The sequence below is a fragment of the Ovis canadensis genome, chromosome 4, assembly GCF_042477335.2.
Source record: "Ovis canadensis isolate MfBH-ARS-UI-01 breed Bighorn chromosome 4, ARS-UI_OviCan_v2, whole genome shotgun sequence".
Lineage (NCBI taxonomy): Eukaryota > Metazoa > Chordata > Mammalia > Artiodactyla > Bovidae > Ovis > Ovis canadensis.
In genome coordinates this window covers 130,114,612-130,258,790 of record NC_091248.1, presented here as the reverse complement: position 1 = coordinate 130,258,790, position 144,179 = coordinate 130,114,612, and the positions used below count along the sequence as shown (strand labels likewise).

The following is a 144,179-nucleotide window of genomic DNA, read 5'->3' as shown; positions in this document are numbered from 1 at the left end:
AACCATCAGGGACTCCTGCTTCTCCCCTGTCGCCTCGTTTCATAACACTTTACAGCCTTTTTCTGTGGAGGCTTGAAAGCAGTGAAATTATTCAGGCAAACGGGAAGTATTCATGAGGCATCGCTTCGTGTGTGCAGAGGCGTGAGGGGCCCGCCCAGATCCAGGACCACCTTCCCCCCCCCCCCGTGTCTGCAGCCCCTGGTGTTGCTGTCTCTTCCTCTGCCGGGTCCCGCCCCTCCCCAAGCTCCCTGTCTTCATCATCTCAGGCTGCAACGATGACAGAATTCCAGACTGGATGGTTAGAAACAACAGAAATGGGCTCCTCATAGTCTGGAGGCTGGAAGTCCAAGATCAAGGCCCCAGCAGACGTGGTTTCTGGTGAGAACCTGGATCGTGGTTCATAGACGGATATCTCCTCCCTGTCTTCATGGGTAGGAGAGAGTTCGTAGGATGTCTTTTATTAGGGCATGAATCCCACTAGCGGGGGCACCACCATCAGGACCTCCAAAGGCCCCCCTCCAAATACCATCACTCTGGGGGTTAGGTGTCAACATGAGTTTGGGTGGGCATGTCATTCAGTCCACAGCACCCACATCATCCTTGACCGCCTGGAGTCCAGTGGTCTGCCTCTGCCCACCTTCCTCCAGTAGAACCTGCTCTCGGGCAAACGCTGAATTCCATCCTTTTCTCCTCTCCCCGGGAACCCACAGTGGCTCCTCCCTTCTCGCTGTGTGGGGGGGCCAGGCGCCTGGACAGGGCAAGGACAGCTGGCCCAGCCTCTCGCACGGCCTGTCCTCACGCCCTGCTGTCAGGAGGGTACCCGCACAGAGACGTGGACGGCGACAAAGTGAGCCGTCTTTAGCCAGAAGTGTGTGCATACCAGACTCAGGTGGGAGTGTACTGGACTTGAATAACAAAAAGGACAGCAGAGTTGGCTTCTAAAATGAGCACAGTTCAGTTAAGTCCCCTACATATGAACCTTCAAGTCGCAAACTTTCAAAGACGCGAGAGTACGTTCGCAGGTCCAACCACGTAAGTTACTCGAATGTCTGGCATAATCGTCACCTGCGTGCACCCTTCCTAAGCAGCTGTGCTTCTGGGTACTTTACTATGTAGTACTGTATAGAGCACAGTAGGCCAGTATCTTTGCTTCAAGCCCAGGATGTCTGGGGGCTAGTGTTTAAGTAGTAGTGAAGTAGCTGGTATGTGCGCGTGCTCAGTCGCTCAGTCGTGTCTGACTTTGTGCAACACTGTGGACTGTAGCCCGCCAGGCCCCTCTGTCCATGGGATTTTCCAGCCAAGAATACTGGAGTGGGTTGCCAGGCCCTCCTCCAGGGGATCTTCCCTACCCAGGGATCGAACCAGCATCTCCTATGTTTCCTGCATTGCAGGCAGATTCTTTACTGCTGAGCCACCAGGGAGGCAGTGTAGCTGGTACTACTGTGCCTTTCAAGATACTGTACTGTACGATTGACAATGTCTTCTTTTGTGTTTCTTATGTGTTATTTACATGAAATGGATTATAAACCTATTACGGTACAATACTATATAGCTGATTCTGTTAGTTGGGTACCTAAGCTAACTTTGTTGGACTTATGAACAAATTGAACTTATGGACGCTCTCTTGTATGTAGGGGACTTACTGTACCTAAAAACCACCAATTTCCAAATGGCCCCCTAAAACCCCTTAAAGCAGCACCGTAATCAACATCAATGTGTCGGCTCCCAGAAAATACAGCACAGCCCTGCACCCACCTTGGAAGAGACCACATGGGAGTATTTGTTTAGGGATTTGCTTGGCAGCTGCTGCAACATTTATCTCACTGTTGTTGGTCTTCAAAACCTTTGTAGGTCACTTATCAATCAAATACATTTGCCTATGAGACTGGTGTCACATGTCAGAGTAGAGAGCGTTCAAGTTTCTGAGATTTCTCCCACTTACGTATTTACAATTCAGTAATTCTGGTCCTGGGTGTGGGTTTTCCCCCAGGTGCCTCTGAATCTACACACACACACACACACACACACACACACACACACACGCACAGGCTTAACCAAACACCGTGCAGCTCCTGGCACTGCCAACACCTCCTGAGGCCAGGCACCAACACATCATTCTGGGTGCCATGCTGGTGATGGGTCACTGTGATCCATGGCTGACTCATGCGGCTCCTGTTAGGGGCCCTCAGCCGTTGATCAAAGGCAGCTGGCCAGACAGCAAAAGGATGCAATTGATCATCACACAGAATGCCTGAGACAGAATAGACAGGGCACAAAGATGGCAACCGTCAAGATCAAACACTGTACATGGGAGGCCTGAGACAGCCCCTCACTTCCTGCCAGCGATCCCAGCAAAGCGGAAGAGCCAGCTGCCAGGTTTGTTTCCCAGGAGACTCTGTGGGACCCCAGTTGTCAACATCTGTGAGCGAGAATGGCGTGGGCAGTAAGCACCAAGAACTGACTGTGGAGACCCCAAAGGCCTCCATGGAGGATCCCCCGAACCACAGGGCCAAAGAGGACCCTCCAGCAAACCTTAAATGCCCTCTGTCTCAATCTGTGTCAGAAACCACAGTCTCCCTCCGTTCTCAGTCCACTGATTGAAACACTAACCTCTTCCAGAAGCACCCTCCCAGACTCACCCAGGAAAAGCATTTTGCCAGCTGTGTGGGAAACCCTTAGCTGGAAAGGAGCAACACTGTGTGTAACCAAGGCGTAAGACAAAAGGGGACAGTGGGGCCTGGGGTGCCATGGAGACCCTACCTGAGCAACCAAAAGTATTCCAAAAAACTGCACACGCAGTCCACAAGAAACACTCCTGGGATTTCCCCAGTGTTGCAGTGGAGGGAATACAGCTTCGATCCCTGGTCTGGGAAGGTCCCACACATCAAGGAGCAACTAAGCCTGTGCTCTAGGACCCATGAGCCACAACTACTGAGCCTGAGTGCCCAGACCCTGTGCTCCACAACTGAGAAGCCACCACAATAAGAAGCCCACGCACCGCAACAAAGAGCCGCCCCTGCTGACCGCAACTGGAGAAAGCCCATGGGTGGCAACGATGGCCCGGTGCAGCCAAAAATGAACAAACGCTCCTGCAGGTCAGCAAGTCCGGGGCTGCATGACCTCTGGAGCCCACTTTACACAACATTTCTCAGTTCTAAGGTCAATATGAGGTAAGGTCGACCATCTCCCAAGGAAACCTGTTTTAATCGGAATATATTTGGTTGTCTGGAATGTAAATCCAAGAAGGCTCGCTCCAGAAAAGAGGATTTATTGTAGGTTGTGGGTTTCAGGGATCCCAAGAATAGCTGAAGAAATGGAGTAGGGGCATCTCCAGAGACCTCAACGCAGAGCCATGCTCTCGCCAGACGGGCAACACGGCAGATGCTGCTTCTTCCCCAGCCCTCTACCCTTAGCTCCATCTCCACGTGCCTGCTTTCAGATTCCAGAGGGAAGGTACCCAGGCCTGTCTTAGACTCCGTGTCCATCCTTGACCAAGCAGCCATGACCTGGTAGGGCCGGGTTTCATGGTCCAATCACAGTCGTACAGGCTTATCTCTTCACCAGACAATGGATGAGGATTCGCAACAGAACTTCCCCCCAAATGGAAAATACCGATGTTCCCAATGATGCTTTTCCTGGCCAGCGGCATTTCCGATCCTTCCTTTCCAGGGGCACCCTCTGGCTAGTTTCTGTCTTCTTCATTCTGCAAGTTCATAGATAGAACTTCTGTCCCTCTGTCCTTTCTCTAGCTTTGGTTCCTCCCCACCCACTGAGGACATGCCCGCCCTCGGTCTCCTCCCTGCTAGGTGAGAAGGGAGCATAAGAAGGTGGGTCCGAGCATAAGCTGTCCTCCCATGACCAGGAGGGCGGTGGGATCCCGCGCTGTGTAGGGACACAGAGGAGCTTTGCCTCCTTGTCATTCATTCTCGGCACATATGAGATGTTGTGGGACTTTATGAGTGCTAAATCAGTTTTATCGCCTGTATGATTTGATTGATCTTGTTAGACCTGACAAGAAATCAATTGGAAAAAAATATATGTACCTTCCCGGAATGGGCTCTCCATCTTAAGGTAAAAAGAGCAATCTAACAATCACAGAGGAAGATCCAAGAAAAAATACCCAGCCCATGGCCCAGGGAGGAGCCCACTTTCTGACCTCCAGAGACCAGAAGGAAGTGAAGAGGGAGACGGATGGAAGGGATCCGGTAAGTTCAAGGATATCAGCACCAAACAGACCTCAGAGCCTCAGAAAAGGTGAACTGTGTGCCCAGGGCATCCACGAGCCTCTGACTGCAAACACTCATGAGAGTGTGTGCGCTAAGTCGCTTCAGTCGTGTCCGACTATGTGCAACCCTATAGACTGCAGCCCGCCAGGCTCCTCTGTGCAGGGAATTCTCCAGGCAAGAATACTGGAGTGGATTGCCATGCCCTCCTCCAGGGCATCTGTGAGGCTGATCCCACAGAGCACCCCACACAGCCCCAGGGAATTGCGGGTGCAGCGCAGCCTCCTCACCTCCTCCCATCACCAGTGGGAAGGGCAAGCCTGGTGCTGGCTCAACACAAAGGCAGAGTGGCTCAGTGAAAGAACCTGGGCTACGGACCAAGGTTCACCCATGGGTTCTGACCACCTAACTAGCCGTGACATCCTTGATTCTTTGCCCATAAAACTTTGTGCAGAATCACTTGTGCTGTACCAGTCAGCTCTGGCTGTTGTAAAAGAATGCCCTCAACAGGTGGCTTAAACAGAGAACTGTATTTTCTCAGCACTCTGGAGATTGGAAGTCCAAGATCAAGGTGCTGGACAGTTTGGATTCCAGAGAGATTCTCCTCCTGGTTTGCACACAGCAGCCTTCTGCGTCCTCACATGGTGGAGAGAAAGCAAACCCTCTCCTGTCTCTGCTTAAAAGTTACTAATACCATCTGATCAGGGCCCCACCCTTCTGAAGCATTTATCCCTACTTACTTCCATAAAGGTCCTGTCTCCAAAAACAGTGGGTGACGGGGGCTTCAACATATGAGTTATGGGCGGAACCCGATTCAGTCCAAGGCAAGTGCTTAATGAAAATACAGATTCCTCTAAAAAAAAATGATGTAAATGAACTTGTCTACAAAATAGAAACGAGCTCACAGACTTTGAGAAGAAGCTTGTGGTTGCTGGTAGGGGGCAGTGGAGGGATGGAGGAAGGGATGGTTAAGGAGTTCGAGATGGACAGGAACACACTGCTCTATTTAAAATGGATAACCAGCAAGGACCCACTTGTAGCACAGGGAACTCTGCTCAATGTTACGTGGCAGCCTGGATGGGAGGGGAGTTTGGGGGAGAATGGATACATGTGTAGGTATAGCTGAGTTCCGTGGCTGTTTACCTGAAACAATCACAACATTGTTAATCAGCTGTGCGTGTGTGCATGCTTAGTCGCTTCAGTCGTGTCCGACTCTCTGCAACCCTATGGACCATGGCCTGCCAGGCTCCTCTGTTCGTGGGATTCTCCGGGCAAGAATACTGGAGTGGGTTGCCATTTCCTCCTCCAGTTAATCAGCTATACTCTAATAGCCGACTCTAAGATAGAAAGTTTAAAATTTGAAAAATAAAATGGATGACCAATAAGGACCTACTTGTAGCACAGGGGACTCTGCTCAATGTTACGTGGCAGCCTGCATGGGAGGGGAGTTTGGGGGAGAATGGATACATGTGTAGGTATAGCTGAGTTCCGTGGCTTTTACCTGAAACTGTCACAGCATTGTTAATCAGTGTGTGTGCGTGCTTAGTCGCTGATTCTCTGCAACCCTATGGACCATGGCCTGCCAGGCTCCTCTGTCCGTGGGATTCTCCCACTGGAGGGGGTTGCCATTTCCTTCTCCAGTTAACTGGCTATACTCTAATGCAAAATAGAAAGTTTAGAGTTTGAAAAATAAAATAAAATAGATAACTAACAAAGACCTACTTATAGCACAGGGATTGCCCTGAAAGTTACGTGGCAGCCTGGATGGGAGGGAAGTCCGGGGGAGAATGGATACATGCACAGGTATGGCTGGGTCCCTTGTTTGTTTGCTAAAACTATCACAGCATTGTTAATTGCTTATACTCCAATACAAAGTAAAAAGTTTTTTAAAATGTTACATGGCCAAAAAACCAAGGCATACAGATTCCTAGGCCCCCTTGAGGCCCATAGAATCAGAGCCCACGAGGGTGAGGCCCAGGAAGCTGAATGATGAGCGAGCCTCTCTTTCCCACTTCAGGTGCCGCCCTGCACAGTTTGAGAACTGCTGAGTGTGTCAGAGGCAGGCTGGGGCCACCCCGTCACTTGCTCACAAAGCAGAGGAGCCCTTTACAAGATGGACGGAACTACCCAAGAGTCCCCTGTCAGCCCCCCATTTGCCAGCAGCCATATTTTAAAAAATGGAAACTGTGACAGTTTGAGCCCATATTTTCTTGGGCTCCAAAATCAGCGTAGACAGAGACTGAGACCATACAATTAAAAGATGCTTGCTCCTTGGAAGAAAAGCTATGACAAACCTGTGCTTAGTCACTCCGTCCTGTCCGACCCTTTGCAACCTCAGGGACTGTATCCCACCAAGCACCTCTGTCCACGGAGATTCTTTAGGAAAGAATATGACAAACCTAGACATCATACTAAAAAGCAGAGCTATCACTTTGCCAACAAAGGTTCGTATAGTCAACGCTGTGGTTTTTCCAGCAGTCGTGTACGGATGTGAGAGTGGGACCATGAAGAAGGCCGAGCGCCGAAGAATTGAGGCTTTGGAACTGGAGTAGTGCTGGAGAAGACTCTTTTTTTTTTTTTTTTTAGTTTTTTATTTTTTAAATTTTAAAATCTTTAATTCTTACATGCGTTCCCAAACATGAACCCACCTCCCTCCCCATAACATCTCACTGGGTCATCCCCCTGCACCAGCCCCAAGCATGCTGCATCCTGCGTCAGACATAGACTGGCGATTCAATTCTTACATGATAGTATACATGTTAGAATGTCATTCTCCCAAATCATCCCACCCTCTCCCTCTCCCTCTGAGTCCAAAAGTCCGTTATACACATCTGTGTTTCTTTCCCTGTCTTGCATACAGGGTCGTCATTGCCATCTTCCTAAATTCCATATATATGTGTTAGTATACTGTATTGGTGTTTTTCTTTCTGGCTTACTTCACTCTGTATAATCGGCTCCAGTTTCATCCATCTCATCAGAACTGATTCAAATGAATTATTTTTAACAGCTGAGTAATACTCCATTGTGTATATGTACCACAGCTTTCTTATCCATTCATCTGCTGATGGACATCTAGGTTGTTTCCATGTCCTGGCTATTATAAACAGTGCTGCGATGAACATTGGGGTACATGTGTCTCTTTCAATTCTGGTTTCCTCGGTGTGTATGCCCAGCAGTGGGATTGCTGGGTCATAAGGTAGTTCTATTTGCAATTTTTTAAGGAATCTCCACACTGTTCTCCATAGTGGCTGTACTAGTTTGCATTCCCACCAACAGTGTAGGAGGGTTCCCTTTTCTCCACACCCTCTCCAGCATTTATTGCTTGCAGATTTTTGGATCGCAGCCATTGTGACTGGTGTGAAGTGGTACCTCATTGTGGTTTTGATTTGCATTTCTCTAATAATGAGTGATGTTGAGCATCTTTTCATGTGTTTGTTAGCCATCCGTACGTCTTCGTTGGAGAAATGTCTATTTAGTTCTTTGGCCCATTTTCTGATTGGGTCGTTTATTTTTCTGGAATTGAGCTGCATAATGTTGCTTGTATATTTTTGAGATTAGTTGTTTGTCAGTTGCTTCATTTGCTATTATTTTCTCCCATTCAGAAGGCTGTCTTTTCACCTTGCTTATATTTTCCTTTGTTGTGCAGAAGCTTTTAATTTTAATTAGATCCCATTTGTTTATTTTTGCTTTTATTTCCAGAATTCTGGGAGGTGGATCATAGAGGATACTGCTGTGATTTATGTCTGAGAGTGTTTTGCCTATGTTCTCCTCTAGGAGTTTTATAGTTTCTGATCTTACATTTAGATCTTTAATCCATTTTGAGTTTATTTTTGTGTGAGGTGTTAGGAAGTGATCTAGTTTCATTCTTAAAAATATGGAACGCTTCACGAATTTGCGTGTCATCCTTGCGCAGGGGCCATGCTAATCTACTCTGTATCGTTCCAATTTTAGTATATGTGCTGCCGAAGCGAGCACTGGAGAAGACTCTTGAGAGTCCCTTGGACTGCAAGGAGATCCAACCCATCAATCCTAGACGAAATCAGTCCTGAATATTCATTGGAAGGACTGATGCTGAAGCTGAAGCTCTAATACTGTGGCCACCTGATGCGAAGAGTCAACTCATTGGAAAAGACCCTGATGCTGGGAAAGATTGAAGGCAGGAGGAGAAGGGGACAGCAGAGGATGAGATGACTGGCTAACATCACTGACTCAATGAACATGAGTTTGAGCCAGCGCTGGAAGACAGTGAAGGACGGGGAAGTCTGGCATGCTGCAGTCCATGGGGTTGCAAAGAGTCGGACACGACAGCAACTGAACAACAAGAGAGCAACTTATATGAAAGAGCGCCTTATGCTGCCACTGGGGAGCCTCTGTGTGTTTGAGAATAAAAGTCAAAGGGAGCTTTTAGAGACCTCATCATTTCAGAGGAGAAAGGTGGGAAGAAATTAAAAGCAAGCAGGGTTCAGAGGCCAAGCCCAGGACAGCTAAACGCATCGCCAGCCTGCTCTGTGGCAGACACCCATCACCCCACCCACCCATCTGCCAAAACTCTGCCAGGTTTATTCAGCGTTTTTTCACCTTTAATCACTTTGGTCAGATAAGACTTTAGAAATTCATCCTTAGAGTTCAACAGGAACATTTTATGGGGGAGGAAGCAGAGAACTAAGAGATCTAGGAATTCTGATTTTAAATTCATTAGGGTCTTTAGCAGCAGTATTCACACTGAACAAATGAGAGACCAAGAATGGGAATATCTAGAGAATTCGGGGGTTATCCATCCATAAACATTCCTGTGAAATGAGCACACAGAATCCTTTCGATTCTAACAACCCCCAAAACAGCCGTGTGGATGGAGGGAGTTTAGGCAGGGGAGCAGCTCCCTGGAGGACACCTCTCAGGACCACCAGCCTGGGCGGAGTCACCCAGGGGTCAGCAGACCCCTAAGCTGTCCCAAGGGTCCCTGGATCGGGGGGGAAATAGGCTGGGAGGTGGGAAGAGGTGCAAGGAGAGAGGGGACAGATTAGAGAGAGAAACTCACTGAGATCCCTTTAAAACCGCCTCCAATGACAATGATATGTCAGGACACACGGGATGCCAGTGGGAAGGCAGAGCGGCAGCAACTGGCATCATTGCTGGTGGGAAGGCAGCCTGGGCAGCCACCTGGGAAGGTGATACGCGAGGTCTCAGAGAGCTCAGCACTCTCAACCTGCAACCACACCTGCCCCGCGCCCCACGGGTGCCCGGCTGCTGCCTGGGGAGCCGCCCCACCACCTGCACCCCGGGGCTGTCCCCGCGCTGAGCAGACACGGCCCGGCCCGAGAGGGGCCTGAGAGTCAGCAGCAAAGGCTCCTCCACAGACCGACGCCCGGCGGCCAAGTCAGGGCCCCCTGACGGCAGCAGCCCTCCTGAGAACGATGACGGCCGGGCCCTCTGCGTTCCTGCCCCGCACTCCCCAGCCCCTAATCAGCACCAGCAGCGACCCGAACCCACTGCCTGAAGCAAGTCACACACACGCACGCAACACCATCATGCAGACCAGTGCACACACCACTACACACACCAACTCACAGCCCACCTGCGCACACACACCACCTACACTCACACCCCACCTACACTCACACCCCACCTACACATACACCCCAACTCACACACCACCTACACACACCCCAACTCACACCCCACCTGCACACACACTAACTCACACACCACCTACACTCACACCCCACCTATACTCACACCCCACCTGCACACACACCCCAACTCTCACACCACCTGCATACACGCTAACTCACACACCACCTACACTCACACCCCAACTCACACACTACCTACACACACACACCAACTCACACACCAACACACCACCTACACACACAGTTCATAGACCATCTATACACACACACACCAACTCACATACCAGCACATCACATACATACACACCAACTCACACACCACCTGCACACACACTAACTCACACACCACCTACACTCACACACCACCTGCACACACCCCAACTCACACACACATCCCAACTCACACACCACCTACACACACGATTCATAGACCATCTATACACACACACACCAACTCACACACCAACACACCACCTACACACACAATTCACACATGACCTATACACACACACATCAATTCACACACCACCTGCACACACACTAACTCACACACCACCTACACTCACACACCATCTACACATACACCCCAACTCACACACCACCTACACACACACCCCAACTCACACACCACCTACACACACATATACCAACTCACACACCACCTACACACACACACCAACTCACACCCCACCTGCACACACGCTAACTCACACATCACCTACACTTACACACCACCTACACACACACACCACCTATATACACACCCCAACTCACATACCACCTACACACACACCAACTCACACCCTACCTACACACACACTAACTCACACACCACCTACACTCACACACCATCTACACACACACCCCAACTCACACACTACCTACACACACACCCCAACTCACACACCACCTACACACACACGCCAACTCACACACCACCTACACACACAGATACCAACTCACACACTACCTACACACACACAATAACTCACACATCACCTATACTCACACACCACCTACACATATACCCCAACTCACACACCACCTACACACACATATACCAACTCACACACTACCTACACACACACACACCAACTCACACCCCACCTGCACACATGCTAACTCACACACCACCTACACTCACACACCACCTACACATATACCCCAACTCACACACCACCTACACACACATATACCAACTCACACACTACCTACACACACACACCAACTCACACCCCACCTGCACACATGCTAACTCACACACCACCTACACTCACACACCACCTACACATATACCCCAACTCACACACCACCTACACACACATATACTAACTGACACACTACCTACACACACACAATAACTCACACATCACCTACACTCACACACCACCTACACACACACCCCAACTCACACACCACCTACACACACACTAACTCACACATCACCTACACTCACACACCACCTACACTCACACACCACCTACACATACACTCCAACTCACACACCACCTACACACACACCCCAACTCACATACCACCTATACACACACCCCAGCTCACAAACCACCTACACACACCCCAACTCACACCCCACCTGCACACACACTAAGTCACACACCACCTACACTCACACACCACCTACACTCACACACCACCTACACGTACACCCCAACTCACACACCACCTACAGTCACACCCCAACTCACACACCACCTACACACACACCCAAACTCACACACCACCTACAGTCACACCCCAACTCACACACCACCTACACACACACCCAAACTCACACACCACCTACACACACACCAACTCACACCCTACCTACACACACACTAACTCACACACCACCTACACTCACACACCACCTATACTCACACACCACCTACACACACACCCTAACTCACACACCACCTACACACACACCCTAACTCACACACCACCTACACACACACCCAAACTCACACACCACCTACACACACACATACAACTCACACACTACCTACACACACAATTCATAGACCATCTATACACACACACACCAGCTCACATACCAGCACATCACATACATACACACCAACTCACATACCACCTACACACACAATTCACACATGATCTATACACACACACATCAATTCACACACCACCTACACATACACATACATACACACCAACACACACCAATACACATTACCTACACACACACATATACCAACTCACATATACACATGAACTCACACCACCTACACACACACATACACACACCAACTCATACACAGCAACTGACACACACCATCTACACACACATACCATAACACCCACGCATGCATACATGCACACACCAACTCATACACTCACACACCACCTGCACACACACATACACACATACCAACTCAAACATACACACCAACGCACACACTGCCTACACACAAAACATCACACACACACACCAATTTACATGCCACCTGCACACCCATACACACACCAACTCACACAGCCACACACCCCCGACATACATACCAATTCACACACAACCTACACACACACACACACAGGTGCCTGTGGGAGTTAAACTCGGTAAAATTGGACATCATGAGTGGTCTTGGGGAAGATGGACTTCTAAAAGGCACCTTGGGGAAGCACATGGAAAGGGTTTTCCACCCCACACACAAGATGGCATTTGCAGGTTAGAGAAGGGGGGCAACATTGTTTTTTTGGAGCATACACACAGACACAGCGAGGCTCATCCCTCTCTATGACCAGCCTCCTACCCCCGGGCCCTGCGGCCAGCTGGGGAGCCAGCCTCGGCCCTCAGAGAGGAGACCGCTCCGGGGCCGCCTCCTCCGTGTCCTTGGATGGGAGCTGGCCGGGCTGGCGCTGGCCCATCGCCGAGCGACTCACCAACCAGTGCTGCTTCCTGCGGGACCAGCCTCCGTGGGGGCCCCGGGAGCCAGGCCCGCCCCCCAGCACAGCCCACCTGCTCGGGGCGGCCCTGCTGGCGTGGATTTCATTTTCAGTCAATCGGCTCCATCACAGAGATCTTTTTCACCAGGCGACGATATATTTCAGGCCAGGGGTGGTCACCCATTTAGTATACTAGTGCTTTGGGTCTAAACCAGTGGCCGTGGCCTGGGCTCGGTGTGTGTTCGCTCTGCTTCAGCGGGTGATGTATTTGCGTCAGGCTGATGAATCTGGTTTAGGAGGTGATCTATTCCCATTTCCAGCCAGTAATTATGTCTTAATGTGTGATATATCCCTTTCTGGATGAGGTATATTAAACCCCTGGTGACTGTAGTATTTATTTCAGCGTGTTATGTATGCACACAGCCATTCATACACATTTCCACGCGCTCTGCCATGCCATATATATTCCTGACTCCTTCTGAAGTTTTGGACTGAATGGCACCTCATAAAAATGCCACTTCATTAAGAATCAACAGGAATAAGCCAACCAGAAAAAAAAATTTTTTTTATTGATGAAGGTTGAACAGAGAAATATCAAGTTCAATTCTCACTTCCCACAGGGGAACCAGACAATGAAATCTTTATTGGGAGATTCTGGATGTCAAGAATGCACTTCATCTTGTCAGGGGTTGTACAGCCAGGGAAAATAGATCGCCTGAGGTGAACTGTGGCCAAAGAGGCCTTCTCAGCTCAGCGGCTGGGGTGCCTTTGTGTCAAATGGCCCCGATGTTTCCGTTCCTGAGTGGCCTCTTTTTGTCAGTGGGCCCTGCATTCCAGTCCCTCCCGAAGCCCTTGAACACTGAGGGTTGAGCCTTCAGAATCCTCTCCTCCCCATCGCCGCCAGCTTTCCCAGAGTGGATGCTGTGATGGGGTCCGAGTGGGGGAACTTGGTGGGCATGAGCACATGTGGAGGGTGGATGCTGCAGTTGCCCCACGGGACCCACTGGCAGTGCCTGTACCCCCATCGCTCCTGGAGGTAGGAGGTGGTGCTCAGGATGGCAGCTGAGGCAGCTCTGCAGCCAAGACAGGACCTGAAGGCCTCCTAGTATCCGGGGCTGCAGGACACCCCACACCTCGGGGAGCCGGGCAGCCACCTCCCCAACCCCCCAAACACACAAAATATACACCAGCCCCCCTCCCTCTTCCCTGGTGGCTCAGCAGTAAAGAATCTGCCTGCAATGCAGGAGACCCTGGGTTGGGAAGATCCCCTGGAGAAGGAAATGGCTACCCGCTCCAGTACTCTTGCCTGGAGAATCCCATGGACCAAGGAGCCTGGCAGGCTACAGCCCATGGGCTTTCAAAAGACCTGGACACGACTTTAATGAAGACTAAACCACCACTCCCTCTAACAAGGCTCTCCCCAGGAAGTTCTCCAGCAATCCCCACCCTGTTGGCCTTTTAACCGACAAGGAGAATGCTGCAAACACTCTCCTGGTGGGTGGGATTTTGGTCAAGGTCAGGCTGATCTTTCTCAACAAATACCATGTAATATCACTTACATGTGAAACCACAAATAAGACACAAATGGACAGATCTGTGGAGCAGAAACAGACTCACAGACATAGAGAACAGACTTGTAGTTGCCAAGGGGGTGAGGGGGTCGGGGAGGGATGGATTGGGCGTTTGGGATCAGCAGATGCTAACTTTTGTATATAGGATGGATAAACCACAAGGTCCGACTGTAGGGCACAATATCCTGTGATAAACCATCATGGAAGAGGAGATGAAAAAGAACATATATGCAGGTATAAGAGTAATTTTGCTGTACAGCAAATTGTTAATATTTAATATGTTGAAATTAACATAGCATTGTAAATCAACTTTACTTCAATAAAACTTTTTCAAAATTAATCTTTTTATTCATAAAGTCCATTCTAGATTTTTTGAGAAGTAAACGAGCACTCCTGCCTCTTCCCTGGGGGACTCACCATTCCCAGATACCCTGGTGCTGCCTGTCACCAAAGAAAGATGCTACCGTCAGCATCTCCAGAGGAATGAGGAAGGAGCTCCCGTGAAGGCCAGGGCAACACGAGGCAGCAGAGAGGGGCTCCCGGGGGGTGGGGAGCTGGCTGCACCCACGGGGGCCACCCCAGCCTTCATCTTTCCTTGAAGGTCTCGAGTTTTAACTTCCTGAGGTCTTGGACTCCCTGAGCCGTGAGAAGGGATAGAAACCCCTCCTCCTTTACCCTCGGGCCCATGAGCCCAACAGCTCTTGGTGGTGGGGTTGCTTGTACATTTTAGAGTGTGGGCACCTGCCTAGCTTTTACCCACTAGATACCACCTCTGACCCAGTCACGACAACCAAAAACGTGGTGGCCAGGTGTCCCCAGAGGCAAGACTGTCCCCTGGATGAGACTTACAGCTTTAGGCTTATTGTTATCAAATGGAATATAACAAAAAACTGACTTAAAAAAATAAACATAGTATATAGTGAAATAAGTCATAAAGAGATATGGAATCTAGGAAGATGGTCCTGATGGACCTATCTACAGGGCAGCAGTGGTAATGCAGACAGAGAGCAGACACGTGGACCCAGCTGGGGAAGGAGAGGGCGGGGCGAATGGGGAGAGGAGCGTGGAAACACATACACGACCATACGTGAAACAGACGGCTGGCGGGAATTTACTGCGTGAGGCAGGGAGCTCAAACCCGGGGCTCTGTGACAACCGACCGGTGGGATGGGGTGGGAGGGGGCAGGGAGGTTCAAGAGGGAGGGGTCGTCCGTATACCTGTGGCTGATTCTTATGGATGTGTGGCAGAGACCAACACAATATTACAAAGCAATTATTCTCCAATTAAAACTAATTTTAAAAAAATTTTTAAGGAGGAAAACACAGTAAGTACAGAAAATATGAACAGCATGAAAAAAAACAATCTAAAACTCCGGGTTTACATTCTAAGAACCTCATTCAAAACCTCCAAGGACTACAGGCCACCCAAACAGCCTCCTTCCGGGACAGCTGCCTCCAGCTGCATCCACACAGCCTCAGGGTCCCCGCCCCCAGCTGTGTCTTCTCACAGAGGGCCAGCAGGTCCCACATTCCTCTTGCTTTTACCATAAAGAAATGCCCACTTCCCAGTTCCTTCAAAAGCACACTAAGGAGGAGGAAGAGGTGAGGCGAGAGGAAAAAGGAAGAAAAACTACTAGAATCATTTCAAAGATTTTAAAGACATTTCAAGGATAATTTTTCTCATTTCAGTGACTCATCTCCCACCCCATCAGTTCAGTTCATTTCAGTCGCTCAGTCGTGTCTGACTCTTTGCAACCCCATGGACTGCAGCACGCCGGGCCTCCTTGTCCATCACCAACTCCCGGAGCTTGCTCAGACTCATGAGCATCAAGTCAGTGATGCCATCCAACCATCTCATCCTCTGTCATTTCCTTTGCCTCCTGCCTTTAATTTTTCCCAGCATCGGGGTCTTTTCCAATGAGTCAGTTTTTCACAGTTCTTTCACAGGTGGCCAAAGTATTGGAGTTTCAGCCTCAGCATCAGTCCCTCCAATGAATATTCAGGACTGATTTCCTTTAGGAGGGACTGGTTGGATCTCCTTGCTGTCCAAGGGACTCTCAAGAGTCTTCTCCAACACACAGTTCAAAAGCATCAATTCTTCGGCGCTCAGCCTTCTTCACAGTCCAACTCTCACATCCATACATGACCACTGGAAAAACCATAGCCTTGACTAGATGGACCTTTGTCGGCAACGTAATGTCTCTGCTTTTTAATATTCTGCCTAGGTTGCTCAGAACTTTTCTTCCAAGGAGCAAGATCTGCAGTGATTTTGGAGCCAAGAAAATAAAGTCTGTCACTGTTTCCACTGTTTCCCCATCTATTTGCCATGAAGTGATGGGACCAGATGCCATGATCTTAGTTTTTGAATGCTGAGTTTTAAACCAACTTTTTCACTCTCCTCTTTCACTTTTATCAAGAGGCTCTTTAGTTCTTCTTCACTTTCTGCCATAAGGGTGGTGTCATCTGCATATCTGAGGTGATTGATATTTCTCCCGGCAATCTTGATTCCAGCTTGTGCTTCTTCCAGTCTAGCGTTTCTCATGATGTACTCTGCATATAAGTTAAATAAGCAGGATGACAATATACAGCCTTGACGTACTCCTTTTGCTGATTTGGAACCAGTCTGTTGTTCCATGTCCAGTTCTAACTGTTGCTTCTTGACCTGTATACCGATTTCTCAGGAGCAGGTCAGGTGGTCTGGTATTCCCATCTTTTTAAGTATGCTCCACAGTTTGTTGTGATCCATGCAGTCAAAGCCTTTGGTGTAGTTAATAAAGCAATTGGCATAAGCATTTGGCATAGTCAATAAAGCAGAAGTAGATGTTTTTCTGGAACTCTCTTGCTTTTTCTATGCTCCAACTGGAGAAGGGAATGGCAAACCATTTCAGTATCACCCCCATCACCTTCACACAAATAGTTTAACTTTTGCGCATTCGGTGTGGACCACATGTATATTCTTCAGTGACTATATATCAACTACATGCAAATTTGTAGTCCAATTACTTTACTTCACCTTGTATTGTAAGGCTATGTTAACCGCTTCAGTGGAGTGGTATCTGACTCTTTTGCGATCCCATGGACTGTACCCCACCAGGCTCCTCTGTCCATGGGCTTCTCCAGGCAAGAACACAGGAGCAGATTTCCATTCCCTTCTCCCCAAGATGCTTTATAGGTTTAGGATTATAAGCTGTTCATAGTTGAGCCATATCTCAATGGTGGTAAAAACAGGTAGGATAGGCTCAGTTTTGCTGTGATTAGGATCAATTCCAAACCATCCCAATGAGGTCTATTCTGTGCTCACTCCAAGTCCATGAGGGTCCTGAGGGTCTGAGGACTGTGCAGCAGCTGTCCCTGTGGATGGCCTGAACATTGTGACCTCCCATGATGACAACACCGGGGGAAGAGGCCACGAAGAAGCCCCAGCAGCTTTACCTGCTGCCCCAAGTGGCCGGGATCAGTTCCTGCCATGGGGGTGGGAAACACTTCCCAGGAGGGAAGGAGGGGCTGGAAATTCTGTGCACCCGACGTACATAAGGCTCCGTAGGTGAACTGTTCACCCCCATCAGTTCAGTTCAGTTCAGTCGCTCAGTCGTGTCCGACTCTTTGCAACCCCATGAATCGCAGCACCCCAGGCCTCCCTGCCCATCATCAACTCCCGGACTTCACTCAGACTCACGTCCATCGAGTCAGTGATGCCATCCAGCCATCTAATCCTCTGTCGTCCCCTTCTCCTCCTGCCCCTAATCCCTCCCAGCATCAGAGTATTTTCCAATGAGTCAACTCTTCGCATGAGATGGCCAAAGTACTGGAGTTTCAGCTTTAGCATCATTCCTTCCAAAGAAATCCCAGGGCTGATCTCCTTCAGAATGGACTGGTTGGATCTCCTTGCAGTCCAAGGGACTCTCAGAGTCTTCTCCAACACCACACTTCAAAAACATCAATCTTCAGCGCTCAGCCTTCTTCACAGTCCAACTCTCACATCCATACATGACCACAGGAAAAAATGCTCACCCCCATCGCTGACCTTTATTTTCAAAATGGAAAGTCACTCAGTCGTGTCCGACTCTTTGTGACCCCAGGGACTGTAGCCCACCAGGCTTCTCTGTCCATGGAATTCTCCAAGCAAGAATGCTGGAGTGGGTTGCCATTCCCTTTTCCAGAGAATCTTCCCAACCCAGGGTTTGAACCCGGGTCTCCTGTATTACAGGCAGATTCTTTACCATTTGATCCACCAGGAAAGCCCCCTTATTTCCAAAAGCAATGTTTTATGACTCAAACTGCCTAGTCTCCATAAGGAACTCTCAGTTACTTAAATCCTTGATCTTAGATTCCACTGATCATCAGAGGTACCTGGGGTGCGATTCAGAAGGTATGGAGTGGGAGCCTAAGAGTCAGCATTCTGAAAGTGGTTCCCTGACAGCCAGCTTGGGGACCACAGCAGTCACAGGTAATTTTCAAGGCAGTGGTGACCAAGGCCTCAATTTCCAGTGATCTATGACAAGGCTTCCCAAGCCCAGAGCTCTGGGTCCTTGCTGGGAGCCTGGGAATTAATTACAAGAGGTCTACAAATCTGTGCTCAAACCAAGCTCTGACTGAATACTGAGTAAATAGTATTGATTGTGCATACTATTTGGGGAATGGGTGTGACGCTATTGTGATTAATAAAATACAGATGCATTAAACACACTCCTGCAGATAGAGTATATTTCTGACTTTATGAGTTGACTGAAGATCGACCGTATCAGTCAGAAGGGTCCCAAAAGGAACGGACACGCAAAGCTGGTGACTGAGGAGTTTAACAAGAGGAATATTAATCCAGGGAAATCCAAGAAAAGATGGGGATGGTCCCCAGAGCTAAGATTGGTGGAGAATGAGGGGACAGGGGAGGGGCTGTCACCAGAACCCGAGGGGGAGGCCCGGGGGCAGCAGAGGGGTAGCCAGCCAGCAGCTCCACAGCAGACGGAGCAGGAGAAACCAGCACAGTGACTGTACCTCCCTCCAGGCTCCCCCGAGCCTCATGGGGAGCTAGAGAGCCGAGTGGCCTCTAGCTCTGTCTGTACTGACCTGGTGAGTCAGTACAGGGCAACCTCCCAGGGCTCAGAGCAGACGCTGAAGGGCAGGGAGTGCATCTGAGAGGCAAAGAAGGCCTTTGGCACCAATACTAAACGTACCACTGTTATTATGTGGGCACCTTTGGCTTCCCGGGTGGCGCTAGTGGAAAGAACCCACCTGCCAAAGCAGGAGACTTAAGAGACACAGGTTCAATCCCTGAGTTTGGAAGATCGCCTGGAGGAGGGCATGGTAACCCACCCCAGTGTTCTTGCCTGGAGAATCCCATGGACAGAGGAGCCTGGCGGGCTACAGTCCATGGGGTCACAGAGAGTCAGATTCCACTTAGTGACTGAGCAGCCCAAGCAAAGACTCCGGTGGCTCATCATTGCCTAGAGAGCTCCATTTCCAGCCGAGATATGGGCGGGGGGGAGGAGGGGGGTCTGTGTGATACAACTGTGCCAGAGGGTCCCAAAGGCTGTTTTCAAACTTGATGATTCACTCAAAGTCCCCACAAAACTCAGGAAAAGCTGTCATTCTTACGGTTATGGTTTATGACAAAGAAAAGGTACAGATTAAAACCAGCAATGAGAAAAGGTCGTGGGTGGAGGAACCAGCCACGTGTGTCTCCCAGAGCAGTTACAAGTGAAAGTCACTCAGTTGTGTCCCACTCTTTGCGACCTCATGGACTATACAGTCCATGGAGTTCTCCAGGCCAGAATACTGGAGTGGGTACCTTTCCAAGGAGATCTTCCCAACCCAGGGATGGAACCCAGGTCTCCCACATTGCAGGCAGATTCTTTACCAGCTGAGCCACCAGGGAAGCCCAAGAATACTGGAGTGGGTAGCCTATCCCTTCTCCAGGGGATCTCCCCAACCCAGGGTCTCTTGCCTTGCAGGCGGATTCTTTACCAGCTGCAAGACACACAACTCCCAGCAACAGCGTGTGACAACTCAACACGCGGGAAGTGTTGCCACCCAGGGAAGCTCGTCTGTGCTGTGGTGTCCAGAGATTTACCAGGGTCTGCCATGGAGTCCAGGCAGCACGTCCACAGGCAAGAGACAGCTAAGGTTGCCAGGAGCCACCTCCAGCCAGGAGAGAGGCCTGGGATGGGTGACTCCTCCCAGTCGTCACATCGTCTTCTGCAGCCTGGTGATCTCCCTCTGACCCCTTCTTACAAGGGCGTTTATGATTCACCCAGGGTCCGCCTAGATTATCCCGGGCTTCCCCAGTGCCTCAGATGGTAAAGAATCCGCCTGCAATGCAGGAGACTTGGGTTCAATCCCTGGGTCAGGAAGATCCCCTGGAGAAGGAAATGGCAACCCACTCCAGTATTCTTTTCCTGGAGAATCCCACGGACGGGGAGCCTGGCCAGCTACAGTCTGTGGGGTTGCAAAGAGTCAAACACGACTGAGTGACTAACACACTCACACACTAAATTATCCATGATAATCGCCCCATTTTAAGGTATCGATTTAACCATATCTGTAACGTCCCTTTTGCCATATAAGGCTAACATTCACAGGTTCCAGGGATGAGGGTCTGAAGATCTCTGGGGGTCATTTTTCACCTTCCTTACTTCTCTCCTGGGTCTGCAAAGAGATTTTATTATGGATTAAACACCTAAATGTAAGACCTGAACCATAAAACTTCTAGAAGAGAGCGTGGGCAGAACACTCTGACATAAATCATAGCAATATTTTATTGGATCTGTCTCCTACGGCAAATGAAATAAGAGCAAAAATAAGCAAATGGGATTACACTGATTCTTAAACGTCAGCCTCACAGTCCTGGGATAAATCCCTCTCGGCCATGATGTGCTACATATTTTTCTTTTTTTTTTTAGATTCAGATTGCTATGTTGTGCTAAGAACATCTGCATTCACGATGGCTATTAGTTGGTGGCTTTGTATTTTCTTGAACTGTCTTTTTCTGGTTTGGGTATCAACAGGATGCTGGGTTCAGAGAATGAATTGGAAAGTATCCTCCTCTTCAGTTTTCTGAAGGTCTGTGTGGAATTGATATTATGTCTTCCTTAAATATGCTGGAGTGGGTAGCCATTCCCTTCTCCAGGAGTCTTCCCAACCCCAGGATCAAATCTGGGTCTCCTGCATTGCCGACAGATTCTTTCCCGTCTGAGGCAGTAGGGAAGCCCCCCAATTTTAATAAACTTCACCAATACGTCTACAGCTCTCTTTATGTGAAGGTTTTTAACTATAAATTCAATTTTTAACAGATGCGGGGCCATTCTGTATATCTACTCCTTCTTGGGTGAGTTTTGATAGTTCGTGTTTCAAGAAATTTATCCATTTTATTCCTAAGTTGTAGAACTTTGGGGCACCATCAGTTCATAATATTCTCTCATCGTTATCAGGTAGAATACTTCCCTCTCATTCCTGACAACGGTCATTTGGGCCTTATCTCTTTATTTCCCCATCAGTCTTTGAAGACATTTATCAATTTGGTTGATCTTCTCCAACCACCAACTTTCAGTGTCACTGATTTTTCTCTATTATTTATCTGCCATCTAGTTCATTGATTTCTGTTCTTATCTTTCTTGTTCCCTTAATTCTGCTTAATTTGAGTTTCCTTTGCTCTTCCTTTACTAGTTTGCATGCTAGGAAAAATTACTGATAAAAATGCGACTTCTGTATCCTGTGGAAACCAGTCTCCAGGCTACCGCTTAGCCCTGGCTCTTTCGTGTTACATACCCACATCCTTTGCAGCAGAACAAAACATATCCCTGGCCAAGGAAGACGAAATTTGCTTTAAGGTCAAATGGAACACGCTCTGTGTCTGATCATTATCAGTCTCCATCTTCAGAGAATTTGTCCTCATTCCTTACCTATAACCTCAAGTTTAGATTAACTTGAGATTCCCTTAAATGCTTGTTAGAGGAAACTGTATGTGTTGGAGTATGTTTTTGCAGAAAATCATGCCTGTCCTCTAACAGTCAGGAACAATGTTTGCCACAGAACATTAAATTTACTTACCAACTTGCTATACTTAACCCAGTCATTTTGACCTAACCAGTCTCTTCTGAGTAAAATTGCCTCCATATGAACTGAATCGATTCTCTTGCTAGTTTACAAAATATCTCAGATTATGGGTCCAGATCTTTCTTGTGAGCTATTCAAGTAAAATTAAAATGGAAGTGTGAGCATTCATTTCAGAAAGCTACGGGACATATATTTTCACCGCATGCAGCTCGCCAATGGTCCCCCAGGAGCGGGGTCTGGGGACTGTCTGGTAAACAGTCCTCCACCCGCAGGGCAGTTTTCTTTCAAGTTTGAACTCCCCTGAAGCCCGTGGCAGGGGCCTGGTGCGGGCCCACAGGAGCAGGGAGCTTCAGGGGCTGCAGCCTTGAAGTGAAGCAAAGTGAAAGCTGCTCTGTCGTGCCTGACTCTTTGCAACCCCATGGACTGTAGTCCATGGAATTCTCCAGGCCAGAACACCGGAGTGGGTAGCCTATCCCTTCTCCAGTGGGATCTTTCCGACCCAGGAATCAAAGCGGGGTCTCCTGCATTGCAGGCGGATTCTTTACCAGCTGAGCTATCAAGGAAGCTCGCTGCAGGCTTGAGGGCTGACAGTCCTCCTTGCGTGCCCTTTGCCCCTGCGGGGCCCTCCTGCTACTGTGCCCGCCCCCAACCCCAGCTCCATGGGCTCTCATGTGAGATCGGCTTCTCTCCTATTGTGCTGCCTGCCTGCCAGGATGTCAGGAAACCTGTAAAGACCTCTGGTGCCAAGAGACTACACAGGTGTCTCTGCCAGTAAATTTGGTGTGACAAAGAGATACGAGGGAGGAGGAAATCAGGTCGCTTCTGCCAGCCTGAAGGGGGGGTCGGGGGTCGCGTGAGGAGAAGACTGGCCTCACCTCTGCTCCGTGGGTGTGTTGGAGCTGCAGGAAGTCGTGGCACCGCCTCCTTCCATGGCACCATGTATTTAAGAATAGTGGATTTATCCTGGCCTGTTAATTTCTAGTATATAGCAGAGTGGTTCTGTTACACATATATATATACACACATTTTTTTCAGATTCCTTTCTGTTACGGTTTATCGCAGGGTATTGAATAGAGCTCCCTGTGTTATACAGTCAGCCAGTCAGTTCAGTCGCTCAGTCGTCTCCAGCTCTTTACAACCCCATGGACTGCAGCACACCACGCCTCCCTGTCCATCACCAAGTCTACAGTAGCACAACCTTATGATATAGCAACTATTACTACCTCCATCTGACAAGTTAGAAATATGAGGCACAGAGGTGAACTAAGCTGCTAAAGATCTTTGGACTAGAAAGAAAGAGCCAGTCTATGGCCATGCCATCCTGAACACACCTGGTGGCGTCTGACCTCTGAAGGTAAGCAGGGTCGGGCCTGGTTAGTACTTGGATGGGAAAGGGAAAACGCCGGACTTTGGCCCCATCCCCACTCCAGATCCCTACCTCTTGGGGCCCAACTATGTGCTCTGCATCTTAACTGTCACTTAATACATGTTACTGTCACATACAAGAGTGGGAAACGTTATACTGATGTCTAGGAGAAAAACACAGATGGCCACCGCTCGGTGCCACCTCGCCAGCCGTTCCTTTCTGCAGGAAACTCTGTTGCAGGAGGTGGTTTTCCAGGAACACACCTGTCGCATAAAGCAAGGCCTGGCTGTGCTGGAGTTTCAGGCCCACAGCCGCCCTATGGGTCAGGGCCAGCCAGGGCTCTGTGACAGCGACAGGCCCAGAAACACAGGACGCTCGGAACAGCCATGGGTCAGCGGACCCAGCACACGACGATGCAAATAAAGGGAAACCAAGCCCATTCACGGTCAGGCTGGTTTACGAAGGTCACCCTTCCTGTTTGTCATAATCCCAACCTCAGAAGGTCAGCGCTTCCGGAGTCTGTCAGATGGCTAACTACCTCCTGGGGCCCTTGGGGGACAGGGGATGGTAAGGTTTGGAAGAAAAGGCAATGGGGAGGGCCTGGAGCTGGTGAGCCCCCCATGGTGTCTGAGGTGGGGATGTCGAGGCACAGGGTCCTGCTTGGCAAGCCTTCAGCTCTCCTGGCGTCATCAGCTCAGTCCAGCCGCTCAGGCATGTCCGCCTCTTTGGGACCCCGTGGACTGCAGCACGCCAGGCCTCCCTGTCCTTCACCAGCTCCCAGAGCCCACTCAAACTCAAGTCCATTAAGTGGGTGATGCCATCCAACCATCTCATCCTCTGTCGTCCCCTTCTCCTCCTGCCCCCAATCCCTCCCAGCATCAGGGTCTTTTCCAAGGAGTCAGCTCTTCGCATGAGGTGGCCAAAGTATTGGAGTTTCAGCTTCAGCATCAGTCCTTCCAATGAACACCCAGGACTGATCTCCTTTAGGAGGGACTGGTTGGATCTCCTTGCTGAACAAAGGACTCTCATTGTCATCTCTTGATTAACTCTCTTGCCATCATAACAGGCCACAAACTCACGACGCAGATGTGATTGCGCCCGGAAAGTGTGGGGAGTCACGGACTACGTTTTCAGAACGGAGGTCCGTGCCTGGTTGGAACACCTGCTGGAATACAGGAGCACGTGAAGGCAGGCCGCACAGATGGGAGACACGTGGACCAGCCTGGAGCCTGGTGCCTGCTCACCAGGGCAGGTCCAGGAGTCAGGAAGGGCCTCAAGCCCCCAGCCCCGCCCTTCTATCCCCTGCCCCACACCTGCCCACAAAGCCCCGGGGCCCATGTCACCCCCACAGGGTGGCAGGGCTCCCCCAGTCTGCCCAGCCCCCACCACCCCCCCAGGGCTCCACTCCCACCTCCCCTAGGCACCTGCACTCCCCACAACCCCACCCCATCTTCATCTGCCCCTTCCCCCCTCACCTTCACCCCCACCATCTTCATCCCCCTCCCTCCCACTTTCACCCCCTCCCCCATCACCTTCACCCCCTCCCCCCCACTTTCACCCTCCTCCCCTCCCCCACCCTTACTCCCCCCACCCATCCACTCACCCCTCCAGTTTTGTTCCACCCACCTCTTGCCTCTTGAGAGCATCACTGGCTCCCAGGACACCTCCCTGACCCACTGGGCTCCCCGAGGCTTCTCCACCCCACACCCCCACTTTCAGGTACACGTGACAGACGCTCCCTCCTTCCCGCTCCCCGCACCCACTCCGCTCCCCCCATCACACAGGCCCTCTCCCTCCCCAAAAGCAGAAGCCAATAGAGCAATGGAGACTCAGGGAACCTGGTGGGCATTTTCAGGGATGTAAATCAAGTAACTAACGCAGGAGAGGGGGCAGTGGCTTTGGGGGAGGGGTCTCTGCAGCCACCCTTTGAGCACCAACCCGGGGAGACCCCCACGATGACGGTGCAGTAAGCAGGTGACTTCAGCCAGACACAGGCTCAGCCCCAGATTTATTCCCAGCACACTTGCCAGGGAGAGAGGGGACATACAATCGAGAATCTTTGCACAAGGAAGCAGTGGGTTCTCAGAATCCCTTCAGAGGCTTCTGGTGGAAAATTCTAGAAGCATATAATTCTATGAGGGAACTGCACAGCTGTCTGAGAGCCGGTCAAGCAGCCTCCGGTCTCGCAGTCCCTGTGAGCTCCTCTGATGATGACGGGGGTCCCCCGGGGGCGATGGACGGGGCGGGGCCAGCACACCCAGCCCCGCCTCCCCGGGGCCCCTTGTGGCTTCTTACAGATCCAGTTCTGAGTATGTCGTCCTGAAATGCGGCCCGAAACCAACACACAGTGTGTGACTCAAAAACGGGAACGTTTGGACAGGATTTCATTTTTTAAACAGTTTAGCTTACGCTGGCAGAAGGTTTCCAACAAGAAAAGAGAAAATTTGCAAACGCATTCCTAAAGTCAGGCACTCCCCTTGCCTTTGGCAACAGCTGCACCTCTCGCCCACCCCTCTCAAGGAGGAAATTCCCCAGGAAGGTGCTTGCTCCTTGCTGGGTCTCCGCTAGGGAGCAGGTGGTCCGGCCCCCACCTCCTGGAGGAGTTGGGGAGGGGCTGCCCGTCACTCAGCACGTGTTCAGTCCAGTTCAGTCGCTCAGTCGAGTCTGACTGTGACCCCGTGGACTGCAGAAGCCAGGCTCCCCTGTCCACCACCAACTCCCGGAGTTCACCCAAACTCATGTCCATTGAGCCAGTGATGCCATCCGACCATCTCATCCCCTGTCGTCTGCTTCTCCGGCCTTCAATCTTTCCCGGCGTTAGGGTCTTTTCCAAGAACTCAGCTCTTCGCATCAGGTGGCCAAAGTCTTGGAGTTTTAGCTTCAGCATCAGTCCTTCCAATGAACATTCAGGACTGATCTCCTTTAGGATGGACTGGTTGGATCTCCTTGCATTCCAAGGAACTCTCAAGGGTCTTCTCCAACACCACTGTTCAAAAGCATCAATTCTTCAGCACTCAGCTTTCTTTATATTCCAACTCTCACATCCATAGGTGACTACTGGAAAAACCATAGCTTTGACTAGATGGACCTTTGTTGTTGGCAAAGTAATAGCTCTGCTTTTTAATATTCTGTCTAGGTTGGTCATAGCTTTCCTTCCAAGGAGTAAGTGTCTTTTAATTTCATGGCTGCAGTCACCATCTGCAGTGATTTTGTTAGAAGCACTGATACCAGAGAAGATGTCCTTGACTTCAGACTTGACAGAAAAGGTTCTTTTTATTATGGAAAGGACACACAAGAGTGATCTGAGCCGTGCTTAAGGGTTTGGAGTGGTGGGGCCCCCAGCTTGGGAGAGAAATTAAGGTCCAGGGGAGGGACATCCTTTACGGGGGGGGTGGAGGGGGGAACTCCAGACGTGTGTGATCTGTGGACAGAGGCCCAGCAGTGCCAGCCACCCTGCGTCTGCTTGGCTCTTCCCGGGCTTATGAGTCACGATGCTGACCTGTTATAGTAACGAATTTCCACAGGCCGCTTACATGGTCTTGGGAAGGGTGCGCCTGCTGTTGCAAATTTTATGGATTTAGGCGTAGATATAAACAGACCAGGGCTTTCCAGGTGGCACTAGTGGTAAAGAGTCCTCCTGCAATGCAGGAGACTCGGGCTCAATCCTGGGTTGGGAAGATCCCCTGGAGAAGGAAATGGCAACCCACCTCAGTATTCTTGCCTGGAGAATCCCATGGACGGAGGAGCCTGGCGGGCTATAGTTCACGGGGTTGCAAAGAGCAGGACTGACTCAAGAGACTTAGCACACGCGCATAAACACGCATAAATATAAATCAAGGGACTTCCCTGGTGTCCCAGTGGTTAACAATCCTCCTTCTGATGCAAGGGGTGTGAGTTCAATCCCTGGTCAGGGAACTAAGATCCCACATGGCCAAAAAACAAAAACAAAACAAAACAAAACATATATATATATATATATATATATATATATATATAGTAACAAATTCAATAAAAAGACTTTAAACATGGCTCACATCAAAAATTTTTTTAATTTTTTTAAATTATTTAATTTTTTAAAGTAAATGAATAAACATAGACCAACACCCTGAGATACACAGGGAAAAAAGGAGAAAGGGACCTCCTCCCCTCACCAGCTGCTGGGGATCAAACTGGGTCCTCCCCAAAATGGAGCCTGACCCCCAGGACCTCACCATGTGACCTTATCTGGAAATAGGTTCTTCAAAAATCAAGATAAAATGAGCTCAGCAGGGAGCCCTCCTCCGAGATGGCTGGCGTCCTTATCAAAGGGGGAAATTTGAACAGTCAGACATGCACACAAGACACGCAGACTCACATTTCCGGGAAGATGAAGACCCACGTCTGTGAGCCGAGGAGAGAGGCCTCAGGAGGAACCCACACACCTCCACCTTGATCTGGGACTTCCTGCCCCAGGACCTGGAGATAACTCATCCGGGTAGTCTGAGCCGCCCGGTCTGCACTGGTTTTTAATGAGGGGCCCAGGAGACTGATGCCTTGGAGGATAATAAGTTCTCAATAAAATCTGAAGATGAGATAGACCACATAGTGGTAGCAACTGGGAAAACCCCAACAGGGACGGACGACCGCAGCTGCTGTGCCACCCTTTCTCCTCCCTCCAGAGCCAGTGACACCAACAAGCTGGCAGCAAGGCCCACCAGGTGCCAGCCCTCGTCCAGGAGAGGAACGCCTGCTTATCTCCCAGTTCCCGGCCCCGAGGAAGGGGGCCCTGCCTGCGTGTTCTCTCTGATGCGTATAGACTGGAGAAAAGAAAGCGGTATCTGGATTTCTCCAACACTGACCATCTCTGCTCTGAGAAAAGTCACAGATTAGGGAGAAATGAACCCTTGTGTTCTGGATAAGACAGAGAGGTTGTCCTTGGTTTTCACGTCAAGTCTCCAGTTGCTGAAAACATGAGAGAAATGGAGAGACCACTCCCCCCCATGTGATGTGTTGACAAGGGGCCAGGCCTCTGTCTGAGGCCCTCTGCTGTTGTTCCGTGTGCACCCTGGGGACAGCACTGTTCAGACGACACTGGCTCCCCACCCTCTGGGTCCCCACCTGGAAGCAGGGCCAAGACTCAGAACAAGCTGGAGACTTTGAAGCTCTGCCCATGACAGAGCACAGAGGGCCCTCCGGACATATGAGCCAGCTCCAAGATACACACCTCGGTGTCTGAAAATTTCTCTCTCTTTTTTGTGATTAAAAGAAAGGGTATGATCTGCTTCAGAGAGCAGAGGCAGCTTCAGATATGGCTCACCCTATCACCACTGGAGATGGTGACTGCAGCTGTGAAATTAAAAGACGCTTGCTCCTTGGAAGAAAAGTTATGACCAACCGAGACAGCATATTAAAAAGCAGAGACATTACTTTGCCAACAAAGGTCCGTCTAGTCAAGTGAAGTGAAGTCGCTCAGTCGTGTCCGACTCTTTGTGACCCGTGGACTGTAGCCCACCAAGCTCCTTCGTCTGTGGGATTCTCCAGGCAAGAATACTGGAGTGGGTTGCCGTTTCCATCTAGTCAAGGCTATGGTTTTTCCAGCGGTCATGTATGGATGTTAGAGTTGGACTATAAAAAAAGCTGAGCACCGAAGAATTGATGCTTTTGAACTGTGGTGTTGAAGACTCTTGAGAGTCCCTTAGACAGCAAGCAGATCCAACCAGTCAATCCTAAAGGAAATCAGTCCTGAATAGTCATTGGAAGGACTGATGCTGCAGCTGAAGCTCCAATACTTTGGCCGCCTGATGCGAAGAACTGACTCCTTGGAAAAGACCCTCACTCTGGGAAAGACTGAAGGCAGGAGGAGAAGGGGATGACAGAAGATGACATGGTTGGATGGCATCACCGACTCGATGGACATGACTTTGAGCAAGCTCCAGGAGTTGGTGATGGACAGGGAGGCCTGGCATGCTGCAGTCCATGGGGTCGCAAAGAGTCAGACACGACTGAGCAGCTGAACTGAACTGAACTGAACTGCTCACTGCTGGCACACCCTCTAGCCAGCGGTGATGAAGAACTTTCAAATAGCTCTAGATTGCCAAGGACAAAACTGCACCCGCCAAAGGCGTAAATCAGGCAGAGCTGTGTGCACTTCAAAAGCTGCAGCTCTGTGCCTCAGATGTATGTGTGACACCTAAGTCTAAAGAACATGGCCCACTAAACTTTCTGGCTTTGGTATTTAAAACCTGGTGTTTAGATGGATTAGATGCTCTTTGGGAAGAACTCCGGTTAAAGCTGCTGGTCAGTCTGGGACTCCTGTGAAGATAAATGAAAAAGACAGGCGGGGTCACAGTCCTATACCTTGGTGCCCTGGGCTGTTCTCTAGAGGAAGGTGGAGCTTGTGTTCTCAGCTCTCCCTTCAGATGAGAAGTGCTTCTTGCGGCTTCCCTGGTGGCTCAGTGGTAAAGAATCTGCCCGTGAATGCAGGAGGCACGGGTTCGATCCCTGGTCCTGGAAGATCCCGCATGCTGCAGCAGCGAAGCCCAAGGGCCACCACTCCTGAGCCTGTGCTCTCGAGCCCGGGAACCACGACTGCTGAAGCCATCACCCCCTAGAGCCCGTGCTCAGCAGCAAGAGAAGGCACCGGGACGCGAAGCCCACCTGCCGCAGCTAGAGAGCAGGCCACATGGCCATGAAGACCCAGCACAGCCAAACGAATCAGAGCACCAGCCACGGGTATGAACCAGATTTAAAGAGTGCCTCGTGAAAAGGAAGTCTGTCTACATCATCCTGCCGGTGGGCTGGGCGCGTTGCCACTGGCCCTCAATCCCTCCAACCAAGAAGAACGCAAGCCCCAGCACCCCACCTGGGCACCCCTCCAAAATGTTCCACCTGACAGTGAGCGCCCAGCCAAATACCATCTTTCCACTCTCAGGTCTCATCTGAAATGCTGCAGCATTTGCAGATAGATCAGAGGCTCAGTCTTGGTTACATATTACATACACAGTTTGCAAAATCTCAAGGGTCGAGAAGGCACTGAACACTGCCTTCAGGGCACCTGTGTGTTCAAGGGAAGATGGGAAGGCAGCTGCAGCTGGTCAGGGCGGTGGTGGGCGCCCTGGGGTGTAACAAGGGAAGGACAGGCTTTCTGTGATCCGGGCTCACACACTGCAGTGCACAGCAGGTGTCAGAAACATGGTGAGGACACGGCGCTTTCCCTGCCAGGGCGTGGGCTCAGTCCCTGGTCAGAGAACGAAGACTCGGCAAGGTGGACAGCTCAGGAAAGACGGGAAGGAGGGAGGGAAGAGGGGAGAGGTGGAGAAGGGGGCGGACAAGGGGGCACTGCCGGCAGGCAGAGGGGACGGGCCCTCCTGCCCTCTCTGCATCCCCACCCACCACCTGTGCCCACCCCATGAGAACCGGGGGCACCCCAGCAAGGTACAGAGGACCCTCGCCTTTACAAATCAACACACACCTCCTCGGTGATGGGCCCGTACGTGAAAATTCCAGGTGACTCCATTAGTTTCCAGCTGGCGCTAGTGGTAAAGAAGCTGCCTGCCAATGCAGGGGACACAAAAGACGCAGGTTCGATCCCTGGGTCGGGAAGATCCCCTGGAGGAGGAATGGCAACCACTCCAGGATTCTTGCCTGGAGAATCCCATGGACAGAGGAGCCTGGCGGGCTGCAGTCCACGGGGTCACAAAGAGTCAGACGCAACTGAGTACCATCAGTTCCATTCATTCATTTACGAAACCTTCTTTTAACCGTTTTAAGCTAGAAACTTTCTTAAACTGCCGACACGCCTTTGAGTCTGCTTTGTGCGTATGGATCCTCTTTCGTCTTCCTGGCTCAGAATCGCCATCGTGTACACCAAGTCCCGTACTGAGCTGACCTCTTGCTCACCATTGGGGTCAGTCCTACCGTTGAGGGCAGCCCCTTCCCCTACTCTGATTTGTGGCTTCTGGTGGGCAAGATGCTTGGTAATGTGTGTGTGTGTGTGTTTATGTGAGAGAGAGAGAGAGAAAAATTGTAACTCTGAGAGAAGGAAGCCCCCAGACCCCCCAGCAGGAGGGTTTGGTGAGGTCACAGTTCTCCTGGGTTCAGGCACCTGGGCACCACGCCCCCAGGCAAATTCCGCACAGTGAGGCTGCTGGGTGTGCGGCCAGCAGGGAGACGGAGCGCCCTGGACCCAGGCTTTCCCTTGGCGCTGAGTTCTTGTTCCCAAAGAGCTGAAAGGATCATATGGGCACACTCTCTCTGTCTCCCAAAGCCCAGCTGATTCAGTACCACTCGTTGCGGTGATAAGTCCCTTGGACACCAGGAGGTCACAAGTCGATCCTAAAGGAAGTCAACCCTGAATATTCATTGGAAGGACTGATGCTGAAGCTGAAACTCCAATCCTTTGGCCACCTGATGGCAAGAGCCAACTCACTGGAAAAGACCCTGATGCTGGGAAAGATGGAGGGCAGGAGGAGAAGGGGGCAACGGAAGATGGGATGGTTAGATAGCATCACTGATTCAACGGACATGACTGTGAGCAAACTCCGGGAGATAATGGAGGACAGAGGAGCCTGGCGTGCAGTCCAGGGGGTCACAAAGGGTGGGGCACGACTGAGCCACTGAACAACTGTGATATGGTTTTTCAATAACCCGGAAGGGTTAATGCATGTAATTTGTCCTCTGCGCTCTTGGATTTCAGCTTGGAAGTGACCTCTGAGGATGGATAATGAGGTCAGCACTTTGCAGCCACATAGGGCCCACCCCCCAGCCCCACTCCCCCACCCCGCACTCTCCCAGGTCAGCCTGGAGCCAGAACCCGCCAGCCCGAGCAGGACCAGAGCGGTCAGTGGTGCTGGGGCGCCCTCTGGTGCCCACTTCTGGGACAGGCGCTGGAAACCTGCTTCCAAGGGTCAGAGGGCCCATGGCCACTGGCATAAAGTCACACATCTCTTACCATGACGACAGGTATCTCTTCCACTTGCCGACATCCATAAGGAGTGTCCCCTAGAGTCAGAAGAGCAGACAGGTGCCCCCTCTGGTGCCGACTGGGCACAATCAGCCCCTGCATCTTTGGGGTGATTTCTGAGGCCGAGTCCAGGTCAGGAGGAAAGATCCCGGCTGGCAATAGACAGAGACGACTGGAGGTCAGGTGTGGGTCAAGGCTCTGCAGAGAGGCAGGCCCAAGGGGAGGCGAGCGTGTGTATGTGGGCAGGGTTCCGCGGGGGATTTATTTTAAGGAATCCACCCACGTGATTGGAGGGGCTTGGCACATCTGAAACTCAGAGGGTTGGCTGACCATCTGTGAAGTCAGTAGCAGATGGTGTCACAGTCTCAACTCTGAAGCCTGCAGGGCAGCTTGGCCAGCTGGCCACTCGGGCGGGACGTCTGTGTTACAGTCTAGAGGCAGAATTCCTTCTTCCCCAGAAACCCTCACGTTTTGCTCTTGGAGCCCTCGACTGATGAGATGCGGCCCACCCACATTATGGAGGGCGATCTCCTTAATGTCAGTGCGCACAGATGTGACTCACATCCACGGCACACGTTCCTGGTAACGTCTAGACTAGTGTGCGGCCAGGCAGCCGGGCCCCAGAGCCCAGCCAAGAGGACCCATGAAATGTGCTGTCGCGGGTGCCCTGAATCTCCCTTCCCTGCTTAGAAAGGGCTGCTCATCTAACCTCTCACTGACTTCGTGTACCCTTAGAACAAGGCTGAGGCCGTTAGATTCTCAGTGGGGCCACTTCTGAGTCAGACCTCTTCATTGGTTTTCTTGTTTTTTTTTTTAATTGAAGTATAGTTGATTTAACTGCAAAATGATTCTGTTATAATCACATACACATTCTTTCTCATGTTCTTTTCCATTACGGTTTATCCCAGGAGACTGAACACAGCTCCTTGTGCTCTGCAGTAGGGTTGCTGTTTTTTTCCATATATAGTAGTCTGCATCTGATAATCCCAGACTTCCAGTCCCTCCTCCCCCCACCCCCCCATCACCTGGCCTTGGAAACCGCAAGTCTGCCTCGATGTCTCTGTGTCTGTTTCTGCCTCACGGATAGGCTCATGTGTGCCTTATTTCAGTTTCCATAATCATATCATATTTGTCTTTCTCTTTCTGACTTACTTTGCGGAGGTTTTGACAATCTCTAGGTCCATCCATGGAGCTACAAAGGCATTATTTCATTCTTTTATACAGCTGGGTAATATTCCTCATTGGGACCCCTTCTTAACAAACTATGGAGTTAATAAAGTCGATGCTTGATTGTAGAATTTAGAAGCCTTGAGGAATTTAATAACTCCATAAGAAAGTTCTTAGAGGGCCCAAGACACGTCTGGTGAGCATCTGGTTCATTCCCCTGAGCTTGGAAGTCTCATATTCACCATTTTTAAACCCAGAAGAGACTCCTCCCCGATGCCTGAGAAAGGAGAAGCAGAAAGAGGATTTACAGGAAAAATGGAAGGTAAAATCCAATATGCACTAATAGCTTAATAAGCTAGAATAAATTGATTTTTCCATTAGAAGCCAAAAGGCAACAAGCTAAATAGGCCTCTGCCTGCTTATGGCCTGTACACATGGTGATGTGTGGAGGCAATAAGGCTTAACTGGTATTGTTGAGATGGCAGAGAAGAAAAAAGTACAGACCCCAACCGCCAGCCCTGATTAGAATCTCAGAGAAACATGCCACCCGCTCCCGCCACCGCATTCTGATCTTCTTGGTCAAATCTGTGCACCCAGCCATCCCGGTGAGTCCTCCGACGGCCCTCCCACCAGCTCTGTACGGTTAGGCCCCCCTTGCACACGGCCACGGATGCCCAGTCTGGGCTGACGGGCGGTTGGGAGCCCGTTAAGGACACCTCTGTTCGCTTAGCTTTGTGTCTCCAACTCAGACTCTCACTTCCTCCCTGAAGGCTTCCCCAGTGACTCCTGGTGGTATAAGCGGTAAGTAAAGAACCTGCCTGCTGATGCTGGAGACCCGGGTTTGATTCCTGGGTGGGGAAGATCCCCTGGAGAAGGAAATGGCAACCTGCTCCAGCATTCGTGCCTGGAAAATCCCCGTGGACAGAGGAGCCTGGCGGGCCACAGTCCACAGGGTCGCAAAGAGTCAGACATGACTGAGCGACAGCACACAGCAACCACTGGTGCCCCCGTGATCTCTTGTCATGTTGACCCCAGAGCCCCGACCCATAGCCGCCTCCACTCACACATGACTTACGTTATTTAGGATGTCTTGTGGACATCTCATGTCTGCATCAGAATTACGAACGTTTAGAACAGCAGTCTATCTTACCACCCATTATTTTGGTCAGCAAATGTTCCGTGAATGATGCTTCTTATACAGACATCTGCCAAACTCTAGACACCAGCACAGCAGCAGCGAGTGAGCAGATGGCATGCCGGGCACTTCTACACATTACCTTATTTGATTCTCCCCAGATGATAGGTCCCTGTAACATATGCGGCTCGATTTCTCATGTCGTCAACGGGAAACTGAAGCTCGTGTCTTCAGCTGCGGATCGTGAAGGTCCGCACAGAGCTTGTCCATCAGCTCCAGCCTTCTGAATCTGAATTCTGCTCTTTCACACCACGCAGCAAGGACCTGATTTCCAGAGCTCTGGGCGGGTGGGGAGGGGTCAGCATGAACACGGTGGCAGCTTCCATTACATTTCGCAGATCTGGGAGAGACCAGATGTCAGCTAAGACGTGTCCCCCCCCCCCAAGTCTTCCCCCTCAGTCTTGCTTTCCTTATCCCTCAGGGGAGAGGACAATTGTCACTTCTGACTTCTGTCCACTATTCCAAGAATACTGGTGTAGGAAGCCTGTCCCTTCTCCAGCGGATCTTCCTGACCCAGCAATCTAACCGGGGTCTCCCGCATTACAGGAGGATATTTCACCAACTGAGCCATCAGGGAAGCCCTTTCAAGAAGCTGCTGCTGCTGCTAAATCACTTCAGTCGTGTCCGACTCTGTGCGACCCCATAGATGGCAGCCCACCAGGCTCCCTTGTCCCTGGGATTCTCCAGGCAAGAACACTGGAGTGGGTTGCCATTTCCTTCTCCAATGCATGAAAGTGAAAAGTGAAAGTGAAGTCACTCAGTCGTATCCGACTCTTCGTGACCCCATGGACTGCAGCCCACCAGGCTCCTCCATCCGTGGGATTTTCCAGGCAAGAGTACTGGAGTGGGGTGCCATTGCCTTCTCCGTTTCAAGAAGCTAACTGTCTCAATAAGAAATGGGGGGGGAGGGGTGTGTGGTGGTGACGATGTAATTTTATTTAATACTTTATTGATTACAGTTGAGTTACAATGTTGTGTTAGTTTCAGATGTGAGTCAGTTGTGCATATACATACTTCCATTCTTTCTCAGACTCTTTTCTCATACAGGTCATCAGAGATGCTGGGTAGAGTTCCCTGTGCCACCCAGTGGGTCCTTATTGGTTTTCTACTTTATGTACGGTAGCGTGTATATGTTGTGTTCATCCCAAACTCCTAATTTACCCCACCCCTTTCCACCACATTTCTGCTTTGGCAACCATAATTAAAACATTTGCCTTTCAAGTGAGTTTTTCTAGTTATAAAATGTAAAACTTGAATCTACCAAACTGTCATCCAAAAGTAGTGTAGACCTTAAGCTTACATACTGCTGCGTGTCATTGAAAGTGAAAGTCGCTCAGTCATGTCCAACTCTTTGTGACCCATGGGCTGTAGCCCACCAGGCTCCTCTGTCCATGGGATTCTCCAGGCAAGAATACTGGAGTGGGTTGCCACTTCCTTCTCCAGGGGATCTTCCTGACTCAGGGATCAAACCCGGGTCTCTCACATTGCAGGCAGACACTTTACCATCTGAGCCACCAGGGAAGTCCCATTGTGTGTCATTACATCTCAATAAAGCTGGGAAAAAAAAAAAAAAGCAGGTAGCAAATTGGTGGGGGGCGGTGTCAGCTGGGCGTTGTAGAGGAAGCCCTCCTGGGCTTCTCCTTGACTCGCTGGCCCCGGCCTGGGGCACCGCGCCTCGCACACCCCCGCCCACTGCCCGGCTAGACTGCAGGGTGCGACCCACAGCCACAACTGCTCTGCACCTCTTGTCGCGACCGCCCTGGTCAGGCCGATGGAGGCAAGTGCTCTGCCCCACACCCCTGCCGCAGTGAAGCCATCTTCCAGCTGGTTCTGGCTCAGTGGATAGAGAAGCTGCCTGTAGCGCAAGAGCCGCAGGAGACTCAGGTTCAATCCTTGGGTTGGGAAGATCCTCTGGAGGAGGAAATGGCAACCCACAGCAGGATTCTTGCCTGGAGAATCCCCATGGACAGAGGAGCCTGGCTGATGACTCGGGGTCTCAAAGAGTCGGACATGCCTGAACAACCAAGCACACATCTCGGAGAAGGGTGGGCCGTAGTCCCACATGGCAGCTGTCCTCATCAGAAGGGGAGAAGAGGGAATTCTCTCTCTGGCGGGCCAGTGCTTAGGACTTGGCACTTTCTCCACCCCAGGTTCAATCCCTGGTTGGGGAACTAAGATCCTGCAAGCCGTGTGACACAGCCAAGAGAAGAAGGGGAGAGACACGGGAGAAGGCCGTGGGAAGTCAGACCCCAGAGGGCAGGCGGCCACTCTGCCCTCCGTCACAGCAGAGTTTGGAGTGATGCCGCTGCAACCAAGGAGGGCGGAGGACCCGGGGCCGCCTCCAGGGTCCAGAAGGGGAGCCTGGCCCTGCCGGCGCCGTGACCTTGGGCTTGCGGCCTCCAGAACTGAGCAGCAGAGATGTCTGTGGTTTAAGCCGCCCGGGCTGTGATAGTCTGATGGCAGCAGGCCTAGAAGGCTCATCCAGGAGCCTTGTTTTCATTTGTTTTGTTTGCTTTAAACAGCAGGGAGAGGGCAGGGGGATAAGGAAGAGATCGATAGCCTAAGACTAAAATGAAGGGTCTTCTAGTAATTTCTATCACCTCATTCCTACTCTCAACGGTCCAAATAAGACAATGTTAGCTGTGTTGATGGAGAATTCAAGGCCAGCAAAGAGCATCCTCCAGAAAAGTGTCCTATTTCCTTAAGTTTAGATCAAAGAAAAGAAGCATAAAGACCCACTGGTGCGCTTTTAAGCCACGGGCCTGACTGTTGGGAAATAGAACTTGATATCAGCACATGTAGCATCACAGGGTGGAGGCAACTCTGAAATCAGACCAGGGCAGGAGGCCCTATTGTCCTTGATGTCATCGATCCTTCAACTCTGCTGTGGCAGAGACGGCTCATCACTGCCCAACGTCCACCCTCCTGCTTTTTAATCATGAAACACTGATTCTTAGCTAGGCCCACTGTCCCTCAGCCAAATGATTACATTTACCAGCATCCCTGGTAGCTGGCTGTCTGTCACCTTGTTCAAGCAAGCTCAAGAAAGTGTTGGGTGGTGCCTCTGTGTAGTACCCTGCAAAGGGGGCACTCCCTTTCTTGTCACTGTCTTCCTCCTGCTGACTGGAAAGGAGGTGTGTTAGCTGGAGCTCCAGCCACCACTTTGGGCTATGAGGCCCATGGCCACACACTAGGGACTGTAGGCCAGAACACTGGGAGGAGCACGTCCCAGGGGCACTCAGGTAAACTGCAATGCCAGCTATGGACAGCCCGCCTACAGGAAAAAATAAAACCTTATATATTGAAACTACTTTTGATACTTGTTTTTTGTCACAAGCAGTCAAACTAACTAGATCCTTTTACTTACAAATAAAAACTCTACTCTTTCACTAGACCAATAAATATATTGAGGGCAAAAAATAGGCTTCTACATGAAGTGTTTTAAACCAACCTCCTCTACTCCTGAAAAGCTTGTTTGTAGATAATTAGATTCATGAAATGGGAATATTTTCTTACTTGCCTGACAGGAATCATTACTCACCCTAAAGAAGGCATAGACCTGCTACCACGAGTGCAGTTTAAATTCTTTCTTTCTGTTTTTTTCACTGTTCTAACCCTTAGTACGTCTGATACGCCTGTCTAACAGTAAAATTGAGCCTCTGTCTTCAGATCACCCGGGCAGTTTCTGCTTATATCTCTTAGTCACTGGATAACATTTCTATTTCTAAAATGGCTAAAAGAATCTGATCCTATTAAAAATACAACTGAACCAAATTTGAAACTAGCATATCTGTCTCTTCTGACAAAGGGGACAGTGTGTGTGTTGGGGGGGTGGGGGGTGGCTTTCCAGCTTTTTCCTTCCCACATGATGGTGTCTCTGGTTCTTTCAGCTCTTTCCTTGTTCAGCCTCTTCCCACCTACTGCTTCCGGAGAGGAACTCAGTTTGCTTTTATTTTAACTGCCTCACAGCCAGAGTTCAGATGCAGAGACAAAGGGCGTAAGTCACCATGTTTAGGATCAGACTGGTGAGGAAGCCAGGCAGAAAAAGAGCTGGGGTCTGAGGAAGCCTGAAGTGAACCGCGCAATTCAGCTGCCTTCTCCAGCAGAGGGCAGCATGAGCCCCCTGCCCGGGAGGACACGTTTCCCACGTGGTCTCGCAGCCGGCGATCCCCGTGGGACCAGGTCTGCCCCGGCAGAAGTCAGCAGTGGGGAGGAGCAGCCCCACACCACGACGGCATCTTCGGCAGCACAGGCGTGCAGGCTTGTGTTTATTTTTCGGGCGGTAGCAGCAAGGATGCAGCTACGTGGTGCGGCAGGCCGGTGGTCGGCACTTCCGGTTGGCTTCCGGGCATTTCTCCTCGTGACTGTGCGCTGGTCCTCCTGGGTTTTCTGAAACCATCAGCCCTCTTGTTCTTGTAGAATCTAACTCAGTACAGTCATTATTTTATAATAATTTTAAGTGGAGTATGAAAGAGAGTAGTGAAAGTATTAGTCATGTCCGACTTTTAGCGACCCATGGACTGTATGTAGCCCACCAGGCCCCTCTGTCCATGAGATTCTCCAGGCCAGAATATTGGAGTGGGTTGCCATTCCCTTCTCCAGGGGATCTTCCCGACTCAGACACTGAACCTGGGTCTCCTGCATTTCAGGCGGATTCTGTACCATCTGAGCCACCAGGGAAGGCCCTATACTAAATTCTATACTAAACCTATATATTGGATTGGCCAAAACATTAGTTCCGGTTTTTCCAATAAGATCATAAGGAAAAACCCAAATGAACTTTTTGGCCAATCCAATATTATTCTTCAAGGTTTCTGCTGCTGAATATTATTTAAATTTGAAAGTCTCAAGAGCAGAAGCAAGTTTTGAAGCAAGTATTTCTTAAAATCCCCTCCCAACCTAATTCTGCTGAAATAACTTACTGTGTTTTCATTGTATCCTATCTGGAGATAAACCACATGCTTTGCAAACAAGAAATGAGAATAATCTGTTCTGAAGGCCAACCTCAATTTGGTAAAACTCATGGCTCAGAGGGTAAAGAGTCTGCCTGCAAGGCAGGAAACCCTGGAGATGCAGGATCAATCCCTGGGACAGGAAGATCCCCTGGAGGAGGAAATGGCAACCCACTCCAGTTTCTTGCCTGAAAAAATCCCATGGACAGAGGAGCCTGGCAGGCTACAGTCCAAAGGGTCACAAAAAGTCAGACACGACTGAGCGACTAAGTGCACACACACACACACACGCACACACATACTCATAACATTTATTAATAGAAGACTCTTTATGGGGGAGAAAAAGACAATCTTGTGGAAGTAAAAGGTAGATAGACATTGTTTGAATAGATCGACAGTTTACAGATGCTCTTGCCTGAAATCCATGGACACGGTGGCTCTTGCTGTCCTGAGCTTGCTTTAGTTCATGGACACTCTCCCTTCGGAAGTGTTCAGTTCAGTCACTCAGTCATGTCTGGATCTTTGCAACCCCGTGGACTGCAGCACGCCAGGCCTCCCTGTCCATCACCAACTCCCGGAGCTTACTCAAACTCATGTCCATCGAGTCGGCGATGCCATCCAGCCGCCTCATCCTCTGTCTACGTTCCCTGGGCCCCTGCCAAGTGTAGTGAGTGTGTGATAGTCATGATGCACCCTCGCAAATGCTTTAATTCTTCACTTGCTTTTGTCTGGCACAAACACAAGTTTAAGCGGATAATCATCTGTGCTTGACCAGGAGGACAAGATTTGGTAGAGAAGCGAACCGGGTCCATCAATAGGAGTGTCCCTGTCCCAGGGCTGAGCCACAAGCCACACGTCTGCCCCGCCCCGCACTCAAGTTCCCCCCTAAAGCCTGAACTTGGGGCCCCCCCAGCTACACCAGAGGGAAGAGCAGCGGGCCCTGCCAGGCCACTCTAGTTGACTATCCCAGTGTGAGGGTTTACCAGGTGCCCTCAAGAGCTCAGAATGTGTTTCCTGGCCACGGTTGTTCCTTCTGTCCTCGGCTTTACAGGAAAACTCAAGAATCAGTAAACAGCACAGGCAAGCCCTGTGGCAGACTCACCCCTGGGCGGTCTCGCCCCGTGCTCCCCGCGGAGGAACGCAGCCTGGTGGTAACGTGCATCCTTACCAAGGACTGGGATTCCTCCCAGGGGCCTGCGCTCTCCCCCCAGGAGGGGCTGCCCCTCCATCAGCCCCTGCAAGGTGGGCGGGCCACGCTGCGTCCAGCTGCATCTCCGCCCTCCTGCACACGGCTGCTTCCCCAGATGTCGGTGGTCCTTTGGGCCTCTTCCTGGGAAACTGGCAGCTGCTTGATCACAGGGACTCCGCGCTCAGCCTGAACAGCTTGCTCCTGCCATCTTGAATTCTGAATCATTTTCACACAGGGGTCCGCGTTCTGATTTCCCGCAGTGGTCCTGTGACCACTCAACGAGGGGCCTGGTGACAAGGCACAGTGTTCCGTGTGCAGAGAAGTTTCTTCTCGAGGCCCTGCCCTCAGGAACAGAGCCCCAGGGAGACGGCGAGGAGCAGCAACGTCCACGGCCCAAAACGAACTTGAGAACATTGATTGCCAACTGCTTCCGGGAGAAGCGAGGCCTGAGCTGGGCCATCCACGTCTGCAAGTGTCTGGGAACGCAGGCCGGGCTGTCAGAGGTAGAGGAAGCACTTCCTCCCCTGAGCCCAAACACCCCAGTCCCTTAGTGAGACATGCTGTTCCACTTTCCGCATGCTGATCTTTGCAGTCCTGCAGACCAAGGGCTTCTGGTCACATTTCTAACAGCTCTTCTATCCCAGAAACTGTGCTCAGCCCTTTCCTTTCCACCTATTCCCTCTTTTAATCCTAAAGCATATGAGGTCCGCTGCCGGGGTCCAGCCCCCGCAGGATCCAGGGGAACCCGAAGGAAAAACAACGTAGGCGGATGATTTAGAGAGAGATAAGGAAAGAACATTGTAGATAAGAAAATAGAGGAGAGAAAGAGGCTGATATTCCTTGGTTTACATAGAAAGCCAATAAAACTTCGAGACAAGAAGTTTGCCCTGTTCACGGAGACCACAGGTGCCTTCCCGGTCTCCCGAGGGAGTGAAGACACAGAGCGTCTTCCCATTCAGGTCTTAGAAACCCAGGCAGATAAGTGAACGCAGGGAGCCTCTATGCTCCAAGGGATCAGCCTGAAAAAAGAAAGTAAGAGAGAAAAAAAGAGAAAAAAAAAAACACGGGGTGACCAAGCTTCTTCAAGCGAGGCCCATTTTTTTTATTTTCAAAAGGGTCTTTTATACCTTTACTTGTACATAGAGGGAAATGAAAGATGCAAAGTCATACAGAGTCAGCCCAAACATTACATCTGTTTTGTCTTTATCGAAACCAGGATTTTTTTCTGCAAACCTTTCCCAAAAACAATATTGTGTACATTATCTTCTGGCCTTGGAGGCCTGTGAACATTTTATGACCCTCTTTTGATAAAGGCTTCTCAACCAGAAAACTTATTTTCCCTTGTAATGTTTTTCCTTATATTTCTAATCTATGTCAAAAAGTATTAAACAAATTACATTTCTCACACAGCAAAGGTGCAATAAGTTATAAGAAAGAAACAATTAGCTCAAAAGTCTGATGTGGTTAATTTCAAGGCTACACTTGTTTTTCTTACTTTCCAACTATGTTAACTAACGCACTCCCAGGTGCACGGTGGATAAGAGATATGGGAACTTAGCAACAAGCATTGGCCCAATAATGAAATCCTATGCCTAGCACTACTCTAATAACTTTTAACTCTTTAAAGGGCTCAATGTTTTAGGCTTTCCATGCCTCTCACAGTTGGGAGGATGTAAATAATCATATGTGTAGCTGCAAGAGTCTGGATATACCTGCCAAGCAAGCTATAATGCTAACAGAGAGGGTTTGATTGGAAATATTCCTCTCATGTCCAGGAGACTTATTAGCTATAGCCCTAAGTTAATTTTTTCCAGAGAAAGTTGGTCAGGAATAGCCCCCTGTTAATGTCAGAGGAATTGGTGAAAGTCATGAAATAGTAAAACAGACAGATCCTGGTTTTGGGGTAGATGCTCGAGAAAGCCTAGGGAGCCAGTTGAGTTCTGAAGCCTTGCTTAACAGTTCTCTTTCACATGACCTTGTCATGGGTGGGATCTCCCGTGGTGGCTCCCGGCAGTCTGCCTCACTACCCTCCTCTTACAAGTGGGGAGACTGCCTGGGTAACGTGGCAGAGTTGCCCGCGGAGACCCCAGGAGCATGGCAGACAGACACCCACCAGCCCCAAGGAACCCGAGGCTCATGTGTTCAGGGGTCTCATTATGCATTAAATGGCCTCCCCACAAACCCATATGTCATTGTCCTAACCTCCAGTACCTCAGACCATGGTCTTACTAGGAAATAAGCAGTTTTTTGTTTTTCTCTCTCTCTTTTTCTTTTCTTTTTTTTTTTTTTTTTTTTTGGCTCACCAGCATGCAGGATCTTAGTCCCCCAACCTGGGAGGGAACACACGCCCCCTGCAGTGAAAGCACAAAGTCCAAACCACTGGACCGCCTGGGAACCTCCAGGAGATAAGTAGCTCTGATGATGTAACTGTCATGTTGGAGCAGGGCGGGCCGTTCACCTGAGATGACTGGTACCCTTAGAGGAAAGGTGGGCCCCGCCAGGCCGGAGGGAGAAGGCCACGGAGACCAGGCGTCCTGCGGCTCCCAGCCCAGCCCTGCCAACACTGTGATCTTGGACCCTCGGCCTCCAGACGGTACGACAGCGCATTTCTGTGGCTTTCGGCGCCCCTGCGAACCCTTATCGCTCTTATTTTCAATCATACTCATAAAAGGAGTTTGTTTCCCCTAAAAACTGGAAACTGATGTCGCGGTGAGCACCACACTGTGAGCACCACACTGTCGGTCCCCAGCCAGTTAGCACGGCAGGAACCACTAACACCTCTAGGTCCTTTCCCTCCAGGAGTTTTGCTCATATTTTAAAGCAAATTCCAATAAATGGAAATCATGTCCTCACGGGAAAACTGCACAAACACAGCGTGGAGAGGGTAACACCCTCTTCAGAGAAGAGCGTGAGAAATGAAAACCCACAGGAAGGAATGCCAAACAGCCCATTCTGTGACTTAGAGTCTTTCTGCAAAATACCCTCCGTAACTTCCATTTTCCTTAAATATTTTTATCACCAGTGACCATCAGAATCACAATTTTCACTTCTCTTCAGTTCATAGTGAAAAAAACATGATTCCAAAGGTTAAAAAAAAAAAGAAATCCTTTTTCGAAACCTCAATTTCTCTCACCAGGTCTACCAAGAGCAAGATGAGAGACGGCCCTCCATGGACATCGCCCTCTGAACACAGCTCTCCTCGGGGGATCCCAGTAGGATGGGTTCCCCAGACTCTGTCCTCTGGACCAGTGGCGCTCAGAGGCGTTCCTATTTCAGGGATAGACACCTAACGGAACGCAGTAAACGGTATCCTGCTCAGGACACTACGCATCCCAGCATGTTAAATGCTCTCATCTCCTGGGTCGGGAAGACCCCTTGGAGAAGGGAACAGCTACCCACTCCAGTATTCTGGCCTGGAGAATCCCATGGACTGTATAGTCCATGGCGTCACAAAGAGTCGGACACGAATGAGCGACTTTCACACTCCCATCGAGTAAAGCAGCAGGCTTGGGTTTGGGGTTTGCTCTGTCTGCGCTGGGCCTTTGCTGCTGCACACACGGGCTTTCTCCAGTTGCCGTGAGCGGGCGCGACTCTCGTTGTGGCGCCTGGGCTTCTCACTGCAGAGGCTGCTCTTGCCGCGGAGCACAGCCTGGTGGTCGTGGTGCACTGGCTTAGCTTCCCCGCGGCATGTGGGATCTTCCCAGACCAGGGATCGAACCCGCGTCCCCTGCACTGGCCGGCATGTTCTTAACCACTAGACCGTGAGGGAAGTCCAAAATATGCTTTCTAGAAAGAAAGAGGGAAGGAAAGAAGAGAAAGAAACATGCCTCCTCTAACACAAGGCTTCCTAAACATACTTGAGATTGGAACTTGGTTTTCATTTCTCTGTTCTAACAAGCACCTTGGGAAGCCACAGGTCACTTATGAAAAGTCCTGAGTAGTTTCTGTTGGTCTCCACGGGGCCTCTGGTTCGAGTCCTGTGCAGTCCAGTAAGGCCGATGCTGTGCAGTGGACACAGGCTGGAATTTTGATCACATCTATCACTTCTCATCCTTGTTAACAAGAGGATCTGGCAGTGAGGAGGGTGGGGAGAGACGAGCTGGTTGGTCTAAAGGTCTGTCACTCTGTCATCCCCACAAACCCATCTCTGATGCTGAAGTCCACTGACCATTCTGTTCATGCTGGCAACAAGCCTTCCCCGGGTAAGGAACCGAATAGGTATAATTCCAGTATGTACAGCCCAAGGCTTCCTACAGCAATCCACTGGAATGGTAGAGTTTAAGATTTAAGAAAAAATACATATGCTCAAAAATGTACAACTCTCTGTGTGAGTATGTCAGTGATGTTTTCATTGGAGCATAATTGCTTTACAACGCTGTGTTCTTTTCTGCTATACAATGAAGCGAATCAGCCGTATGCATAGACATGTATTCCCTCCTTCTGGGACCTCCCTCCCACCCACCACCCATTCAGCACCTCAAGATCATCCCAGACCACCAAGCTGAGTTCCCTGTGCTAGGCAGCTTCCCACTTAGTTCAGTCACTCAGTCGTGTCCAACTCTTTGCCTCCCCACGGACTGCAGCACGCCAGGCTTCCCCGTCCATCACCAACTCCCAGAGCTTGCTCAAACTCATGTCTGTCGAGTCAGTGATGCCATCCAACCATCTCATCCTCTGTCGTCCCCTTCTCCCACCAGCTATCTATAAACAAAACTCTGAAAAACTATTCCAGGCTATGGTTATTAAGTCCTATGGACATCGTGATTCCATTTTCATGTAGCTAACTTCCTAACGTGACACTGTGAAACAGGGCACCTACTTTCCTGTGTCAGGAACGTAACAGCCTCTCAGGGCACTGACACAACTAACTATCAGAGGCTTAGGAATCACCACCCAGTCACGGAGGACGCTCCCTCTTGGAAAGATCACTACTCATAACAGCTCAGCACAAGGGCCGTCAGCTCTTTAAAAGTTACTCAACTGTAAATCAACCCAGATGTGAAGGGCAATATTACCGGAAAGTTCATAATACTATTCATCTTTGCAGCAGGCACATTTAAGTTACATATACTATTGTAATAGCATTCTTAAACTGTAATTCAGAGCTCTGTAATGATATCAGGCAATAATGTTCTGATTACCTATAAAGTTTAATTTATCATAGACATAATAGCTGATGGATGAATGTTAAAACATACTGATTCAGCTCGAGAAAATGATTGCACAATCAAAATGCAAGTTCAGTACACTATCCTTATTAAGAGGAGACATGTCAGTGGAAAACACCAGTCGTTTGTACCTTTATAGCTCACAAACTTATTTCTCTTGATAGTTTATGCTTAATGACTAGTTAGAGCACCTAACCTATACTGTGTTGTATCATAAATCCTTCTGTAAGAGCTCTCAAATGCTACCGATTGTGGACAAATCACAGAAGCTCTTTTTCTGCAAAAGAAAGCAAGCACAGCGCTAAGAGTGAAGAACGCCTGTTACTTTTTTTTCAATTGGAGGATAATTGCTCTACAATGTCGTGTTAGTTTCTGCTGTAGAACAACGTGAATCAGCTGAACTTGTACATATAGCCCCTCCCTCCTTGAGCCTCCTCTCACGCCCTCATCCCACCCCTGGAGGTCACCCCAGGGGCATGGAGCTGGCTGTGCTGGGCCGCAACTTCCCGCTTTTTTCCACATGGTAGTCTGTGTGTGTCAACGCTACTCTCTCAGTTTGCCCTCCTCTCCCCCCGGCGTCCACACATCCGTTCTCTACGTCTGTGTCTCTATCCATGCCTTGGAAATAGGTTCATCTGTACCATTTTCCTATTAATATAATAGAAAACACATCCCATATACGGGTGTTAATATACAATACTCGTGAAAAACATCTACCACTTTTTAATTCAGCAGGAGAACATTTTTAGTTTTAAACATTTTTCATTTTAAGTGTGAATTTTAAATTTTCTATTTTAAAACTGAAAACTGGGCTTCCCTGGTGGCTAAGCGGCAAGGAATCGGCCGGCCAATGCAGGAGATGCGGGTTCGATCCCTGATCCGGGAAGATCCCACATGCTGTGGAGCAACTAAGCCCGCATGCCACAACCACTGAGCCTGAGCTCTAGAGCCCAGGAGCTGCAACTGCTAAAGCCCGAGCACCCTAGAGGCCATGCTCTATGACGAGAGAAGCCACCGCAGTGAGAGGCCCCTGCACCTCAAGTAGAGAGTAGACCCTGCTCTCCACTAGAGAAAAGCCTGCAGAGCAATGAGGACCCAGCACAGCCAGAGTAAAGAAACAGATGAACATCTTTTAAAAGACCGAAAACTAACTGCATCCACACAGCCGTGCGGCCTACTTCCCTAGACCACCAAGAGCCCGCCCCCCACCGTCCTCTGACAGCTCTGATCCCCTCCGCCCGCTCGCTGGTCTGCAGGGCGAGGCGCGAACATCCTGCAGCTCTTAGCCGGCAGCCTCTGCCAGACTCTGGTCTCATGAGTCAGCTCTCCCAAGAGAAGACTCCTGAGCAGCCCTCACGTCCGGCCAACCCCCTCTTTTCTTCCTCCTCTGCTCAGTCTCCAGAGAAAAGCTACAGCCCTCGGCTGCAACTTCCAGGCACGCCTGCACCAATCTGATCACGGGGTCTTCTGTTTACAGTCTTGTGATGGATGTGTAAACAGAGGGCTCTGTTCTGAAGAGAAAGACCAAACTCCTGCACCCAGCCCCACCTTGAGGGCCGTTACTCCATCCACACCAGGTTTGTGTGTCTTGAAAGTGAAAACCGCTAGTCATGTCCAACTCTTTGTGATGCCATGGACTACACAGTCCATGGAGTTCTCCAGGCCACAGTACTGGAGTGGGTAGCCCTTCCCTTTAGCAGCTGCATCTCCTGGGCTCTAGAGCTCAGGCTCAGTGGTTGTGGCATTCGGGCTTAGTTGCTCCGCAGCATGTGGGATCTTCCTGGATCAGGGATTGAACCCAGGTCTCCCACATTCTTTACCAGCTGAGCCACCAGGGAACCCCAAGAATACTGGAGTGGGTAGCCTATCCCTTCTCCAGTGGATCTTCCTGACCCAGGAATCAAACCAGGGTCTCCTGCACTGCAGGCGGATCCTTTACCAACTGAGCTATCATGGAAGCCTGGCTCATGGGCACTTAGCAAACGTGTGATGACAGAATGAGGGCTTAGCACAGTACCCAGAGCCCAGCAAGCCGCAACAAACCATGGCTTTTCCTGGTTTAAAAAAACAAAAACCTGAGGCAACTGCACAATCTGAGAGGTGCACGGAGAGCTGGACCACAGCCTGCTGTTGTTTCCTTGACAACGTCCTCATCTCATTTTTTCAGAAACTCTCATCACTGGAGTCGTCCAGTGGGATCCTGTGGTCATTGACTCCTCTGGCCCACATCAGCACTTCTCAGAAGGTGAGGAGACAGAAATGAACAGATGTTAACAAGGACCAGCCGCAAGCCAACAGCGATGCCAGAGTCGAGAGTCAGGATTTCAGGCGGCCGGTTCTCTGCTCCGTCCCCACGTTCAGCCACACTGTTCTGAAAAGGAACACCAAGAGCCTTCCCTCAGATCCCCTTCTCATCTGATCACCATGGCCAGACAAGCTAGAAGCACGAAGAAAGACTACTCGAGGCCAAAGTGTGCCTGATGGGAAGTCATTAAAAATTTATCTGCAGTAAGTGCTAGTGTAGCCATGACTGAATTAAATGGAGATCTGATCAGTTACTGCAGCTGATCTGACCCCTTAATATTGAAAATATAACCAATGGTATATCATTTAAATTTTATTGGACACCATAAACTCTTGGGTTGGTGACTATTAATTTGTTAATAATTTATAACTGTATTTCCCTTTTATCAATTAAAAATTTTTGGAATTCTTTATGGCAAATACTATTCACACACACACACACACACACACACACACGTAAATGTTGTTGTTCAGTGGCCCAGTCGTGTCTGACTCTTCGTGACCCCATGGACTGCAGCACCCCAGGCCTCCCTATCCCTCACCAGGAGGAATATATACATATGATCCTCTGTGTGTGTGTGTGTGTGTGTGTGTGTGTGTGAATGCTCAGTTGTGTCTGACTCTTTGGGACCCCATGGACTACCAGGCTCCTCTGTCCACGGGATTTTCCAGGCAAGAATACTGGACTGGGCAGCCATTTCCTCCTCCAAAGGATCTTCCAGACGCAGGGCTGGAACCTGGGTCTCCTGTGTCTCCTGAGTTGGCAGGTGAATTCTTTACCACTAGTGCCACGTGCATACAGCCTCATAGGCAGAAATAATCTGCAGCATCCCAGGCTAAAAGCAGTGACTAGGCCTTCCCTGGTGGCTCAGTGGTAAAGAATGTATGGATGTGACAGCTGGAAGGCTGAGCACCAAAGAACTGATGCGTTTGATCTGTGGTGTTTGTGAAGACTCCTGAGAGACCCTTGGACTGCAAGGAGAGCCAACCAGTCCATCCTAAAGGAAATCAGTCCTGAATATTCATTGGAAGGACTGATGCTGAAGCTGAAGCTCCAATACTTTGGCCACCTGATACAAAGAACTGACTCATTGGAAAAGACCCTGATGCTGGGAAAGACTGAGGGCAAGAGGAGAAGGGGACGACAGAGGATGAGACAGTTGGATGGCATCACCAACTCAATGGACATGAGTTTGAGTAAACTCCGGGAGCTAGTGATGGACAGGGAGGCCTGACGTGCTGCAGTCCATGGGGTCCCAAAGAGTCGGACACAACTGAGCAACTGAACTGAACTGACTGAACTAAACAAATGCAGGAGACACAGGTTCGATCTCTGATCCGGGAAGATCCCACGTGCCTCGAAGCAACTAAACCTGTGAACCACAACCACTACATGTGCTCTGGAGGCCCGAAGCCACAACTACTGAAGCCCATGCACCCTGGAGCCCGTGCTCCACAACAAGAGAGGCCCACACTCTGCAACCAGAGAGTAGTCCCGCTCTCCACTAGAGAAAAGCCTCAGCGGCACAGCCAAAAATAATTTTTTTCAAATGGATAAAACCTGAGAAATCAATCTCCAAAGAATGAACAGCTGCTTACTTTTGAGACACAATACAGGGTAGAAGGAATTCATATTTTAACATTATAAAAATCCTTCCATGATACCAATATCAAACTACGGGACTTTTCCTCTTCTTAATTAACGAGATTTATTTCCCTCCAACTAAGTGAAATCGATGTAACTGCCAATCAGAACCCCACACAATTATTTTGCCATTTAAGAATCCTGACAGTTACTTTTAAAAGAAACACTATGAAATATATTTCAACTAAGTAAAGAATTATTTAACAGATAAATATTCTTAATGAGGCTCTCTTGTGGTTTTAAATAAGCGACACACTCAATTAACCTCACAAGCTTGTTTGGCACAATGGTGCTTTTTACAAATGAGATAAAATGGAGGGATCATAAACAATGAAATCACAAAACTCGGGGTGCATCCAATAGAGACGAGCTCATGATTCAGACTAGTTACCTTGGAGAATGAATTGGTTATCACTTCCATAAAATCTGCTTATGTTTTCAAGATTCCTGGGGGGTCATTTCTTCTGCTGGGCTCTCTCACTGACCACACTGCAGACAGTGACACGGTGGAAGGAGATCCACTCACACGCGTGTTCCACCGCATTGCACACCTGCCCCTCAGGTTTACAGCATATTTACTGGGGTTACACTTTAAGAGCTGGATTTTTTTTTCTGTTAAGTTTTTATCAGCTTTACTGAGATATAATCCGCATGCTACAGAATTCACCCACTGAACGCGTGTGTTAGTGATTCAGTGGCTTTAGTGTGCTCACAGCTGTGCCACCCTCACTTCAATCAAGCCTGGACACTGTGTGTGTGCGTTTAGTCGCTCAGTCATGGCCGACTCTTTGCAACCCCATGGACTGTACCCTGCCAGGCTCCTCCGTCCATGGGATTCTCCAGGCAAGAATAATGAAGTGGGTTGCCATCTCTAGAGAATCTTCTCAACCCAGGGATCGTACCTGAGTCTCTTGTGTCTCCTGCATTGGTGGGCAGATTCTTTACCACTGAGCCGCCTGGGAAGCTCCCTTGGAGGGTTTACTCATCCCAGAAAGAAACCCCGTTCCTACTGGTAGTTACATTTCCTCCCCACCTTCCCACAATCCTCTCCCAAGCAATCACTGATCTGTTTGATAGAAGAGCTAGACTGCGTGGATGCAGTTACTGTAGACAACCTTGTTTTCTCTTTAAAAAAAATGTATTGTAGTGGATTTATTCATACAACATTCAGTTAGTTTCAAGTATACAACTAAGTGAATCAGTTATACATATGTCCACTCTTTTTTAGATTCTTTTCTCGCATAGGTCATTGTGGACTTCCCTTGTGGCTCAGCTGGTAAAGAATCTGCCTGCAATGTGGGAGATCGGGGTTCGATGCCTAAGTTGGGAAGATCCCCTGGAGAAGGAAAAGGCTCCCCACTCCAGTATTCTGGCCTGGAGAATTCCATGGGCTGTATAGTCCATGGGGTCGCAGAGTCAGACACGACTGAGCAACTTTCACTTCACGCAGGTCATTGCAGAGCATCGCGTAGAGCTCCGTGCCACAGTCGGTCCTCCTAGTTACCTGTATTATGCACAGCAGCGTGCACATGCCAATCCCAACCTCCCAGTTTACACCCCTTACCCCCTGGGAACCAGAATTCTGCTTTCCACATCTGCCACTCTGTCTCTGTGTTGTCAATAGGTTCATTTGTAGTGCTGCTTTAGAGTCCACATGTAAAGGATATCACAGAGATGTGTCTCTGTTTTACTTCGCTGAGTACGACAATCTCTAGGTCCATTCATATGGCTGCAAACAGCAACACTTCCTTCTTTTTTATGGCTGAGTAATATTTCATTGTATATGTACCACATCTTTATCCACTCACAAGCTAAATTTTATATTGTGAAAAAATCTTAAAATAACAGTGTTAGCACCCCACACTTCCAAAACCCAGCTTTCATCTAAGATTACCCAAACACACAATGCTTCTCACATGCAGCCCAGAAAAAGGGATAGAGTCTTCACTTGAAAAGAAACGGCATTCAATATTTACTGGGTACCCACCATGTGCCAGGCATAGCGAGGGTCCTGGGGGCACAAACATCAGTCCCATTTTCAGGAACCTCAGTCCAGTGAGGGACAGTGGGCACAACTGGTGTCTGGGTAACTAGAGACTGACTTGGTGGGGAATGTCAGAGAAGGCTCCCCACACCGGTGATGCTGCAGCTGAGGGCAAGGGCACTCAGAAAGAAGCCCCTTCTGGGCGGATCCCTTCAGGATGCTGTGCACCAACCTGCTGCTGAAACAACGCCAAAGAGTAACTGTCAAATCCCAGTGTGTTCAACTGAAGCATGTCTATGGAACATGTACAACCAACACTGAGCATCCTCACGGTGTCAGAGAGAGACAGCTCCCAGAACCAGGGGAGGAGACAGCCGCTGTGAAGGAACAGCATAGCTTTATCACATGGGTGATGAAAATGATTCAGTTATATCAGCATCGTGATTAAAAGAAAGGGCCCAGCAGTGTTTAGATTCTACAACTATACACTAATACCTTTTTTAAAAGAAACGCCTTTTTAAAAAATACTCGGCTGTGTTGGATCTTAGCTGCTGCAGGCTGGCTTCCTTCTAGTTGTGGCACATGGCTCAGTAGTTGTGCCGAGCAGGCTTATTAGCTGGTCTGAGGCATGTGGGGTTTCAGTTCTCTGACCAGGGATTGAATCTGTGTTTCCTGTATTGCAAGCTGGATTCTTAACCACTGGACCACCAGGGAAGTCCTGTAATATCTTTTTAACAAGTACCTTCTTACTCAAAGTCCTAAAGGCCGTTTAGTTCATGATCCTAAAATTTTATTTTCCCCTACTCAAACAATTACAATTAAAAAAATTTTAATACAATTTTATTACAATTATGATGCAAAACGCAGAGACATCACTTTGCCCGCAAAGGTCCATATAGTCAAAGCTATGGTTTTTCCAGTAGTCATGTGTGGATGTGAGAGGTGGACCATAAAGAAGGTTTAGTGCCAAAGAACTGATGCTTTCAAATTGTGATGCTGGAGAAGACTCTTGAGAGTATCCTGGACAGCATGGAGATCAAATTAGTCAAACCTAAAGGAAATCAACTCTGAATATTGACTGGAAGGACTGAAGCTGAAGCTTCAATACTTTGGTCACCTGATGTGAAGAACTGACTCATTGGAAAAGACCCTGATGCTGGGAAAGGCTGAAACAAAAGGAGAAGGGGGCAGAGGATGGATGGCTAGATAGCATCACTGACTCAATGGACATGAATTTGAGCAAACCCCAGGAGACAGCGGAGGACAGAGGAGTCTGGTGTGCTGCAGTCCATGGGGTCGAAAACAGTCAGATACAACTCAGTGACTGAACAATAATATGACGTCTCCAGACACAATAATTGCTTTATAACAATAACAAAGGCTAAGATTTACTGAACACTTATCATGGTCCCATTGTTGCTCTCTTTTATCTTACTTGCCTTATACAGTCCAGTCAATGCACATGACAAACATACATTCACACAGCCTTACGAACGAAAATGAAAATAATTTAACATCTAAACATCCTGGATCAGCAACTCCCTAGCACACAGTACATACCAAGGGGTTTGGATTAGAGAGGGAAATGCTCACACATCGGTCACCAAATTTTAAGTAAAGCATCCCAATAATATGCTTATCATCATAAAGTTGAGATTATGTCTACATCTGTCAAATAGGGTAACATGATTTCTTATGCCATCTAAAAGCTTAATAGTTGTTAAAAAAAAAAACTATTGACATTTTAGAATATGTTCTGTGAAAGTGTGAATTCATTGAAATTTTTTTTGTAGAAAACTGTTCACTGAGAGCTACAAGGCATTTTCATCATAGAAGGCTGATTTTACCCATCAACCAGTAATCCCTAACTCAGGATATTATGATCTTGTACTAATTCAATCTGAAAAGGTACTTATAGACTCTCTTAAAATTACCACCATAACTCTAAGCATTTATCCTCCTTATAGAACGACCAATGCACATTGCAGGTGGCTCAGCTGGTAAAGAATCCGCCTGCAATGCAGGAGACCTGGGTGATCCCTGGGTTGGGAAGATCCCCTGGAGAAGGGAACGGCTACCTACTCCAGTATTCTGACCTGGAGAATCCCATGGACTGTATATAGTCCATGGGGTCACAAAGATTCGGACGCCACTGACTTTCACTTTGACATATGGCATCTGGCAGGTTGACTGAAGAAACAAAAAATGGTAACTCCAATCTACTTGGCGCCTGGCCAAATCAAGGCAAGGTGAGAATGGAAGGAGGGAGGAGACATGGCGTGTTCACAGTGAGACGCGCAGAGACCGGGAGGCTGGGGAGGCAAAGGGCCCACATGTGAAGACACCAACATGGGACAGGGGAGGGGCTCCCCGGGTCCCGTGGTTTCTGAGCAGAAGCAGAAGTGGTGTCGGGGGAGGTGATCCTGCCAGTACGCTGTTTGGTACACGGCGGGGGCACTGCTGAAGGAGACACACCCACCTGGGCTTGTGACAAAGTGGTGGCTGGAAGATTCAAACAGCAGCCCTGGGACCCTGAGCAGAGCAAACCCCAGAGGGAAAGTGGAGAAACTGTCTGGACAAAGGAAGAACCGAGTGGCCTGAGACCCTCCCCTGAAGGGCCTGGGTCACTGACCATCCGGAACAAGTGGCAGGGACCGCCTACAGCCCAGGAAACCCAGATTTTACCATACTGAGCACAAAGATTCCTTTATTATCCCCAACGTCATCTTAACCTTAAACAATAAAACCAAATGTTTCCTTACAGATTCTGATCTTTAGAGAAAAAAAAAAAAAAAGACTTCATGACCTAGAAGAAATGCCATAAAATAACAGCTTAAACAGGAACATAAGTATTATATGAAGAATGGGCTAAAACTAAATCGCTTAATTTAGCAATCTACTCAGCAGATGTCAGAGTAGTTGCTCCAGTTTTAAAGCCATGAATTCTGAATTCCTGGGAAGGGATGGTGGAAACCATCAGGATCACCCAAGCCCCCACACTCGCACAAGTTCATCCAGCACCATCCACACCACTTTGAATGACGGAGTGGTCCCTGCATCACAGGCATTCCGCGCCGTTTCAAGAAACTTCCTCCCCAAACTTCGTGTTATCATCACAGCCTCCGCTGTTGTGAAACAAATTTCGATACTCTTTGAAAGAAGCACAGGCGCCAGGAGGAAAACCCAAGGACCACCACAGCACCACAGGAAATCTTTATAAAGAGTCTAAGTGCTTTTATTACAATAGTGCAAGGTAGTATTTCACCCAACGCTCACCAACAGCACACTGGCGTCTTCTATAAAACAGTTTCAGAAAGTTCACACAGGAAAAGGAAAAGATACATTGTCTGTAATGATTCTCACATACAATACTGCTTAGTGGTTAAACTTCATGTGGCTCAATCAAGTGTAGTCATTTTCTAGCAAGCATGTGGCAAAAGCGTTTCGCTCTGCTTTATTTTGCTCGTCTACAAACACGTCAGAACATGCCTCATGATTAGAAACGCTTTATGACGACACTCCATGACACCAACATCTACGCGTGCTCGCGGTCAAGCCAGTTGTACCAAAGAACCATAAAATACAAAATGATAGGAAATATAAACATCAATTTTGTATTTCAAGTTTATAACATTTTATTTACAAAAATAGTCTGGGAGGAAGAGGCTTTACAGTCCCATATTCTGCCTGGGCAGGGGGGGTGGGGGGTAGCTACTGTCACGTTCTAGGGTTTTCCCTACCTATTACTCTTAAGAGTCGCAGCTGAACTCCAGAACCCAACTGTGGACTAGAAGCTCGGGTGGAGAGGAGGGCGAGGGGGCGGGCCGAAAAGCGGGGTGAGGGAGGGCAGAGCTGTGTGAGGGGCGGGGTGGGGCGGGGCAATGGGTGGGGCGGGGTGAGGGGCGGAGCGAGGGGTGGGGAGCAAGGGCGGGGCGAGGGGCAGAGCTCTGTGAGGGGCGGGGGTGGGACGACGGGTGGGGGCGGGGTGAGGGGCGAGGGCGGGGTAAGGGGCAGGCACAGACGAGTGGGGTGGGGCATAGAGGAGCGGGGCGGGGAGATGGGCAAGGTGAGAGGGGGCGGGGGTTGGAAATGGGGTCTGGGTGAGGGGGTGGGGCGAGGGGTAGGGTTGGGCGAGTCAGAGAGGTGGGCGGGGGTGAGGGCGGGGAGATGGGTGGAGTGAGGGCGGGGAGGTGGGCGGGGCGAGGGGCGAGTGGGTGGAGTGGGGCGGGGCGAGGGGCAGGGCGAGGGCAAGGGCGAGGGCAAGGGCGAGGGGCGGGACGGGCGCGCAGATGGCTTTGCGAGCTGTCCGGCGGGCGGCGCCGCATGCAATGGGACACCACGCTCGCGCTCTATGTACAGGGCCCGTCGTCTCCGAGTCTGAAGGACACTTGCGCTCCGATGACACCACTGCGGGAGCGGTGCCCAAGCCGCCACTAAGACATGACCCCGAAGACGGGGTTGTGACGGCAGATGCTCGGGCCGCACTCCTCGTAGTCCTTCTTGGTGTGACAGACCTGCAAGAACTCCGGCTGCGAGAGGAGCGTGTACACGCGCCGGCAAGGCAATAGCATCAGACAGATGACCAAGCAGAGGAGACAAACCCCCACCCAAACCGCCACCCTCTCTCCTACCTCCGCCGCGGACTTTGCGAGCCTGAACTGCCAAACGGGAGTTTTATTTCGTTTTTTGAAAAACTTGCCCACATACATGCCCAGGCGCTCAATCGCGTCTGCCTCTTGGCAACCCCATGGACTGTCGCCTGCCAGGCTCCTCTGTCCATGGGATTTTTCAAACTTATTTAGCTTCTATTTAGGAACAACTAGGCTTGTTCGTCCTAAATTAGCAATTTGTTAGCTAGTCACAAATTTGAGGAGAAAAAGCAGTAATTACTCAGAAAAATTTCTGGAATTAATGATTAATGCGACATTGTAGGTGATTTTTAGATTCACTTATCTACAATATCTGTAACCACTAATTTGCAAGGATACTTATGAATTAGTGGTACTAATTTGCACCACTAGTGGTCATTAAAGTATTTTTTCTATCTCAGAATTACATGTGGGGCTGTTTAGAGCCACACACAATTAGAGCACACAGCATTTCATCTCGGGTAAGAGAGTATTAATTCAAACTACTCAACAGAGAACAGAGCTGGAAAGACAGCACAAGCCAGGAAAGGACTCACAGTCGAAGCCAGCATGGAACCTCCAAACCACACGGCGTAGCGCTGCATGTGGTGCGTTATCACCTGGACCTCCACGGGCTTGGGCTGCAAGGGAAGTGATGCCAGCTGACTGTCCTGTACAGAGGGCACCCTGGCGCCTTCCCACTGGGGGCCCTCCTCCCACCCCGCAGGCCCCACCCCCTCCCTGAAAGGAAGGTGCTCAACCCTTGAACGGCCAAGTCCAACGACCCCCAGCCCTGGTGGTACAGAGAGCAAAAAACACAAAGCAAGGGCAGCTTACCTCAATTTAAAGGTGTTTTCAAGAAGTAAACACTCCATGCAACTAACCTAGCTTATTTTTTTTAACTAAGCAAATTAGATGTTTTCACATCTAGAGATAATTCTAAGAAACACTTAAGAAAGATAGTGCTAAGTGGTGTCCAACTCTTACGACGCCATCGACTGTTGCCCGCCAAGCTCCTCTATCCATGGGATTCCCCAGGCAAGAATACTGGAGTGGGTTGCCATTTCCTTCTCCAGGGCATCTTCCCAACCCAGGGATCGAACCGGGTCTCCAACATTGCACACAGATTCTTTACCAACTGAGCTACATGAGAAGCCCAAGTGAAAGTGAAAGTCACTTAGCCGTGTCCAACTCTTTGCAAGTCCATGGACCATAGAGTCCATGGAATTCTCTAGGCCAAAATACTGGAGTGGGTAGCCTTTCCCTTCTCCAAGGGATCTTCCCAACCCAGGAGTCAAACCAGGGTCTCTGCATTGCAGGCAGACTCTACCAGCTGAGCTACCAGGGAGACCATGGGGCAGTAACACGTAGGTGTCCCCAAAACACTCTAAGAAATGATACCACCATGGGGCGATCCCAGGAGGTGAGGACACGCGGGTTTACTCCCATGGGCCCACACCGAACCCAACCCTGTAAACCCACCAGCTGGTTAAGGGTTATGCTCTTGAGGAACACACTGGAGTGCCATGCTCACACCAGTGATGAGAGCCTAATCAGAACGTCCCAAAGGACATTAGAGTTCCTCACTGACAAGTGATCCACCTCCTTGGGGTACTGGTCATCACAGGACACGCCTGATCTCTGACAACAGGGAAGAAACCACTGGCAGGCGCAGGGGGCAGCGGGGGGTGGCGGGGCTGGGGGAGAGTTGTGTTGCTGCATTGGGAGGTCCGCACCTGTCCTAACTGCACAGCTGGAGCGACTCCGGGCAACAGACCTCTGACTGTAACTTCACAGTGTGGCTAAGAAAGTGGCTCCAACTCATGTTTACCCCTCATGGCCCAGACCACCGCGGCGTCCAGCCCCGCCTGGCTGCCCAGAGGCCTCACCTTTATCCTGCCGCCACTGAGCTCCTCGCTGAGCTTCAGCCTGGCGTCCACCACCCTCTTTAAGTCTCTCTGCAGGCGACGTCCGAAATCCCTGAACATTGTCGAACCTCCCGAAAGAACGACATTCTAAAAGACACAAAACAGAGGTTTCCTCCCATGAAATCACCTGCCCACAACACACTCCCCACCCACCCTTCAGTCGTCTGAGTAATACACTTCAAGCTATATGAGAAGCTAATCACTGAGGCAAAGTCAGCACTATCAAGGAAGAAGTATGAATCAGGACTTCCCTGGTGGTCCAATGGTTAAGAATCCACCTTGCAATGCAAGGGACACAGGTTCAATCCCTGGTGGCAGAAGGAAGAGCCCTAGTGCCTTGGGGCAACTAAGTCCATGCCACAACTAGTGAGTCAGTGGGCCAAATGTACAGAGTTTCTAGAAGAAAATACTTCCTTAAAGTTTTCATAACTATGACATAGGCAGAGGAGAGGACATGCTCTGCTGGCTGTTTTCAGGGTACCTTCTCCAGTGGTAATTGGCTGGTTTCATGGAAATAAGACTGGTTCGCTAACTAATGTTTTATGATCATAAGAATGTTACATGAACTTATTATTTTCAACTCAAGTAACTGTTCAGAGTTATCCTGAGAGTTTAAATTTAGCTGATAGGCAGTGTTGGCTTTGGTCTATTATCACCTATGCTCGTTCCACTTTCAGAGTGGTGGAAAAAAACAAAAATAGAGAAATGAGTGAAATTACCAATACATGGATGCTGTCCATCTCATTTCAAGGGAAGCAACAATGCTTATCTTAATGATTTTGCACCTTAGAAATGGGAACATTTAGCCTCACAGGATTCTTAATCAATTTCCACGCAGAAAAGTAAGCAGATATTCTTCTAAGAGAAGTCTTTCAATACAATATCACAAATAGTAAAACTTCAATACTGTAATTTAAGCCCTTCACTCACAGGAAGGAAACAGCCTAGCCTCCTAAGGCAGACACCACAAGACGTGTGTACAGAGAGCTCTCAGCAGAAAGCCCGGCTCAGAGAAAGCATTTCTAATGCCCTCCTTAACTAATACCGTCTTTGAAGTCATGAAAGAACACTGTAACCCCCCACCTTACTTCACTGTTTGTACAGCACAGGCCAACGCAAACTCTTAAAATAAGGGTTTTTAACTCAGCGTTTAACAGCTGAGTAAATGTGTACTGAGGCTCCCTTTGGAAATCCTCATTTCACTAAGGTTCTCGTCTTACGCTCTAATCCATACACACGCCCTTCCCATCTCACCCCAGCCCACGTTCCCACCTCCTCCCTGGTCTCACCAGGTTCTTTCAGGCGCTGCTCTCCCCACGGGACGTCACTGTGTCTCAAAGGTCCTGGCCCCCTGCCCTCCGATCAAGGGGCCCCACCTTCCCTGAGTGTGAACAGTCAGGGGTCAGGGACTCATGAGGCACTCCGCACGCTTATCCGTTTACACGGCCCCACACGGCCTGAGAGCCGGCTGTTGCAGGCACAGAACCTGACCTATCGCAAGAGGGGAGACGCAGACCGTACACCCAAATGAACAAAGAACAGCGGTGTCACCCTGGCAGGTGGCACACGCCAGGGAGGAAGCCCTGAAGCGGGAAGGGGGAACGGAGCGTGAGGGGGGCTGAGATGGACCTGGATCGGGCTGCCCGGGAAGCCTCGCTGGAAGCCAACGACCCAGCAAGGACGTGAAGGCATAGAGGAAGTGGGTCAGGGACGCGCCTGGAAGAGCTCCCTGGCAGGGGCGGCAGGTGCAAGGGCCCTGGGTTAGAAATGTGCTCAGTGTGTCTGTGAAGCGGCCAGGAGGGAAACAAGGGAGGCTGGGGTGCAGAGAGGTGGACACGACCTCCATGACCGTCCTGCTGGACCCTGACATGACTTCCCAGTGGGCTCCCCAATCCTGTCTTATCTCCCCCAGGCGACTCCCAGCACAGCACCTTGGTGACCACGATAAAGCTTGTCACCCAGTCACTACTCCTGCCCTCAACCTCCTGGACAGCTTCTTGGCGCTCTCACGCTGGGAGCTGAAGCCCTGCCATCAGCCTCCATGGCCCTGGGCCACTGCGTGGGCTGCTCACTGCACAACTCCAGGCCTGCCAAGCATTCAGGTCAGGGGCTGGCACCTCCCTCCAGGCACCAGTCTGTGCCACTGACTCCTCCAGTACAACCTGGGGGATGCGGTAGGCATGGCCTTTCCGTTTCTGAAAGGTTTTGGGGTGGCAGGGCTATCAGTGGGATTTACTGCACACTGAATAAATGAGTAGGTTTGCTAGACCTTGCCATGCCCACTCAGACGCCATGCTCACCTGCCCGCGTCTGCACACAGGTCTTCTTGGCCTCAGCCGCCCTGTCCTTCACCCGTCCACCTCTACCTGGACCTTCTGGGAATCAACTTCAGCTGAAGGGGACCCTCTCTCCTGTACTGCCATCATGCAGAGTCTTTATGAAGGTCTCATAAGAAGTAAAATCTCAAAATGTATTCACCTGCTGAAAGTCTTAGCAAGTCTGATTACTGATTTACTAAATTACGTAATTCCTCCCTTTTCCTTAACTGAGTCAATTCAAATAATAAAAAATGCATATTTCAACAACTACTTTATCAGAATAAAATGTTTTTAAAATGTAGCATTTTCTGAACTAAACCAAAACTCAGCAGTAGCCACAGGACTGGAAAAGATGTTTTCATTCCAATCCCAAAGAAAGGCAATGCCAAAGAAAGTTCAAACTACCGCACAATTATACTCATTTCATAGGCAAGCAAAGTAATGCACAAAATTTTCCAAGCCAGGCTTCAACAGTACATGAACTTCCAGATGTTCAAGATGGACTTAGGAAAGGCAGAGGAACCAGAGATCAAATTGTCAACATCCGTTGGATCATAGAAAAAGCAAGAGAATTCCAGGAAAACATCCACTTCTGCTTCACTGACTATGCCAAAGCCTTTGACTGTATGGATCACAACAAACTGTGGATAATTCTCAAAGAGATGGGAATACCAGACCACCTGACCTGCCTCTTGAGAAATCTGTATGCAGGTCAAGTTAGAACCAGACATGGAACAACAGACTGGTTCCAAATTGGGGAAGGAATAGGTCAAGGCTGTATATTGTCACCCTGCTTATTTAACTTATATGCAGAGTACATCATATGAAATGCTGGGCTGGACAAAGCACAAGCTGGAATCAAGACTGTCGGGAGAAATATCAATAACCTCAGATATGCAGATGACACCACCCTTATGGCAGAAAGCAAAGAGGAACTAAAAAGCCTCTTAATGAAAGTGAAAGAGAAGAGTGAAAAAGCTGGAATAAAACTCAACATTCAAAAACTAAGATCATGGCATCCAGTCCCATCACTTCATGGCAAATAGATGGGAAAACAATGGAAACAGTGAGAGACTTCATTTTCTTGGGCTCCAAAATCACTGCAGATGGTGACTGCAGCCATGAAATTAAAAGATGCTTGCTCCTTGGAAGAAAAGCTATGACCCACCTAAACAGCATATTAAAAAGCCAAGACATTACTTTGCCAACAAAGATCCATCTAGTCAAAGCTTTGGTTCTTAAAGTAGTCAAGTACAGATGTGAGAGTTGGATCATAAAGAAAGCTGGGTGCCGAAGAATACTTTTGAACTTTGGTGTTGGAGAAGACTCTTAAACGTCCCTTGGACTGCAAGGAGATCCAACCAGTCCATCCTAAAGGAAATCAGTCCTGAATATTTACTGCAAGGACTGATGCTGAAGCTGAAACTCCAATACTTTGGCCACCTGACTGCAAAGAACTGACTCACTGGAAAAAAGACCCTGATGCTGGGAAGGACTGAAGGCAGGAGGAGAAGTGGACGACAGAGGATGAGACGGTTGGATAGCATCACCGACTTGACGGACACGAGTTTGAGCAAGCTCTGGGAGACGGTGACCGACAGGGAAGTCTGGCGTGCTGCAGTCCATGGGGTCGCAGAGTCGGACACGACTGAGGGACTGATCTTATCTGAAAAAGTAAAAACTCAAAATGCACTAACTTGCTGGAAGTTTTAGCAAGACTGATTACTCATTTACTGAATTAAAGAATTCCTGCCTTCCCTTAACTGAGTCAAATAACAAAAATGCATATTTCAACACTTTATTGGGATAAAATTTTTTAAAACACCACAGCATTTTCTCTGAACTAAACCATAACATTATGGTGTCATTTCAAATTCCTGGCCACACTATGAACAGTCCTAATGGTGACCAAAAGCTTATTTAACAGGTGCCGGGTGATGGTCGCTGTCCCACATCAGTAAGCCTCACAAGGCGTTATAAAGCAGGCGTTGCCACACCATTTCACAGATAAAAGAGCAGGGCCAGCAGTCAAATCACAGCCCGGAGCCACACAGCAAGTAAGCTGCACGCCTGACCGCACAGCCCGACCTTGTGGCCATGACGTTGAGAGATCCTAATAAAATGGCGGTAGTTAACATTCGCAAAGTACTGCCTACACCCGGGCCCGAGCTCTACCCTGCGCATGCGTTCTCTAAGCGAATCCTCGCGAGAGTTCTGAGGGACCGTTACTCTGACGGTACCCACCATGCTCCAGGGCAGGCGGCGGCTCTGAGAGCGCGAACCGTCCTGCACCAAACTGACGCCGCCTGACGCCTCAGGCAGCAGGAAGAAGCCCCGCGGTCTGGCTCCGGAGCCTACACTCTTACATGTTACGATACAAAAAATGACACTCCTCGAGAAACTTTCAACAAAAGCCTAAGTTCAATGTGATTCATTCTAAAGAAAATTTAAAAGACCAGGTGATCCTTTATCACACGGAACAAGAGCGGTGGGTAAGTTTCCAAGGTGCGGGTTTCTAGCAGTCCGTCCTCCTCAGGAAAGACGTTCCCCCAACACCCAGTTACCCCCTCCCACCACTCCCGTGGGATCCTGCCTGGAGATCCTGACGAGCTCAGAGCCCACTGACCCACACGAGTATCTCAACATGTCAGAAGGCGTCGGCTCCATCCCGTCAGCAAATACTCAGACCGGAAACTGCCCATCAAGAAGCATCACTAGTCAACACACCACCAAGTGTGTCCTGGGAGAGAAGGAAAGCTTGACCTGAGCTAGAAAAATATCAAAAACTTAAAACGCAGGAAAAGAAGCTGGACACTGAAGCAGATGAAGGGTGGAGTATTATACCATAAAAAAATGATGCTTCTGAAAAATGTTAATTCCTTAAGACAATGTTCACAACACAATGCTAGGTTAATATACAAGATACTAAATATAAATACAGCATGATATATTTACCTACCTAACTATATTTCAAGAAAAGGAGAAAGACAAAGTGAGAACTGCTTTATTAAAAATTTTGCTACTTCTCAAATTTTCTAAATGTATTTTAATCTGGAAATAGTCATCTCTGCTCATCCAGAGTCTAGGTTTTCCTCACTGTGTTTTCACAGTGCTGTCCACTGACTTGCTGAAAGTCCACAGACCCCAATCTGCACAGCACACCTTTCACTCATCTGCTGTTGAGACCCCTATAGTGGACTGGACTTTTCAACAGGTCCTTACTTTGCTACATAAATGTCTATTCCATGATGTGAAATAGAAAGTCTCAGTCATAATTACCTCTATAGGACAGGCCCTGTCTTTATGCCAGTAAAAAACATCCTGGCCAACATCATCATATACCCTACCCAGACCTTTTTAAGTAGAAACACAAAGTCTGTATTAATAGTAAAGTCCACTGAATACCTTATATGGGATTAAAAATGACAAAAGTTCCACTCCTGTAACATTAAGTATTTTGTGCTAGAGGCTCTATCCTTATTCTTCATCCAGCTTGACAGATTTGCAGCGCCCCCGCCCACCATCCTATGTACCTCAGCCGGCTTCCTCTCTAAACTGTAGACACAAAATAGCTGCATGTTTTGTTGGGATCGCAGTATTTGGGTTCCTCTTGGCTCAGCTGGTAAAGAATCCGCCTGCAATGCGGGAGATGTGGGTTCGATCCCTGGGTTGGGAAGATCCCCTGGAGAAGGGAAAGGCTATCCACTCCAGTTTTGTGGCCTGGAGAATTCCATGGACTATACAGTCCGTGGAGTCACAAAGAGTTGGACAGGACTGAGCGACTTTCACTTCACTTCTTCACTCGTCCCTGAAGAGATCTCCATGCCAACTGCTCCCTGCAGGCTGGGAAAACCTCAGAGTGACTAGCTGCTAACAGTAGTTCTCAATTCAGCTGCACATCAAAATCATCTAGGAAGCTTTTAAAATCCAGATGCCCAGAAAATATCAGACTCTCAGGGTGAGACCCAGACATCTGTGTACTTTACTGCTCCTGGGATGATGCCCACAGACAGACAGGGCCAAAAACATCTTGTTTCCAGCAGCATCTGCTGCCTGGAATGACTTGGCCTCGTGGGGAAGTCACAGGCCAAGAGCTCTCACATGCTAGTCCTCTCCAGACCCAACTTCCATCACACTTAGAGACTAAACAGAAAAAGGGGCGTGTGAATACCCCTTTTAAAAATTAATTAATTTTTAAATTTTTCTTTTTCGCACAGGCTTTCTCTAGTTGCAGCCAGCAGGGGCTCATTGCAGTGTGTGGGCTTCTCACCACGGTGGCTTCCCTTGTGGAGCAAGGGTTCAGTAGTTGAGGCTCGCAGGCTCAGTAATTGTGGTGTGTGGGCTTAGTTGCTCTGTGGCATGTGGAATCTTCTTGGACCAGGGATTGAACCCATGTCCCTTGCATTGGAGGCAGATTCTTACCCACTGGGCCATCAGGAAAGTCCCATGAATAACCTCCTTATCTACAGGACAGACTGAAATAAAAATTAGATTATGACTACTCCTTTTGTCTAAAACAATTGTTTGGCTTTTTTGAAGTATCTCAGTTTTCAAAGGTACATTGTGTTCTCCACCAACTTCTTTTTCTTGCCTACTAGCCTTACGAACATGTTAACTCAAGGCCCGAGGAGATCTCGGGGGTTTTCAGTAGGGCCTATAATAAGCCTTCTGCTCACTTCACCTACAGTTTCTGCGACTGGGCCTGGGAAACACAAGAAATCCTGGCCCTACTGGTCCGGGTGGTGCCTTGGGAGCAGGTGAGGCAAAGGGGAAATACCCTCCTCTGAAGCCAAGGGCAGGCCTCAGGGCCCCAGGGAGCTGCCTCAGAGCCTTCCCCGCAGGTTCCCCTATGGCCCTCTCCACCACCAGAGCTGACCGTCTGAGCCTGTGGGGACTGGAGGGACCAGGCACGAAAGCAGAAGTCAGGAGCCCAGCCTCCTGCAGGGCCTGGTGCCTGCGTGGGTAACCCAACAGGGCTCGGCAGACAGCAGTCATGAGTGTGCGTTGGTGCAAACCTGCTTCCTGCTTCCTGGGTGGTTTACTGAGCACTTGGCAGCCCCATGGCAGGTGCCGGGGACACTGACAAGAGTGGGCCCAGCAAGCAGGAAGAAGCATCAGCAACAGAGAAGGAAATGACAGTAAGACTGGAGAGGAAAGATATGATCCCAAAGACATGCTCACTCAGCTCTCCAGAGCATGATGCCCGTGTGCTCTGCAGAAGCACTTGTATGTAGCATGTCTCTAACCAGAAGAGGGCTTTAGAGTTACTCGTAAAATCCCACTAACCGTACATCCATGCATTTCATGAACACAGACGTCATGGTGGAAGGTTCTGTCCACAGCAAGCTCATGTCCACTCTCACAAGGAGGAGCTGACGACAGGAAGCGGGACCACAAGTACAGAGTGAATCCGAAGAACAAGGCTGCCTACCCGAGAGCCTATAGCAGAGCAGTGGCCGGTGGGGGCCACAGGTCTCGGGGACAGAGAAGCCCGACAACCACACTAACTCAAAAGATACAAGCACGCCTACGTTAACAGCAGCTTTATTTACAATTGCCAAGACGTGGAAGCCATCTAAGTGTCCATCAAGAGATGAATGGATAAAGATGTGGTACGCATATACAATGAAATGTTACTGAGCCATAAAATGAATGAAATAATGCCATTTGCAGCAACATGGATGGACTTGGAGGGCAATAGGCTAGAGGGATAAGGCAGAAAAAAAGTACTGTATGGTATCACATATATCGAATATAAAAAATAAAACTAATGAACATAACAAGAAATAAGACACAGCTATAGAAATAATCTGTTTCCCTGGTGGCTCAGCTGGTAAAAAATCCACCTGCAATGCGGGACACCTGGGTTCAGTCCCTGGGTTGGGAAGATCCCCTGGAGAAGGGAATGGCTATCCACTCCAGTATTCTGGCCTGGAGAAGTCCATGGACTGTATAATGCATGGGGTCCCAAAGAGTCGGACACAACCAAGCAACTTTCACTTTCACTTTTCATAGAGAACAGTCAGTGGTTACCAGTAGGATCAGGGGAAGAGGCAAGACAGGGGCAGGGGATTGAGAGATACAAACTATTCTGCATAAAATAAGCTACAAAGATACTGTACAACTCAGGAAATATAGCCAGTATTTTATAATAACTACAAGTCCAAGACCAATTTGCTCCATTTAACCTAGGTCCATCTAGTTCTGGGGCTCAGGGTCGTCCTCTATTAAGTAAGGAAGGAGCTCAGGCTACCAGGCCATCTCTACTTCCTATAATTCTACTGAACGTGAACTCAACTGTCTAAAGAGAGAAATCTCATCCCATCATGAACCTTTGTAACCACTGACACAAGTTTCACTTCCATTACAATGAAATGAAGACTAGAGAGAGCACAGCTGTTGCATGCTTTCATGGACATGAAGACACAGCTAATGCCAGGTGAGATTTAAGAAGTAAAGAGAACAAGGCATGAATTTTACTAAACTGAATACTCTCCTCTGTCTCTAGTTTCCCTTTCTTGCACATTTTATTGGAGGAGAGAGATGTTTAATTAAGCACATGTAACAATAAAAATCAAATCCCACTGGCCTCCAAAGTCAAATTCCCTGGGGTTCTCAGTCCCTTTGCCGGATCCCCAGGTTGGGAAATCTTTTGTGGGTCCTAGAACTTTCTTAACAGTGCAAGAATTTCTTTGGTATAATTGTTCTGCCTCCTGAGAAATCTGTATGCAGGTCAAGAAGCAAGAGTTAGAACTAGACATGGAACAGTGCACTGGTTCCAAGTTGGAAAAGGAGTATGTCAAGGCTGTAAACTGTCACCTTGTACATCATGTGAAATGCTGGGCTGGATGAAGCACAAGCTGAAATCAAGATTGCTGGGAGAAGTATCAATAACCTCAGATATGCAGATGACATCACCCTTATGGCAGAAAGTGAAGAGGAACTACAGAGCCTCTTAATGAAAGTGAAAGAGGAGAGTGAAAAAGCTGGCTTAAAGTTCAACATTCAAAAAATGAACATCATGGTATATGGTCCCATCCCTTCATAGCAAATAGATGGGGAAACAATGGAAACAGTGAGAGACTTTGTTTTCTTACAGGCTTTATTTTCTTTATTTTCTTGCAAAATTACTGCGGATGGTGACTACAGTCATGAAATTAAAAGATGCTTGCTCCTCGGAAGAAAAGCTATGACCAACCTAGACAGAATATTAAAAACAGAGATACTACTTTGCTGACAAACGTCTGTCTAGTCAAAGCTACAGTTTTTCCAATAGTCACGCGTGGATGTAAGAGGTGGACCATAAAGAAAGCTGACCACTGAAGTATTGATGCTTCTGAACTGTGGTGTTGGAGAAGACTCTTGACAGTCCCTTAGACTGCAAGATCAAACCAGTCAGTCCTAAAGGAAATCAGTCCTGAATATTCATTAGAAGGACTGAAGCTGAAGCTCCAATACTTTGGCCACCTGATGCGAAGAACTGACTCACTGGAAAAGACCCTGATGCTGGGAAAGATTGAGGGCAGGAGGAGAAGGGGACAACAGAGGATGAGATGGTTGGATGGCATCACCAACTCAATGGACATGAGTTTGAGCAAGCTCTGAGAGTTGGTAATGGACAGGGAGGCCTGGTGTGCTGCAGTCCATGGGGTCGAAAATAGTTGGACATGACTGAGCAACTGAACTGAACAATAAAAATCAAATTATAATTTGTTTTCACCCATAAAAAGCTGTCTACACAGGAAAATGTTCCTATGTAGAAAATGTTCCTACATAGGAAATAGTAAAAATAATATTTGTTAACTATAAAATTTCAAACAATTTTAAAACACAGAAAGTAGAAAGTAAAAATCCATCTCCCAACCCCAAGGTATTTTATTTTGAGTCTGGCATATATCATTCAAAACCTTTTCAAAGGTTTTACATACATATATGTATGTATGTATGTATATATACATACACAAACTACATTTTAAATCAAATCATAGTATATATAAATTTTACGATTTGCCTTCTCACTTAACAGATACTATAACGTCTTTTCATTTGCATTTTCATTGATTGGCCTCATTCTTTTTGAAGACTGCACAGTACTCTACTGTGTACGCCCTCACTCCTGGGCCTGATGGCCTCCTCTAAGCTCAGCCCCGAGCTGAGAAGGTAAGACTCGGCAGAGGCTGCGGGCCCAGAGCATGAGGCAGAGAGCAACCAACCACAGGTGAAGAAGGGCCAGCTGACCGACACTTTCTGCTCTCAATATCCAGCTGTCAGCAATACCTCCTTTTATCCTGTAATTACAGAGACTAGCCTTTTCTCATTTCAGGTTTCAAAGCTCCCTGGTCACACAGAATCCTGGATAACGTTATCACATGGGCATTCCCACCTGACGCTTCAGTCGGGATCTGACTTCTTTCTGGCAACAGTGCATGTGGGACAAACCTAAACACGCGTGAAGCAAGACCAGCGAATTCATGGAGAGCAGGCGGGGAAGGGCTGCTTTTATCTTTCGGTCACTATGCAGGGTTAAAACTGTCCAATTTAAAATACAGCTGGCCAGATAAGAATAAAGATACAAGAAGACTTAAATTAAAAACTTCCGGTTAACAGTCCTATTTCCAAACATTTACATCATCGCCACTCCAAGAATAATATTTCACCAGTATGTTGGCCTTTAACAAATCCTACAAGCCCCCGGTGAGCCAGGAAGGTCTGCACACTGATGTTAAGAACCTATTCTAAGAATACTGGGCCTCAGGCTGTGGGATGAAACCCGAGCGCCTCCCCCAGGCGGCTGATACCTTATACAGCGGACGGCGAACGTCGATGGGGCAGTTCTGTATGACTTCATCAACAACCTCCGAGATGGACTCCATGAAATCCGGGTTGGCAAACTGAATTTTGTCCAAACATAAAAGAAACATTACACACTTCTCTCAATAACTTTTTTTTAAGTGACTCTAATAAATACAGAATGTACTGTAACTTTTAAAACCGTCAGGCTGCAATGACCACGTCAAATATTGGTATGTCAAACGAACCCAAGTGAGTGTGCATGGGGTGACTGACGGTGACTCGTCCCGGCGACACGTGTGGGCTCACTGAGGGGAAAACATCACACAGGAGCCAAGAGCGCCCGGCCCTGCATCAGGGGACACTGGGAATCCTGCTGCCCGAGACTGTAAGTCACATGTGTGTGACGTGTGTGATGTTATGGAAATACTGTGAGTACAGAACAAGTGTATCACTTGTGAGTATTAACGTCATCTAACAACCAGCCCAGGATACAAGAGAAAACACAGCCAGTGAACAGTCACACTGTAAACCTGAGCCAGAAGCCTGGCGGAGGCGCAAGGGCGACGGCTCGAAGGGGTGGCTTTTTAATGAAACTATGGTAAAGGTCACGTCACTGCGTAAACAGTCTTTGACTCAGTTCTGGAAGTCAAATAAGGTAAAGTGTAAAAGAATTCAATTTTAAAAATTTGAACTATGCTTTAAAAATCAAGGACACCTTTAGTGAACTCAGGAAGGTAACACGGGGTGCCCTCCAGCTGTTCACTGGCCATGGTCAGTTTCGTGCCTGTTTTAAATCTATAATATCAAAAGGCACGAATGCGGGTTAAGATTGTGGTGAGGCAATACTGTGAGCCATCTCCCTGCACGAAAGGTCACACACACCTGGAGACAGGCAGCAGCGTGTAACCGACCTAGCAAAAGCAAACTGCATTAGAAAAATAAACCAAAATACGAATACAACCCATTTTATTACATCTTAAAATGCTGTCTCTCCATTACTGTACCTGCAAGAGTTAATAATAACTCTCTGTGACTATAGTTAACACAGCGAGGCCTGTAATTCCTAAAGCCCGTCTAACTGCTGGAAAGGCTGCTGCTCAGACAGGAGCTCTAACTTTAATCTGCAGCAGGAAACACGGCAGGACCCACCGTCTGGGGTTCAAAACTGGAGTTGGGGCGGACGTTCACAAAGCATGGAAAGGTCACGTGCCCTCCTACACCCACACTGAGGGTCTGCTGGGATCAACCAATTTTCTGGTTACTGTGAGAGCAACTCCATCTCCACTATCTTCTATTGCTCTTAATCTTCTGATTAAGCGTCTTCCTAATCACTTGTTATCTATCTTTTCAACAGAGAGCCAGGTCTAAAGAGGGCAGCAGTCAAGGAGGTGATCACACAGGGTGCTCTAACAGCTGCAGAGGGTGGGGCGGGCGCCCGGCGGTCCTCACGGGAAGGCGGCCCGAGGACTGCTGCCTACAGACACCAGGGGGCAGCATCGCTGCACCACACACGCACACTTCGCTCTCCGAAAGCCCGCCTCTTTACCTCCGGGTGAAAGAAAATCTCAGGGCCCAGGAACCTTTCGTAGCCGACATCTATGACGAACTTCTTCTGGTTGATGGCGTTGATCCCTGTGTACTGTTTGATCCACTTCCGAGGATCCACGTCGTACTTGGCGAACTCCTTGACTATATCAGGGCAGATGTAGCAGTATTTCTCCTGCAGACAGACACACACACACACACAAAGTCACCAGAGTCTGCCTCTGACCAAGACCCAGTAACCCCCAGCCCTGGACACCCCAAAACCAGTCCTGCCTGCTCATCACAACTCCAGTGCGGACGCGGCCAGGCCTCACAGACTCTTCATGACTCTGCTCCGGACTGTGAGTGAACCTGCTTGCTTTGCAGCTCAGCTACGCATCTTAGCCTTTCCCTCATATTCTGCTGCTGATCAGCTGAAGTACTGTCTGACTAAGTATCTTGTACTAAGTATCTCGTCTCCATCTCCTGTCTCCTTATTCCTTGTGGGCCCCACACGGCACCTGCCCGGGCACTCACAGCCGTCCACCCTGACCAGCAGACCTGCGCTGCAGCCCCACACTGAGCACGGCCGACTTCACCCGGATGCCGAACACGGCTGATCCCGGGTCGTGAACCTGCTGTGCAGTCTGACACGGCAGGGCCACCAACTCCACAACATGGACACACTGGACTCACAACAAAACACACACACACCGCTGCCCACTGGAGCACACACTCCAGCGCAGTCAGGAGAGTAAGCACCGACCGTGGCGAATAGGCAAACCACACGGCACCTTACAAGGCGCCAGGTGCCACGGATGAAAGAAGAGGCCGACGGGCAGGACGGAGCGGCCGCGCGCTGCGGCCTGAGAACCGCTCCTGGTTTTCACCCGGACACCAGCACCAGCCTGAGATGTGCCCAGTGTCTCCCTGGCGTCTGGTGGTGCTCCCCTGGAGATCTCTGGTCAATCACCTGTCCTGAGAGCTGACCTCAGCAGAGCAGCAGCTGGCTCTTGGGTACCAGATCCTGAAATAAAGCTCCCTGTGGGCAACGTGGGCTGTGTTCACCACCAGGCGCAGAGCTCATGCTCACCGCACATTCTAGGGCCTCTGAAGGTGGCTTCACGATAGTAAGTTTGAAGTGTCCTAGAATCCCTGAAACAGACCCTAATGCCATCCTTGATACACTCTGTCAAATTATGAGCTCCACAACACTGTGCTCGTTAATATCACAGTGAGTCTGCGCGACTGCCAGTCTGCAGACTGCAGAAACATGCCGCTGCCCTGGAGGCCTGCTCAGCTTCTCAGGGCACCGCAGCTGCTCCAAGTGACGGCACGAACACCTCAGTGACGCTGCACGGGGCACGGCCGTGTCTGCACTAAGCTCTGGACCCCTGGATGCCTGCTCTGCTTCTCAGGGCACCACAACTGCTCCAAGTGACGGCACGAACACCTCAGTGACGCTAGATGGGGCGCAGCCATGTCTGCACTAAGCTCTGGACCCCCGCTGCCAGGCCCGTGAGTGCCAGGCCCACCAGCCTCAGGCCTGCGGAGACCACCCCTGTGGGGTGCGGGGGCCGCACCACCTTTCCAGGACACCCCCGCCCCGGTCTCAGGGAGGAGTGAGCGGAGGACTAACCACAGGCCAGGCAGCTGGGTGGAGGGACAAGGGTCTCTCAGCCCCAGCTAAGCCACACACTGTGCGGCCTGAACACACCAGATTCAGGGTCAGGGTCAGCACTAGGCTCCAGAAGGCCCACGACAAAGGAAAGGCCACCACCACAGGGACCCGGAAAGCAGCCCCCTAGTCACCGCTCAGGGCTCTGCTCCCCCACATCCACCCCGAGGGCCGGTCACATGCATGACAGAGGGGGCGGGGAGGGGACGAGAAGAAAGGCGAGGAAAGGAGGGCAAATGGGGGAGGTTTCAGTCTAAAAGGACACTTCCGTGAGCTTCCCAGGGGGAGAGGGCGGATCTGGGGTTGGGCCGGGGCTGCAAGTTTGGCTCTGAGGTGCCCCCTCCCTGGAAGCTCCTGTCTTGGACACCCAGGGCAGCAGGGGCCCCTCCTTGCAGGAGCCGCAGCCCCAGAACACCTGTGCTCAGCTCACCGAGGGCGGGGAAACAAGGGAGTGCCCCCTTGCTCCCTTTCCTTCAAGCCCCCTACTGGGTGCTTAGTGGGGGACAGGCAGGGGAGGCTGAACTCCCTGAGGTTCAGATGCTGTGTGCTCTATGAGAAGGGGAGACGCCCAGGGCCTCCTGTCGCCCCCGCACTTAAATGCTTCTCTGTAAGCAAAACCCTTGCTCTTCATCTGTATGATAATCGCCCTTGTGTTATGAAGACCCTCTTGCATTTTGGCTATAATAAAAAACAGTAATTTGTCCTGATTTTCAGTAATTTGTCCTGATTTTCAACCTGGAAAGAAAGCTCCTTTAAAAAGGGTCTATCGGCTGCTACATACAGAGAAACACAAAGACCAGACTGATGAGCCCGGTCCAGCGGGCACTTTTAGAAAGGCTCGGTAGGACGTTTTTCTTCTCATCTTACTGATTTGATCTTTAAAGCCCTCAGAAACCTTTCCAGCACGGTCATTACAGTCTAGAAACGACAGGGGGTGGGGTGGAGGGGCGCCATCGATGACCCCACCCTGGAACAGCATCACTCTGAGCTGTAATTCACAGGGCTCAGAACCACACTCTACAGGTGCTGGAAATGCGTCTGAATGCTGGCTGACTTCACCAGACTCCTGACGTCACTGCTGCTGCTCTCTAAGCTACAGATGAACTTGGAGGGCGGGGAAGCAGACACGCTCAGCTACCTGAAGTTCTAACCTAATTAGGCTCCTTGAAATGATGCTGGCCTGGGTCTGGGGCTCAACCCCGGCCACCAAGCTGCCCTCATTAACAGCAGGAACCCCCACAATCATAAATGGTTGGAGACACACGTTCTCTCAGGGAGGGAGGAGGAAGGAAGATGAAGCTGGGGGCAGGGGCGGGGCTGGGGGCAGTGGCAGCAAGGGAACCCTCCAAACACCATTTCTCTCTCCCCCAGACAACCTGCCCCCACCTGTCTCTACCTTGATGGCTTTGGCGGTCTCCAGCGACTGCTCCGGGGGGATCCCCGCCTCCCGCTCCCGCAGCAGCTGCTGGATGAAATAGGTGATGTCCCGCCCTGCGATGGGGATGTGCTTGATGCAGCTTCCAATCACGTAGCCTTCTGCCTAGGGAAGGAGGGAAAAAGACAAGGGGGAGGGCTGTGAGCAAGTCCAGGAGGCACGGGCTCCCAGCGCCGAGTCAGCCCTGCCCGCCCAGCACCACGGCGGTTCCCGCGGCCACACACGCTGTCTGCGGAGGGCTCGCTCGGGCCTGGAGCCGAGTGTGGTTCCGTTAGTAGAACCTGACGTTTTCATCAAGAATGTGAAGAGAAAACCCTATAAAACTGTTCATTTCCAAAAAGTACGGCTGCCAGTCAGAACAACGGATGAATCCTCCTTTCGTTCTCTAACAAAAAGGAAAAAGTTTTATTTATAAGTGTTACAGCAACTAGAAATGGACCTGTAGTGAAAAGTCAGCAATCTGGTTAGCAGGCGGGACACAGATTCCAACCACCTGGACTCAGTCCGGTTCCACAGGCGTGGGCTGAGGGACCGTGGATGCTGGTAACACGTTTCAGCCTCGACGCCCTCATCCATAATGTGGGGCAAATGGGGTGGGTGTTGGTGATAAAGCTTTCATGGGTAAGTCCAGCACCTAGCCTGTCCCGGGCAGGTAGCAAGCGCCCAATAAGCAGTCCCCTCCACCGTAGAGTGAGCGGCACTGCTCAGGGATGATGACTGGTCAGCCCACCTGAGCGCTCCACATGGGGGACCACACTGGGAGGGACTGGGCTGTCCTCCGCCAGTGCCAGCAAGGAGCTGCAGCCCGGTGCCCTGCACACTGCCCTGCAGGCACAGCTGCCACAGAAGCCAAGCTGGGCGCCTCCAGCTCGCTCCAGGGAGCTGACGGTCAGCGAGGAGCCCGACCCCAGCTTCCTCGAGTGAAGAAGGGACCCTCAGAGTCTCCCGTGAAGCCCTGTCTCCTGGGCCACGAGCCCCTGGGACAGAGCAGACAGAGGCTGCTCCATGTTACGGCGCGTCAGTCCTGACAACTGTAAGCACAGACACCATCACAAGTCAAGCCACAGGAACAAGTCCCTGAGCTCCTCCTGGGGTTTCTTCTGACGCAACTCCATCCAGCAGAGAAGCTGTGGCCTTTCCAAAGAGTCCAAGCCATTTATTAAATATTTTAAGATCAAGATAAAAGATATGAACAAATTATTAAAATAATAAAGATCAATATAAACACTCATAAGAGTATGAGCTCTCTCTGACACAAACCACTCACAATTTTTATATTCTATGCCTTGCGTTAGTCACTCAGTCTTTGTAACCTGCCAGGCTCCTCTGTCCATGGAATTCCCCAGGCAAGAACACTGGAGTGGGTTGCTGTTCCCTTCTCCAGGGGATCTTCCTGACACAGGGATCAAACCCAGGTCTCCCGCACTGCAGGCAGGTTCTTTACCATCTATGCTTTATATATAACACGTTCTAAAATGAATTCAACCAGTGTTCAATCAGCTTCATCACAGCATTAAATATATTAAAACGCCCCACAAAACCAACAACAGGAAAATAAATGAGTGATGCTATACCCAGAGGGTGGGCTATTACGTAGTGACTATTTTTTTCACAGAATATTTAACCATACATTAGGAATAAACCAATATGCAAAATATAAATTTAGGATTACACTGCACAATCAGAATACAAAATCAGACACAAAATATTCTAATTCTGCTTAATATACATGCACGTGTGTTTAGGAGCTTAGAAAGATGTAACCAAAAGCATAATGCAGTCCTCTGGGTGGGTATTACAGGTCTTTTTTTCCCTTCTCTATTCCTCCAGATTTTGTTCAACAAATGTAATTTTTATAATCAGGAAAATAATGGAAATATAAAACAGATAAAAAGCTGAACAAAAGCTTTCTCTGTGGGCCTGAACACCATGTACAAGTTTTCTTTTCTTCTCCTCAACCAGATGCCAGAGGGAGGCAAAGAGCAGGGTGCCGTCCAGACCCAGGTCTGCCCTGTCTCTGAGGGAATGACCTCAGCACAGAAGCCAGCCCTCAGCAGTAACCTCGAGGGTCTCCAACACCGGTCATGGCCCTCAAGAGCAGGGAGGGCTCAGGGCCCAGCGGAGGGTGCTCCACCGGCACAGAGAAGGCTCTGCCTCATCTCTCCTCACCCCCCGCCCCCGGGGCTGGGGCACGCTGGCAGGAGGGCAGGCAGGAAGAATGTGGCTGTATCTTCCTGAGTGTGGACACAAGAATCTTCCCCTGCAGTGAACGCTGGCCTTCCAGGAATTAAAGCTTTAGCATATTAGTATATCACTTCTCAAATGCCTGAAATGAAATGGTGACTATTTTTTCAATCAAAGTAAATGAATTACTTTTAAAGAAAACACCCAGTTTGCACTTTTAAAAGTTACACACACACACACACACGCACCCATATATGCAGAAAACACACGTGCAGTATCCATTGATAACTAGTAACAGGGCTGAATCTGAGTCTGGAGGAGGCAGATGAGGAAGCAGAGCGGGTCTGACTGTCCACTGTGCGCCCCCTGCAGGCAGCTCCAATTCATCTTTAAAAGAGCAAACCATGTTTGGGAATGCATGTAAGAAAGATTTTAAAATTAAAAAAATAAAATAAAATAAAAATAAAATAAAAATGACAGTCATGTAAGTTTTCTATAAAGTTTATAAAACTTAATAAATATACATTTTTAAGACTAAAAATAAATAAAGAAATAAAAGAGCAAACCAAATAATTTGCTTCCCCAGTGGCTCAGCTGGTAAAGAATCTGCCTGCAATGCGGGAGACCTGGGCTCGATCACTGGGTCGGGAAGATCCCCCTTGGAGAAGGGAACAGATACCCGCTCCAGTATTCTGGCCTGGAGAATTTTATGGAATGTATAATCCACGGGGTCACAAACAGTTGGACACGACTGAGTGACTTTCACTTTCAAATAATTAATTCAAATAGTCCACTGGACTGAAAGAAAAAACAGACAGTGTTCTCTTAAAGCCTGAATTAAGAAATCACTTCTCTAATACTTAGACATTTAAAAACAAAAAGTGACATTACAGGGTATTCTGCAGGCCAAAATGAACAATCATCCCCGGAAAGTGAAAATCAGTCATGTCCAACTCTGCAGCTCTATGGACTGCAGCCCCTCTGTCCGTGGGAGTCTCCAAGCAAGAATACTGGAGTGCGGCGCGATTCCATTCTCCAAGGAATCTTTCCAACCCAGGGATTGAAGCTCGGTCTCCTGCACTGCAGGCAGATTCTTCACCATCTGAGCCACCAGGGAATCTCCCTTTCTTGGCTCTTAAATAAGAAGCAAGAAGCAATTCCTCTAAAGCAGGAGCTGGGTCAAGCTACCCACCTCTTGTCACACAGCAAAGAGGTCATCCTGAGCTACTGAGACCCAAGCAGACAGCTCAGAACGTGAGCCAGGAAGACCCCCTGGTGATGTACCACGGGATCACGTGGAGCCCAGGAGACCCCAAACCACTGCTGACATTCTGACTGCAGGAACCGCCCACTGCAGATCCCACACTGCCAGCACCACGGACACTGGGCACTGTCTTCTTTCTCACATTCCTGGGTGTAAAAATCCTGCTACCTTTGCTGAGTACAGCCATGTCTTCTAAAGTGGTGTCTTAACTTCAGAAGGGTGTTTTCCCTTCGTCTCTTCCCTCACCTCCGATCGGGTGAGGCCCACAGAGTGAAGCCCTGAAGATGCTGCTTACCACTGGGATGGCATGGGTGACCCCGTCCCCGCTGTCAATGACGATCCCCGTTAACGTGCGTTCGCCCACCTGGCGCGATGTCCACGAGGCGGCCAGAGCCAGCACTGCCTGCACGGGAGACACGGAGACCATGAGCCTTCAGGGAGACTCTTCCCAAGGCCTTCACCTAAGGGTTCTCAGGCTCAGTCAAGCCTTCTCCTACTCAGCAAGTCTGAGTAACTCCTTCCCTTCCCCACCCTCCATCCTCCCCCCAGAATTCAGATCCCAGTCCCATGGGGGACTAGCATGCAAATTCTGTAGGCTTCACCTGAGGAGTCAAGCCTTCCGCAAAATAAAGCAGAGTCTTGCTAAGAAAAGCTGGTGAGAACCACCAGAGGTTGGGGCATGTGCTGTCTCCCAGATTAATTTTCTATGTTAACTCCTCCTCCTCCTTTTCCTTAGAAGTGAAGGACCAGAGTATGCAGAAAATATTTTGGGAGATACTTTTAAAAAATTTATTCCCAAAAATCTCAGTTTCTTTATATAGAATAGCAGGTAAACAACAACAACCAAAACCAACAAAAAACCCACATTAAGAACAATTAGCTTCTACACGCTCATGGAGCCCAAATCCCAAAGCGGGGACCCTCTAGAGACCCTTGTTTTGTTTTTCAACAAATTCTATAGCATCTTTTCCTTTTTATGATCAGAAGTGAAAGAAGCCAAAAAAGAACCATTGTCTCAAGCTTGTCACCCACATACCTTAGATGCTAATGTATGTGAAAAGACAAAAGCTGGACAACTCCACACCAGCAATAAAAACATAGATCCCAGAACATGTTTGTACAGCATTTGAGCTCAAACCCAAATACTGTGTGTTTGTATGCGTGTGGTTCAGTATGTCGGGGTGGGTGGGTGGGTGGGTGTGTGTGTGTGTGTGTGTGTGTGCGCACGTGTGTGTGGAGGGTGCAGAAAAGGAGGAACACACAGCAGTCTCACAACAGGGGCCTTTAGGATCACCTCCACTATGAGACAGCCAGGGATATTTACGAATCATAAAAATCACTCTGCTTTTACCTGAACTGCAATGTAGAGTCCTGGGACATTAAACGACTCAAACATAATTTCCGCGAGATACTCTCGATTTTCCGGGGTATTCAGTGGTGGTTCTGTCTGTAAGAAAACATTCACTATATGTAGCATTCACTCAAATTTCATGTCACTACAAGAGAATCGTAAAAACGTTACCCTAAAAGCATGATAACTAGGCTGCTGTACCATTTCCTAATTTCACAGGTAAGGCACACCCAGGGAATACTCTAAAGAAATCTGTACTTTAAGAAACAGGTCTTACAGCTAATGTCTTAGGAGCTTTGACACAGCAGAGCAAAAACCTCTCTAAACACTTCTGCTCTTACTAGCCACCCCCAAAACAAGAACCAGACACAGAAAAGGAAACTCTATCTTCGATAATGCACACCCACACACCCTGAAGCTGAGGAGACCTGTAGCGAGTTGCCACGGGCAGTCACCCCACTCCCACCCCCCGAGACAAGAGAGGACACCAAGAAGGGGAAGGACCGGTGACTCCAAATGGGAGGCCAGCCACGCGGGTCTCCAGAGAAGAGCTGAAGCAGGGCGCCCCCGCGTGGAACAGACCAGTCTGAGCAGAGAAGAGCTGAGAAGCCTCCCTCCCCGGAGCCCCAGCTGCTGTAGGAGCACAGGCCACAAGGTCAGATGAGGCAGCTTCGCCATCAGCTGCGAGGCAGAAAGACCCACGCAGAAGCGGCTTCGCCCAGACCCGCTTCACCCGCGCCAGGCCCAAACTCACACGCAGAGCTGTCCAGAAGAACTCCCTTCATTCCAAGATGAGGAAAGAACTCAAAGAAACCAGCCAAAGGCCGTGTAAAAACACCGCAAGAGAAAGGGAGGGAAGACAGAAAACTAGCAGGAAAAACAAACGGCAGACAAAAAACATTTACCCAGAAAAACAGAGAAAAACGAAGCAGGTGAAAATCACAGTAAAGACGTTTCAGAAAACTGAAGTATCTGTTTTAAAATAGCCACCATTATCAAAGAGGAGGAAGTAAACAGGATTACAGAAAGAAAAAGAATAAATAAACCTGCTTTTTGTCATTCAGCAGTATGTTGTGAACACTTCCATGTCAATAAATATGGACATACATCATATATTTAAGCTGCAAAAAAAGAAAAGAAAGAATAAATAAATAAATAAAAATTCTCTGGGCCTTTAGGCAAAATTCCACGTTACCCTTTGTTATAGACTGAGCTGTGTCTCCCAGAATCACTGCATTGGAAGCCCCAATCCTTGTGTGAATGCATCTGGAGACGAAGCCTCTAGGGAGGGAAGAGGTGTACATGAGGTCATAGGGGAGCCCTAATTCCACAGGGTTAATGTCTTTGCAAGAAAAGGAAGACACACCGGAGAGCTCTCTTTCACACCAGCACAGAGGGAAGACTATGGAGGACATGAAGAGGTCAGGAAGAAAGGTCTCACCAGACACCAACCTGATGGCACCCTGACTTCAGACCTGAAGCCTCCAGAACTCTGAGAACACTGTGGGATTTTACCACGCTTAGTCTGGAAAAGCAGCCCCTTCATGGATCACAGATCTGTCATGGCGGAGGGGCTTGCGTAACTCAATGAAGTGATGAGCCGTGCCCTGCAGGGCGACCGAAGATGGATGGGTCATGGTGGAGAGTTCTGACAAAACACGGTTCAATGGAAGAGAAAATGGCAACCTACTCCAGTATTCCTGCCAGAAGAACCTCATGAACAGTATGAAAAGGCAAAAAGATATGGCATCAGAAGATGGACCGCCCCCCCTGGTCGAAAAGTATCCAATATGCTACTGGGGAAGAGCTGAGAAATAGCTCCAGATCCTTTGGCCACCTGATGAGAAGAGCTGACTCAGTGGAAAAGACCCTGATGCTGGGAAAGCTTGAGGGCAAGAGAAGGGGATGACAAAGGATGAGATGGTTGGATGGCATCATCAACTCTACACACACGAGTTTAAGCAAACTCCAGGAGATAGTGAAGGACAGGGAAGCCTAGCGAGCTGCAGTCCACGGGGTCACAAAGAGTCAGACACGACTTAGCGACTCAACAACAACAAATGTTCAAGCACACCAGAACACCCTTAAAGCACGGAAAGTACAGCCAGCCTCGGCCATCAACACAGACATGCGTGTGCCACCGGGTCACTTACAGGGTCTTCAGGGCAGGAAGGTGTGGCCACACTGCTCACCAACCGTGTTGCAGAAACAAATCTTCCCTGAGAGCTCAGCTGGTAAAGATCTGCCTGCAATGCGGGGACCTGGGTTCGATTCCTGGGTTGGGAAGATCCCCTGGGGAAGGGAGTGGTTCCAGTATTCTGGCCTGGAGAGTTCCATGGACTGTATAGTCCAACGGGTTGCAAAGAGTCGGACACGACTGAGCGACTTTCACTTTTCACTTTTAAACATATAAGAACCTGGGAGAATCTCATTCCTATGAAGCTTTCCTGAATTAACTATTAGGAGATAAGCTTTAGCCAAACAATAAAAACGCAGGAAGTACAACCAATGACTCACAGTGAGCAATTAATCCATTTAAGGTGTAGAAATAAAGATTTTTCTTTTCTGAGAATTATAGCTATAGAACAGAATGTAAACACTGTAAATTAAGTCAGCAGGACCAGTATTGAGTTGAGAGGTATACATGGAAAGGAGGAAAGAATAAAAAGACATTGATACCCTCGTATCATGGAATCAAAAAATAATTGTTTTATTGACAGAGTATCACATACATTAGTACACACAACGTTACAGACGTAAATATTAGACTGTTTAGTCAAAGTGTTAATCGTGTCCGACTCTTTGCAACCCCATGGACTACAGCCAGGCTCCTCCCTCTGTGGAATTCTCCAGGCAGGAATAGTGGAGTGGGTAGCCATTCCCTTCTCCAGCGGATCTTCTTGACCCAGGGATCGAACCCCGGTCTCCTGTATTGCAGGCGATTCTTTACCCTGTGAGCCACCAGGGAAGCCCAGTGTTTAGTAACAATCAGTCCAAAGCAAGTGACAGAGGAAAGAAAGAGAAGGTAAGAAAGATGCGGAAATGTAACAACCTAGGCACTAAGCACAGGAGGAAGTAGTCACCCCTACAAATATAAGTAAATACGCAAAAGTATAGCTACATTAAATTTTTTTTTTAAATACTGAGTCTTGGGACAAAAAAAGGGAAATACCAGAAAAGTCCAAATCTGGATTGTGGATGAGTTAGCAGCATCACATCAATGTTGATTTTCTAGTTTTGATAATTACATTGCGATTATGAAAGATGTTAACAGGGAGCTGCAGGAAGAGTATATGGAAGTAATCTGTAAAGATTTTTTTTAAACCTTCAAGTCTAACATTCTTTCAAAATATTTTAAACTGTACAAATAAAAGTAACTAAAACAATTTTTAAAAATCACTGAATTATCAGGAAGAACTCACCCAAGAGAAATCAAAGAGGAAAATCAAACCTGAGTTTTCAAACATGAATTCACAAACAAAACACATCAAAACCAGACACCACAGCAGGTAGCAAAACAGCTGAGCCGAGGCCACACCAGCCTGGCCAAGAGGAGAGCTCTGTGGTCCACACCCCGCCTTCAATTTTCCTAAGTTTGGAAAGTGACTTCCTCTCTCTATGCACAATTAGCGCTGACCTCACAGGAGCCTAAACTGAGGTAGCACCTGGCATGTGGTGAGTTACTGTCACCAAAAGCATCAGCAAGGAGCAGTGAGAAAATGCCTACTAGTGACAGTCTCTTGGCTGAGACCACGAAACAAATCACATTACCCTGTCCAGGCAAAAAACAAAGAGTGCCTCAGAGAGGCACTGTTCCTGAGATCGGAAAAAACCTAAATGCCCATCACTAGTGGCACCCCACTCCAGTACTCTTGCCTGGAAAATCCCATGGACGGAGGAGCCTGGTGGGCTGCAGTCCATGGGGTCGCTAAGAGTCGACACGACTGATCGACTTCACTTTCACTTTTCACTTTCATGCATCAAAGAAGGAAATGGCAACCCACTCCAGTGTTCCTGCCTGGAGAATCCCAGGGACGGGGGAGCCTGGCGGGCTGCTGTCTCTGGGGTCGCAGAGTCGGACACGACTGAAGCGACGCAGCAGCAGCAGGAGCTGCCGCAACAAGTGACACCAGGTCCATAAACACAGCCGTCGCAGCCATTACAAAGGGTGGGCTCCATGGGCGCTGATATGAAGCTCTCTCTCGAATAAGCTGTTAAATGAACACTCCTAAAAGTTCTTCTGTGTCAACAACTTCAAGAAAAATAAAAGAAGGTGTGTGGTGGAGAGGAAGGGGAGCTGCTTGAAGGGCAGAGTGTCAGATTATGAGATGGGAACATTTGAGAGACCTGTCACAGCACAGGGTTAAAACAAGCAACACCGCTGGACTAAACACTAACATATGGTTAAAGGGGTACGTTTCACACAATGCTTTTCATCACAATTGAGTCTAAAATAAAATTTAAAGCCCAAGATGTACAGCAGTGTGTGTATCTTGTTACCACGGTACAAACAAGCCCATGTGCAGTCCCCATGCCTGCGCACTAAGCTCTCTGGTTAAGACCCAGGAAAGGGGGGTCCTCTCAGGAATGTGTCCTCTCAGGACACACACCTGGGAGGCAGCGCAGAGCAGAGAGGAGAGCCCGTGGACTGGAAGTCCCCTGCACCTTCTGACTCCGCGCTGTGTGCTGTCTCTTCAAACAAGTCAGTCTGGCCGTCGACGGCGGGCTTTAGTTCAGACTCCTGTCTAGCAACTAAGGCAAAGCTCAAACACAGTGCCCCAAGCAAGTTTTAATCACTGTAATTAGAATCAATATATTCCCCGGATGGGAGAGACAGCACAATCTTAAGGAAGACATAATAGAGTCATCAAAAGGAGACTGTAAATAAGGGGTCTAAAAGTCACCCAGCAACATGTAACTTATTTTAACGTGCCAGCCTCAAGGTGTTGCGATTAAACCTGTTACTCCCTTAAAAAAAAAAAAAAAAACCAGCACATAGTCAGCACGGTGCTACAACTCCTGTTTTACCATTTCTTTCATTTAAAGCACATGAGTAATAGCCGCAGGTTTCAACAGTACTGGCTACCAAATATCTCCTTAAAGTATTTCCTATCAACCTGAAAAACAAAAGCTCTTGGTGGGGTTAAATAACTGGGTAAATACATGTAAACGCTGAGTGGGGGAGGGGCAGGGCACAGAGCAGGGGCTGGGTAAACGTCAGCTCTACTATTGATAACCTAACTCACACCAGAAGAAATTATATATTAACTACAGAGATCTACAAAATCTTTTCTCACCTTGAAGAGAAATGCAAGCACCTTAATAAGCACACTTTATTAACAAAGCATCTAAACTAAAGTAGAGGGGAAAAAGGATCAGGAAAAGATGAAAACAGCATGAGAAGTGTGCATGCTAACAGGGAGTGTTTCTCGTCTCCCGGCCAAGAGCTGCCTGTTTGGCGTGGAGCAAACTGAGCCTATGGAAGACGTCCCCAGCAAGAAAACAGATGAAGCCAGGCTCCTGGATTCTTCCTGGGTTTGAGTTCAGTGTCAACTGGTGCTCCAAATAAATCCCAGACGGATGAAAATCACGTGTCAACATCAAAGGAGAACAGGCTTACTACATAAAAATTCACAGGTATAGAAGTTCAAAACATAATGTGCAAAGGGGGGGGGGGGGGAAATGACGAAAAAAAGTATGTGCTCCGGACAAAAGGTTGCTACCTATTATACGTAAGAGTTCACAGTATAAACAAAATGTGATACATACAAACAACAAGAACATTTATCAGCCCTAAAAAGGACGGAAATTCTGCTACGCCACAATGTGCCTGAAGCCTGAAGACATTACACTAAGTGAAGCAAGCCGGTCACGAAAGGGCAAATACTGTTCAAGCCGGCTCGCAGGAGGGCCTGGAACAGCTGCAGTCGCAGAAACAGGAAGGCGGGGGAGCGGGGGAGGGGAGGGAGGAGTCGTTCTTTCCCGAGGTCAGAGTGCCGGTCTGGAAGATGAACCCGTCCTGGAGGTGGATGGTGCTAAGAGCTGCGCGACAGTGCGCATGTATTCCATTCACCAAACCAGACGTTCAAAAATGGGTAAAATGGTAAATTTTACAGTGTGTACATTTTACCACCAACGAAATTTGTGTTGTTCAGTCTATCAGTCACATCCGAATCTTTGTGACTCCGTGAACTGCAGCAAGTCAGGCTTCCCTGTCCCTCACCATCTCCTGGAGTTTGCTCAAACTCAAGTCCACCGAGTCAGTGATGCCATCAACCATCTCATCCTCTGTCATCCCCTTCTCCCCTTGCCTTCGAGCTTTCCCAGCATCAGTCTTTTCCAATGAGTTGCATCAGGTGGCCAAAGTATTAGAGCTTCAGCTTCAGCATCAGTCCTTCCAATGAATAATCAGGGTTGATTTCTTTTAGGATGGACTGGTTGGATCTCCTTGCATTTCAAGGGACTCTCATGAGTCTTCTCCAACACTACACTTCAGAAGCACCAATTCTTCAGTGTTCAGCCTTCTTTATGCTCCCCCCGTCACATGTGTACATGACTACTGGAAAAACCAGAGCTTTGATTAGACGGACCTTTGTCGGCAAAATATGCTATCTAGGTTTGTCACAGCTTTTCCTCCAAGACGCAAGCGTCTTTTAATTTCATGGCAGCAGTCACTGTCCACGGCAATTGTGGAACACAAGAAATAAAATCTGTTACTGTTTCCACTTTTTCCATGTATTCGTCACAAATAGGACCAGATGCGAAAATCTTTCTTCCCTGGTGGTTCAGACAGTAAAGAATCACCTGCAGTGCAGGAGACCCGGGTTCAATCCCTGGGTTGGGCAGATCCCCGGAGAAGGGAATGGCTACCCACTCCGGTACTCTCTTGCCTGGAGAATCGCATGGATGGAGGAGCCTGGTGGGCTGGTACATGGGGTCACAAAGAGTTGGATGCGACTGAGTGACTAACACATTAAAAAAAACTTCTAGGTTAAAAAAAATTCATAGAAATCACAGCTATAGGAAAAGCAATATAACACTGATATGTAAAAACACAGCAGAGAACATGAACAGGCAATTCACAAAAGAGGACGGACAACCAACATACGAATAAGGTTTAAGGCCCAAGTTATTAAAAACGGAGATTAATGTCAAATAATCACAAATATTAATCCAATTCTGCCAAGAGTTCAAATGATGTGATCTCTTGTACACTGAAGATTTCAGTATGAAATGGTATGCTAAAGATTCAAAGTTATTAATACTTCTGGACCCCAAAATCATATTAATACATAACTTTTATATTTTTAACATAAAAAGTATTCTAAATATAGAAAAAACTATGCAAAGATTACTTCATATTACTTCTTATAAAACCAAGAAATTGGAAGTGAAAGTAAACATCTAAAAATAGTGGAAGTGCTAAACAGACGGGAAATATTCACTGGATAGAGGATTATATAGCCACTAAACTGAGGATTACGAAAACCTCTCCCTTCATGGGGGAGAGGGATGGAAAACACAATATTGATGCAAAAACATATAAAAACACAGTGAAAAGATTAAGTGAAGATATGCTAAATATTAAAATGTATGTTAATGGCATAGGGGTGTGAAAAGTCCCCCAGATATCTTCCAAATTTTCTAATTCACACTTACAGTTCTATACTAAAAAATCTTTACAAATGTTGTGAAATCTGGGGTTACAGCTTGTGTGCAAAGTTCCACAGAAATGCCCAGTACAGCTCTCTGATATATTTATCCAGATGGAGAGACTCACAGAGGCAGGGCAGCGAGCAGAGCCGGGGAAGCAACCTGCTGGCTCCCAGCACAGGCAACCTCGCCACACCTGGCCAGAGTGTTAAGACGTTGAATGGGATCTTGTCTTGCCACTGTCTTCATGCCCACAGTCACATCATTATGGCAGGCAATGCGAGTTCCCTACCCAGCACCTAGCCTCCTGCTTTAATGACAGACCACTAATCAATCATGGGCCCACAGGAAAAGCATTTCCCAGACTTCCTGAAGGACAGGAACGGCTAAGTGAGTAAGTTCTGGCCAACAAGAAGCTAAAGCTGGTGGATATGGCTTCTAGGAGACCTCCTTACAAGGGTGAAGGGAGACTCCAGTAGTAGACTCCCTTCTGCCGCTCTTAACACCTTCCTGGAATGCAGAGGTGACGACTGGAGCTGCAGCAGTCAATCTGTGGTCATAAGGTAACCTTTGAATGGAAGCCATGTGCTAAACAGATCTCCAATGATACAAGGAAGCTGCCCTGCTTACTACAAATGTATTTAAGAAAAACAGAACCCTTAACTTGCTTACACCACTGCATTTTACACTTTAATTACTTGCTACCAAACAATTCACCATCTGGGAAGAATTTACCTTAAAATCTGTATACTTCCATTTAAGGAAATGTTTTCAATATAATTAGGTTCTCCTGGTTCCCAAATTAAATTCAGCATTATTAAGGGCAAATTCTCATGGGTTCTGAGAACCATAGTCATAAATCCGTTTTTTCTCAATCCTCCCTTTCCTTTATGTTTCCCGCTCGTAACTGTTCCTTTAGGACACCAATCTAAATGAAGCTTTCCCAAACCATTACTTAGTATGAGATTTAAACTAGAGGTATCAAATTCTTATTTTTTTAATACTGAAACATGATTAAAACATCACATGAACACAAGTTACACACACATTTTTATTCATTAATAATGGTGCCACATCATCTGGCATTAATTGGAAATGAATGAATTAATCAGCACCATAAAGCCAACCCACATTTCTGGATGCACATGGGCCTAATAGCGCTCCACCCTCAAGACTCTCTGTAACTGCAGTGAAGAAACCTTTCTAGAAGGATAAAGCCTCAAGGCGGGGAGAACAGGAGGGGAGATGACAAGGCGCTGGAAGGCGGAAAGCACGTGGTCAGGGGTGGGACCGCGCGAACCCGGGGCCGTCCACCTCTGCTCCGGCCGGCGACCACCACGCTGGACAGAGTGGGTCCACATCACTCTCAAGAGTCAGGAAGGGAACACACACAATCACGGGCAGCATGAGGGCCGCTGGAGAGCGGGTACAGCATCCCTTCTGGGTGCGTCTGTGAGGTGTCTCAGGGAGAGATGAGCAGTCAGGAGCGAGCAGAGAGACAGGCCCTCACCCACGCGGGCGGGCATCACCCGGGCCACTGAGGACCCCGTGGCAGAAACACAGGAGGGACGGGCGGTCCTCTCTGAGCCAGCACGCCCACCTCTCCTGGTGCTCCTGGTTCTCCGGCATGCATGCTGCTTGCTCCTCCCCCGTGACTCACATTCAAAAAGTCTGCAAATCTCCCCAACAAGACAACTCGATTCCCACTCAAGAGCACCCCAAGGTTCTAACACACGCGATTCTGTTTTGAGCTCTGGGCAAATCAGTGTTGGGGGAAAAGGGCAGGATTCCCGTTTGCTATCTGCTCAATCCACATGACCGAGAGGAGCTGAGTCTCGGAAACGTCTTGAAAAGCACGAGCCATGATGAGTCATTCTCTTGCCGTTCAGGCCCCTGGTCACCGCAGCCATAAAGAACAGCTTGGGGGATGCCTGAGGACCTTTAATTTACCCCACTGGCTTCTCTTACCCCAAGAAGCCCTCATCTGATGCCAGAGTTTCATAAATGTCTTCAGCTGACTTTCAGACTTGACCATCCCTCTCTCTACACCAGCTTCACCCCCCGGAACTTCCCCATTAACAGGAGACTGCGGGCATGAACCTGAAAGATGCATGCCTTCTCGTCACCTCCTCGGTCACACTGTGCAACGAACTGATCTGGAAAGGCCAAAGCACAATACGCGGAACACAGTATTTTCTGACCTTTAATCAACTGGATTATTTTTGAGGGTTCATTGTAGGTACTCATTTTCGGCCAATGAACTTCTCCATGTTCATATGAAACACGCCCCATCTCTTTCAAGAACGTGTTTATCTTCTGCGTGTGTGTGTGCTCAGTCGTGTCCGACTCCTTGGGAGCCCATGGACCACAGCCCACCAGGCTCCTCTGTTCGTGGCAAGAATACTGGAGCGGGTTGCCAGGTCGCCATTTTCTTCCCCAGGGGATCCTGACTCTGCGATCGACCTCACGTGTCCTGTGTCTCCTCACTGGTGGGCGGGTTCCTTACCACTAGCACTTCCCAGGCTAATGCAGGCTCAAGCAGAAAAAAATTTCTTGGAGGAAACGTTGCCTGTGGGCTGTGTCCTAGCGGTGTGCACCTGCCCCACAGGCTGAGAGCAGGCATCCCCTGAGTGGAGGGAGAAGAAGCCTCTGGCCGGGAAGCTGGGGCAGACAGAAAGCCGCTGGGCGGCACCTCCCCTTAAGTCCTGTCCAGCAGGCAGGTAGTTGTTACGTGATGTGCAAGAGAAGGGGAAACGCCAAATGTGACGGGTGGAGTCTGCGGTTTGCTCTGGCTGTAAAGATAACGCCACTCAGACACACCGTCAGCCTCCCAGCTCCAACTGTTTTACATAAACCACTGTAAAGGCACAGGAGAGAACACACACATGGCCAGTAAGACACGGCACTCACCCTCGGTAATTCCTGGTTGTGGGGACACAGCCAGGAAAAAACATCAGAGCACCTTCAAGCACCTGCTCTAATAGATATTAAATATACAGATTCCATCGACCACCATAATAGTCTTTGAGGTTAACATATTTTAAGCCAGATAATTCTAAAGAACACTCCATATTTAACATTAGAGAGAACTATATAATTGGACCAGGGACCGTTTGACAATGTACTTGCATGGAAAAAATCCAAAGCTAAATTATGTAGGTTTTAATGTGCAACTTATGTTGCGCGCAATTGCTCTCCATAACACAAGTGTTTTCTATGCACAATTAATTTTAACTTAAAAAGAACATTTCATGGAAGGGAACATGTGATGTTGAGGAGAACAACTGGGAAAGATTCCATAACGAGAGATTTCTTTTCATTTCTCTGTCAAGTTTTACCTTGTTTGAACAAGATCAATTAAGTACCACACTATCAGGGCCCATAATTCAGCTCAATTTTATTTCAGAGTAAGATTTAAATCCTGGCAAAGTAACTTCTTGACTCAGTTTCCTCTGCTATAAGAAGCAAAATCAGAGTCATACGCTTACTTCCGGAAGACATCTGAGTACACAGCTGGCTTCCCACCCAAATCCATCCCACCCCCATTTTCGGTGCCACTGGAGGCCCATTTATGTGCCCGGCCTCCTGGGGCCAGGTGTCTGACGTGGTCCCCTCATCAGCCCCAGGGAGAATCTTGGTTAACCCACACCTATGAAGGTCACTGCACTCCCCTTGCAAGGGACCAGGTTTAGGCATGGATGGATGGTGCAAATCTAGCAGGAAGGTTTCTGGGAAGGGATTCTTAATTCTTAGGAAGCACTTCTACGTCTGAAAGACAACACACCAAGGGGTGGTACAGGAACTTGGGCCGCCATCCTGGCCAGAGGGGAACCAAAACGAGAGGCCAAACTACTGCCTTAGGCTGGCCGTCCGCCAAGGATCCACTCACACCACGGTGGCACGTGGGACAGCCCTATGGAAAAGCCTCGTGGGAAAGCCTCGAGGGAAAGCCACAGATCCCTTGATCCACGCAACGGGAAGCGTGACACTGCTGCTACAGCTCGGGAGGAAAGCAGACGTGCATGCCCCCACTCGAGACAAGGACTGACTCCCCTGTGGAGACTCCAGAAGTACCCCAAGATCCATGTCAGCACTGGAGAGGAATCCTCAGGTTCCGGCCCTGACTCCACACAAGGTCTTAGGCCCCAGCATCGACTGGAGAGGAATCCCGAGAGGCCCCCTAGCAATTCGCATGGGGACTGGCCTTTCCTGAGGCCACCAGAGCGGGTCCCTGAGGTCCCCGTCATAACTAGAGAGCACCTGCCGCAACTCGAGAAAATCCAGGAGGTTCTCCCCTCCAGGCGAGATGAGGCCCATTTCCGCTGAGGCGTCTCGAGGCTAATCACACCTTCCACCTCCCATCTCTGAGCTGCTGAAATAACCAGCCCTGGAGCGGCCTGAATCTGGCCTTCCCATTTTGTGAGACAATAAGCCCCTTTTGGTTCTAGACATTTTTGCTGAGCCTTCTGTCATTTACCCAAAAAGTACCCCGATTCATACAAACAGTTTCAGCAGGAATTTAAAACTCCCCAGGGAAGAATGAAACTTGGACTTAAAATCTAAGCAACTTGGAATTTACAGGGATATATTCTTCTTAGTTCCAGTCACTCACCATTAAAAAATAATGATCCTCAGGTTCAGCTCGAAGATATTTAAAAATCACTTGTTCCATGAACCTTTCCATCAGATCCCAGTCTTCAATTATTCCATGTCTTATTGGCCACTAAAGCAAGAGAAACCAAACCACGTTCATATCAGTAAGAGTAATAGTTTAACAACCGCACTGGCCCAGGAGAGATGGAAGAGACCCAGTTATTAGAGAAAACAGGGCCTTTGCATGGAGAGAATGTTAACTTACATAAAGAAGTAACAGGCATTTTACCAGAAAGACTGTATCAGATCATTGCTTATATTCTACTCCAGCCAGCCATTTCTAAGCACAGAGAATCGTCTGAACCACGGGACAGGTAATAGATGGGAACGTACAGCTAGCCTACCCCACCATTTGATCTGTGGAGTTTGTACAGTTTCTTTTTTAGAACAAATGTCTAGTTAAATAATTTTAGTGCTTCTTTTTCAACTGATCAATCTACAGCTTTCCACATATGGCCGGTATTTAGTCCACCTGCAGTATCCCATGGGGGCAGACCTTCGCTTCCTACGTGGTCCAGCATCCCGGGTCAGTTCTGCATCCTGGGGCTGTGTGAGTTCACCTGCTCTCCCACATCAGAAACACCCGAGTCAAACCAACAACAAAAACCTGTTTTCCAACAGAAGAATAAAACGCACTCCGCCGCTCACGGGCACTGTCCCCACACAGAGCAGCCCTCTGTATCGCCTGTCCCGCTGCCCTGTCCTGGCTGTGCTCTTACAGGGGGGTTTACCCTGGCAGTGTCTGTGCGCGCTCACAGCGGGGTTTACCTTGGTGGCGTACGTGGGTTTATCTATGGCTTCATCCCCTATGAAGAAGTCCAGGTCGTCAACGCCCCTCAGTACCCTCCTCTGGGCTTGGTCGACCACCTTCGCCGATTCTCTGATGGCGATACCTGAGGGAAGACAGCACAAAGCGTCCATCACCACACACGCTCATTCCAACCATCAAGAAAGGATGACATAGTCCCTATGCGTGTACAAGCGAAATCTCAACGTTAGGGTTCTATTTGGGGTCAAGCGTGCTCACAGAGGAGCACATAAAGTAATACAGAAACAAGCTGTTAGGTCCCAGCATTATTTTCAGCAAGGCACAAAGGAACTTAACTGGTTTACTTTCAAAGCTGACAAAAGCTGTACTGCTAAATTTCTTAGTTTCATCTGAAAAAAAAAATCCCTCAAGATAGTAAATGAAATGTCCATGGAGTTATCAAGTAGGTGCCAAAACTTAAAATATAGAAAGAGACAAAATTTTAAATATTTTAAGGAGTAAACTGAAAAATGACTATATGCTCTCAAGTCATATTCATAAAGCTCTATCTCAGATTTAAAATACATTTTTAGTATTATTACAAAAACACCTGACTTCTCATTAAAAGAAAAACCAAGAGTTTGCTAATATCTGACAAAAGAAAACTACAATAATCAAACAACTGTATTATGTAAAAATATTAATGACTTTTTGGAAAAATTTTAATAAGAGCTTAACCTTGATATTTAGAAATATACTTAATAGTAAATAATCATATAAAACTTAACTCCAGAATTTAACATCTAATGTGGAAAGCCTTACAAAGATTCAATTTTCCATTTCAATTCCTAGCCCCTGGTTACATTCTGAATTCCTATAAACTCCTCTTCATCAACTTTATTCCAAAACAAATTAGTAAACACATACAGTACTTTTTAAAGGTAGACTATCTGAAATCCCCAATTTATTTACAAATGAAGAACAGCAACAAAGCTATGGGAGTGAATTTTAATCCTTTTCCTCAGAAAGGCATCTTCAAGTAACAGCCTCAAAAGCAGAAAAAAAAGAGGACAGAAGTCACTGTGCCCGCCTCCTTTTCTCACTCCAACCCACTGCCACATTGAGCCTCGAAGCTTTCAAGTTATGAAGGGTGGCATGCATCTGAAGCACCAGAATTTTCTGCAGGACACGCTGGGGACTGAGCTAGAGAAGGCATTCGGGTGAGAAGCAGTGAGCCTGTCGGGGCCGTGAGGCTGAGAAAGGGGCCAGAAGAGTCCGGAGGGCCAACGCTCACGAAGGCGCCTGCAGAAACACGCACAGCCCACCTGTGAACCCCACGCACCAGCACACAGCACACAGACACGCCGTCACCCAGGCACCCGCGGCATCTCAGAGGGCCCCATGAGCACCCCGCTGGAGACCCCAGAGCTCGCGACCCGGCGGCGCTGCCAGCGACAAACTTAACCAGGCCTGAACCTAGAATCCCACCACCAAGTCAGCATCAGAGACTGCAGACACACAAAGGCACAAAGACTCTCCAATCAAGACACCATGGGCAATCTATCTAACGGAAGAAAAACCACCACCTTAAAGAAAAACACGCTAAATTTAGTGAGGATGAAGCCACCGCATTCAAAACTTTACGCAACAACAAAGTATGTCTTATCCCTCCCCAAAGCTACACTCAAGTACTCTGACCCCAAATTACAAAGGACCAATGTTTTAGTGGCCCTTTGCAACAACAACAAAACCATAAAGTGTGCTTCTAACTGTGATACAGAAGTACCCGAAGTCATGAAAGAGAGGGAAGGTGGGTCCACAGAGCTTATATTCAAAATCTTTCGTTCATCCCTATGCAAAGCAAGATGGCCCAAACAGTCCTTGTGAACATGATGGAGAAAAGCGTCTGGAACAGTGGCTATCAGTGAGAACCTCTGCGTGTTCTTGGAGTATATATACGTGACTCATCACAGAATACAGATCTAAGTAACCCACAGCTTTCTCCAGCACACCAAAGCTCACTAAAGGACCCTGACTTGGGTGTAAACAGAGAGACAAGAAGTGTGCAGCAAACACTGAGATGTAGGACAATAAATATAACAGATAACAGGGTCAACACCTAGACCTTCCAGCTGGTTACGGGCATGTGGCATCTCCATGTGACGAAATACCATGAGGTTGTGAAGAAGAGCCAAACGGTCCTCCATGTGTTAATCCACAAGGTTCACTAAGGTGGAGGGTCATGAGAAAAAAAAGAAAAAGCAAGGTCCAAAATGGTGTCTGTGGAATGCCACCACTTGGGTACACATGTCTGTGAATATTAATATTTGCTGGTACACGTAGGGTTAACTTGGGAAGGAAGCACAAGAAACCAGAATCATTAGCTGCCCATCTAAGAGGGCACTGGGCAGGAGAAAGTGAATTTTCACTGGACATTTTTAATACCATTTAACGTGTATGTCACACGACTGTACTGCCTATCCAGTTCAGTTCAGTTCAGTTGCTCAGTCCCGTCTGACTCTTTGTGACCCCATGGACTGCAGCACGCCAGGCTTCCCTGTCCATCACCAACTCCCAGAGCTTGCTCAAACTCACGTCCATCAAGTCGGTGATGCTATCCAACCATCTCATCCTCTGTCGTCCCCTTTTCTTCCCACCCTCAATCTTTCCCAGCATCGGGGTCTCTTCAGGTGAGTCAGTTCTTTGCATCAGATGGCCAAAGTATTAGAGTTTCAGCTTCAGCATCAGTCCTTCCAATGAGTATTCAGGACTGATTTCCTTTAGGATTGACTGGTTTGACCTCCTTGCAGTCCAAGGGACTCTCAAGACTGTTCTCCAACACCACAGTTCAAAAGCATCCAACATTCATTAAACTTGGAGTTCTGCTTCTGGAAAGATGGAATAAACATACTTTTCCCTACTCCTCTCTCTAAGCACTGCTGGAATGACTGGACTTTATGTTTGAAAGAAACATAAAAATGCTGAGGGGTGAAGCGGCAGACTGCCTGGGGACCCCAGGACCCGAGGACCAAGACGGGTGACTTCCTGGGTCTCCTTTGTCCCATAGACACACTGGCTGCCAGGGAATCCAACCACCCAGAAACACCAATGGGAGCAAACAGAACTGGTCCCCAAAAGCCTGCTATCTCGAGCCAAAAATGATGAAAGGGGCAGTGGCAACATACCACACTCCCTGACTCCAGTCAAACACAATAGAAAAACAAACCCCCACATACAGTGGAGACACCACACAAGAGGCAGGACTCAGCCTACCCCTCCAGCTCACACTGGGGTTCCATCAGAGAAGGCCCAGTGTAAGTCAGCACTGCCACCCCTGCCCTCCCAGGGCATGGTACCTGCAGAGGCCTGGGGGGGCGGGTGCCACACTCCTGCCCTCATTCAGCAGTAGCATGCAACCCCTCCCCAAATGATTGTCAACAAAGGCCAAGATGAAAACCTGAACTGGAACCCCAAACAAGCATTAACAAGGGGTATCCCCCTTTTCCTGCTTGAAGCACCACCAGAAATGACTTGCTAAAAGCTAAGAGTTAAGTTAGAACTGGAATCTCATAATAACCAAAACGTCCAGGTTTAAAAAAATAAAAAAATTTCTCCCCATAGCAGGAACCAGGAATATCTCGAGTGAAAAAAGAAAGATGACCCATAAAGCCAACACCGAGATGGCACAGATAACAGAATCAGCAAACGACTTTAGGAGCCGCCACAGAACGTTCCAGGGAGCAACTACAAACACATCTGAAACAAGCGAAAGAAAAGGAGCTCACAGCAGACAGAAGATGGAAAGACAAAACCACACAGAGATTTTAGAGCCAAAACACACAATACCTGAAACAAAGCCTGCATACTGGCCCGGAAGAAGAAAAGGACGGGGAACAGATCAATGAACTCGAAGACGTAACGACAGAAACGGCCCAAGCTGAACAACGGAGAGAAAACACCCTGGAAAACAAATGACCGGGGCCTTTGGGATGTGTGGACTGGACAAAGGCAGATGTAACACTCATACACCCCGAGTTCCAGACAAGAGGAGAAAGGGAGGAGGGCTGGAAAAGCATCCAAAGAAAGGATCATTAAAAATTTGTCAAATCTGACCAAAAAAAAAAACAGGAACCAAAAGAAACCTACAGATTCAAGGCTGAGTAAACTCCAAAGAGGATAAACCCAGAGAAATCCACACCAAGAAACATTATAGTCAAACATCTAAATACTAAGGACCAAACAGAAAACTCTGAAGACCTCCAGCAAATCTGCCATCAGAATTCAGGGAGCTCAAAAAGAAACTGCATATTTCCAACTGCTGAGAGAAATGGCTGCTAAGAATTCTATATTCGGCAAAAAACCTCCTTCAAAGATGAAGAACAAATCAAGACACTCTCAGATGAGCAGAAACTAACAGAATCTGTCATGAACATATCTACTCTAAAAGGATGGCTAAAGAAAGGTCTACACAGAGGAGAGATGATAAAAGAATCCTGGGACACCAAGAAGGAAGGAAAAATGATGGAGAGAGCGAAAATACGGGCAATTACGATTACTTTCCTTCTCTTTTGTTTGCTAGACAGTGATTGGCAGTTGAAGCAAAAATTGTTAATGCTGATGTGTTTCTCAATGTAAAACCTTAATATAACAGAAAGTAGGGAGGGAAAAGAGACCTATCTTTATAGCAGATAAGGTTTCTACATGTCACTAAACCTGGTAAACGTCAGCACAATCAGACTAAGAAAAGCCGTGTGTGCATAAGAGCTAGGTATCTGACTCTTGTGATCCCGTGGACTGCAGCCTGTCAGGCTCCTCTGTCCACGGGATTCTCCAGGCAAGAATACTGGAGTGGGTTGCCGTTTCCTCCTCCAGGGAATCTTCCCAACCCAGAGAGCGAACTTGGGTCTCCTGCATTGCAGGCAGATGATTTACCAACTGAGCTATGAGGGAAGCCCATATAAGAGGTAGAGCAACCACTTAAACACACACACACACACACACACACACACACACACACAGAGAAGCACTCGAAAACACCCCAGATAAGTCAAAATGAAATTCTAAAACACACTCAACGTAATCCATACAAAGTTAGGTAAAACAAAACAAAGAAATGAAAAACAGAAAGAACAGAACAGGAAAAGCACTAATCAATAATCACAATACATGTAAGTGGTTCTTTTTTCTTTCTTTCTTTCTTTTTTTTTTTGGTGGTACTGCACAGCTAGTGGGATCCTAGTTCCCTGACCAGAGATCAAACCCAGGCCCTTGGCGGTGAGAGCATGGAGTCCTAACCACTGGACCTCCAGGGAATTCATATAAATATAAACTGCTTAAACACACCAGCTAAAAGACAGTTACCGGTCCAGGGGATTAAAAAAAAAAAAAGACCGGAGCTCTCTGCTGCCTACAGCTCTCTTCGACCATAATAATATACAGGTACACCTGGTTTCGGAGAAGGCAATGGCACCCCACTCTAGTACTCTTGCCTGGAAAATCCCATGGACGGAGGAGCCTGGTGGGCTGCCGTCTATGGGGTCGTCAGAGTCGGGCACAACGGAAGTAACTTAGCAGCAGCAGCAGCAGCAGCACCTGGTTTCACCGCACACTGCTCTGCTTCGTTTCCCACCAGTTGAAGGTTTGGGGCAACCCTGAGTCCAGCGAGCCCACCAGCGCCACCCTCCCAGCCACACTTCCTCACTTCAGGTCTCTGTGTCACATGTTGGCAATTCTCACAGCATTTGCAAACTTTGCTACAGCAGTTAACAGACAACAGTAATTTTAAAAAATAAAAATATTCAGTGTATTTCCCAAAAGAATGTCATATATTTTACTAAACCTTCAAAGGATAATTCCTAACTTACATGAACTATTCTGAAGGACAGAAAAGAAAGCTAACAAACTCATTTTATAAAGCCAGTATAATTTTGATACACAAACTAGACAAAACTAGTACAAAAAAGGAAAATTATAGCCTAATCTCACTTTTGAACACATACAAAAATCCCAAATAAATATTTGCAGGTACAATTCATGTACTTGATATCTCATAACCATGTAGGGTTTATTTCAAGAATGATAAAATACTATTCAACATTTAAAAATATATCAATGTAATACGTCATATTAGAAGTTTGAATGTCAAAACCACATAATGGTCTCAACAGATACACAAAAAGCCTTAAGGTCAACATCCATTCATAATTTTTTTTTTAATTTTAAAAACCTCTTTAGTAAACTAGGAATACAAGAACACTGTCTTAACCTGAAAAGGCATTTCCACAAAAGCCTGCAGCAATCGCTCATGAAACATCAAAACCATTCTTTTTAAATTCAGAAAGACAAAAGCACCTGCCATCCCCTGTTGCAGTCACTGACAGGAGTTCTAGCCAGTGGAGCCAGATCAAGGAAAAAAAAAAAAAAATTAAGCACTCGGATTGGAAGAGACAAAATAACCATTATTTGCAGTTAATACAACAGCTCACATAGAAAACTTAAAAAGAACCTGCAGGCAATCAGAACAAACAGGACAGGACAGCAAGGCTGTCGGATTAAAAAACGACTTAAGAGATGCGGCAGCACTCCTACTGTGCCGGCAATGATTAGAAATTTTAATTTCAAAAAAACATTCACAGTGAAAACATAAAGAAAGGTACCTAAAAATAAATGCAGCAAAAGCTATGTATGGGCTTTTTAATGAATACTAAAAAGCACAGGAGACAGAGATAAATAATAAAATACATATACCATATTCATGGACAGGAAAATTCAATGCACTGAGATACCAAGTCTTCCTCCAAATTAATCTACAAATTTAATGTGTCTCTAATCAAAATCCCATCATAATTTTTCATGGACTTACACTGATTCTAAAATGTACTGATAAAGACTAAAGTGAAAGTCGCTCAGTCATGTCTGACCGACTCTTTGTGACCCCTTGGACTACACAGTCCATGGGATTCTCCAGGCCAGAATACTGGAGCGGGGAGCCTTTCTCTTCTCCAGGGGATCTTCCCAAACCAGGAACTGAACCCAGGTCTCCCGAATTGCAGGCAGATTCTTTACCAGCTGAGCCACCAGGGAAGCCAGATAAAGAGTAAGGGTCTAAGAGCAGCCGAGGGTATTTACCAAAGAAAAAGGAGGAGGAACCAGACCTACCAGATATAAAGAGACAGGCCAAAGTAACAGTATTTACAACAATTTATAAATGAATTTGGAACAGAGATAAACAAACGCACGAACAAAACGAAATAATATCAGAAGTGTTCCCCACCATGCAAGGTGCCTCAATACGGCTGAAGGGGCACTCTGCAACAAGTGGCGGTGGGGCAACTGGCCTTCCATTCGGAAAACCACTCTTCTCTCCCACACCGCATTCTTTTAAAAACTTTAGACTCCCTCAGAAGAAAACACACAAAATCTTTATGACATTGGAGTCCAAGTGTATTTTTAATAGAAACTGATTATAAAAAGACTGAAAAACTGTACTACATGGAAATTTTTTAAAGTGCTAGTTGCGAACATGAATATATCAAGTTACATGTTGCTGTTTAGTTGCTAAGTCGTGTCCAACTCTTTGCGACGCTATGGACTGTAGCCCACCAGGCTCTGTCCATGGGATTCTCCAGACAAGGGTACTGCAGTGGGGTGCCTTTCCTTCTCCAGAGGATCCTCCCGACCCAGGGATCCAGCGTCTCCTACCACTGGCAGGTGTCTTCCTCACTGCTGAGCCACCGTGTTCAAAATTCTTATTTAAATCAAATTTGATTTGACTGTATGTGTTTAAATCATATGTGCTGCATTATAAATTCCCTTTGTTTGAATAAATGTTATAGTAAAAACATAAGGTAATAACACAGGAAAATACTTTGAGGTAATCAATTTTGCAATAACATGATACATAGGAAATTACCATGCTTAAAACAGTGTCTCAAATTTCTCAATAAAGGCTTTAAAATTGTATCTTAAAGAAAATAAAAAAATAATTTTAAAAAGATGTCATAAAATAGGAGAAGATATTTGCAAGAAATTGGCATTCAAAGGTTAGGAGGTGCAGAACCAGAAACTGCCGTCTGCTGCCGATGGGCGCGGAGGTCAGCACAGGCTTCCAGTCCATACAGAAGAGCCACCCACCTGGCAATAGGTGACAAGGCCGAGGAGGTGGCACCTGAGTGACGACATGACCCCAATTCTCACTATGACTCCTGGGAAACCGGCACGTGCCGATAAGAGACTCACCGTGGCATTCTGTGCACCGGAGAAACCCGGAAAATGCCACAGTGCTGTGGATTCACGGATTAAGAATTCTCATCTAGCTCCGCACAGAGCAACACTGACACATCTTAAAATACAGACGGGTTTATTTTCCCCCAAAAAAATTCAGTGAAGTTATTTGCCCCATGATATCATTTTGGAAATGTTTAAACTCACAAAACAATATGAGAAACTATCATTGCATCCTGCATCTGAGACATGAGGATGAAGCCTGGGCTGGATACAGCAAACATCCAGCAAAGGAGGGACAGCGGGAGGCCTGGAAGGGGGGGGCAGGGGGGCGGGGCTGGCACTCGCTCTGATGCGCGTCTGCATTTATGTATTTACAGGACGCAACTGTGCTCACATCTGTTCTTTCTGGGTGGTGGGTAAATGGGTCTTTGTTATATAATCTTTTTTTCTTCCTTTTTTTTGACCAAAATAAAGGTTTTAAAGACATTCAAAACACAAACACATCTCTTGGCTCTGTCTCCAGTCTAGACCTTCCCCCACAGCATCACGCCTTTTCCCAGCTGCTTACGGGACCTGTACGCCTGACCTTCCACACACGGGACTGTCTGAAGTGCGCTCCGTGTCTCCTGACCCCTCCCGCGCCTCTCACGCCCTCCTTCCACGGGTGGGATCAGCACGCACACACGCGTCTGCCTGAAACTTTTCAATCATGCTCCCCATTTCCCAACAACATGGGGAGAAAAAAAAAAAAGGTAGAGAAACCTTCCTTTCTTCAAACAATCAAGTGAATTCTGCACAGAAGCTCAAATACTGATAAATGAGATTCAGCAGGCCACCCTGGTGATACGGGACAGGGCAACCTGCCTCTCTCTCTAGGCTGGGACAAGGCCCCTGGAAAGTGAAGATTCCTGGGATGCAAAATAAAATTACAGCTCCATTCTCCAGGTTCCCAGCCAGCTCTCCGGCCACCCTCTGCCTGGGGTGTGATGACCACACATCAGGGCTTGCCTCCCCTCTGCGCCCACAGAGCCAGGAAGCCCTGCTTCGGCATCTCTACACAGCCACGCACGTATACGAGCTCCACCTTCTCTCCCTGGAAGGCACCCTGTACCTTGAACTTCCACCGTGGGAGCAAAGCCTCTGTAACCAGGAACACAGTTCCAGTTCCCCAGGCTGGGAGAAGCAGCCCACCAGCTCCCCAAGGTACCTGAGGCCTGCTCTCCACCTGTCCCACCACGCTCCCTGCAACCCAAACACCTCGCGCTGCCTCCCAGCTTCTCTACCTCTTGCAACAAATTCAGCCGGTGACGTAACTCTTCCTCGCTGTCCATCTCCTTGACAGTTTTCTCTCTAGCTCCTGCCACTGCTGTTCTGACAGCACCAACCTGAGAGCTTCTGGACGGAAATCCTGCTAATAGCTGACTTCAATGCCCCTCTCTACTGGTGATGACAGGTCAGTGAGGCAGCCAACTGCATGCTGCTGACAACCTTATTAAAGCAAAGGGCGCAAGGTCAGCCTCTTGGAGCTGCAGCACTTAAGGTAAAAGCTAAGCTGCTCTGAAAAGTCAGCAAGCCCAGTTCCAATATATCAATCCAGCAGGCAATGGTCCAATTCTGTTGTTGCTTAGTCACTCAGTCCTGTCCCGCTCTTCACGACCCCACAGACTGTAACTTTCCAGGCTCCTCTGTCCATGGGATTCTCCAGACCAAGAATACTGGACTGGGTGGCCATTTCCTCCTCCAGGGGATCTTCCCGACCCAGGGATCAAACCCGTGTCTCCTGCATTGGCAAGGCGGATTCTTTAGCTCTGAGCCACCAGGGAAGCCCTGAACTGAACTGTGTCCCCTCAAAATTCCTATGTGGAAGCCCCAACCCCAGTGTGACTATATCTGGAGACAGGATGTCTCAGGAAGTAACACAGGGCAAATGAGGTCACAAGGGTGGGGCCTCAATTCCATGGGACCGGTGTCCTTATGTGAAAGGAAGAGACACCAGAGGTCTCCCTCTCAGCCATTCACAGAAAAAAACGGCCACGTGAGGACACGGTCAGCGGCACCACCCGCGAGCGGAGGAGAGCGGCCTCACGGGAGACCAACCCAGACGCGCCCAGATCTGGGATTTCAGAGCCGCCCGCCCCTATGCGATCCATTTAACTTCTGCTGTCAAGACATCCAGTCTGTGGTGTTCCATTACGGCAGCCCTGGCAAATGAATACATCAAATCATGAATTTAGATGAGGATGTGGCAGACCCATGATGCCAACTGTCAGGGACGCCCCATCACGGAAATCAGGTACTGAGACCTAGAAAACCAAACTCATGATCGGTAACCCAGCAAGGACGGACCTGGAGTGAGGTGAGTTCTCAAGGAATCTGGGAGCACTTTCTGGTGGGCGTGAATACTCATCTCCACCAAAAAGGCCTTAGTCTCCCTCGAACGATACTCGTGACGAAATCCCCCCGGCTCTGCAGGGCTGTCCATGCTAGCGCCAGAGCCTGTGACTCAAACGTCCTGAGCCCACAACTGCTGACCATTTCTAAGAGCACAACTTACCTGACGAGGGGCCACATTTAGGAGGCAGAACCTCACTCCTGCCTGACATAACCAGACTCTTCGGTCAACAGTCTCCAAACAATAACGCAGCAGTTACACAGTTTCAGAGAAGAATTCTGCCCTGGAGACGACGACCATGCGTAAAGAGTGGGCAGGGGCACGCTGGCCAAAAGGTAAGGACGTTTCTTCCCCTAGCGTGCTCTACCGACTAAAACAGAACAGGACTAAAACAGAACAGGACGCTTCCAAACACAGTAAAACAGTCACTGAGCCTCTCAGTTTAAAAAAAAAAAAAAAAAAGCCCTTCAATAAAGGGAACAGTGTAACACAACAGATAACCCACCAAAGTGCTAAATTAGTAAAACTATACTTACTTAAAATTGCAATTAACCCTAAGGAACAGGCACACCTCTTGCAGGCAGCTCAGACATGTATGACCTAACGGACTGTGTGACTCCATTTGGAGACAGGCTGTCTCAGGAGGTAACACAGGCCAAATGAGGGCAACAAGGTCGTAAGGGCTACATTTAGGAGGCAACCACCCAAGCTGAAAAGTGAAAAGAAAGTGAAGTCGCTCAGTCGTGACCGACTTTTTTGCAACCCTATGGACTGTGTAGCCCACCAGGCTCGTCCATCCATGGGATTCTCCCGGCATGAATACTGGAGTGGATGGCCATCCCCTTCTCCAGGGGATCTTCCTGACCCAGAGATCGAACCTGGGTCTCCTGCACTGCAGGCAGGCTCTTTACCGTCTGCGCCACCAGGGAAGCCCACCCAAGCTGAAATGTCACTGACTGTGACAAAGGACTGTATCATAAGAAAACCAGAGGGCTGGGGTGTATGCTGGGGGTGGGTGGGTGGCATGAGAACTAGGTGCCAGCCTAGTTGAGCAACTCTCCACAGCCAGATGAGTAACTCCCCAGGAACCAGAACGACCTTCTACAAGGAGATGGCAAGGAAATTAACACACCTTGAAAACCAGAATCAGAATGCTTACAACAGTTATGAGAAACACAACCCTTTATAAACCAAGGGCGGAGCTTTACTTACATGAAGGGATAATGAACTGTGGCTCTGTGTTGCCTGCGTAGCCAAGCTTGGTATACCTAAAAGCACAAAGTCATCAACACAGGTTTAGATAATAATACTCTCCTCTGCGTTCCATTAATGTCTTTTATTACGAGCTCTCCAAGTCCTAAAATATCAAGACTCAAAATACCCCCATGAAATTAAAAATAAAAATCTTGTGGTGACTAACAATCAAACACTAAGTTCAGATATGCAAGCAGTTAACAAAAAGGTAAAAAACATGCTTGTCTCTACTGGAAAAACTGTTGCACACGTATATTCATACATACGTTATTTCTGTGTATCCCTAATGATTTTTAAGGTGCTTTCATACTCTTTTAACCTTTACAAGAATCCTACAAAGGAAGTAAATATTGTCCCCGTTTGGCAGGTGAGAAAATGCGAGGCACTGGGAAGTTAACTGAGCTGCCCAAAGCCAAACAGCCAGTGAACGGAGAAGAGAACCCACATCTCCACATGCGGGCTCTAATTCTAGAGCTGCCTCTCAGCAAAGTGTACTTACTTCACAAACTTCGTGAACTTTTAGGGGGCTCAGGAAATTATATAATTTTCTTAAAATGTCATGGCATATGTCTAGAAAAGCTACTGCCACCTCCTGAGAATATCTGACAGAAGCGTCTCTTTATCATCTCGGTGCAGAGCGAGCCCACTTTCTGTCAAGATGCTCTGTATGATGGATTCCAAAAGTCTTCACGAAAATGAATGCCAAAATACTACTATCTGTTCCAAAAGCACTTGCTAATCTCCTAAATATATTTTAAAAAAAAGAAGAAAAAAAAGCAAAGTGGGGAGGGGGACCACCGCTCGGAACCATCTGCTGGAAATGCAACCCTGGAAACACTCCTGAGCGCCCCCTTCTCAGCAGGCCCCCAGCCCCAAGGGGTCAGGTCCAGAAAGGAGGCTTCATTCCTCAGTAATGCTTACAATGAACAGAAACACTTCCTAGCTGCGCTGAAAGTCACTTTATTAATTCATCTTATTTTATGAATTATTTCAAGATGCTTGATACCCAATTTTTTAATGTACTTTTATTCATTTATTTATTTGAAAAGTGTCAGTCGCTCAGTCATTTCTGACTCTGTGCAACCCCATGGACTGCACAGCCCGCCAGGCTCCTCTGTCCACGGGATTCTCCAGGCAAGAACACTGGAGTGGGTGGCCATTCCCTTCTCCAGGGGATCTTCCCGACCCAGGCACCGAACCTGAGTCTCCTGCACTGGAGACAGATTCTTGGCCGTGCGAGCCACCGGGAAAGCGTTCATGTGGTTCGCGGGTTGTCTTCGGCGCCGCGGGAGGGCCCTGCAGCTGCAGTGAGCAGAGGCGGCCCTCTCTGTCAGGGTGCAGGCTTCTGCCGCAGCCGCTTCTCCTGCTGCAGAGCACGGCCTCAGCAGCTGCAGCTCTCACGCTTAGCTGCCCTGCAGCCTGTGGGATCTTCCCGGACCAGGGATCAAACCTGCGTCCTCTGCTTTGGCAGGCAGATTCCCATCCACTGTCCCACCAGGGTAGTCCTAAATATTCTATGTGATTAAATCACTCCACATCTTAATAAACTAATGTTATGTTTTTTTCAATATATATTAACCATCTGCTAATTTTACTTTTTTTGAGCACACAGTAAATGAACAAGGTTTATGAAGACAAAAAAAAAAAAACAAAAAAAAACAAAAAAAAGCAAGTCAACCCCACTTAAATCACGCCTGACTGCTCAGTCTCCAAGGATCTAAGGTCCTGGTATCATTAGGAGGTGGGCAGGGCCTGGCCCTGAGACCCATCAGGTCAGTTCCGAAAAGGCAAGACCCATCTGCGGGCATTCCCAGGTTCTATTCAAGGACACAAAACAAGTGGACGTGCAAGACCTCCACTCCAGGGCTTGCCAGACCCACAAGGGACATCCAGACCCAACCCAGGGGGCAAGGACTTACTGAAAGGAAGGCAATATATACTGAACTTCAAAAATCCCAGGCCATCCTCAACTGAACCATTTTTCTAGAAGTATATTTCAACTAACAAATATAAATAAACTAAATGATTGACCCAAGGCTAAAGAAGCCTCGAGAAGCTAACAAGCAGGCCGGGAATCACTGAAATCCCTACACCCAAGTCTGTGCTTTCAATAGGTCACATGGCCCACTGATCCCAGGCCTTCCCAAAATTATACACCTTGTACATAAATAAGTCTGCCTTCCTACATGGATTAGAGTGTGAGTTGCAGGATGACCAGGACAGGGTCCTTTTTCTGGACTGTCTCCCACCCCTGGTATAGCCCTGACAAGTAGCAGACACTCCATAAACATCTGCTGAATGACTTCTCACCAGGTCTAAGAAGAGATGACCACTGTCAAACTTCTGGGGAAGGAACCAGCATTTGAAATGGCAGGGCAGGGGGCGGTGCTAACAGTCAGAAAAACTGTTGGAACCAGAGAAGACCAAGTTCAGTGCAGCTGCTCAGTCATGTCCAACCGTTTGCAACCCCATGGACTGCAGCACGCCAGGCCTCCCTGTCCATCACCAACTCCCGGAGTTTACTCAAACCCATGTCCATTGAGTTGGTGATGCCATCCAACCGTCTCATCCTCTGTCGTCCCCTTCTGCTCCTGCCTTCAATCTTTCCCAGCATCAGGGTCTTTCCTAATAAATCACCTCTTCACATCAGGTGGCCAAAGTACTGGAGTTTCAGCTTCAGCATCAGTCCTTCCAATGAATATTCAGGACTGATTTCCTATAGAATGGACTGACTGGTTGGATCTCCTTGCAGTTCAAGGGACTCTCAAGAGTCTTCTCCAACACCACAGTTCAAAAGCATCAATTCTTCAGTGCTCAGCTTTCTTTATGGTCCAACTCTCACATCCACACATGATGGTAGACAAGTCAAGAGATACCGGAGCAACAAGCAAATTTGGCCTTGGAGTACAATATTAAGCAAGGTAAAGGCTAACAGAGTTTTGCCAAGAGAATACATTGGTCATAGCAAACACCCTCCTCCAACAACACAAGAGACAACTTTACATATGGACATCACCAGATAGTCAATACCGAAATCAGACTGATTTTATTCTTTGCAACCAAAGATGGAGAAACTCTGTACAGTCAGCAAAACCAAGACCGGGAGGTGACTGGGGCTCAGATCATGAACTCCTTATTGCCAAATTCAGATTTAAATTGAAGAAACTAGGGAAAACCACTAGGCCATGCAGGTATGACCTAAATCAAATCCCTTATGATTATACGGTGGAAGTGAGAAATAGATTTGAGGGACTAGATCTGATAGACAGAGTGCCTGATGAACTATGGACAGAGCTTTATAACACTGTACAGGAGGCAGTCATCAAAACCATTCCCAAGAAAAAAAAAAAGCCAAAAGGCAAAATGGCTGTAAGGAGGCCTTACAAATAGCTGAGAAAAGAAGAGAAGCAAAAGGCAAAGGAGAAGAGGAAAGATATACCTATTTTAATGCAGAGTTCCAAAGAATAGCAAGGAGAGATAAGAAAGCCTTCCTCAGTGATTAATGCAAACAAATAGAGGGAAACAATAGAATGGAAAGTCTAGAGATCTCTTCAAGAAAGTTAGGTACCAAGGGAACATTTCATGCAAAGTTAGGCTCAATAAAGGACAGAAACGCTATGGACCTAACAGAAGCAGAAGATATTAAGAAGAGGTGGCAAGAATACACAGAAGAAATATACAAAAAAGATCTTCATGACCCAGATAACCATGATGGTGTGATCACTCACCTAGAGCCAGACATCCTGGAATTCAAAGTCAAGTGGGCCTTAGGAAGCATGACTGTGAACAAAGCTAGTGGAGGTGATGGAATTCCAGTGGAGCTATTTCAAACCCTAAAAGATGATGCTGTGAAAGTGCTGCACTCAGTATGCCAGTAAATTTGAAAAACTCAGCAGTGGCCACAGGATTGGAAAAGGTTAGCTTTCATTCCAATCCCAAACAATGTTCAAACTACTGCACAGTTGCACTCATCTCACACACTAGCAAAGAAATGCACAAAATTCTCCAAGCAAGGCTTCAACAGTACATGAACTGAGAACTTCCAGATGTGCAAGCTGGATTCAGAAAAGGCAGAGGAACCAAAGATCAAATTGCCAACATATGTTGGATCATAGAAAAAGCAAGAGAATTCCAGAAAAACATCTACTTCTGCTTTACGGACTAGCTAACATCTTTGACTGTGTGGATCACAACAAATTATGGGAAATTCTTAGAGATGGGAATATCAGACCACCTTCCCTGCCTCCTGAGAAATCTGTATGCAGGTCAAGAAGCAACAGTTAGAACCGGACAGGGAACAGTAGACTGGTTCCAAATTGGGAAAGGAGTACACCAAGGCTGTATATCGTCACCCTGTTTATTTAACTTATATGCAGAGAAGACCAAAGACATTGCTTAATATATTACACATTGTTTAATGAAGACAAAGACATTGTTTAATATCTCCTTTACACTTGTGTCTGTGTAACAGGGTCATTTCAGAAACCAACCAAGCTTGAAACAAATACCGCTGACTCTCATAAACACAGGTTTGAACTGGGCAGGTCCACTTACAGGTGGATTTATTTTCAATAAATATACATAGAAGATCGTGTGCAAGACCTGTGTTCAAGTGGAGAGCCTATACTTACCCAGCGTAAGATGACTGAAATTTAATATAAACTTAATAATGTGTTAGTTTTCTTATCCCTTGTGTTACTCCAAGGAGTCACATTATTGTACAGCATGACTGTCCCTCCACCCCCCAGTAACTGGAGAACCTGCAGATGGGGCTATCACTACAGGCGAGTGGCGGTGTTTAAAATGCAACAGTGTTTCCAACTCTATAGGAATAGGGCTGTAATACTGTTTGCCATAAAAATTCTGGGACGATTCACTCCCCAGTGTAGAAGCTGGGCTACCAAGAAACTGTAACAGCAATTGCACCTGGTTTCCATCACACTCTCTGCCTCCATGTTATCAGTGCATGAACCACACTCTAAATAAATCTGAATTTCTTTACGTTTCATTACCTTTTCATTTTTGATGTCTACTGTTAACAACACTGTTTTAAGTAATATAATATTGATGTAGGGGCTGACAGATGATTCATCTTACGTACAGATGATGTAAACTTAGCAGTGTCAATAAATACAGTACACGACTGACTATAAAGAAAGCTGAGCACCAAAGAATTGATGCTTTTGAATTGTGTTGCTGGAGAAGACTCTTGAGAGTCCCTTGGGCAGGAAGGAGATCCAACCAGTCCATCCTAAAGGAAATCAGTCCTGAAAATTCATTGGAAGGACTGAACCTGAAACTCCAATACTTTGGCCACCTGATGGGAAGAACTGACTCACTGGAAAAGACCCTGATGCTGGGAAAGATTGAAGGCAGGAGGAGAAGGGGACGACAGAGGATGAGATGGTTGGATGGCATCACCAACTCGAAGGGCATGAGTTTGAGCAAGCTCCGGGAATTGGCGATGGACAGGGAAGCCTGGCATGCTGCAGTCCATGGGGTCACAAAGGGTCGGATGTAACTGAACTGAACTAAACTGAAGGCTTCTGGTCAGCGGAAGACTATTAGTAGTTAAGTTTTGGGAGAGTCAAAAGTTACATGTAAATTTACAACTGTGCTGGGGTCGGTGCCCCTAACCGCAGTGTTGTCCAAGCGTCAGCTGTACAGAAAAATGCTAACATTTATTAAAATTAGGTGCTAAGTATCACTCATGTCTGTTATATTACTTTTTATATTTCTGAAAGGCAACAGAGTGTACTGGACTGGTTGAGGCCATGCGCTCTGGCACCAGACTGCCTGAGCTCAAACCCCAGCTCTCTCATTCGCCAAACGGGTCTCTCTGTGCCTCAGTTTCTCCATCTGTAAAAGCGGGGTCATAACGCAGCCCACCACTTCCTAGGGGTGGTAAGCTAATGCATTAAAAGTATAAACAGAAAGAGAACACGCGTGACAGCAGCGCTCTCTATATTTTCCATCTGCCTACTACTACTTCTATGTGTGATTCAGTTCAGTTCAGTAGCTCAGTTGTGTCCGACTCTTTGCGACCCCATGGACTGCAGCACGCCAGGCCTCCCTGTCCATCACCAACTCCCGGAGCTTGCTCAAACTCATGTCCATCGAGTCGGTGATGCCATCCAACCATCTCCTCCTCTGTCCTCCCCTTCTCCTCCTGCCTTCAATGTTTCCCAGCATCAGGGTCTTTTCAAATGAGTCAGTTCTTCGCATCAGGTGGCCACAGTATTGGAGTTTCCGCGTCAGCATCAGTCCCTCCAATGAATATTCAGGATTGATTTCCTTTAGGATGGACTGAAATACTTCCTAAATTAACTTAAAAAAAAAAAGTTTCCAAAGCCGTTACGCTCATGTGTCCCAAACCACAGCGCTCAGTGTTTCTGCTGTGCCCACTCTGAACACCACAGACACGCTCAAGTGTGAAGTGGAGGAGATAAAATGCACCACCAGTGACACGAAAGATGCCAAGTGTCCTTCAACAGCTGTGTCTCATCCCCATCTCCAAGCTGTGTGTCCTGAAATCATGAACAGCAGCCCACCGTGGCCAAAGGTCAGGCTGGACAAATGGACACGGCCCTTTTGAAGCCCACAGCTCTAACATTCCACCCTCTACGGATGATGCCGCCACCGCGTGCCGCCCAGCAACAGTTGCCAGGGTGTTCGGGGTCTGATCACCGTGCTGAGATGGCACAGCCCTCACAGGAGGCCTCTGTCACAGAGTCACATGGGTACCGGGCAGCAGTAACATGCTGCAAGCAATGATCTCCAAAACCAACACGAAGAGACTATTAACAGGTGCAGGGACTAACCACTAGGAGGTCTTCCCTCCTCACCTTCCCGGCAAAACCAAAACCTTTATTTAAAAAAAACAACACTGGCAAGAGCACAAATTACTCAGATCCCTTTATGGTACTTCAACATCTTTATAAACTCTCCTGTGCTAATTTTGACACAGCATCAAACACAGTTGAGGTTTTCTTACTTTGAACACTCACAATGTAAGGAACATCTTATAAGATTTTTTAAGAGACCTTCAAATTTTAAATTTCAACAAAATCTTCATCAACGCAGGTCCATGTGGAACCTCAATGAGACCCTATTCAATAGAATGTCTGTACATGTAACTAACACGTGGTCCTCGTACAGTTCTCTCCTAGAAGGACAACCCAGTGTCGGACTGGCATGCCCCGTTAGAGATGATCTGACTACAGCCCAGCTTCACAAAAACCATCGAGCAGAACACAACTCTTATAATAGGGAAGGTGTTCTAGACACCATCATGCAAAGATACATTCCAACCAGCCTGCTAGCTAGAAGCTATGTAGTAGGCACATATGAGGATATGGCGGGGGCGGCGGGGAGGGAAGCACGGTCCTGGTCCTCAAAATGCTCCCCAAAATGCTCACCCGTTAGACACAGACATAGAAAACACACTTATGACGGTCAAAGGGGAGAGGGAAAGGAGGATAAATCAGGAGCTTGGGATTCTCAGACACACACGACTATGCACGAAACAGTAACAGCAAGGTCCTACTGTACAGCATGGGGAACTGTATCCAACATCTTGCAACAATCTACAACAGAACAGAATCTGAAAAACAACGCGTGTGTAACCGAGTCACTTTGCTGCACACCAGAAACTAACACAACATCGTAAATCAACTATGCTCCGCACGCTCAGTCCCGTCCGGCTCTGCGGCCCCGTGGACTGCAGCCCCCAGGCTCCTCTGTCCATGGGACTCTCCAGGCAGGAATACTGCAGTGGGTTGCCATTTCCTTCTCCAGGGGATCTTCCTGACCCGGGGATCGAACCCAAGTCTCTCGCATCTCCTGCTTCGGCAGGCAGGTTCTTCACCACTAGCGCCACCTGAGAAGCCCTATATTTCAATTTTAAAAAAGAAAAATGTCATGTAAAAATAAATAAATTTTTTAAAAACCATGCAATAAATGATGAGAATTAAGTTTTTTAGAAAAAAGGTCACCTGTCAGAAACACGACTTTGTGCTTCTCACAGTAGCATGGCCTACACTATCTGGCAGGTGAGTTTCAGATTATCTGGGAAAGCTTCTGGAAAGAAAGTACCAACCCTGACTGACCGGATCACCTGGGAAGCTTCTGAAAAATGCAGATTTCCAGGGCCTGTCCCAGAGCCACAGAGAAGGCACCTGGATTTTTGTATTTTAAACATCCCCATCCTTCCTCCCCACCACCCTCAGCCACGGTTCTGAAGAGCAACCAGGGCAGGAATCACTGACTCAACTATGTATTATCACACGCAGTCATCTCTGCATTTTTATAAAATGCAAGCTCCCCAGCCTCATGCCCACGTCCTAGCAAAAAAAGAGACAAGAATCAGCAACTTTCCTACCAGTAACAAGTAAGACTATATGCTGGATGGAAAGATGCTATTCAAAACAGCAGCAACACAGAATAACATAACCCCTGAGAATAAGACATATGACGGGAAGAACACTCCATATACAAGGAGACAGAGACAGACCTCACTCACATAGGAAGAGTCAACAGGTTTAAAAGGAGCATCACATATTATCACTAAACTCACCTATAAATTTAATGTGAAACCATTCAAAATCTGGGCCAATACTGAAGAAGGTGGTAGTAAACTTTACACTGAAAATTACACTTAACTTTACAATTAAAAAGTTGAAGTCTCATTATAAGGAGAAGTTTCATCTTATTTATCAATACTGTAAATGCATACACCATTTTATCCAAATAGTTTTAAATGCATATACCCTAATGTCCAAATAGCACATTTCTAGGAATTTACCCCACTGAAGCACTCTTACATGTATAAAAAGAAATGCACAAAAAATGTTCTCTGCAGCAGTATAACAGGAGAACAGCAACAACAAAAACTGGAAACACTCAAATGCCATCCACAGAGGATAAATTAAATAAATATATTGCAGTCATTCAATAAAATGCTACACAATCACCAAAAATGAAGCAGACATGTTACTGGTCATATGTAAATATACTTCGAAAATAGTTGACCCAAAAAATCAATCGGTCAACAGACAAATCGAAGAGGAAATTAAAAAGATACCTTGAGACAAATGACAAGGAAAGCACAGTCACCCACAACCTGTGGGATGCAGCGAAAGCGGTTCTTAGAGGGAGGCTCATAGTGACAACAGCTGCAAGGCAGCACGCACTCACACCGCAGGGAGTTAAACAGGGCCCGCAGTGCCGGGTTCCAAGCGCAGCCCTAGCTCTGGGACTTCAGGAAGTGAAGGAATCCCTCCAGCTTCTGCTTCTTCATTAGTGCAAGGGAATAACAAGCCCCTGGTGTTGCCGTTTAGCTGCTCAGTCACGTCTGACTCTCCGTGACCCCATACCCTGTAGCCCACCAGGCTCTCTGTCCCTGGGATTTCCCAGGCAGCAATACTGGAGCCGGCCGCCATTCCCTTCTCCACAGGTCATCCTGACTGGGGGACTGAACCGGCATCTCCTGCACTGCAGGTGGATTCTTTACCACTGAGCCCCCAGGGAAGCCCAATATCAATCCCTACCTCAACGCTAAATGTGACTGACCGTTTCTAAAAAATATCTCCTAATCCAAAAAGTAAAAGGATCGCATAGTCAATAATTTCATTCAACTGCTGAATTATTTAACATATAGTCACCAACTGTATTTCTTCCATGAACTGCCCGTAAATAAGTTTTCTATTGGACTTTTGGTATCATCAGCTTGTGTAAACTTTTACACACTGAGGGCTCCCTGGTGGCTCAGATGGTAAAGTGTCTGCCTGCAACATGGAAGACCTGGGTTCAATCCCTGGGTGGGAAGATCCCCTGGAGAAAGGGAATGGCAACCCACTCCAGTATTCCTGCCTGGAGAATCCCATGGACAGAGGAACCTGGTGGGTTACAGGCCAAGCGGTCACAAGAGTTGGACACGACTGAAGCGACTTCACTTTACACACTGAGGATATAATGTTTGCTCACATATATTACTAATTTTTCTGAATTTGTGGTTTACCTGCAATTATACATTTTCTGAAAGATAATCATTTAAACAATTTAGATGATCAAATCTACCAATTATTTTCCTGAACAATTTCCTTTGCAGTTTCTACTTTGAAAGTCTCTCCCTACACTCATCTCCCTTCCAGTTCTGTGAACATCAGATATACCCATACATGAAGAGATATAGCAGTCAGATTCCCCCAAGCATGTGTACATGAAGAATTAAGATTGACAACTTTCACATTAAAAGGCTTTGTTTAATGTTTATCTGAAAACTATTTTCCCAAAGGAAGCAGCCAAGCATCAATCTCAAAACACATAAACCCTGCTTACAGACAGCAGTCTTCCCAGACACAGAGCCACCTTCGAGCACCCCGGACCCGAAGCCTCTTCTCATTCGGAAACCTGAACAGACCGAAGATACAGAAACAGAACCAAGGGCTGCATAAGGCAGGACCAAGAGAGACAACTCCGCCTGCTAACCCAGTACGTTCTTGCACTTCAAACTTCCAAACATGCTCACAAGGTGCCTTGAGAAGTCTCGCTCCCACTCCGACACCCACCCACCCATTTCGCCTTCCATTCTATTCTCGTGTAGCCTCCAATGTCCCTGTCTGCAAACACAACACATCCTTATTCACCCCGGACATTTTAAAAGGTCCTTGTGCAAAGCTTCTTCCTCTCCCCGCGTTACAGGCCCCTCTCCGCACAGCAGTGACTGCCTGCAGTGAGGAGGGCTGACCTGCCCAGTGTCAGCTCCACGCACTCACATACATCCCTCCCACAGCCCTGCGTCTAGAGCAGGTGAGTGTCAGCTCCACCGATTGATGTTTGAAAGTGGAAATGTCACATCTTAAAACAGCGTTTTTAAAACTGTATCCAGGACGGAGGCTCTTTTGTGTGAGACCCCTTATGAGGTCCAGTCTCAAACCCCTAATTCAACCAGAATAGCCCTACCCACTCCTAAGATGTTCTGTTTAAAATTTTAAAAAAAAGTGACTACACTGCCTCAGAGCATGACTTTGATAAAACTAAAATTGTTCCCAGATCTTAATGATAGTGTTCTAGATAATACACACTCCACACACTGTATACTGCAAAAATTAATATATAATCGTCATCAAGTTCTTCAAACATTCCTTGGGTTGTCATATAGAAAATGGTAGTTTCTGTTTACAGGACACAGTTAAATATGTAAGTTCAAATTGATTATTTCATATAAATCCAATACTCTTCGTTTTTCTTTTTCTCTATTTGGTCTGTAAATCTTACATTACCCAATATATACGCCCACTTCTTCTACGGGCTAAGCCGCTTCAGTCGTGTCCAACTGTTTGTGACCCCAGGGACTGTACCTGCCAGGCTCCTCCGTCCATGGGACTCTCCAGGCAGGAACACTGCAGTGGGTTGCTGTGCCCTCCTCCAGGGGATCTTCCCGACCCAGGGATGGAACTCACATCTCTCACGTCTCCCTCGTCGGCAGGCAGGTTCTTTACCACAAGCACCACCTTTGCTCCATGTCTGGTAAATGTAATATCGTGAGCTGTGGCCTCTTTATGGGTTTGGGGCATTATCAAGTGAATTCTGACTTGCAGGGTAAAACAGTAGACTAAACACGTGATCTCATTTCACTCTGTCCCGAAGTCCCACTAAAATCAAAACAGAACGATCCTTTCTAAGACGAAGAAACCACAACAACAGGGAGAAAAGAAGAGGCGGCACCTGCAGGAATCGGGCCCTGGGCAGCTGAGGATCAGCCTAACTGCCCTGGGGACGTCTGAAAACCGGCCCCACACCCCGGGGACCCTGAAGAAAGGCCCCACGACAGGGGGCCTGTGCATCCAGGACTGAAGGGCCCAAAACACGGGCCAAGATGAGCATGCCCCACCCCGCACCAGCGGGGGCTGCTCTTCCCCAACCCCAGAGTCCCCACAAGCTGACTCTGGGTGTGCAAAGCGAGACTCGGAGCGTGAAGCAAGGTCACCTGCCTGGGCAAGTCCGGGAACCGCTCTGAGAATTACCCGACTGAACACAGAAAACCCTGACAGCTGAGACGTGCTCCCTGCCCCCAGCCCGGCTCTCACAACACAGACCCCGCCCTCCAGGCAGAGGGTCAGCAGTGTACTCTCTGGGGAAACCGACCAGCTCAAGAGGAAAGACCCGAAGACCATTAAGACAGAAGCTATTCCAACAACAATCCACCTGTGGTGGTGAGGGTGGCGGCTTAGTAGCCAAGTTGTGTCCAACTCTTGCGACCCCCTGCAGCCCGCCAGGCTCCTCTGTCCTTGGGATTCTCCAGGCAAGAAGACTGGAGTGGGCTGCCATTTCCTTCTCCAGGGGATCTTCACGACCCAGGAATCGAACCCAGTCTCCTGAATTGGAAAGGCAGACGATTTACTGAGCTATTTACTGAGGGAAGCCACCTGTATCACCTGCCAGATCTACAGACCTGATCTACGCCATAAGGCAGGGCTTCCCTGGTGGTGCAGTGGATAAGATCCTGCCTGCCAATACAGGGGACACGGGTTTGATACCTGGCCCGGGAAGATCCCACAAGCTGTGGAGCAACTAAAACCTGTGTGCCGTGACTACCGAGCATACGCACTCAGTGCTGAGAGCCGGTGCTCCGCAACGAGAGGCCACTGCCACGAGAAGCCCTCGCACCGCAACCAGAGAGCAGCCCCCAGAGCAGCGAAGACCCAGCACAGCCAAAAATAAATACACAAACCTTTAATTAATTAAAAAATAAGGCAGCAGTAACTTTCACAGCACAAGAAGAAATAAACAAGAAACACACTAAAGACAGGAACACCTAAGACATCATTCTCAGTTAAAGACCAGTAAGTGGACCCTGATGCTGGGGAAGAGCGAAGGCAGGTGGAGAAGGGGACGGCAGAGGATGAGATGGCTGGATGGCATCACCGATGCTATGGACTTAGGTTTGAGCAAGCTCCGGGAGTCGGTAACGGACAGGGAGGAGGGCGTGCTGCAGTCCATGGGGTCGCAAAGAGTCGGACACAACTGAGCAACTGAACTGAGGTGGACAAAAATAAGCAGAAGGCCTCAACAACATCATTAATAAGATAGCTCATACAGATATACTCAGAACTCAGAAAACATCAACAGGGAACATACCTCTTCTGAAGTACATAGAGAACAGTCACAAAACTGCCCATATCTGAGGCTCAGTGAAGTCTAAAGAAGAGAATATAAATAGCACTCTGACCATAATGTAATTAAACTAGAATCAAAACCAAAATTTGAAAAGGCCCTTTTACTTGAAAATTTTCAAACGTACTAGTATAGAAATACTGAGTTAAGAGGGAAATTCAAAAGAAAAACGCAGAAATTTCTTGAAAATGGTCACGATAAACTATACCCAAATCCCAGTAAGGGACACACACAGGTAAAGACAGCAGAGCTGGGGGCTCTCCCGGCGGTCCAGCGCTAACGGTTCGCCTTCCAACACAGGGGGTGCGGGCTCCATGCCTGGTCAGGAAGCTAAGATCCTACAAGCCCCCAGCCAAAACACCAAGGCAAGAGACAGACACAATACTGTAGCAAATTCAGCACTTTAGAAAGTGGCTCACATCCAGAATGAATCTTAAAGACTTAACAGCCAAATCTTCACAGCATCAACTGCCTAGTCAATACACAGGGAAAATTAAAGTGAATTTAATATCCAACTCAAAACAAAGAAAAGGAAAGCCGAGGAGATAAAAGTAGAAATAAATGAATCAAAAAAAACAGAAAAATAATAGAATCTGTGAACCCCAAAGCTTACCTTTTAAAAATAAAAAAAAGATCCACAACACAGCCGTATTATTAGCTAAGCCCTGAGGAAAAACGGATGAAGACAAGACAGATAAATTTGAGTGACAAGGGGAAAACATAACCATAAAAACAGAGATTTTTGAAAATCATGGCTACTCTATACATAAATTTGAAAAATTTAGAAAAAACAGAATTGTTTTTAGACAAATACAACATAATCAAAATTGATTCGACTCGAGATGGGGTATCTAACCAGCCTCAGAAGAACTACAAAGAGGAGCAGTGAATTCTACCAAGACCTTAAAACTCAGATAATCCCAAAATTACTTAAACTACCCCAGAGCACAGATAAAGAAAGAAAACTTCTTCCTTTGTTTCAGGAAGACAGTGTAACACTGACCCCACACTCTGACAAAGAACTCACCAGAAAACTAAGCTATAATGCATGCTAAGTTCCAAAGGGAAAACCTAAATAAAGTCTTAACAGAGCCTACCTACACATCAAAAAATAAGGCATCATGGTCAAGGAGGGATTCTTACGAAATGCAGGAGTGCTTCACCATCAGGAAATCCACTACGTGAACTAAGAAAGAAAACCGCACGTCCCATTTATGATAAAGACATCGTGTAACACGCAACACGCATTCGTGCTTTCACATTCCGAAACACAGCAGTTGAGAGACACTTCCTAACATATTTGGATAGCTTTCTTAACATGTATTTGTACAGGTGTACATATACACACAAACAGCAGCCCAAAAGCCTGCATCTTCCTTATTGTACAAACACCAGAAACGACCCCACTAAAATAAGAACAAAAGGATGGCGCGCACCAACTCCGCTCCGCTCCCTGTTCGGAGGCAAAGGCCACTGCAGCGTGTCAGAGTGAGCAGAGCTCCTAAAAATGGGAAGGAAGAACCACCTCTCTAAGCCCGTGACAAAATTCTCCATCTGGAAAACCCTAAAGATGAGGGGAAAAAATTCACTCAAACAATAAGAATCACTTAGTATTTTAGTAAAGAAGCAGATAAAATGAATGCCTTTAATATAGTGAAGAGAAACAGAAAACAGAATGGAAGAGAAAACGTCATTTACAATAACCAAAAAGAAAATCACATAACTGGGTGACTAACAAGAAAGCTACCTGAGGTAAACACAATATTCCTACAAGGCGCAAAATAGACTTGCACTGACGGAGAGAATACACCATATTCTCTGATGGGAACACAGTGTCAGAAATACAATAGCCCTCACTAACATATGAGTGTAACGCAACCCAAGTCAAAATACCATCAGCAGTTTCCCCCGGAACGAAAAGAAGAAACTGCATGTAAAGTCCATCTGGAGAAATAATAAGGAAGACTAGACTGGAAAACACTTTTTACAAAATGAGGTGGAGAAACGTGCCTGGTGCTCCAGTGCTTACGGCTGTGTGCTCCCACAGCAGGGGGCCTGGGCTTGATTCCCGTTCAGGGAGCAGCCCACATGCTCCAACTGACCCCAAGGGAAGCAACTAAGACCCAGCACGGCCAAATAAATATATATTTTTTAATATGAGGTGGATACATGCATATGTATGGTTGAGTCCCTTCACTGTTCACCTGAAACTATAGCAACACGGTTAACTGGCTATACCTCCACACAAAATAAAAAGTTCAAAAAAAAAAAAAAAAGACTAAAAAGTCCAAACGATATTATTTGACAATAATAATTTTTTACAGTGAACTCAGTGATTTATTTCTCTGGATGATTTACTCTCAAATTAAGTAAGAGTCATATATACTCTTAAAAATGAGGTGGCTGGGACACCGACCTCCTCAGATATGACGTCATAAAGCCTCAGGAGTTAAACTCAGTGATGCTGCCATATAAGCAGCCAGGTTCAGGCACCCAAAACGAGTCCAGAAATAAACAACCGCACAGACCAATGCCGTACGCAATGAGAGCGGTATCTTCAAGCAGTGCTTTGCTATGCTTTTTGTTTTCCATAAATGAGGCTGAGATAAACGGGACAGCCAGAAGGAAAGAAGACAGAACTGGCTCCGACGAGGTCCATTCCTCATACGCCATCCCAGGATAAATTTCAAGTGGAACAGAGATTTATATAAAATCCGGGAATGGGGAGGGGGAACACCCATCTTAACTATGATTCAAAATCCAGCAACAATAAGGGAAAGATAAATAAACCTACTGCTTTAAAAAAAAAAATCTTCGTATGGCAAAAGATAAATGATACATAGGGAAAATGTATTTGCAACTTGTATCAAAAAGGGCTGATGCCTCTGTATGCAGGAAAGAGGCCTCAGACTGCTCTCCCTACCAAGGTGAAGGTGAAGGTTTGCTTGTAAGTTTGGCTTCTAAAAAGCCTCTTGATTGAAAGTGAAAGAGGAGAGTGAAACAATACAGTGTTGTAAAGTAAAATAAAGTAAAAATAAAAATAAAAAAATTAAAAATTAAAAAAAAAAAAAAGAAAACGAAGATCATGGCATCTGGTCCCATCACTTCATGGCAAATAGATGGGGCAACAGTGGAAACAGTGTCAGACTTTATTTTGGGGGGCTCCAAAATCACTGCAGATGGTGACTGCAGCCATGAAATTAAAAGACGCTTACTCCTTAGAAGAAAAGTTATGACCAACCTAGATAGCATATTCAAAAGCAGAGACGTTACTTTGCCAACAAAGGTCCGTCTAGTCAAGGCTATGGTTTTTCCTGTGGTCATGTATGGATGTGAGAGTTGGACTGTGAAGAAAGCTGAGTGCCGAAGAATTGATGCTTTTGAACTGTGGTGTTGGAGAAGACTCTTGCGAGTCCCTTGGACTGCAAGGCGATCCAACCAGTCCATTCTGAAGGAGATCAGCCCTGGGATTTCTTTGGAAGGAATGATGCTAAAGCTGAAGCTCCAGTACTTTGGCCACCTCATGCAAAGAGTTGACTCATTGGAAAAGACTCTGATGCTGGGAGGGATTGGGGGCAGGAGGAGAAGGGGACGACCCAGGATGAGATGGCTGGATGGCATCACCGACTCGATGGACATGAGTTTGAGTGAACTCCGGGAGTTGGTGATGGACAGGGAGGCCTGGCGTGCTGCGATTCATGGGGTTGCAGAGTCGGACACGACTGAGCGACTGAACTGAACTTGGCCTCGGGCTGGCATCTGGGAACTTAAGATTTCAGAAGAGTTCCCACCATGCCCCAAATACAGTGGATGCTGAACACCTGCTTTCCTCTGGGGCTGGAATTTTGGTTTGTGCCAGGCAGAAGGTGCCACGACCAGCCCCCCAAGAGAAACTCTGGGCACTGAGCGTCTAAGGAGCTTCCCCAGTGAACAGGGTCTCACACACGTCACACTGGATGTCAGTGACTCCACTGAGAAAGGACTCGGGATGCCCGAAGCTGGCTCCCTCAGACTCCGCCCCACGCGCCTTTCTCCTTGGCTGTTTTTGCGCTTACCTTTTCACTGTCATCCTGGGATTGTTCTCAGCAAATCTCTGAACCTGGCAGTGGCCTGTGAGACCCTCAACACACCCTAATCCACAAAGAGCTTCCAAAACTAAAGCAGCAAAAGGCCGAAGGCCTGCAGAAACACGGGCTAGAGAAATGAAGACAGAAAACGGAAATGCAGGTGCCACTTCATCACGTGGAAGGACGCTCATCTTCCCACATAATAAGAAATTCAAATTAAAACGATATCATTTCCCACCTTCCAGATTGGTTAAAAAAATTTAAAAAAAAAACTTCTTTAACTGGGCAATTACAGAGATGAGCCTGTAAGAAGACGTAAGCACTGTCACATGTCGCTGGCGAAGACACACACTCCGGGGTGGGATCCGACACGATCCAGCAAAAGTACCTTATGACTCAGAAGTCCCACTTCTAGAAACCTGTCTCCGAGATGCTCCAGGAAAAAAAAAGTGAAAAAAGACAAGTGCACAGCACTGACTCCACTGCAGTCTTTCATAAAAACAAAATGCTCAAAAATTGATGGGGAAATATCTCAAGATGACCAGAAACAGCCTGAATGGGGCTTCTACTCCTGGACAGCTAAAGCACGGAAACAAGGGATGGCAGTGAGAAGTCATGAACCATCGAATGTAGTAAGAATCACATAAGGAACTCCGAAAATCGTAACCCATACAGATGATAAGTAAAAGGGAGTTACTGGAAAGGGCACCCTTTTTGTAAAAATGTTAACTAAAAAATGTAGATAATACGCGAGTGTAAAACACACACACAGTTTTGCAACCGCTGTAATCATTAGTTAGAACAAGAATACCACCAATGGACACTAAAACTAATGGGTAAAACTTTTAAGGCAGAACAAGGTATTTACACAATCTCCTAACCTCTCTCCACAAAAGACGTGAATTACAAAGGAGAAAACGGTGACCACAGAGCGAGAAATCTAGTGGACGGTACTGTATCCAATGATCCAAGTGAACTTCATCAACTGCCTTAAGCCCCCTGATAAGAGGAGTTAAGTTCTAGGGAGATGGCAGACTGCACAGAAATGATATTAGCAACACTGTATTGTTATATACTTGAAAGTTGCCAAGACAAATGGATCTCAGATTACAAGAAAAGGGTATTTACAATGACAGGATGGAGGTGTTAGTAATGGAATATGACAATCTTTCCACAATATACAAACACACCAAATCAAACGTTGTAACCTTAAACTTATGCAATGTAATATGTCAATTACTTCTCAATAAAGCTGGCTGTGGGGAGGGGGCGAGGAGCTTCTGATTTGATGCACTAAGAAGCTCTGGCATAACTTCTCTGGTACCCCTGACAAAAACGCACACCCTGTGTCTACGTAAGGAAACACCAGACAAGTGTAAACTGAGCAGCATTACCCGTAACAACTGGCTGCCAAAAATACCACCATCCTGAAAGACTAGAAAAAGGCTAAGGAGCTGGCCCAGGGAAACGAGACTAAAAAGACATGGTGACAAGCAAACACAGTGTACGGTGCTGGATGAGGGCGGAGAGCTGGGCGTCCAGAGACACAGAGAGACCATTCATGGCATCCAGACTGCAGAGCAGGTAACACAGAGCAGCATAAACGTTAGTTTCTGGTTCTGATCACTGGTCTGTGAATGCATGTTCTCATAAAGGATATACTGAAGTACCCTGGTGTAAACAGCAGGATGGCTGCAACTCACAAACAGTTCAGAAAGATAATAACGTATAAAGTATACAGAGAACAATAAAGCAAATGTTAGTAGTTAGAATGCTGGATGGAGACTATATAGCATTTTCTTGGTACTCTTCTTGCAGCTTTTCAGTAGATTTGAACTTTCTCAAAATAAGTTTAAAGAATACAAAAATCTTCAGAACTACAAGTTCAGTTAAGAAAAGTGAGGCTATTCTCTGAACACTCTGGAGCCCAGTAACTCACTTAAGTGGACGAAGCTTCATCTGTGGAGCAGGCAGAGCTGTGGTCCATGTCATCCCACCCCCAAGAACACGTGTGCTCACCAAGCTGGTCTCAGGGTTTACTAGATGAGGCCAGGCTCCCAGGATGAAATTTATTTGCTATTTTTAAAAAGCACCATTGAGTATACTGTCTACTCAATCATAAATGTCCACTATCAGTGTGAATCTTTCTTTTAGAATTTAGTACTAGAGAAAGCTCTTTCGCCTGAGAAACAGGTATTTCTCTTCTTCCCTGATGACAGGAATTACATAACTGACGATGACTCTCTCATAATCTTGTCATACAGGAAGGCCAAGCTTGAGACCAACCAGCTGCACTGTGGGCCTACAGTTTAAGGTGATTTTCCAGGCCTGTTCCTTTCTTCGGTCCTAGTTATATTTATCTGCATTTTATCCCTTTTTATCCCATTTTGAGTTAAAGGTCAATCCAAAGTCACTTGGCTCTGCAGGACATATAAGAAGCAGTAATATGCTTAAATAAACTTGGGCTCTTCCAGGCTCCTCCTCCTGGCCACACACTGGACACTGGAAATTCCTGACTGACCATCACCGTTCCCACAAAAGACTATGTCCATGTGAAACCCACTGGCAGGATCCCTGGCCACTATTTCTAGTCCTGACACAACGCCTACAACAGCCTGAAGACGATACATAACTTGGGGCCAGAAGACAAAGATATCCTGAAGTTATACCGCCACGTGAGATACCACCTACCTCAGACGGTCATAACTGAGCACCACACTTTGGTATTTATAGCAAGAATGATGAGTAAGGCTCCCAGCTTACTAATATTAAAGGTATGACAAACCCTGTGGGCACATTTTGTTGCTTCTACCAAGAAATACTTTGTATTTCAACAGTTTTATAAGACCAAAACCACAAAAACCTCACGTGCAAATGTGGGGATGAAAGATTCTTTGACCAGCTGCCTTCTCTCCCGACACAACCAGACCTCAGGTGGGTGTGGGGTGAATACCAGATGGTGGGAGGAGATGCATAAGGAAGCCAGTATTTGGGGGGTGGGGGTGTTCCTATCAACACTGCTTTTGGCTCAGGTTCTGGGTAGCAAAACAACTACTGAAATAAAGAGCCCCAAAACTTCTGGTACAACGTGTATCTCTGAAAGGAAAATTAATATATGCAAAGAAGCAGTTTTTTCCAGATTGTAACCACTCCTTTTTCTGCAGCAAAAGGAAAGAACAATCCGTAGGAGATGGACTGTAGCAAATTAAGGAAGACACCCCCACAAGGTTGTCAAGGAAACTGAACCAAGTGCGTTTCTCTACAGAGAAGAATCAAGGCTACCGTGAACGTGCCATGGAATATTCTGTGGCAAAAAATGACTAAAATCCCCTCTTGAAAAATCTTTCTAAGAGGCTAAACTTACTTCTGGGCTATTTTATTAAGCACTTCACCTACAGTGCAAGCAGGCAAGCTTGACTTTCTAAACCAAAACCTAAATGGATTCAGCGAGCACCTTCCTAAAAATGATCGGAGCCTGGGCCACTGGAAAGGACCGGGAGATTTCCGAAGGGTCTCTTTGGCATATCCCAACATCAAAAGAAGCAATCACGGCCCACAAGTAACGGGCTGGGGGCGGGGGGCAGACATAGAAACTATACTACCACCAACAGCCTTTCCCACATTTTGGTTTTTCTGTTTTTCAAAATGGAGCCTTTTTTAACATTTTTAAGTGCAAAGGCAACTCTAGGCAAACTAAAGCAAGACCTTAGCCTGACTGAACCATTCAATACTGGAAGAGGACAGAGTAGGCTGCAAACACACACACGCACGCACACACACACACACTTTTTTTTAAAGATGTCAACTTGGGAGACGGTTGTAAAAACCTCCCACAAGTAAGTGATAAAGAAGCCCTATCAGGGAGGAGAAATGGCATGCGCTTAGGGACCCAGGACGAGGGCCACTTTTGAAGAGAAGGCAGGGGCGCCGTGAGGCAGGCGGAAGGCGAGGGAACGGCAGCGGGGTGCGCAGCCCGCACCCCCGGGAGGCGTACGGGTCCCGGGGAGCCCCGACAGAGCGCAAGGAGGAGGCGGGGAGGCCACGTCTCCCCTCGGCTCCCTCCCCAGCAAGGTGAGTGAGTCAGGGGGCCCCTGGACAGGTGAGGGCCGCGACCCGGGCCCGGGGCACCCCAGGTGAGACCAGGGGGCCGGGCCGCGGGGCAGGCAGGGGCAGGCGCGCCGGGGCCGGAGCGGGCGCCCGCGGCTCTTACCCGGTGCCGCAGTCCACCACGCAGGGAGGCAGGGAGCCCGCCATGCTCGGCCCACGCGGCCGGCTCCGGAGGCTCCCCGGATCGCCGGCCCGCTCGCCGTCCCGCGCCGCCGCCGGGCTCCCGGGAGCCTCCGCAGCGCCGCCGCCGGGAGCCCGGATGCTCGCCGCCGGCACACGTGACGCCCCGCCCACCCCCGCCTGGCCAATCACTACGATGACACGCCCTGTCCCCGCCCCCGGCCGCCCGCCATCTTTAGTGCTGGCAGCGGGGCCTCGTTCCCTGTACGTCCCACCTCGCTGCGGGAGAGGCTTTGAGCTCTTCTGACTTACCGTGGACTTGACCCCGAAGCCTGACTCCTCATCCTTTTAAGTCTCCTCTCAGATGTCACCTTCTCAGGGAAGCTGTCCCTGCTCATCTGCTAGGTGCCCCCTCACCCCCCTGCACCTTACTCACTATCTCAACAATCTATTGCTTTGCTTCACAACATTTGGAGCAAATTTATACCTTGTGTATATATTTATTTGTACTCCTATAGCAGGCTATAGGCTCCGCTAGATACGGCTCCTGAATGTCTTCCCACTGATGACAAGGATGCGCAGCACAGTACTTGGTGCATTCATGCTGCTGCTGCTGCTAAGTCGCGTCAGTCGTGTCCGACTCTGTGCGACCCCATAGACGGCAGCTCACCAGGCTCCCCCGTCCCTGGGATTCTCCAGGCAAGAACACTGGAGTGGGTTGCCATTTCCTTCTCCAATGCATGAAAGTGAAAAGTGAAAGTGAAGTCGCTCAGTCGTGTCCGACTCTTAGCGACCCCATGGCTCCTCCGTCCATGGGATTTTCCAGGCAAGAGTACTGGAGTGGGGTGCCATCGCCTTCTCTGGGAAACACCCAAATGTTTTCTGAATAAAGAAAAAAAAACCTTGACGTTAGAATTCTTACACCTGTCAGAACACTGCATGCTTTCCTCTATAGAAGAAAAACCTGTGCAACAAATGCACGGACAGCTTTAAGGGGTGATTGACCTTCGATCAGGTTAACACTACACCAGGATCATTATGGAACATATTCTCAAGTATCAAAGGTGAAGTGATGTCCAAAAGATCTTCCTGGAACCCGGACCAAAGTTCACACCACTTACCAACTATGTTATGAAGGTCGAGAAGATTCCACTTGCTTCCTCCTCCCTCCCTATCATATATTCCTGACCTTACTTTTTTAGGACTCTTCTGGAGATGTAGTTCCAGGCAGTTTAACTGGTATTAAAAGCGTTTTTAAACTGTTTTTCCATATGAGAAGTAGTGGTAGATTACTTGATCATGTTAGATAACCCATGATGATTCCTTTTTTGTTTTGGGGTGTTTTTTTTTTTTTCCTATACTGGAGAAGGAAATGGCAACCCACTCCAGTATTCTTGCCTGGAGAATCCCATGGGCGGAGGACCACTTTCATTCAGGTCAAATAAGGCCCAGATCTAGGAAATTTTTGAGGAACCTAGAAAGAAAAGTAGAAGGTGGGAAGAAAAGAAAGGTGAGGAGTGTGGAGGAAAGCCTGTATAGGGCCCTGAAATAAGCAAGTGAAGCTGCTCAGTCGTGTCCGACTCTTTGTGACCCCATGGGCTGTAGCCCACAAGCCTCCTGCATCCATGGAATTCTCCAGGCAAGAATACTGGAGTGGGTTGCCATTTCCTTCTGCAGGGGATCTTCCTGACCCAGGGATCAAACCCAGGCCTCCCACATTTCAGGCAAACGCTTTAACCTCTGAGCCACCAGGGAAGCACAGGACCCTGAGGCTGGGGGCAAAGGCTCACTTGCCTCCTTTGTCTTTTGCCAAAGCCCTGGCCAACCCCACTGTGCCATGGCCCTCATCAGAATTCTGTGGATAACCTCTAGGTTGCAGACAGTCAGCACTGCCACCTCTTTCATTCCCTTAGCACATATTTATCAAGTGCCTACTATGGGACAGGCCTTGCATTAGAGGGGGCATGAAACAGTAAGTGGGACATTCGTAGTCTTTGCCCCTAAGACTTTTTTTTTTAATATTTATTTATTTATTTACTTGGCTGCACCAGGTCTTCATTGTAGCATGCAGGATCTTTAGTTGCACAGAGTTTTAGACCCTGGGCCACCAGGGAAGTCCCTCTGCCCACAAGACTTTAGAGTCTTGTGAGAGATAGCCGAAGTCTGAGCATCACAACTAGAGAGTAACCCTTGCCCTCCACTAGGGAAAAGCCCTCACAGCAAAGAAAGCACAGCGTGGCCAAAAATAAATCATTTTTTTAAAAAGCCAAACAGGGCACCTACACCTGTCTTAGGAGTCAGTGAAGCCTTCTCAGAGCAACGGTGCCTAAGCTGAAACCCAGAGGGTGGATGGAGAAACACTCGATGGTGGAGAGGGTGGGGCAAGAGAGGGTTTCTGGGACCAGGAGGCCAGAGGACCTCAAGACTCATAGACGACCCTGTCACCTTCACCAGGGAAGAAGCCTTAGTGGGATTTGGAACTGGCTAGTAATAAAAGTGGTCCCTTTTCAGGAAGTGTCCCTTCTGCAAAGGACTTCCTGGAAATGGCGACCAAGACCAGCAGCTGGTAGCAAGCAAAAGACTTCCTGACTTCAAATGTGTCCTCTCAACCCCACTAACCCTTGACGTTTGAGTGAAGGCGTTTTCGCATGCGGGGAACAGAGATCTCTTACGGGGGCACAGGAGCAACTTTTATTATTCCATATAAAGAAAATCCAGAAATTCCAGGGTAATCCAACCGTTGGATGATATCACTGTGGAAGTACTAGAAACTTGATGGCCTAAAACAACAGATATTTATCGTCTCACGATAGGGCAGAAGGTCAAAATCGAGATGTCAGCAGGACCAGTCCTCGCCGAAGCCTCGAGGAGGAGCCCCGGTGTTCCCACAAATCCCTGGTGCTCTCGGCTTACAGAGGCATCACCCCAGTCTCTGCCTCCGTCTCAACGCCACGCTCTCCCTCGGCTTCTGCCCCGTCACCTTGCGTTCTCTTCCTTTTTAATATTTATTTATGCGGCTGCGCCAGGCTTCCCAGGTGGCTCAGTGGTAAAGAATCCACCTCCCAATGCAGGAGATGCGGGTTCGGTTCCTAGGTCAGGAAAATCCCCCAGAGGAGGCAATGGCAACCCACTCCAGTATTCTTGCCTGGGTAATTCCGAGGAGGCTTGTGGGCTCTAGTTCATAGGGTGGCAGAGAGTCAGAGGTGACTGAGCGCGCACGCGTTTGGCTGCACAGAGGCTTAGTCCCTGCGTGCGAGATCTAGCTCCCTGATGAGGAATCGAACCAAGGCCCCCGGCACTGGGAGCGTGGAATCTTAACCAATGGGCCACCAGGAAAGTCCCTGGTGTTCTCTTCTTATAAGGACCAGTCACATTAAGACCTGCCCTAATGACCTCATCTTACCTTGATCTCATCTGCAAAGGCCTTGTTTTCAAATAAGATCCCTTTTATAGGTACTGGGGTAACTACTCCAGCATGTCTTTGGGGAAGACAGTTTAGCTCGTAATAACACCAGCTTATACCAAAAGCAGTCACTGGTGAGGGGGATTGATGCATTTGATTAGCTTAGACAATTAAAACCGCATTCCTGGGCTGGTGAGGAGCCTCATCATGTCTTCAGAAGCATCTGGTACCCATACCTGAGGCGAATGGGGTTTGACGAGCATAAGGGGAATGACTTTCCAGGTGGCGCTAGTGGTAAAGAACCCACCTGCCAATGCAAGAGACAAAAGAGACGCAGGTTCAATCTGTGGGTCGGGAAGATCCCCTGGAGCGGGGCATGGCAACCGACTTCATTATTCTTGCCTGAAGCATCTGTGAACAGAGGAGACTGGTGGGCTACAGTCTACAGTAGTGAAAGTGTTAGTCACTCAGTCATGTCCGACTCTTTGCGACCCCACGGACTATAGCCCACCAGGCTCTTCTGTCCATGGGATTCTCCAAGCAAGAGTACTGGAGTGGGTTGCAGTTTCCTTCTCCGGGTCTACAGTAGAGTAGTCCACAAAGGGTCGGACGCAACTGAAGCAATTTAGCCCGCACCGGGGGAATGACTACAGTTTCCGCCTCACTCGTAATTTTTTTGATGAAACCACATATGGTTGCTCATTCCGTGTCTTCTCACTCCTCTAGCCTCTTCCTTGCTGACCCAGCTGGAGCTCTGCCCCATCTCTGAAGCTCTCCCTCAGCTTCCAGAAAGAGTCGCCGCACTCTCTTTTGGACTCTGAGAGCCTCCTACATCCATCCACATGTTCGCTTATCTGATGGTATCACAACAGTTGCGCTTCCATCGCCCCTGGTACACCAGTCTGAGAGTAGAAGTATGTCTCCGATAATTTTATGTCTTTGGGTTATCAGGCACTCCTGACATTTTGTGGCCACTCAGTGAACGGTTCTTAAATAAATGGAAGTCATCAGCAGTTGTTAAGCCTCTCAATTATGCATTTGTTTTTACTTGCTTTCTTATCATCAAAAGCAAATAAAAGCGAACCTTCCATGTGATTTCTGTGTTAGCGTTTTCACTGTTTTTTTCTATATATCAAAGCATATTCTCTGTTATTCTTCTGAGGTCATAAACTCCTATGGATCAGAGACCGATGGCATCCCTTTTAACAAAGGCCGAAACACCCACAGAGAAACAAACCTCCCATTCTATAAGAGGCCCTTCAAGTACAATCTCTGTTAATTGCATTGCTAAGGTTTGCTCCTTCCAATATACTTTGCAAAATTCTACTCTCTCCTTATAGTGAGAGGACTTTTTAGTTGACTTTCCATGGCAGAAAGAGGCTTCTCTTTACTATGTTTCTACCCAGCAATGACCTCCTACTCCTCCATCCCCCAACTCCTAAAGGGCCAGAAACGTGGGAACAGGAAGTCTTCCTGTATAGAATTCAGCATCTCTCCCATGGCAGACGACAGGACTGTCTCTTAACTACTCTCCTGAGGTCTGGATAAGCCAGCATCACTCTCCAATGAACCTTTAGTAAACATGTTTGATGCTGGTTACAATGCATTTTTATGCATACGAAGACAACTTAAAATAATTAGGACTTACAGAGCTTGTCAATCTAATAGAATTTAGTCAGGGCACACTCAGACAATGTGATCTTCATTTCCTGCATTTAACTAGTCTTGCTGGGCCAAGAAGGAAAAAGAAAACAAAAACGAAAGGCTATCCTGAAACGCTGCCCAGCCAGTGGCTCTGTGAATCTTAAGTTGCAAAGCTGTGGGCAGAAGCAATCAGTGTGTTCTCTGTTGCCATGAGGATGCAAATAGAGAAAAGAGTGCCCCAAAAGTAGGGCCCATTCCTTTGAAAGTGGCTGGCACCCTCCTTCAAGAGGAAGGGCCTGTCATTGCACTCAATGGACCTCCCAGAGGGCTTGGCAACAGTGGGAGAAAATGGTCCAAGCTAGAGCTGATTGGCCGGAGTGCACTGAGTTGATAACCGACCTAAAACCACAAGACTGGGAAGGAAATCACCAGGGGCTTCCCTGGAGGCTCAGATGGTAAAGAATCTGCCTGCAATGCAGAAGACTCTGGTTTGATCCCTGGGTTGGGAAGAGCCCCTGGAGAAGGGCATGGCAACCCACTCCTGTATTTTTGCCTGGAGAATCCCATGGACAGAGGAGCCTGGTGGGTTATAGCCCATGGGGTCGCAAAGAATCGGACACAACTGAGCGACTAACACTGACTTTATTCAGATCAATTCTGCCGCTTCTGCCTGCCCCCACAGCAGTGACCTCGACCGTAAGACTGGTCCTCCACCGCCTCCCCTCTTGCACTATCCATTCAGTCTCTTCACATCCCTGATACCTACCCCTCTGCTTTTCTCGTGCTGTCCCTCTTGCTAAACTACTCCGTAGCTACCCACCGGCCAGCCTATCTCCATGTTTTCCCCACCCAAGACATCTCTCAGGTGAGTTGCGCTGCTAGGAGAAGCAACTGGCGAAACCCAGGACCTCTGTCCCTCACGTCTGTCTCCTTTCCCCACGATCTTCCCCGACTCCCTCTTGTTGGAGAAGCTGATCCCAGCCCTCAGGTGGCGTTCAAGGTCCTCCGTGATCTGCTCCCCAGTCACCTGCTTTGTTTTTTTCAGTTTGGCTGCATGGTCCTAGTTGTGGCACTGGGGATCTTTATGACATCAGGCAGGGTCTTTGAGTCGCAGCATTCGAACACTTAGCTGCAGCGCGTGGGATCTAGTTTCCTGACCAGGAATTGAACCCAGGCCGCCTGCACCGGGAGTCTTGGCCAATGGGCCAGCAGTCACCTGGCCCAAGTCCCCAGTTGGTCCCCCAAGTCACCTTTCTAATCTCATCTCATGAGACATCCTTGACACGTCTGGGCACAACAGACGACAGACCAAACCCTCTCTATCGTCTGGTCTTTGCACGTGCTCTGCTGTCTAAAACATTCTTCTTTGCCTACCCCATGCTCTCCACCCTTCCTGATTCCGTTCAGAGCTCACTCATCCTTCCAATTTCAGCGCAAATCCGTTTCATCTTCTCCTTCAGGACAGGTGCGTCTTCATGCCTCTCGTCAGAATCAAGCACCTACTCTGTCAGCCTCTACAGCTGAGGTCTGGAGAGATGCACTCTAATGAGGTCTTCTGTTCTGCCAAACAGTATTACGGTTTTATCTGGAACTATTTCCCAGCTACTTCTTAGGGAGAAGACTGGATGACTGCAATAGCTCACAAAAGCATTTTCAGTCCATCACACATTAAATTGTCATAATACCAAGAGGGAGGTACTATGAAAACCTCTCTTAATCAAATAAGGAAACCAAGGCTTGTACTTTTCAACTAAGATATGTGCTTAGTCACTTGGTCCTGTCCAGCTCTTTGCAACCCCGTTGACTGTAGCCCACCAGGCTCCTCTGTCCATGGGATTCTCCAGGCCAGAATACTGGAGTGGGTTGCCATGCCCTCCTCCAGGGGATCTTCCTGACCCAGGGATCAAATCCAGGTCTCCTGCATTGCAGGCAGATTCTTTACCAACTGAGCCACCAGAGAAGCCAGTAAAAGTTTAATTTTGTTCTGGGCACTTTCTCTAGGCCCCCTCGAGAAAACAGGGAGATGCTGAAGTGTTCAAAGCCAGCATCTGGTAAGCAGAGGTTCAGTGTATCTTAGAGCCAGAAGGAATCTCAACATTCAGTCCTTCAGAACAACCCTGTCCTTTGAGAATTTCAAATCCGCTTTGAAATTTTTTGAGCTCTTCACCTTGAAGGTCTTCTGTTTCCAGTAACAAATGCCCGAGGACTCCCATTAGGCAATCACTATATGTTCTCGAGACTGAGTAGCATCCAGTAAAAATCGAATTCTTCTGCCAATGGGAATGAAACTGCTGAGGAGTAGAACTGGACGCCAGCAATCTGGACAGGACGTTCTGCCAAGAGCTTGGCCCAAATGCTTCTTGCCATTGTGCAATCTCACAAGCAACAGGTTTTGGAGGAGTTGCCTTCCCAGGGCCTCCCCTTTCCTTATTGATTTTCATTCTAGAACATTTTTTAGAAGCATCACAGCACACACTCAGTTTTTAGAAGCATCACAGCACACACTTATTAATATAAGAGAATAAAGGCAGCAAGACTCTACCATTTCAACTTATCTTCACTGGATATTGACTTGGTCCCTTTGGGCAGGAGAAGATGTGCAGGGAAACTTACAGGATTTCCACCTGAGGGGCTTCCCTGGCAGCCCAGTCCAGTCCAGTCCAGTTCAGTAACTCGGTCGTGTCCAACTCTTTGCGACCCCATGGACTGCAGCACACCAGGCCTCCATGTCCATCACCAACTCCCAGAGCTTGCTCAAACTCATGTCCATCAAGTCAGTGATGCCATCCAGCCATCTCATCCTCTGTCGTCCCGTTCTCCTTCTTTCAATCTTTCCCAGCATCAGGGTCTTTTCCAATGAGTCAGCTCTTCACATCAGGTGCCCAAAGTATTGGAGTTTCAGCTTCAGCATCCGTCCTTCCAACAAATATTCAGGACTGCTCTCCTTTAGGATGGACTGGTTGGATCTCCTTGCAGTCCAAGGGACTCTCAAGAGTCTTCTCCAACTCCACAGTTCAAAAGCATCGATTCTTTGGCACTCAGCCGGCAGTCCAGTAGTTAAGAATCCATGCTTCCTGGGTTCGATCCCTGGTCCGGGATGATTCCACAGGCCAGGGAGCAACTAAGCCCGCGCACCGCCACTGCTGAGCCCATTCTCCTAGACCCTGTGCTGCACAAGGGAAGCCACCGCAGAGAGAAGCCCAAACACCAGAACTGGAGAATAGGTCCTGCTTGGTGCGACTAGAGAAAGTCCGCACAAAGCGACAATGACTCGGTGCAGCCAAAATAAATAAACAAACATAAACTAATTAAAAAAAATAAAAGAAGAGTCCATGCTTCCATTGCAGGAGGCACGGGTTCAATTAAGATCCCACGTGCAGGGAAGCCTAAAAATAAATTTTAAACAAAAAGAGTTTCTATCTGAACAGTAACAGATAAGAAGGTGCAAAGTGAGAACCCATGCCTGCTGAATTTGTCTTTTCACCTGGCTGAAACTCTGGTTGCACAATGTGTACCTGAAAACTGGACACAGCATCCCAGTGTTTCCAGTCTTATCTCACTGGTTTTTGTGCTTCTTACTTATCAAGCTGCAAGATGAATTCAAAGCAGGAGTAGTTTGCAGAAAAACATTTGCTCTCTGTGTTCCCAGTAATTATAACTGATAACAAATAGCTATCAGTTAAAATAAAAATTACATCATATTCTTAATCCAGATATTTTTGGTTGTAATAGTTTGTGCCAACAGAAAATGTATAAAATTAATTTTGCTTGTTTATTGACGTATGTAAAGAGTCTAAATTTTGAGGTCTTTCAGAACTGTGTCTAAATCTCATCTCAGGAACTTAAATATGTTTCTGCACAGGTTACTTAATGTCTCTAAGCTTTCATTGCCTTATCTGTTAGGAGGGGTTTTTCTGAGTTTTCAAGTTAGCTTATAAAAATACCAGGCATTATAACATGGAAAGTGTTCAGTATCATTCCTCTCCTGATTCTCAGAGGCTTCTTTCCCTTGATTAGTAATTCTCTTAAACTTAGACTCTTGTGGCCACATCACACAGCTCCAGTCCAGCTATTTGGGTTATAACTAACGGATAAAAAGGACTGACCTGCCCTCAGTAATGCTTAAGAGTTGAGACATTGTCCATTAGTGGAGATGAGCTTTGTTGAATCATTCATGTCTCCTAACAGCTCTCCCTTGTGACCAAGGACACTTCATTGTCACTGTGCTAAAGCTTTTATGATTCAAAGTTAAATAGTCTTCAATGGTGAGAAGTACAGACTTTGAAGCCAAACTCCCTCAGTGTGGATTTCAGCTCTGATTTTATGCATTTATTAGCAAGTTCCTGGTGGTTCAGTCAGTAAAGAACCCGCCCGCAGTGCAGGAGACCTGGGTTTGATCCCTGGGTGGGGAAGATCCCCTGGAGGAGGGCATGGCAACCCACCCCAGTATTCTTGCCTGGAGGATCCCATGGACAGAGGAGCCTGGCAGTCTACAGTCCGTGGCGTCTCAAAGAGTCGGACACGACTGAGCAACTAACGCTTGCACTTGTACCTTTTAGATGCTGACAGTGGGCCAAGTGATTGGGGTCTAAAGATGAACACCTGTGAGGTGAGTTGAGGAGGGGGTGTAGACATGTTAGTCTTTGAACATGCTAGAATCAAGTGGGTACAATGTAGGGAGCACCCAGGAGAGAATGATGCATTCTGATCAGGAGAGCCAGTACAAGCTCCACAGAGAAAGAGACATTTAAAAATAAAACAGAGAAAAGAGGGAAAGGAGGAACAGCATTTGCAAAGGCACAGAGGCTTCTTTCAGGAAATGACTAGTCCCGTGTAAGTCAATGCAGGATGCAGGGGCTGAGATGAAGTTGGAAAGAAGAGTTTGAAATTGAACCGAGGAAAACCTTCAGCACTATTGCGGGGCATTGTAGTCTATTCTAGACAATGTAACATGCAAACTGTTTCGGGAGGACTGCGTGTGTGTGTGTCTGGTGTACGTGTCTGGGAGAAACAGGGAGGAGGGGATGGAACGCAAGGATACCAACTAGGGAACCAATGAAGCAGTTAAAACAGAGGATCATGATGGCAACAGGGATAGAAAGACATTGCGGCCGTAGAAACAGGAGTTCTCAGGGGCCAGCTGGATTTTTAAGTGAGGAAGAGGAAGACAAAAAATTTACTATGTTTAGTTTGGATGGTTCTGTGCATCATGAAGCTGTGAACTGAGACCAAAGCTCAAAGTTCCCTCTGAGGCACTTCCTGACATTCAGGAAAAGATGCTGGAGAAGCAGTTAGAAGTGCTGGTCAGGAGCGGAGCAGAGCGGGTGCTCGGTCCTTTTTGCTCCAGCGCTGTAGAAAGGGCATCACTAACTCCCTGCTCTGTTTGGAAGGGGCGCCGTGGGTCGTCGGGCTATTCATCTTGGTCTCTGCCCATGACACAGGAATATAGGAATAGAAATGTCAAGCCACTTCCTGCTGCCCCGCAAGCCTCCTCTCTCTGGTTATCTGTCTGGCTCTTTCAGCTGTCGTATCTCTGGCACGCATCCCAGTTTCAAGCCTTTGGTTCCATTGTCTCATAAATTTATTTGTGCTTGTCGGATCATGTGTCCTGAATTTTGGCTTGGACAAGATGAGAACCTGAGTCATCAGTGATCCGTCACCCACACACCCTGTCACTGGCCTGCGTGTATTGCTTGTGTTCCGCACAAATACATCGATAATCCCTGACTTGGCCACTGAACAAGCACTTACCTTATCAGAGGTCCCAGTTTTTACCAGAGTCAGTCTACCTTACAACTATCTTTTTTTTTTTTTTTTTTAATCCAGGGGCTCTTAGGAAAAAAAAAAAAAACTGGCTTAAGGAATGGAAGAAGGGAAGAGGTGATGAAGACAACAAGATCAGCTTAAGAGAGATGTTGTTGTTCAGCCCCTCAGTTGTGTCCGACTCTGCAACCCCATGGACTGCAGCACGCCAGGCTTCCCAGTCCTCCACTATCTTGCAGAGTTTGCGCGAACTCATGTCCACCGCATCGGTGATGCCATTCAACCATCTCGTCCTCTGTTGTCCCCTTCTCCTCCTGCCTTCAGTCTTTCCCAGCACCAGGGTCTTTTCCAATCAGTTGGCTCTTTGCATCAGGTGGCCACGGTACTGGAGATTCAGCTTCAGCTTCAGCATCAGCTCGGTCCCAGGTCAAACTTCCAAATGAAGTTGGCCTGCCTCAAAGTCTCTTCCATCACAAAAGTATTAGGTAGGAAATCAGATGGGGCACCAATCAGCCCCGTCATTCTCGAAACGGCATCGTAAGAAGGGCATCATTAATATCCCAGTGCTTGCAATGCTGGGGTTGCTCTCTGACTCATTGCCTGAAACTCTAGATTCCATTTCTTCAACACGGTAAACAGCTCTGGGAAGGTTAAGGGCTCACAGATCATCACAAATTAGCAGCTGTTTTCCTGAGCCAGCTATTGAGGAAATGGGATATTCGACACAGGGTGCAGAAGGCAAGGGTGCAGGGGGGAAGAGGACTGTTGGTTTTTTAAGGTTTGGACAGCTGCCAGAGGCGCTGACTAGTTCATGACTACCGCAAGAAGAGAGTAGGACTGAAGCAGAAAACCTCATAGAACTGTGGAGCAAGGGCTTAAGGCAGCCTGAGAGCTCTTGGACTTGTCCCCCTATCCTCCCCACCCCCCACGGTAGAGCAGATTGTGCCAGGCTCCATCCTCATCCTGTAAAGCCTCTGCTCTGGGATGGAAATCTAAGAGCATACATTGCCAGCGACACAATAATAGCACTTTACGGGGGAATCAAATAGAACCTCTGGGTTTCCCAGATGGGGCAGTGGTAAAGAATCCACCCGCCAACGCAAGAGATGCAGGTTCAGTCCCTGGGTCAGCAACATCCCCTGGAGGAGGAAATGGCAACCCACTCCAGTACTCTTGCCTGGAGAATTCCATGGACAGAGGAGCCTGGTGGGCTACAGTCCAGGGGGTCACAAAGAGTCAGACACACGAGGGGCTGAGCGCGCACACACACAAACAGAACATCTAGAATTCTTTATATGTTCTGAGTCCAAACAACTGAATGTAAGATGCACTTTGGGAACTCCATCCACGTTTACATTGGGAGTTGCCTAATAAATAAAATAGCTAGATTTTTAAATTGTATTTCACTGAAGTATAATTCATTTTCAATATTGTGTTAATTTATAATGTACAGCAAAGTGACTCAGTTACATACATACATGCACACACACACACACATATATGCTTTCCTTTTCACATTCTTTTCCATTTTATTTTATCACAGGGCATTCAATATTGAAAAATAGCTAACATTTTTTTAAAAACTTACCAGTCACTGTGCTAAATGCTTTACAGGGGTAATTTTATTTAATCTCTAGGATAGGTCCAGGAGGTTGGTGTTATTGTTATTACGCTCATTTTATAGGCAGGCGAGCAGGCTTAGAGCTAAGTGGTAGAGCCAGGGTTCAGAGGCAGCAATCAGACTCCAAAATCACGTGCTTCTCAGGCAAGACACTAGTGCTCAGTGACCGTCGCTGGCTTTCATTCCGGAAAGGAGAAAAGCTTGCCCCTCACCACGGCAGTTCTGGGCATTATCTTCACAGGAGGCTGTGTGAGGAGCAATGAAAGATGGAGATCTTGAGCCAAGTAGACTTGGGATCAAGTTCAGATTCTGCCCCTGACGATCTGAGTTACACTGGACAAGTTTCTCATTCTCTCTGAAACTTAATGCCTCCATCTGTAAAACAGGGGGGAACAAGTCAGCCATACAGAGACTTCATCAGCTGGCGAGACAGGGCCTGGAACTTCGTAAGCACTCAGGAAAGGCTAACGGCACCCCTGCTTTGGCGGGAGGTGTGTAAGCGTGGCGGTACCTGCAAACATGCAGCATCTACGCAGAAACTGCAAGGGTTTCACTGAAACTGGAGTCAGCTCATGCCTCCTGGTTCTTAGAACCCCCTCCTCCACCAAGTAGACAAAAGGTCAGAAGCATTTTTACACAGCCTTTACTAACTTCTCTGGTTTCTCACTGGTTTGAAAAAAAAAAAAACCCCACTTGCAATGCAGGAGATGTGGGAGACTCGGGTTCAACCCCTGGAGGAGGAAATGGAAACCCACCCCACTATTCTTGCCTGGGAAATCCCATGGACAGTGGGGCCTGGTGGGCTACAGTTCATGGGGGTCACAAAGCGTCGAACACAACTGAGCATGATCGCCTGGCAGTAGCCAGCCTCATAGCGATGCAGTTTTATTCGTAACCCTACAGTTGACAAGAGAGAAAACTGATGTGAATTCTCAAGCTCAACTGGTTGGGCTGAGACCAATCAGTAGGTTTAAAGAAAACCAAACACGTCTTGTAGTTGTTGCCTTTGCTATTTTGACCGCCAGGGGGCATGCAAGATGTTAGTTCCCCCACCAGGGATTGAACCCATTCCCCGCTGCAGTGGAAGCACAGTCTTAAACACTGAACTGCCAGGAAAGTCTCATGCCTTTGCTATTTTGCCCATGGGATAGAAGGCCCTGGAAAACAAGGGAGGAAACACAAAAGATAACAAGATATTCCAGAAACCTTTCCATGGATTTTTATGGTTACGTACATGGTTTAGTTGCTAAGTCGTGTCTGACTCTTGCCAGGCTCCTCTGTCCATGGGATATATCAGGCAAGAACACTGGAGTGCGTTGCCATTTCCTTCTCCAGGGGATCTTCCCGACCCAGGGGTTGAACCTGGGTCTCCTGTATTGCAGGTGGTCTTCTACACTGCAGGCGGACTCTTTCCCAGCTGAGCCACCAGGGAAGCCCATGGTTATGTGTGCCCGTCCTAAATCGCTCGGTTGACAAGCCCTGCTCCACCACTGACCAGCTCTGCCGTCTTGGACAAATTCCTTAACCTCTGGTTTCAGTTTCCTCGTCTGCAACTTTGGAATATGGAAATGCCCTCTTTACACAGATGGAAAAGTTACATGGCCAGCCAGCATTTAATAGCCCCTTCCACTGTTCCTCCGCACAGATGCACTGGGCTCCAGGGACAGGAGCGATGAATGGAAAGCAACAGGACCCTTCGGCAGAGAGTTTATTAGTCTCACCTAAAGGAAACTGGGGAAGGGCGTTTCTCAGGGGTGGGATCAATAGAGGATGTGAGTGTTAACGATGCTGGAGACACTTCAAGTCTACCTTGTTTGAACCTAAACTTCAAGAGCCCTCTGAAGATCACTTTACCGAGGAGGGAGCCAAGTTCCAGAGAGGTAAAGAAGCTGTCCAAGAGCCGTTCAGTTTTCAAATACCTGAGGTTTCTGAAGGACCTTTGATGCTAATTTCTCATTTTGCTATTAGTCTCTCATTTAAATGCTTTCTTCTCTGCAATCACCCTCCGTGTTTTTTTTTTTTTTCAGTCTTCTAACTTTATTGAAGCTTTCAATGGCTAAATCAAGATCTCTCTTGGTAAATGTTACGTTGCAATTGAAAGTACATGGATTATTTTCAAGTCACTTTCAAATATCTACTGATTTCTAACGTAATTCTGCAGTGATAAGAGAACAGATTCAGTATGGTCTCAAAACCTTTAGACCATGATATTTTTGCACTTGCTTTGTGTCCCTGGATATGTTCCAGTGTCTCCTAGTCTATAGTCTATGGGAACTTGAATAGAATTTCTATCCTACTACTGTGTGAAAACTGTATGAATCTTAATTATGTTGAATTGGTTCATAGTGCTTTTCAGTTCTACTTTATTGCTCTACAACTCTGGATATTTATTCTATTGACTTTTGAGGCTTTGATACTGAAACTCCAGTTAAAAATCTTTATCTACTTAAAATGTAATTGTAACATATAGTGGAACTATATGTAACTTTGTTCTGTATTTTCCTAGTTTCCTGTCAATGTGTTTTCATACTTCCATAATTTAAGAAACAAAAAGAATTTGTCCAAGAGCACAAAGCCGGCGAACAACAGAGTAGGAATTTGAAGAGGTCCCTCCCATCACACACTGCACAAGCCTGGTACATCTTAGCAAATGTATTTGGCATTAATAAGGAAAGGTTAACTCCAGCTATAGAGACTCAGAGTCAGCTGAGGGTACAGAGCAGAAGCCAGTCCAGGGAAACTGGTCTCCAAATGCTCAGTTATATGCTGATCTGAGGAAGCTGGGCTTTCCCTGTGCATACGTGTTTCTGTGTGTGCGTGTGTGTATACACGCACACACACATAGTTCTGCGTATATTCTACTGCATTAATATTATTCTCAAACATAAATAAATAAAATAATTCATATTTTTAAAGAATTCTCGCTCATCTGTTAATAGAACAACACACACTTTACTTTGTGACTGTGCTTTGCGATTCTGGATTTCACAAGGTTTTGATCTGACCCTGATGCCGTCATTCAAAGTCTGGTATCAAACTTGGTTTCCTTCTGTGTTCATTTCACCACTAAACCTTGCCCCTCTTGCTGAAAAAAGTGAGAAATGAGTAGCTCCTCTTTATTTGCTGGTGTGGGGGGCGGGGGGAGTGATTTCCGAGCCACATGGCTTGCAGGATCTTAGTTCCCCCAGCAGGGGTCCCTGGACCCTTGTGAAAAGCCAAGTCCTCACCCCTGGACCACCAGGGAATCCCCCTGAACAGCTAGCCGCTCTTTAAACTCAAGGATTCTTTGAAGTACTCTGGGATGAAATAACCAATGAAATGAAGTGTGGTACAATATATGTTAAGGGTCATTCCCCATCTCATTACAAAACTTCTGTGAAGATCGAACACCTTAAGATAATACATGGTGTGTGTGTGATCGAACACCTTAAGATAATACATGGTGTGTGTGTGTGTATATGTTTGTATATGTGCATTATATATATATATGTAATGAGATATTACTCAGTTATTAAAAAAAAGACAAAAATAATGTCATTTACAGCAACCTGGATGGAGCTAGAGATTTTCATACTAAGTGAAAAAAGCCAAACAGATAAAGACAAATATTATATGATATCACTTATTTGTGAAAAAAAATTTTTTTAATGATACAACTAAACTTATTTACAAAAGAGAAATAGATTCGCAGACATAGGAAATAAGCATGGTTACCAGAGGGGAGAGCAAGGGGTAGAGAGAGAGATAAACTAAGAGTTTGGGATTAACGTATACATGTAACAGGACATAAAACAGATTAACAACAAAGACCTGCAGTATAGCACAGGGATGTGTACTCAACATCATATAATAAACTGTAATGTAAAAGTCTATGAAAAAGAATATTTATGTGTGTGGGTGTTTATAACTGAGTCACTTTGCTGGACACTTGAAACTAACACGTTGAACATTAACCATACCTCAATAAAAAATGATAAAAATGTTAATAAATTGTAAAACAATAATACAATATATGAAGCCACTTAAGCCCGTGCAGGTAACCTGCCGTCTTCACCCAGTGCCGAGAGCAAGGAGCCACGAGGAGGCTGTGTCAGCCCCTGGGGGTGGTCATGAGCAGCTGCAGTGCTGACCTGTGTCCACCAGGCTCTCAGATATGAGCAAAGCTTTGCTTGCGTCTTTTTATATAAAATGTATAACAGATCCGTTCAGAATTCTGCTTTCCCTGCAGCCTCATGAATTTTTTTACATATACCCAGCTTGGCTGTCCGAGCTCCAGGGAAGTGACAAGCCCTCCATGCACTGTGAAGGGCCCCTGCACCAAGCCTCGGGCTTGTCACCCAGCAGGTGCCCCTGAGCAGGTACCAAACCCCGAGCCCTGACCGCAGAGCCCCAGGTCTCCATCCCCGGCCCCAGGTTGCAGGTGTGATGGCAACTAAGCCAAGCCCTAGCCCCACCCACTGGGGAAGAGGGGGATCCCAATGATTTTTTTATTTTGCTTTGTGTTGTTTTCTCATTAACTCGGGGGTAGCTCAGGACCAAACTAAAAGGCTACAGATGTTTGATTCTGCGGTTGGACCTGGCCGTATAATAGGGAGTGCCTTGCAGTAAGAGGGCTTCCCTTGTGGCTCAGCTGGTAAACAATCTGCCTGCAATGCTGGAGGCCTGGGTTCAATCCCAGGGTTGGGAAGATCCCCTGGAGAAGGGAATGGCTACCCACTCCAGTATTCTGGCCTGGAGAATTCCATGGACTGTATAGTCCATGGGGTCACAAAGAGTAGGACACAACTGAGCAAATTTCACTTTCACTTTGCAGCAATAAGTGATGGAGAAAATCATTTTCAATGTCCTCTCTTGGTTTTTGAAATACGGGACCTTAAGCAAAGCACATAGCCTCCAGAGATCACTACCTCATTAGTGAGATGAAGGGATTAGACCAGGTGATCGTCTCAAAAAAATCTTACTTGTATGAAATGAAAAACGAGGCCAAGGACTTCCCTGGTGGTCCAGTGGCTAAGACTCCAGGGTCCCAGGGTTCCATCCCTGGTCAGGGAACTAGATCCCACGTGCAGGCAACTAAGAGTTCACATGCTGTAACTAAGAGAGACCCCGCAGGCCGCAACTTAAACAAACAAACAAACAAAAAACAGATCCTGCATGCAACAGATAAGATCAAATACATTTTTTAAAAAGTTTTTTTAAAAGAGTCCAGTGCGAACTATCTCTGGGAATGTAGTATCTTTCACACATTTTATTTGCATCTTCTTAATCCTTATTTTAAAAAAAAAAAAAAGCTAAGAGAAACTATTTAATACTTTTCTACAATTCTTTATGCACTGCCTTTAGTCCCAGCTGCCTTTCAGAGCTTAGGATTTGGGGTTTTAGAAAGGAAACGGCGTGGGTTTAGCCCATCGGTAACAGCAGTAGGGGCCAGAGCAGCGCTGTAATCAATCGAGTTAGCGCTTCTGCAGCGAAACACAGGAGTGCTCACTCTAAGTAGGATACAGACTAAAAATAGTTTCACATTGGTTCAGGTAGGGTTTTGCAGCCAAAAAGTTTGTCACATACCAAACAAAAGCCCTTCTGTTTTCAGAGCCCTTTTGAACTTCAGAACTGCCCCAGGGGATCCAGCCCCGAGGGGTGTCCTCACTAACCCCTATGTAATCATTGTGTGTGTGGGTGTGATGTAAATCAACCTATTAGTAAAACCCAAATGTTCCGCAAGCTACCAGGACCCACTTGCATTATTCAGAATTTAAAGGCCAAAAACTCACTAAAATTGAAATGCCCCATACTCTTTCTAAGCTCTTCTTGTAGTTAACCTCTATTGTCAAAGAAAATTCAAGTTGGCCTGACAAAGAGTGTCTTTTACAAAATCAGCATTTGAGATCTTCGCCTCTGGCTTTCTGAACATTTTCAGAATTAGAACTAAGTAGACTGGGGCTTCCCAGGTGGCAT

The 144,179-nt window shown here is 47.8% G+C and overlaps 1 protein-coding gene and 1 non-coding gene across 5 annotated transcripts; both read right to left on the bottom strand.

Moving 5' to 3' along the window:
• Window positions 1-8,091: 8,091 nt before the first annotated feature.
• Window positions 8,092-8,198, bottom strand: LOC138439957 (U6 spliceosomal RNA). The gene has a single exon (XR_011256895.1). It is a non-coding gene; the product is annotated as a U6 spliceosomal RNA (small nuclear RNA).
• A 47,706-nt stretch (window positions 8,199-55,904) lies between these two features.
• ACTR3B (actin related protein 3B) lies at window positions 55,905-125,965 on the bottom strand. Of its 4 annotated transcripts, XM_069588787.1 has the most exons (12): window positions 125,777-125,947; window positions 104,282-104,337; window positions 92,472-92,596; window positions 91,663-91,773; window positions 79,398-79,493; window positions 78,342-78,449; window positions 74,560-74,703; window positions 71,508-71,681; window positions 69,967-70,059; window positions 58,812-58,937; window positions 57,480-57,563; window positions 55,905-56,823 (listed from the first exon to the last, which is right to left on the bottom strand). In XM_069588787.1, the coding sequence occupies exons 1-12, from the start codon at window positions 125,818-125,820 to the stop codon at window positions 56,728-56,730; spliced, it is 1,257 nt and encodes a 418-aa protein (XP_069444888.1). In that variant the 5' UTR covers window positions 125,821-125,947; the 3' UTR covers window positions 55,905-56,727. The 4 variants fall into 4 exon arrangements, with proteins under 4 accessions (XP_069444888.1, XP_069444890.1, XP_069444889.1 ...); XM_069588789.1 differs by lacking the exon at window positions 104,282-104,337 and having other exon boundaries at window positions 125,777-125,965; XM_069588788.1 differs by lacking the exon at window positions 58,812-58,937 and having other exon boundaries at window positions 125,777-125,941.
• Window positions 125,966-144,179: the final 18,214 nt, after the last annotated feature.

Coding starts and splice junctions, on each gene's coding strand:
- ACTR3B (XM_069588787.1), bottom strand. CDS start 125,820: ATGGCGGGCTCCCTGCCTCCCTGCGTGGTGGACTGCGGCACCGG. Junction 104,338..125,776: donor GTGGTGGACTGCGGCACCGG/GTAAGAGCCGCG, acceptor TTGTGCTTTTAG/GTATACCAAGCTTGGCTACG. Junction 78,450..79,397: donor GACTCTACATTGCAGTTCAG/GTAAAAGCAGAG, acceptor TCTCCCGTGCAG/GCAGTGCTGGCTCTGGCCGC.